At 35.8% G+C, this 144179-nt stretch overlaps 4 protein-coding genes across 5 annotated transcripts; 2 read left to right on the forward strand and 2 right to left on the reverse strand.

The window, feature by feature from the left end:
• Nucleotides 1-11370: 11370 nt before the first annotated feature.
• Nucleotides 11371-20810, reverse strand: LOC128245432 (splicing factor 3B subunit 4-like). Its single transcript, XM_052963569.1, has 10 exons — nucleotides 20731-20810; nucleotides 18771-18854; nucleotides 18006-18151; nucleotides 17414-17542; nucleotides 16895-17075; nucleotides 16338-16481; nucleotides 15861-16004; nucleotides 14972-15070; nucleotides 13789-13965; nucleotides 11371-12817 (listed from the first exon to the last, which is right to left on the reverse strand). The coding sequence occupies exons 1-10, from the start codon at nucleotides 20762-20764 to the stop codon at nucleotides 12633-12635; spliced, it is 1323 nt and encodes a 440-aa protein (XP_052819529.1). The 5' UTR covers nucleotides 20765-20810; the 3' UTR covers nucleotides 11371-12632.
• Nucleotides 20811-21827: 1017 nt separating this feature from the next.
• Nucleotides 21828-26141, reverse strand: LOC128246401 (uncharacterized). The gene is made up of 4 exons (XM_052964587.1): nucleotides 25848-26141; nucleotides 23409-23614; nucleotides 22338-22977; nucleotides 21828-22151 (listed from the first exon to the last, which is right to left on the reverse strand). The coding sequence occupies exons 1-4, from the start codon at nucleotides 26139-26141 to the stop codon at nucleotides 21828-21830; spliced, it is 1464 nt and encodes a 487-aa protein (XP_052820547.1).
• Nucleotides 26142-32275: 6134 nt separating this feature from the next.
• LOC128246716 (polyamine-transporting ATPase 13A3-like) lies at nucleotides 32276-92948 on the forward strand. Of its 2 annotated transcripts, XM_052965089.1 has the most exons (31): nucleotides 32276-32369; nucleotides 40838-40938; nucleotides 42693-42860; nucleotides 44614-44672; nucleotides 45595-45682; nucleotides 47509-47594; nucleotides 48327-48401; nucleotides 53846-53915; nucleotides 55305-55439; nucleotides 56123-56189; nucleotides 61499-61630; nucleotides 62145-62312; nucleotides 63009-63154; nucleotides 66088-66288; nucleotides 66683-66744; nucleotides 66946-67090; nucleotides 67583-67690; nucleotides 67904-68063; nucleotides 68365-68485; nucleotides 73260-73384; nucleotides 74075-74244; nucleotides 74841-74960; nucleotides 75707-75786; nucleotides 77176-77328; nucleotides 83844-83940; nucleotides 84311-84383; nucleotides 85352-85502; nucleotides 85786-85931; nucleotides 86352-86440; nucleotides 86750-86833; nucleotides 87719-92948. In XM_052965089.1, exons 1-31 carry the CDS (start codon nucleotides 32354-32356, stop codon nucleotides 88238-88240), a joined length of 3918 nt encoding a protein of 1305 aa, XP_052821049.1. In that variant the 5' UTR covers nucleotides 32276-32353; the 3' UTR covers nucleotides 88241-92948. The 2 variants fall into 2 exon arrangements, with proteins under 2 accessions (XP_052821049.1, XP_052821050.1); XM_052965090.1 differs by lacking the exon at nucleotides 77176-77328.
• Nucleotides 92949-122734: 29786 nt separating this feature from the next.
• LOC128245388 (uncharacterized) lies at nucleotides 122735-125880 on the forward strand. Its single transcript, XM_052963529.1, has 3 exons — nucleotides 122735-122906; nucleotides 124612-124740; nucleotides 125304-125880. The coding sequence occupies exons 1-3, from the start codon at nucleotides 122852-122854 to the stop codon at nucleotides 125489-125491; spliced, it is 372 nt and encodes a 123-aa protein (XP_052819489.1). The 5' UTR covers nucleotides 122735-122851; the 3' UTR covers nucleotides 125492-125880.
• Nucleotides 125881-144179: the final 18299 nt, after the last annotated feature.

Consider the following 144179-nt stretch of genomic DNA (forward strand, 5'->3'; position numbering starts at 1 on the left):
GAAGTAATACAACTATGATTTTATAATATAATTCATGCACTGTATTTATCATTATTTTAACTAACAGATTTTACGAATAATTTTAGCTTGTTCGAATTCGGTTAACACATTTAAATTTTATACTTATGATAAACATTTGTTTTGATTACAACTGCATATATCACTTATTATCATGTTGTTTTCAGTTTATGATCACGAGGACGTGATCTTATCCGGACGGTGGATTACTTTTACTACTACTACTTTTAAAACTCGTGACACGACCAGTTTTTCATCTTGTCATCATTATCATCAGGCTCTAACTGACAAAGGGGCGTACAAGTATTTTAGAGCAAAGTGGTGGGACTTACAAATTGTTACGCTTTTTCATTTCATAAACATTGCGTCATTTCAAAGTGAATATCAAAAATGTGTTTTTAATAAATTATACTTGTAAAAATAAAAATGTCGGATCCAGGGGGTGGGGCACCTGGCGCGCGCACCCTAAAATCGTCCAAGTTTTCTTTTAATTTCAATAATGGAGAAAAAGTAATAAAATACGCCCAATATGTACTTTCGGACTAGAAATGTTAAAAAATAACGTCAGATACTGAAGCCGCCCTGCTATAGGCTTTCAAATTCCTCTTCAACACCAGGGGTGGTGGTGTACTGAGTGTAAGTACCAAGAAATGTATGGTGGAGTGTTACATTACTAGTAACACTACAATGGGGATGCGGTTGGGTCAAACTATATTGCAGCCAATGGGTGCAGGCAGACCGTATTCTAAAACCACCATATTAGCAGTTTTAAAACAACCAGCTGAAATTCATTTCAACTAGCACCAACAAATAACACTCGTATTAAAACAAAAGAGGTCAGTAAATCATGAACACATTTATTACAAAATAAAACATTTTCCATACATATATACAGAAAAAAATGGATGCCTTTTAAATGCTATGAAATGTACATGATTCATTGCGATTTTTCTACAGATCTCTTTTCACTGGATCAATAAAGATACGTCACTTAATGGTTACGTCAATGGGGACCAGTTACACTGGCATTTCGTGAAACAAACATAGAAAATAAACAGAACAAATCTTAAATGTATCTTTATACAACGCACTATTGTAAGTGGTCAGAACTAGCACAAGTCAGTTATCCCTACACTGGTAAAATGTATTCAAGGCTTATCAAATTCTGGATTCTATACAGAATGGGGTGTTGAAAGATGCTGATGCCAACACCTCAGTTAGGATGTGTGGTGGTACATCAGAAAGTCTAACTTTGATGATTTGTTATGAACATGTGAACTTCTACTACTGGATTGTGTTTTGTAACATGATTGTTGGATTCATATCTTTTCATCCGAGTTGTCGTCACAATGAAGGTGTTGTGAAATTAACCTTATTATAAAGATGATGTTCTTAGAGTTCAATCTTATATCTATGAATTAATTTTAGCAGAGTTAAAGTGTCGTTCGGGCCCTTGTCGAGTGCCTCTGAACAGGGTTGATATTTAATTGTAAACTACTGGGCTTGACCCTGTAGTTTACATTGTATAATTGAGATCCCACTGTTTAGTTGCAAGGCTAGTTCCTGTTGTATCATTTTATTTAGGTACTTTATAGTTGCTCTCAGATTTATCTCAAATCACTTGCTATCAATATACTCCAAGGAATGTTCAGTAGCAATACTACCCCTAGCACTATTAGAAAGTAGAAAAATAAATTATTTGTGACCACAGGAATTGAAAATGAAAGTAGAAAAAAGAAAGGACTTGTGACCACAGAAATTGAAAATGAAAGTAGAAAAAAGTAATGTCTTGCGACCACAGGAATTGAAGACGTAAACATGATTAAACAGGATTAATTATAAAGCAAATTAAACGTTTTCAGAAGTACACTTCAAACATTAAAATTAGAAACAAACCTGGTGTTTTGTCGTAGTTCACCTTTACTGATTTCGTGGAGCTGGACAATAAAAAGCATATATATAGAGAAAGATAAGAGAGAATGTGAAGGTCATATAATATCGACTGCCAGAAGTGAGTACCACATACTTAACAACTATTATCAATTTGATAAAATTCAAGTTCATTATACCAATAGAGGTCTCTCTCTCTCTCTCTCTCTCTCTCTCTCTCTCTCTCTCTCTCTCTCTCTCTCCCATAAATGGTACAAAACATATTTATTCAATTGTTTTTTGACAAAAGATGCGTAAAAATGTAAAAACGAGTTATTTGTAACATGTTAAGTATTTATTACTATTATTACTCGTCTAAAAGAGATTCTACAATAAACTTAAAAGTCGTAATTATGAATCTTTTGTCTCTAAATTACACTAAAGACGTTAGTGAACAGGGCCCCGGGATATTCAATAAGTATAGAGGTATTCAACGCCTACGGAAGTATTATGACAGGGTGTATTTTCTTTTCCCAACAGCACAAGTACCAGTTGATTGATGATCAACGTACAAAAGGGGTAGCATGTAAACACATAAAGTGACAGGGCACGCACTTGTCACTGGCAGTAGCATATAAACACATGAAGTGATAGGGCACGCACTTGTCACTGGCAGTAGCATGTAAACACATGAAGTGACAGGGCACGCACTTGTCACTGGCAGTAGCATGTAAACAGATGAAGTGACAGGGCACGCACTTGTCACTGGCAGTAGCATGTAAACACATGAAGTGACAGGGCACGCACTTGTCACTGGCAGTAATGAATTATTAATTATTAATACATATGTTTTCCCTCTTTTTTTCAGGTTCACGATATTGTTTTAAGCGTTTACCTGCACTCCGTGTGTTTTCTTATAAACATCATGCTCTAGTCAACTTACTCTCGGGGATGTCATGAGACACTCTGGCCAATTATGAAGCAACGGCCCGGCTTTGCAATGTATTAACCTCTAAAAACTGCTAAAACAGCATCATTAACAGCGAAATTGGTGGAGACAAGTGATCTCTTTGAACAGAACATGTATACAAAGAAGAAAATCACAAGATTTAAGTGTTTTGCACCTAGTCTATTATCATCAGGCTCTAACTGACCAAGGGGCGTACAAATATTTAGGGCAAAGTGGTGGGACTTACAAAATGTTACGCTTTATGATTTCATAAACATTGCGTCATTTCAAAGTGAATATCAAAAATGTGTTTACTTGTAAAAATAAAAATGGCGAAGGTAGATATATACAGAAAAAAATGGATGCCTTTTAAATGCTATGAAATGTACATGATTCATTGTGGTTTTTCTACAGATCTCTTTTCACTGGATCAATAAAGATACGTCACTTAACGTGTGAGGAGTCATTGGGGACCAGTTACACTGGCATTTCGTGAAACAAACAGAAAATAAACAGAACAAATCTTAAATGTATCTTTATACAACGCACTATTGTAAGTGGTCAGAACTAGCACATGTCAGTTATCCCTACACTGGTAAAATGTATTCAAGGCTTATCAAATTCTGGATTCTATACAGCATGGGGTGTTGAAAGATGCTGATGCCAGCACCTCAGTTAGGATGTGTGCTGGTACATCAGAAAGTCTAACTTTGATGATTTGTTATGAACATGTGAACTTCTACTATTGGATTGTGTTTTGTAACATGATTGTTGGATTCATATCTTTTCATCCGAGTTGTCGTCACAATGAAGGTGTTGTGAAATTAACCTTATTATAAACATGATGTTCTTAGAGTTCAATCTTTTATCTATGAATTAATTTTAGCAGAGTTAAAACTCAAACATTCTCTTGAATCTGCTTCATGAGAGATTCATCACCAGCAAATAAAGTGTACATACGTTGAAAAAACAACACAATTGGCTTCAAGTCTTCTATCTTCCAAGTCTGTATAACCAATTTCCCGAATGCCACAGTTCTTGGTAAAAACCCCCACAGATTTATTGCAATAACAGAGCCTGAATAAAATAAGAGCAATACCAAGTGAACGCAAAAGCTTGTCTTTTTTCAGTTGAAAAAGGGGCATAATTAAGAGATTTTAAAGGCAGCGTTATGGACCTTGTGTACTGTCTCTGGCAACACGTGTACCAAGTTTCAGTAGAATAACTTGAGAAAGGTTAAAGTTTTGGAATACTTCGCCTTCTTTTCTTAGAAAAAACAGAAAAGTTGAAAAAATGGCTATTGCCATGTTTATATAATCGGGCATGTGGTTATAATAGTATAATAATGTCAGAATAAACTATTTATTTTGTTTTCAATGAGTGCAGTTAACAAATATTGGCCAGCGTCCCCCTACTCCTTTATCCCTAAAACTGTCCGCATTCCCAGTTAAATAACCCTTAACAGACAAATTGCAGTGAAATCAACTTTGACCACATTATCTTTAAATCCTTCAAACTGCCTTTGTATCACAATCATAGTCTCTTTTCAAAGTCTTCAAAGTCTTAGCCCTTCGTTGTACCCTTCATACCCCCCTCCCCCTTGTGGTGGGGGCGGGGGCGGGGGTGGGGGACCTCGCATTCCAGGGGGTGGAGGTCTCATACCCCGTGGGGGTGGTGGGCCCCGCATAGGACCTCTGGGGCCCATTCCTGGGGGTGGTGGTCTCATCCCTGGGGGTGTGGGACGCATACCTGAAAAAGGGAGAATAACACAATGTAATAAACAACAAAGGAGCATACTTGGTTTAGTTTATACACAATTATTTGAGCTTTATTGTAAAGATAGCTGAAAGTTTATATGAATCTCTTGAGTCTGTTTCCTGGATTGAAGCCAATACTGATGTTCCTTTGTAAGAGGCCATGAGAAAGTACCCCTAGTGGGGTTTAACCACCAACCTCTTGGGTGAAAGGCTGACAACAAATAGAGATAATCTAAACCAATAAACCACTCTCAGCCATAGTTTCATGATACACACTGTAAGACAGGGTTTGAGTCATGTGTCTTTATGTTCAATGAAACTGTAAAGCAAGGGATATCAGTAAGTTGATCTAGGTGACATTAGATGAAGAGACACTGCCCCAGATAAACGTTACTAGTTTTTTCTATCTCCAGGATTTGAATTAGCAGCATTTCAAAAAAGAGCCAGACACTTAAATCTTGTTAAACAAAGTGTAAAGTCACAAGCACTGTAGGTGCACAATTTCTATTGCTGGCCTGAACATTCCTCTGAAGTTTCATAGGTGTATTTGCAATATTTTTGGATCCAATGCGTCAAGGGCCATGACATTTGTCAGACTAAATGAAATGCTACAAAACTTTCAGGTGCACAATTTCCAATGTTGAACAACATACCCATTACGATTGATAATTGTTTATGAAAGGCCCATGCTGATCAATAGTCCTATGAAGTTTCATGTGTGTAGATACAATACCTTTGGAGCTACATCACGAAATTCCGACATTTTTTTAGAACGTAAAGCGCCATGACTCTTTCTAGTTGAAGTGAAATTTCACCGAAATTGCATATGCACAAATACCCATTATGACAAACATTCATATGAAGTTTCAATTGGGTAGTCGCAATATTTTTGAAGTTAATTGCACCAAGTCAAGGGAAATAACACTTGGTAACCGAAGTGAAATGTCACACAAATTGCAAGTGCACAATTTCTAATGCTGCCCAACATTCCTCTGAAATGTCATGTGTGTAGGTGCAAACTTCTGATGCTACATTTATCGCAAGATTTTGTGACGTGACGCGACGTGATGTGTATAAAGCCCAAGCTACCTGGGGGTATAATTATTTAACCTGTCGAGATCATTTGGTAGAGGTGTTCCACCGGATAATTTAATTATGTGCTATTACGTATTTACAATAATACTATTTTTGGAGCATAAAGCTGTGGAATATTGTTTTCCACCGTTTAGGCAGAAATTTCTATGTTGGAATTTCTTTTGATGGCAGTTACATATCCGGTAGACAAAAATGAGTAGTTATCATAAGCCAATTCGAAGATAAGAAATGCCGAAGGTCAAGTTAAACTGGCCACAATGTTCTCATAATGCTGTATTATGCTCAGAATAAGAATCATTCACAAAACAGAAGTGGGCTGCATAACCCAAAAACAATTTGTAGATAATTGGAAACTTCCTGTACTTTGAGGTAGTATCTTTATGGAAGTGAGACATGTGACAGATATTGATATTCAGTATTGTTGCAAAAGAGTGTACCCAAAGTTTCATGAATGTATGAGAAATGGAGCAGACACGGAATGCAAGGTTCAAATCCTCGACAAAGTAAAGCGACCTTGACCTTGAACCGGCGCAGTTTCAATATGCAGACTATACATCGTCTTAAACGGTAAAACATGACTTAGTTTCATAAAGATAATTCCATACGTGTAATAGACAAGGAGCGGACAAAAATTGCAATATTTCACCTTATATCGTAAACATTTGTACGAACATTTAATTTCCAATCTTTCCATGTACTTGGAGAATTGTGACCTTAAACATGATGGCATGTGGCTGGGACATGTTTTGTGCACTTTAGCTCAAAATCAATCCGTCGGTTGAGGAGTTATGGAGTAGACATGATAAAGTCTTCTGGTACGGGAATAATGTAATATAAGAAACATTAGGTCTTATTTTATTAAGTTAAAAGCGTAGACATAAAAAACATTTACTTCTATATTCAAGCTGAAATTCCACAAACTGTGAGTGAAGTGAATTTCTTCAACGTATTGTGACTCTTATTTGAAATTGAAAATCCTTACACAACGCATGCAAATATTTCTGATCTATCAGCAATATTATATTATGATGTCTATGTCTATATTATTATAAAACAGTACATTCATTAAAACAGTACATACATCATTCAATAGCACAGGAAAAACAACTCTGAAAACAACACATATATGAATATATATATAAATACCGGTATATGTACACTGAAAATTGACCATATTTTCAAGATTCAAATTCCACCAAAATTGCAGAAAAATGCTTGACAGTACATGTGACTGAATAAATATGATATATAAACAATAATTACTGAATATGAATGCTAAACAGCATGCTAAAACAGTAATAGTAATATTTTACAACAAAGTAATCTTTCAGTTTTCAGTAAGTCAGTAAAAAAAAACCTATTGTCAGGTTATTTTGGCATCTTATAGACGAATACAGTATTGTTCAAATCAGCATTGCCAAACATATAGCAGATGACATAAAGTTTCTTCAAATGCAGACAGTAGCAGACACTGCATAGCTGTAATATTTCCTTCTCGTCTATAAGCAGCTGTTTCATCTGGCCTGTGGACATGTCCAAACTCATGATGTTGTTACTCGTATAGCCACAGATAAGCAGCTGGTTTCCTATTGCACTCATGCCAGTTGGTTGTCTCAGCGCATGCTCTTTAAATGTCTGGATGATTCTCAGATCTGTGTCAAACTTGGTTATCGTATGCATTTTGCTGTCTGACACATAAATAACTGCGTTATGACCTTCGCCAATAATTTCCACGAAACAAGGATCCTCAAATGCCGGTCTTCCACTGCAAGTACTATCTATCATCTTGATTGTCTTTCCATTCAGGTCTATCATTTCTACTCTGCCACCATTGTAGGAAACAACAATCCGGCCATTAAGGTAGCCAATACCATAACATTCATCTCTGACCTTGATGCTGTTTCCCAGAGAGAGAGGTGTCCCTCTGTTTCCATGTACTGAATGCTTTTAATATTGGGCATTGTAACTGCAACCATGGCCCTTGGAAGGAGACAGAGGTCCCATGGTGTGCCCGGCATACTGATCTGGGACACCAGACTGCTTGTCTGTAGGGCCATCATCATTACGGTGTCATTATTGCAGTCTACTAAGAGTAGCCTCTCCCCTGGCAGGAGCAGCATGCTAGTCAGGTAACAATCCTCAGTGTCAGATGGTGGCTTGACTTTGATGGCTGCGTCTAGCATGCTGGTCAGGTGGATGTCCTCAGTGTCAGCTGATGGCTTGAATGTTAAGGCTGCACCTAGCATACTGGTCCGGTAGGAGTCCTCCGTGTTAGATGGTGGCTTGAATTTGATTGATGCAACTGGGTCGACATGCGGTTCAGTCTGGCGATTTTTAGCTGACACCGACCTTCCTACAATTTTCAAAAACATGTCTTATGCAAATGCTACAACATGGACGTGTCTTTGTTGTGTATAATTTATGACCATCAGCCAAACAAACAAGAATAAGACATGGCAGTAATTCTTGACTAGGGTCAATATTGTTTTACGGCAAGAAACGCACTTTAGGTTGTAACAACGCTATCGCTAGAATTTAGTTATTGAACAGCCAAACATGCAAGCATTTCCACATGAGACCAACATGAACGTGTTGACATATTTATAAGCTTACTTTCTTTTTGTCTAGATTTTATCACCGTCTCCGTGGCCTTGTGGTTAAGCGTCCGCCTACGGAGCGGGAGGTCGTGGGTTCGATCCCGGGCCGCGTCATACCGAAAGACGTTAAAAGCTGGTACAAGTAGCTCCCTTGCCTGGCGCTTGGCATTTAAAGGGTAGTGCTTGGGAAAGTGGTGTACTCAGTACTGGTTCTACCCAGGAAAGTTGTATCCCGTGTATCGGTGCTTTACACCGAGCACGTTAAAGAACCAAGAGGTCTCTTCGCAAAAGAGCTAGGGTATCGCACCCGGATTTCTTGTATCTCACTCTGTTTCTTCAAGTCTTCCAATGTCTGGATTTGACTGCGAATTGCTGTCACTTCTATCTCATGTCACTTATGGCATTTAAACACAATTTAAGTCGTGATGGCGTCACGGCGGGGTCAAGCCATAATGCAGCCAATGGGCGCGGGCAGACCTTGATAAACTCAAATAAACAAACAATTGTCTAGATTTATTCTGGTCGCACCGTGCAGGGACACCTGTGTCTGCTTTTGTTGCAGTTGTTCTCGTGTTACTCGTTGATGTATAGTAGGGCGTACTTTCTACAATGATGAAAAGTTAAAAAAAACCCCAACTTATTCTAATGCATGACATTTTGATTTTATGAAGTGATGTAGTAGTGTGATATTGTACAGATATGATAATAATTTAGGTTTAACCAATATATCACGATAGCGAAACAAATAATCACAAGGTATTAATCAATCTCATAGAGCGCACATTTTATGCGGGTGTGATTTTATACTGTGAAAGAAACCAGAGCACCTGTAGGTTAACCAACTTGCCCCACTTGGTGAACACCAACTAAACTCACATGCGCTTGGACAGGGAATCAAACACTCGGCGCCTTGGTGAGAAGTAAGCGTGGTATCCACTGCACTACCCGAACAAGTATATTGATGTATCATCTTACCTGCGGTTTTTAATTCACTAGTCTTTTCTACAATGCCAAGTCCGGTGGTAGATGCAAGCAGCTTTTCTGTTAATGGATCTTTTATAAACAGGTACTGTTGGACACAAGTCTCCTTTTTAATGTCGACCAAAGCAGACTGCAGACTTTTTAGATGTGGCAGGGCTCTCCTTCCTTTGATAAAGAACTGTGAATTATTCCCTTCTAGTTCTTTCAGTTGGGACAAAATAGTTTCTACCTTGGACTTTAGGTTGTTGCACTTGGTGTGAGGGAGTCCAACATTGTTTCGTCATTTGCTTTCAGCTGTCTTACTTTCTTCAAAAGAGATTTTTCTCTTTCCTCAAAGTATTGATTAACTTCATCTCGATACATTCTCAGTTTATTAATCTCATTTGTGCCCAGCTTTTTTACCAGCTCAATCCTGTTTTCAACATTAGAAACACAGGCATCAATGTCCTTTATTAACCTGTCAATGACTCTGTAAACATATCCATGCTCCAATCCATCTTTGAAATCTTTAGAAATTTCTCTCTCCTCTCCTCTCCTCTCCTCTCCTCTCCTCTCCTCTCCTCTCTCTCTCTCTCTCTCTCTCTCTCTCTCTCTGTTTTTTGACAAAAGATGCGTAAAAATGTAAAAACGAGTTATTTGTAACATGTTAAGTATTTATTACTATTATTACTCGTCTAAAAGAGATTCTACAATAAACTTAAAAGTCGTAATTATGAATCTTTTGTCTCTAAATTACACTAAAGACGTTAGTGAACAGGGGCCCGGGAAATTCAATAAGTATAGAGGTATTCAACGCCTACAGAAGTATTATGACAGGGTGTATTTTCTTTTCCCAACAGCAGAAGTACCAGTTGATTGATGATCAACGTACAAAAGGGGTAGCATGTAAACACATAAAGTGACAGGGCACGCACTTGTCACTGGCAGTAGCATATAAACACATGAAGTGATAGGGCACGCACTTGTTACTGGCAGTAGCATGTAAACACATGAAGTGACAGGGCACGCACTTGTCACTGGCAATAGCATGTAAACACATGAAGTGACAGGGCACGCACTTGTCACTGGCAGTAGCATGTAAACACATGAAGTGACAGGGCACGCACTTGTCACTGGCAGTAGCATGTAAACACATGAAGTGACAGGGCACGCACTTGTCACTGGCAGTAATGAATTATTAATTATTAATACATATGTTTTCCCTCTTTTTTTCAGGTTCACGATATTGTTTTAAACGTTTACCTGCACTCCGTGTGTTTTCTTATAAACATCATGCTTCAGTCAACTTACTCTCGGGGCTGTCATGAGACACTCTGGCCAATTATCAAGCAACGGCCCGGCTTTGCCATGTATTAACCTCTAAAAACTGCTAAAACAGCATCATTAACAGCGAAATTGGTGGAGACAAGTGATCTCTTTGAACAGAACATGTATACAAAGAAGAAAATCACAAGATTTAAGTGTGTTGCACCTAGTCTATTATCATCAGGCTCTAACTGACCAAGGGGCGTACAAATATTTTAGGGCAAAGTGGTGGGACTTACAAAATGTTACGCTTTATGATTTCATAAACATTGCGTCATTTCAAAGTGAATATCAAAAATGTGTTTACTCGTAAAAATAAAAATGGCGAAGGTAGATTTACCCCGTTCCACAAGCGGATCCAGGGGGTGGGGCACCTGGCGCGCGCACCCCTAAAATCGTCCAAGTTTTCTTTTAATTTCAATATGGTCCTAGGGGCTAATGTCTGGGGGGGGGGGCAATCATCCGGGGGGGGGATATCATCCTACACTCGTACTTTCGGACTAGAAATGTTAAAAAATAACGTCAGATCCTGAAGCCGCCCTGCTATAGGCTTTCAAATTCCTCTTCAACACCAGGGGTGGTGGTGTGCTGAGTGTAAGTACCAAGAAATGTATGGTGGAGTGTTACATTACTAGTAATACTACAATGGGGATGCGGTTGGGTCAAACTATATTGCAGCCAATGGGTGCAGGCAGACCGTATTCTAAAACCACCATATTAGCAGTTTTAAAACAACCAGCTGAAATTCATTTCAACTAGCACCAACAAATAACACTCATATTAAAACAAAATAGGTCAGTAAATCATGAACACATTTATTACAAAATAAAACATTTTTCATACATATATACAGAAAAAAATGGATGCCTTTTAAATGCTATGAAATGTACATGATTCATTGTGGTTTTTCTACAGATCTCTTTTCACTGGATCAATAAAGATACGTCACTTAACAGTGTGAGGAGTCATTGGGGACCAGTTACACTGGCATTTCGTGAAACAAACAGAAAATAAACAGAACAAATCTTAAATGTATCTTTATACAACGCACTATTGTAAGTGGTCAGAACTAGCACATGTCAGTTATCCCTACACTGGTAAAATGTATTCAAGGCTTATCAAATTCTGGATTCTATACAGCATGGGGTGTTGAAAGATGCTGATGCCAGCACCTCAGTTAGGATGTGTGGTGGTACATCAGAAAGTCTAACTTTGATGATTTGTTATGAACATGTGAACTTCTACTACTGGATTGTGTTTTGTAACATGATTGTTGGATTCATATCTTTTCATCCGAGTTGTCGTCACAATGAAGGTGTTGTGAAATTAACCTTATTATAAACATGATGTTCTTAGAGTTCAATCTTTTATCTATGAATTAATTTTAGCAGAGTTAAAACTCAAACATTCTCTTGAATCTGCTTCATGAGAGATTCATCACCAGCAAATAAAGTGTACATACGTTGAAAAAACAACACAATTGGCTTCAAGTCTTCTATCTTCCAAGTCTGTATAACCAATTTCCCGAATGCCACAGTTCTTGGTAAAAACCCCCACAGATTTATTGCAATAACAGAGCCTGAATAAAATAAGAGCAATACCAAGTGAACGCAAAAGCTTGTCTTTTTTCAGTTGAAAAAGGGGCATAATAAAGAGTTTTTAAAGGCAGCGTTATGGGCCTTGTGTACTGTCTCTGGCAGCACGTGTACCAAGTTTAAGTAGAATAACTTGAGAAAGGTTAAAGTTTTGGAATACTTCGCCTTCTTTTCTTAGAAAAAACAGAAAAGTTGAAAAAATGGCTATTGCCATGTTTATATAATCGGGCATGTGGTTATAATAGTATAATAATGTCAGAATAAACTATTTATTTTGTTTTCAATGACTGCAGTTAACAAATATTGGCCAGCGTTTCCCTACTCCTTTATCCCTAAAACTGTCCGCATTCCCAGTTAAATAACCCTTAACAGACAAATTGCAGTGAAATCACCTTTGACCACATTATCTTTAAATCCTTCAAACTGCCTTTGTATCACAATCAAAATCTCTTTTTAAAGTCTTAGCTCAGTAACCCCCTTCGTTGTACCCGTCATACCCCCCTCCCCCTTGTGGTGGGGGCGGGGGTGGGGGACCTCGCATTCCAGGGGGTGGAGGTCTCATACCCCGTGGGGGTGGTGGGCCCCTCATAGGACCTCTGGGGCCCATTCCTGGGGGTGGTGGTCTCATCCCTGGGGGTGGGGGACGCATACCTGAAAAAGGGAGAATAAAACATTGTAATAAACAACAAAGGAGCATACTTGGCTTAGTTTATACACAATTATTTGAGCTTTATTGTAAAGATAGCTGAAAGCTTATATGAATCTCTTGAGTCTGTTTCCTGGATTGAAGCCAATACTGATGTTCCTTAGTAAGAGGCCATGAGAAAGTACCCCTAGTGGGGTTTAACCACCAACCTCTTGGGTGAAAAGCTGACAACAAATAGAGATAATCTAAACCAATAAACCACTCTCAGCCATAGTTTCATGATACACACTGTAAGACAGGGTTTGAGTCAGCGCAATCATCGGATATTACAATGTTAATCACTAATTGTGCAATCCCTTGTTCTGCGGTACACATTTCAAGTCAGAGTCATGTGTCTTTATGTTCAATGAAACTGTAAAGGAAGGGATGTCAGTAAGTTGATCTAGGTGACATTAGATGAAGAGACACTGCTCCAGAACCTTTTTCACCCCTTGAAACAAAGTTGAAACATTTTCATAAGACAAGAAATGTCTAGTGCACAGAGAATGAACCAATGTTCACCAGGGCTGAAGAAGTTATTACTTTGATCATTTTCGAAAAAAAAATCTCCTTCAGGTTGTCCACTTTGTGATAAAAATGGACCAAAATCGGACAAGAAATACCAAAAATAGCGGCATTTTTAATCTAGATTATTTTGTCAATAGAATCTAATAATATTTACATGATGCCCTTTCTGATATGACACAGAAATGAATTTATACATAGATTTTATTACAGAATAAGTTTTTTTTTTGTGTTAAATTACGTTTATTCGAAATTCCCTTTAGGCACATTTCCCCTTTCGAATGGCTCCAGGCCCCTTTCCCAAAGTGCCGAGAGAAAGCCCTGTTTTAAATGATTGTTAATTCAAATCACATTAAGGTCAACAATCCATGTTGCAACATGCTATTTATTTACCATATTCAAACATTCTTACCAAATGGTGGATGTGGAGGTCCCCGGGGTGGTGGCCCCCTCCAGTTTGGGGGTGGGGGTCGCATGCCTGGGGGTGGAGGCATATTGGGCATGACAGACTGGTTGTATGTAGGGTTGGGTGCCATCTGTTGGTTGGGCCCAGCCGATGACATGGGTGGGGCAGGAGGTGGAGGCATCCCTGAAATAAACAGAAATAGAAATAAGCATGAATAAGTTAAGTCTAAGGAAAAAAATAATTTTGATTTAGTCTGTTTTATAATTATAAAATTGAATCCAACGTCATTGGGAGAGATGTCTGACCACAATCACCAAGTTTTTTATAATATTGTTTTAGCTATATTTAAAAAACAAAGGCTACACAAACAGATCTTTGATAATGCTTACAAATTTTCTCTTAGCTGATAAAGGGGCAGAACTCTTACTCAACAAATATCAAAGGCAGAGTTCTGAGCCTTGAGTTCTGAGCCTTGCTACACATAATTATAATTATTGTCACTGATTTGAACAATTTTTCAGTCATGGTCAAGATTAAAGATTTTGCACCAAGAAGTTGTAAACACAAAGGGTGTCAAAGACTATGATAATACTGAACCTTTTTTTGTTGAAAACAGATCAGACAGCTCAAAACTGCTCACAAAATGTGATTTACACATTAGCTGCAGTTGTTGAATTCATGATAATACTGCTGCCTTTGAACATAAAGCTGCACTTTCATAGAATGACCGTTTTGACATTATTTTTAATTTTTGTTTTGGAACCAGCCAATTTTTTAGTAAATGTCTGGAAATCAGTGATACAAGACTGCAGACAAAAGATAAGATCACAGTTTTTCATATTTACATTACTAACGCTTAAAGAAAAATGAAATTTTCATTATGTTTCTAAATAACTGAGATCTGTTCTATTGTGAGGTATCTTAAATGACTGAATTGAAGGCATTGATACCAAAATAAGCTAAATTTTAGACAAAAACTGAAAGTGTTTAAACAGTCAATCTGTTAGAGTGCATCTTTAAGACAAAGACATCAGTCATCAAAACAAACAAGGCCAAATCCAAATACTATTCTCCAGTTGAAAATTGAAACCAGCCAGCTATGTAAACATCTTATATTGAACAAGCCCGACAGCCATGTTACTACTGTACAGTTTGTGGGCTTGATCTAGTTTCCACCACTGTGACATACCGTGTCTGGGTGGCTGCATACCCATGTTGCCCATGGAGTTTGGTGGGGGTCCTGGCGGGGGACGCATGTTTGGGGGAAACGGGGGTGCTGGCATCTGACCTGGAATAAAAATGACAGTAGTTAGAGCTATGTAGGGGTATGCCTTTTGTGACTCATTTATTTCAGTTTGTTTTCAAAGTTTAATCATCAAAATAAGATTTGTTTAACAAGCCAAAATACTATATGTATATGTTTGTATAAATATAAGATTACTGGGGTATAGCAAAAAAGCCTGAATATATAAATAAAACAAAACCCAGATTATTTTACAACCCTTGATTTAGGTTTGTGAACATGTGATAATTTCAATCCAAAAAAACACCTTAATCAGCGATCAGGTTCACACACCAACACTACAGTCATTTTAAGGGAATCTATTCCCGGTCAGGAGTACAGTCCCTTTTATCTGTACATAGTGTTGATCAGTGAACCGGATCATGTGTTCAGATTTTTGGTGAAAACATTCAGAAACTTGAACAAATTTGTTCAACTAAATGAATCCAGATAAAACCCACTTGTCCGACTTGGTGACCACAAACCATTGGTGGGTAATGTGCATATAGGCTGCATGTTTTTGTTGCAAATTTTTGTTTGGGTACCTTTTCTCGACTTGTTTTTCGTACTCAAAACGTTTCAAACAAATTCAAGTTGTTTTACTTTCCGATATAAAGTTCAAGATTTTCTGACATTGTTAAACTGCAGTAATTCACAGTTATTACATGCTAGATATATTGTAAAAGTGCCCCCCTAAAGAAAAAATAGATATTTGAGGCTAAATGTCACCAAGTTGTTTAAAGGTCATATGGCACCAAAGCAGGAGTTCATTCCAATAAAACTATTGGGGACTAACCTTGATGGAGCCCTTGATGATAGTGGGGCATTCCTGAGGGTGGCACAGGCGGGGGCATCATTGGGGGAGCTCCACCCATCCCTGGGGCTCCCATGGGTGGAGGGACAGGAGGGGGCAGGCTTGAAGGCTGGGAGGATGGCATCCCTGCAAACACAATCAAACAATTTTTTTAGGCAAAAACACATATTTTGAGGTATGAAGGTGTGTCAATGCCCACAAAATGTAGAAATACCTGAGTAAAATGTCCTTTGATTATTGATAGGCATTTAGAAACAACTTGTTGCAATTAGGAAAACCACATATTTTTTTAAATAATTAAATTTAATAAATGTATACCTGTATATTAAATTTGTTTACATCAATATTATTTACCTGAGACTGACCATAAGCATGCTTATTAAAGGACACAATAAATAAAGTTTGTACAATTAATTAGAAATCATGAAAAAGACCATTTTCTATTCATCTGAAACTTACCTGGCATTGGCATCTGTTGTGAGGGAGGGGGTGGTGGGGGTGCGACACCCCCTGGAGCAGGGGCTGAGGGAGGAGGGGCATCTGCAAACAGCTGATGTGGCCTGTCTGTCAGGGATAGAGGATTCTTTGCTGCCATCATTCGCTCTGCAATAATGAAAAAACATCTGGTACTATCAACCTTGTCTAGGTACATGTAATAGGTAATCTTGTAAAACTTACTTATTATCTGTGACATTTTTTAGATCATATAAAAGGACCAGTGTTTTATCATGTACTTCCCAGATATAAGTTTCAGCAATAAAGTCATCTTATTTAGAGTTCAGACCTTAAAACAACAAAAGTGCTGCACAGTGAGCACTAATGCTCTTGTTTAGTGGAAAAAGGAAATAACTCCATAATTAATAAAGCCAGAGTTGGGTCATTTTGAGTCATGACCAAGGTTAAGATTTTTCAAGCCAACACCATCAATAACACAAAGACTATCACAATACCTCAACTTTTTACTACAGAGGAGACATTAAATGAATTAACTTAACACATCAGAAACATATCCCTACCAGCAGCACTTCCGTGCCTCTCTCCTTTCGAGTCCTTCCTGAATGCGTAGGAGATAGTGATAGCTCTATTGCACAGGTATTGACCGTTCATCGCCTCTATGGCAGAATCTGCAGCCTCAAAACTCGCAAAGTTGATGAATGCATAGCCTTTTGAGTTGCCCGAGTCCGGGTCTCTCATGATCTGGAATTTGTGTGACGAGTAGAATTTAAAATAAACAATTTTTATAGGCATACTTGCTATTTTGATGGTACAAAAACATTAAGATAAAAATAAAATACAACCCCCCCCCTTTTTGCCAAAACAATGTTATTCCCCCCTACCCCCCCAAAAAAATTGAAAACACTGCCATTCAACATACTTCACACTATTGTTTATACAAATGTCAGTGCAAAGCAAAAAATACAATCTCCACAACTGAACATTTACATTATGCAATATAAAAGCTCTAAATATTTTTTATTTCAGGATTAACAGGAGCTTTAGAAGCCCTAAAAAAGCATAGCTTTGAGCATTCCAACCTTTGGGGTCTGTAAAATCACGCCAAAAGCACTGAATGTATCATAGAGCAGCTTTTCGTCGACCTCAGGATCCAAATTCCCAATAAATATGTTCGCTCCTACGTCCAGGTTACGTTGGTTTGCAGACGCCTAAAAAAATAAATGTTAATAGATGTTTTTATTCATAATTGTACAATATGTTTTGCTGTTTGAGTTAAAGATGCAGATTTCCATTTTATATGTTAATTTCAGAAGTTTTGTTTCTTTACAATGTCGTCTTCTATTTCTATTCATAGAAAAGAATACAATGATAGTTTGCCTCTATGTTAACAAGAAATGCTCCTGTTTCAGTATTTCAGACAGCTTATTCATGATTGAAAGGCATAAATTTGTATCAAACAATTTTGTTTCTAAAGTAATATTTACCAATTAAATATCACAAAAATGTTGTTGTTGCTGATTTTCAAAACACAATAACATGTAAAATGTACAAAGCAATCATTTTTATAGGCCTGCGATATCTTATAACCAATATCATGATTGTAATGATTTGAGTAATAATCCTATCTATAATCAAGGCAAATGTTTACATACACAGCAAGCCACACCATACCTTATTCACTCTGATGGGTTTGCCGTACATTTTGATCATATTCATTATTTTAATGGCGTAATCTGCATCTTCCTCTCCCATAAACTCCACAAAGCCATACCCCTGGTGTGTCTGTGTCACACGATCTTTGGGCATGTGAACGTTCACTGAAATCAGAAGGTTATATTAGTACTGGACTGGTAAGACAAATTAAAGTGATTTAAAAAATAATGCCATTTAAAAAAAAAGTATTCAATCTGTTCTGTTTAATACTTAAGAGTCTAACTCAAAGATCTTATGCTTGAAACATTAATTATTTTTTTGGGCTTTGCTCAAACTGAGTTTGCTTAAAAGAACAAACAACAACTGGCAGATACTTATCAAGCACACTTTTGTGAATCCAAGCCATTAAAGCCATTCAATATTCTGTAGAGTTACTAATGCTTTGCGGGAAAATGAGCACTTTCTGTCACTTTTTTTTAAATAGCTGTTTAAAATAGAGCTTTCATTGTTGCAAGTATATTGTTCAAATTTCACACAAGATTAATTTTTCAATTTCTGGACGAATAAGGCATAAGCAAGCCCCTTTCAGCCAGTGAATACCAAAACAAGATTATTTCAAGAATGTCAAACACATGAGTGTAAATATGTACGAATATTCAATTTAATTGGTAAATTACTTTGTATTCATAAATAGACTGATTCTTTTATTACAGTGAAAAACTGTAATTGAGTAAAAGTGACTGATTTTTGTTATTTATTTAAAACTTGCTCTTAGAGTCATACCAACAGGTCCAGCCTGCAGGAACAGCTCCCAGAGGACGGCTTCTGTAACTTTCTCATCCAGGCCTCCAACATACACAGTAGCATCTGAAATATAAAACAATTAATTCAGATAATTTATCTAGGAATTTTTCCTGTTTTGCAGGTAAAATGTAAAAGACAATAAGTTGAATTTTGATGTATTTTATAATTGCCTGATTACGCAATGTTCCCAAGCCTGTACAATGGTACAGTGATCCAGCAACAAGAGGTTAACTTTTCCTGACAACTCAGGTAAAGATGACCAATGGAAATAATATAAAAAGGTGATTCTAGAAGAAATAAGTCACTTCGTTTTGAAGACGAACCACTCTATTGTCTCAGTAATTTAAGGAGCATCACAAATGCGCATAAATTTATGAATTTATACCTTAAAAATGTTAAATTATATACTATGATATATACCTGCTACCAAGCCTTACCAGAGGCTTGGCAGCCAATCAAGGCTAACATTAGGAAGAATAGGTATTAAACATGTCAGGCTTAACATTGATGAGGCCTAAAAAAAAAAAATTGTTTGGTTAGGGTTACATTCTTAAAAAAATAGGTAGGGTAGGTAGGCTTTTTTTTTTTTTTTTATTTTTTTTTTATTAGGTTTTATATAAGAATATAATTTTTTTTAATAATATAATTTTCATCATTGGAGAATGGTGTTAAAGCTATCTTCTGTATAAGCATTTAAGGTTTAAACTTAATATTAAAAAGCAATTTAAAAAAAAAAACGAGATTTTTTTTTATTTTTTTTTAATTTTTCATTTTTTTTTTTCAAATTGACTATAAAAACGGTAGGGTCGGCGCCTATTCCGTAGGTAGGGTCGGGTAACCCGAACCAAATGTATTTTTTTTTTAGGCCTGAGAGAAAGAGCACAAATGAAGGGCCATGTCCCGGGATTTAACACAGGATATCTAGGTCTGCAGGCAGTCATTGAAGAGCTGGCCCAACATCATCATAAAAATCATTCACAAGATTAGACTGTACTTAAGTACATCAAGTCCAAAGACAGTATCGTCAAAAATAATTGATACCGACTAAGCTAACAGGCCACTTACACACTTTCTGTACACTTGTAAATTTCACCAGCATGCTCAGAGCTTCTGTGAAATAATATCCAATGCGAGGAGTTTATCTGCTAAGGAGCATTACTTGATGTCAGTACATTAAATCAAGCTACGATGACAAAAGTTCAAATAGTTCAGACAGCATACAGACAACTGCTGTGACACATGTAAAATACCAGAAACAGCAGATCACTACATTTCCCATTGCTTATAGTACTCAGACGCCAGAAAAAAACTACAACAGTGCACGGAATAAATTTTCCGTAGGCACGATGTTTCGTGCTCAGTCGTCACAATAGGAATACTGGCAGGAGAAGTGCATGACATTTCTACTGGAGCCAAGCAAGAAATGGTGACTTCATTGAGTGACTTCCTGAGCGATACAAACAGACTGTAATTTAAGCCTTCAAGAACAAAATAAGAATAACAACAATTAAACTTATTGGCAACTTTCCGTTTTTCTACAAAAAGTAAAAAGAGTTTAAGTACACAGAGAATTATAGCACTGAGACGATAACGACAAATGAAGTCGACAGCAGCCATAATTCGATATACTGTACCATCAAATTTGTTATTGAGCAACAATATAACAGTTCCTCCGATTCTTGGAAACTGCTTCACTACAAGTTTCTCTTAAAAGCATGTGTGGTAAACAAAAAATGCTCAATTTTTCTTTAATTTTTAAAAAATAGCAGTCACATTTTTGGCAAACTATACCAACATTCGGATGAAATAATATCCGAACAATGTTGACATAAATTCGCCAAACTATGGCAATCAGTCAATCTGAAATAAAATATTCGGATATAAAAAGTTAAATTATTTAAATTTTTATTGATTGCAGTACTCAAATCTAAGTAATTACCTTGATTTCTTTCTGCTACTGGTCCGGCTACCATTTTGACGCCGTGAAACGAAATTTCACGACTCTGCTTGTCGTTACAAACTTGCTGAACAGTCAAGTCGGCTTTTATTAAAACCGGTCAAAAAAATAAATAATGATAATACTCCTAATAATGCTTATAATAATGCTGCTGCTGCTGCTGCTGCTGCTACTGCTACTGCTACTGCTACTGCTACTGCTACTGCTACTGCTACTGCTACTGCTACTGCTACTGCTACTGCTACTGCTACTGCTACTGCTACTACTACTACTACTACTACTACTACTAAATAATAATAATAATAATAATAATAATAATAATAATAATAATAATAATAATAATAATAATAACACGGACCTATAAACCCATAGGTTATAGGTCCATGTCATTGTGTTGCAAAACGTGATGTTTGGCCTGAAGTAAGCCGCCTTGACTTGGAACTAATTGAAGTTCATGTACATGGATAATTATAAGCATCTCCAAAAAAAAGGAGTCGGAGATCGCGCAATCTTTATTTATATTGCACAATCATAATGTATCACGTATCCATATATAGGTGGCATCATCGGTCATATCCGTTAACACTCTGTCCACCGTGGCGTTCGAGTAAAAAACAAAAAATACATGTACCTGCAATTGCATTGAAGAGCTTGTACAAACAGACACTTTCACGAAAACAACTTTTAATTTGAATGTTTTTCTGAAATTAATTACTATGCACTTCAATTCTTTTAATGTCCTTGTTTTAGACTATTGTGTGTCGAACGCGTCGTCATGATATTTAAGTAGTATCACTCTCGCAAAAGGATCATAGGCAGTCATTTGTACCAAATATTAACTTCGTTTATGTTCAATTAATATAAATTTCAGGGATCTGATCATTAATGACCATAATTCATTTCATACAGTACACCATTTATTTCATTGACTTTTCCTGCTTAACAAACACATTTGCAAATGGGCAAAATAATCTTCTTTTCAACAATACACCTAGAGCTATAACATTAATGAAATACCCTGACAAAAAATATATAATACATCAATAACAATGCAATCGTCAGCGTCATCAGCGACCGCGTCAAAAGTTTGCGTTACTGAATGTAAATTTTTCGACGATGTTTCCGGGAACGTTCGTCATCTCTGTCCAGTCTGGCCACGACGCGAATGTCGCAAACGTGCCATAAAACGTCGACGTGTTTTTGGCTAGCTCTTCCCAGGGGAATATTGCGTTGAGCATATTCACGGTCCAGTTTCCAGCACCGTCCAGCGCTCCGTCGTCTGTGCCCTGCGCTCCGATCAGACCAACGACCTCCGAGGAAAATATGTCCATGGAGTAGAACGAGTCTTTAGGGAAAATCAGGTCGACGCCCACTTCCTGTATTATGTACTGGTTGTAGACTACCTAAAATCAGATAATGTTATTTGAGTCGGAAAACGTCATTGGCGCATTCCCTGGAATTCGAATACGCTTTACCAAAGACCAGTGTACTGTGTGCTTTACACAATTTTATAAGAATGCCGACGATATCATCTGTGACAATAGGTTTACCATAACACACTATTACGATTTGTAATAGTTATGACTTACCCGGCCGGTAATGGGGTTGAAGAACAGTATCAGCGGCTCGCCAGTTGTGTGGTTCAATAGGTAGATGAGGCCGTCCAGCTGGAGTCGCCAGCCGCCGCCTTCCGGTATGCGCTCCAGGTCCACATCCATGTTCCCCCGCATATCATAGAGTGGGACCGTCTGTTTCCCGGGGATCTCCGACCACGCTGTGCCGTTAAATTTGACGTTCAACGGCCACTTGTTCAAGACACTCAGCACACGCTTATCGACATCGTACACCATGTCTCGAACGCCTGTGGACGCGTTCACTTGCGGAATAATTATGTCCGGTAAACCGGCTTCGCGTCTTTGGCCAATAACTTTCTTAAATACTGTCCACGAGGTTTCGTTTGGCTCTTCTTCCGTGATCGGCGCCCGTAGGTACTTCGTGTAATTCTCTTTAATTATGTTCATAATATCTTCCGCCACACACGCAAGACCGTCCATGCACTTCCAGGCGAGGGTGGTATAGTACAGCTCCCCCGGGCTGGTTCCCAGTTCCATCCACGGCAGGTACTCGGACTTCCGCATCCACGTCCCTGTCATCGGAACGCTATCGGTCGTGGACGCCATTAGCAGCGAGTAGTTGGCAAAGAAGGCGAATAGTTCCACAGAATCATACCTAGAATTGGCAATGGCACTATACAAACAAAATGTCAAGGTACAATACGATATATTTAATCATGGTTGGATACAGTATGCGATATAGAACAATTACGGTCGTAAAATTGATTCTATGTTTAGCTTCTGGTACCTACATTTTGTATTTCAAAACCTACATAGCACAGTGGGACTAGATTGACTCTGGTTAGGCTTGAATGGAAACATATTGGGGTAGACATGTGTATTTGTTATCGAATAGACTTTATAGTGTTGACATAATGCGATCGTTTTGGCACCATACTATAGCATCGTAATAATTAGACACTATGTTTTTTTAACGGTCACAACGATGATGTGAACAATGTTGTTAACTTTAACAAAGTTCTGACCCAACGGTCCACTCATGATTCAATAGGAAATGAAACGAAATGCACCCAACCATAGGCGTACCATGGGTCGGCCGAGTAGCGGGGGTAGGCGTCCGGCTGTAGAGGGTTGCGGTACTCGAGGACGATGTCGGAGTTGTATATCCGGTACGCCGGGCGGTCGGCGGGGACGATGAAGCTGGGGGAGGGGCTGGACAGAAGGGCGTTCACCGGGTCGTTCATGACGGTAAACACCTCGTTAGGCTGACCGGATATAGGGTTGATCCACACCTGGGGGAAGTGAGGATCAGACCATTTTCAACTCGTCTATTATAAAACATAAAAAAACGTCATGTATTGCGTTCATGTTTGGACCAAATTGTTTTGGGGTTTTCACGGTTATGCATCTGAAAATACTCATATTATAATTATGTTACTCTTTTATACCGACATTGAAGAACAAATATAGACTTTAAGTATAAATAAATGGTTGTAGTGGGGAGCGAACCCACGCAGTTATAGTCAAGGAATAATTGGAAAAGTGACACCAAATTTGCTCGACAAAAAGGACCAATAATGAAGCAGAGGAATAATTCAACCTTTCTGCTTTTTGTTGAATCGTGTTACTAACTTATTCAAAATCGTTGACTTATGTGAGCATATTTCCAACATTTGTTTTAGGGTTCGATTCGTCAGTATCTTGAACGAAGTTTGAAGGGGATATATTGGAGTCATCCGGAGTCATCCTGTTGTTGGTCGGTCGGTCAGTCCGTTGCAGTTTTCTTTGTTCGGGGGATAACTTGAAAACTACGAGGTGGAATATAATTAGACTTCATACGATGATGGAACATAATGAGAGGTATAGTATTGCAGTGTACAAGTACCAAAACTATATTTTGGCTAAGTACAGAGTTTACGCCCTTTGTTTGTTTTTTGGTCCAGAGAATAAACTTAAAACAACCTGATGGAATCTAATAGAACTTCATACCGGTAAAGTACAATGAGAGAAAGTGTACTGTACAAGAACCATAACTATATTATAGCAAAGTACAGAGTTATCGCCCTTTGTTGTATTTTCTTTTGTGTCAAACGTGTGCGGACAATAACTTGCAAACTACTGGATGGATTGTACTGAAGCTACATACAGTGGTAAAGCACAATAAGAGGAGGTCCAGTGTACAATAACCGAAACTTTATCAAGCTTATTAAAGAGTTATTGCACTTTGTATTGTTTTCTTATCCCCAGCATAACCTCAAAAACTACTGAATGGAATTTAAAAAATACAACAACACACCATACAATGAGAGAGAGGGCACCGTGCAAGAATAATAACTATGTTCTAGCATAATACAGAGAAATTGTCTTTCATAACTTTTTCTTGTCCGGAGCATTTCTTGAAAACTACTGGATTGAAATTATTTAAACTTCATACAATGGTAAAATACAATAAGAGAAAGTGTAGTGTACAAACACGATAGCTCTATTCAAGCTTATAACAAAGTTGTTGCCCTTTGTTGCATTTTCATGTCCGAAGCATTACTTGAAAACTTTTAATGGAATTTAATTAAACTTCATGCTATGGTAAATAATTAAACTTCATGCTATGGTAAATCACGTTCAGAGAAAGTGCAGTAAACAAAAATCATAACACGTAAGCAAATTACAGAGTTATTGCCGTCCGTTGTGTTTTTGTTTCTGTTTCAAACTTTTGCCGGTACAATAACTTGCAAACTACTTGATGGAATTTATTAAATCTTTATACATATGTAAAGCACAATAGAAGAAGTGCAGTGCACAGAATCACAACGCTATATTATCAATTTACAGAATTATGTATTGCCCTTGCATGGTTACTTTTTTCTTGTCCAGCGCATAACTTATAAATAAAAAATAATGGATGGAATTTAACTAAACTTCATACAATGTTTAAGCACAATGACAGAAAGTGTAATTTATGAGAACCATAACTATATCTTCATTAATTACAGCGTTATTGCCTTTTGTTACTTTTTCCAGTCTGCAGGGTAACTTCTAAATTGCTCAGTCGATTTTAATTGAACAACACACGTTGGTTAAGCATTGCAAGTGGAAAATGCAGTGCACAATAACCTTGGAGTTATGTTTGCCATTCGGGGGTATTCGTCACTCCTGTGACAGCTGTTGTTTTTGTTTTGTATTTAAATTAAAATATATTAGGTAATAGTTTATGTAACTGGTTATATACACGTGTAGTGAGCTTGCGTGTGTTTAATGGGTCTATATGTGTGTTTGTATGACGATGACTTTGTAATGCACAATTTATATGAGCATTAATGGCTTAATAAGTTTTGAAAGATTCAAAGAAATATGTTTCAATAAAACTATTCGGCGTCAATGATAGCATAGCAATGCTGTATTGTTCGAATATTGTGTGTCTCTGTGGTGTTAAAAAGCTATAGCGGTTATGCAATATATTTCCAAAAATATTTCGTAAATAAAAAGGAAATTGAATGCACAAACAATGATTGATGGTTGATGCTTAACCTGTATTATCTGTGAAGTGTTAGGATGACGGTAGACGACAAACTCCCGGGAGAGCGATAGGAAGCTCCCGTCAGACTGTCGCTGCTTCCGGTTAATGTTGTAGCCCTCGTAGTTGAACGCCTTTACGAGAGGCGAGCCAGGCTGCCGGAAGTAAACGGAACCGTTCAAGTAGTTCACGGAGGAAGTGTTGGGGTCCAGGGATCCTAAGACGCGCATAAAGTTTTCCAGGTCAGTGAATCCCCCACGCGCCACGACCATAGTGGTGCAGAAGGCCAGACCTAGTTGGGCCACCATAGTCCTGCCCTGGTAATGAAAAATATATTAAGGTTCAAGAATACCATACGAAGATTTTCCAGATTGACCTAGGACTAGGGGGAGCTTGACAGCTGTGATATTAATGTGAAATATAATTAACTACAGTATAGTTTAAAACTATATTTGTAATGGTTTTCATATCATGGGGGTAAGGGCAGCTCAATATTTTAAGGTCCGTGAATTCCCCGTGCCCCACGGCGATTGTGTCAAAAAATGCTAGCCGAGTTAGTTGGGATCCAAGGACTTGCATAAACTTTCAAGTATGATGTGTCATGTCGAAAAATTAGCGTTGCATTTGAAAAATAACCCCTGACGCAGATCACGTCTAAACGCAGAATTGCTGTAACAATATGCATATGCGTCATAAAAATACTGATGTTTGTTTTGTTTTGTACGAGGACATCATACGTTCCGGACACAAATTAATGTCTTCTTCCGTCTATGTTCATTCATTCATTCATGCCACATAAGTGAAAAAATGAGTTATTCCGATGAACATTTTACCAACATTTTGTACAACAGTTTATAAATATATAAACAGGCGTTAACACATCACTTACCATAACTTAGCCAAGTCAGAGTGCAAATTGTTCAACAGAAACTGAACAAACAGATAAGAATTTATCTCTTACATGTAGTAGGGGATGATTCAGTGGCATCCTTAAACTTTTGTTAAGCATTATGTTTGAATGGAATATAAAACGTCTTTTTCGTAAATGAATGCTTGAGTGATTGAGTGATTGAGTGAGTGATTGAGTGAGTGAGTGAGTGAGTGAGTGAGTGAGTGAGTGAGTGAGTGAGTGAGTGAGTGAGAGTGAGTGAGTGAGTGAGTGAGTGAGTGAGTGAGTGAGTGAGTGAGTGAGTGAGTGAACAAACACATATTCCGATCAAGTTCTTAAATATTTAGTATGAAATATATGTTGTCATTTGTATAGCTCAAATATATCGTACAATTCATCACCAAATTTTTCTTAACTGTGCCAGCGTCGGTTCGATCCCGTTTTAAACCAGATTTTCTCTTTATACTTCAATGATATATTTTTGTAAAATTTCGGTATTAACAAGTTAAATAATTGTAAAGTAAGTGTTTTCATATGCCTTACCGAGTAAAATTATGTTTGGTCCATGAGCCATTCCCTTTCTACAGATGAAAATGATCTTTATAAGCTTTTAGCTTCCGATCATCTTAAACATTCAGTTTGAAATATATGTTTTCAAGAAATAAATATGTTTGAACTCCGAAGTGTGTTCACCAGAGTGACGTTTAGAACCCATATGACATATTCTGCCATCTACTCTTTTTAAATTGGTAATTTATGATTACAAAATATATACTGACAAAAGGATAAACCGAACTTCGAAGAATTCAGTTTAAAATATCCATAATGAATACACTAACTGATAGAATGTGATTTTAATGCAATAATTGAATGTGGCTGTTTCTAATTAACAGTTTTTTTGAAAAAGAGAAAAACGTATGGAGAGGTGACAGACTTAAATCCTGACATTTTTTTCAGATTTACTAACAAAGTTGATAATTTACAAGTATGGACTTTTCACCAAATAATTCTGGCTTTTTAATTTTACTGTTTGGTAAAGCAAGAAAAAAATGAAAGAGTTCACACTTAACTTAGCCACAAAATTTGCTAGGCAACAGTGGCCATTTTAATGCAGAAGAGAAAATAATTATTCCGAACATTTATTTAAACAAGCATGTACAATTTCTTATCTGCAAGATTTTTTTTCCATTACAACAAGTTATATATGTACAAATGTAGAAATTCGAACCACCCTACATTAATTAGGGAGCCGTTTTGCGCAATCGGAACACCTCGGCCAGTATTCAACAGAATTGACTATCACGAACCTTGACGGAGATGGCCGAGTTGTTACGTTTGCCGTATTCCCTCTCGGCTTGAGAAATACTGATATTAAAGTTTAACATGACGAAATATTAACTCCTTAAAATGAACTTGCTGCAATCAATGTGGAGTGAATTCTTTCAAATCTTGACGTTGTTAAGTAACAGATCGATGATATAATTGTCCAGTGTCAATATGATTTTTCCCCATTTGCTTCGAATTAACTTTAGTTCAACTGAACCACTTTATCTATTATATGAAAATAACAGTGTAAACATTCTGAAACAATGATCGTTTTGTTTATTCATTTTTTTTAATGTTTTCGTTAATAAAAAAATAAATGGTATCTACAGCAGTATATAAATTGTTTCGGCAATATCTCGATTACTCCCGGATTGAAACATCAACTTGGAAGATTCAAAATGGCTTTCTTTAATGCAAAATCAATCGGAACACCTTGGCCATCTCCGCATTACGACCAAGGCAACTCCGGTTGATGCAAAATATATAAGGACCGAGAAAATTGATAATTCTGATAGGTTTTAATTTTAAAAAATGGTACCCTTTATTGAATGTTGCTGTAAAATTACTTAGATTTTCGATTTGTTGAGGCATTCCGGAATTATGCAACTGTCCAGTGATGGACCTGTAACAATTAAACAAAATATGTCAAGGGCGAATAATAAATGTTATTAATGCCATAAATGCATACATTTCACCTATAGTTCAGAATTATACTTTCCGATAAAATAATATCAAAACAAAGATTTTGCTATCAATATTATAGAGGTATCAAAATGCCGCATGATCAGGGGAGGTCATCGCGTATGAATTATTGAGATGAAAGTAGTAGCATGCCGTTATGGCTAAATACTGGTACAGGGTGATACAGGAATCCAGTGCATTTCACGTGACATCAAATCAAAACGTGAAATCCACTCAGAACTAAGTTATTTTAATTAATAATTATTATTTTTTGTATACATATTGGAAAGTGCCTCATAAAGAGTTATCATTTCAATTTTATTGAAATTGGTCAAAAAAATAAAGAAGTTAGAGCAATTTTTCATTTTTTTTCAAAAATAGATCGGAAATCGAGGTGAAATCCAGATTTCGATAAGTGAAATCCACTCATAACTCATTAATTTTAATAAATAATTTTGTGTTTTTGAATACTTATTAGAAAGTGCCTCATAAAGGGTTGATATTTCAAATTTTATTGAAATTGGTCAAAAAATGAAAAAGTTAGAGCAATTATTCGAAAATAGATCGGAAATCGAGGTGAAATCCAGTTTTCGAGAAGTGAAATCCACTCCTAACTCATTTATTTTTTACAAATTATTTGTTTTGTTAAACAAATAATTGAAAAGGCTTCATAATGGGTTTATATTTCAAATTTTATTCAAATTGATCCAAAAATAAGAAAGTTGTAGACCTATTTTGAAAAAAGATCGGATATCGAAGTGAAATCCACATTTTGACAAGTGAAATCCACTTTTTCAGACGTGAAATCCAATCATAACTCATTTATTTTTAACAAATTATTTTTTTGTTGAACAAATAATTGAAAAGGCATTATCATAGGTTTATTTTTTAAATATAAATGGAATTGGTCCAAAAAATGAAGAAGTTAGATTAATATATTGAAGATAGATCTGAAAGCGAAGTGAAATTCCCTTTTTGAGAAGTGAAATCCAATATTTGGGAAAGAAATCTACTAAGTGTAAAGAAATAATTTCAATCAAGTATCTTTATATTAATACAGTAGTAGTTTGTGTCCGATGATTATATTTTAATGTTTTATTTACTTACATAATTAGTATCATTTAATCCGTTTTAGTCGTGATTTCTTATATAACATTAGATCTAATATCTGAATCAGTTGATGCAATATTTTGGTGTGTTTTTTACTTTAAGTAATCACTATCCAATATATTAGTTCTATAATTTCGTTTAATAATTACTCTTGTCTTTGATCTATATCTATCAAAGACGAGGATTACGACTCTCACGTGCCGATACCGTCGCGCCTATCGCACTTAGCGGTTAAGGTGATACATCAAATATCCGAGAAAGTTGACATAACATACTCGGCTGTAAAATTAAAGAAGTTTAGTACAATGGCAATAATTATTTTATGCCGAAAAAGAATTTGAGATGATATGGAAAGTATAAAATGTATCAGAAATGGCAATTGTCATTGCTATGTTTTTATTTTTTATGCTATGAACATTTAGTGTTGGATATACGTATAATTTGATATTATTTTTATAAGCACATTTGCGAACTATTATTACTACAACAATAAATATTACTTACATGTATTTTTTTATATAAATGTTATAATGTTAACAGCTAATCGTTTGAAATAACATATTTGAAATATGGATTGAAATTAGTCCTGTAGCTTTTCGCATAAATATTGATAATATTACAGTTTTTGTAGAACAATTAACGTATCACTGTTGAAATATTTATTGAAATTTAATGTCATTTATTTGAATACATGGTCTAACTTTTTTATAAGCATATTTAAAATCAATTTAAAGCAAAATATTAATGAAAATATAAATCGACATGAAATTTATAATAACTAACATCACAATAATTGCTTTTAGCTCGTATTAATCTATGAAATTACGTAATATGTTTCCTGATGGCGTGAAAGTATTTAATGTGTCCTTTGTTGTTGTAATGCACCATGTCACTGTGATAGTCCTTTTTAAATCTAATGTCCTTCATTTCAATGCATTGTACACTTTTTCGAACAAGATTATTGATGCGTTTTCTATGGGCATTGAAGCTTCCCCTTTCTGTTATGTATGTGAAATATACCTTTCCACATCCATTGTGTTTCAGTTGTTTAGAGATACTTATGATATGATAAGCGATCTTTTGTGCATATATTTCTCTTTGGGTGTCCGGTGATGGGTGTGCTCACGCCGAGAATCACTATTGAAGCCCAGCACGGGTGGCAGTGAACACCCTCACGAATTATTCCATTTTAAATTTTTCACATGGGGCTATGTTCAAAGTTTATCTGTGTATATTTTTTCATATTTTGCCATTGTTTATTTTGTGTAATTATTTTCCTTCACTGTTGTGAACATACCTTTTCATTATCTCTCATTATTGTAAACCAAGTTAAACATATGATTTCACTTGGTGTAACTTTGTTCTGTTGTATTTGTTTGTTTCTTCTTCTTTTTTAAACTTTATGATTACGTATATCAACCAATGTGCATGTAAAAATAACCATAAATAAATGGCTGGCATAAACAAATAAAACAAAACAATTTTCGGATTATTTATTAATTTTTTAATATTTTCAAAATTCGAAAGTAAAAAAGGGCCAAAATTGAGGGCGCCTCCACGTGGTATGGCCTGGATGTGTATGGATATTGTGTTTATCATGAAAAAAAACAAAACAATTATGCATACACAACAAAACGCCCTCAAAATATAGCTTCAACTTTCTTATTTTTGGATCAATTTGAATAAAATTTGAAATATAAACCCATTATGAAGCCTTTTCAATTATTTGTTTAACAACAAAAAAAAATGTTAAAAATAAATGAGTTATGAGTGGATTTCACGTCTCAAGAAGTGGATTTCACTTGTCAAAATGTGGATTTCGCTTCGATTTCCGAAAAATTGCTCTAACTTCTTCATTTATTTGATATATTTCAATAAAATTTGAAATGTAAACCCTTTATTAGGCACTTTGCAAAATGTATACAAAAAATTAAAAATTACAAATTAATATAACTGAGTTAGGAGTGGATTTGACTTCTCGAAAACTGGATTTCACGTCGATTTCCGATCTATTTTCGAAAAATTGCTCTAACTTCTTCATTTTTTGACCAATTTCAATAAAATTTGAAATATCAACCCTTTATGAGGCACTTTCTAATAAGTATACAAAAACACAAAATTATTTATTAAAATTAATGAGTTTTAGTGGATTTCACTTATCGAAATCCAGATTTCACCTCGATTTCCGATCTATTTTTGAAAAAAAATGAAAAATTGCTCAAACTTCTTTATTTTTTGACCAATTTCAATAAAATTTGAAATGTAAACCCTTTATGACGCACTTTCCAATATGTTTACAGAAAAATAATAATTATTAATTAAAATAACTGAGTTCTGAGTGGAATTCACGTTTTGATTTGATGTCACGTGAAATGCACTGGATTCCTGTATCACCCCGCACCGGCTAAATACCGAACAATTCGGTAAAAAACAATAATATGATTGACCCATATTAGGGCAACACGTGCATATTTTGTTTTGATCAAGTTAAAGAACTAGTAATCTTTAAATAAAATGGCTGCAGACACAGGTACATTTTATTAACATTCATTTCTGTATTTGTATCAATGTAGATTTTTTTGTTACGAATATTTTGTACAGGCGAGTAGTTACTGGACAGCAGTAGTTCTCGGACAGTCGCGATTTTCACCTCATTTTTGAAGTTACATATGAAACGCTTCCAACTATAAATCGGGTGCTAAAAATGTCTTAGCAGATAACTGGGAGTAGGATTTGTTATTGGTCCCATCAGATAACAACAATTTTTATCAGGTAAGGATTATACTCAGAAGTCTAATAACAAAAACAACAATAAAAATTGGACTTCTTGTGCAAGCAATTTTACATTTGTATCAAGAAAATCTAATTTCATAAATGATTTCAAAAACACGCCTTTGTAACCGTCGTGCGTTTATAGAATAACATTCCGTTATAGACAGAAGTACGTTAGAAGTACGTATGTTTACTTGGTTGGTAATATGCAAGTTAGCAAAGCCTGAGCTCCGTGTGGATTGAGATAAACTGTATATAAAGACCAGTGGACACCTTCAGGGTTGAGCATGCTTTTTTTCTGAAGGGATCTGTTGGCCTTGTTTGGCCTCACACGGTACACCTTTAACAAGGAGGTGGTGGTGTGTGTGTGTGTGTGTGTGGGGGGGGGTCGAAATCCCATGTAAATGATCCATCAACCGGTCTCCAGGCAGGGGACAAATATCAGCTAGACTCTCAACAGTAAAAACAACAAAAATCCACCAAAAGATTCTTCATTTCCCCTAAAGGTATAAATATAACCAGGCTTAAAAATAATGATAGGGGAACTTTTTTAAGTACTAAATCACCAGAAGTTTTAATTTGATTATTAATAATAAGGTCGCTGAAATGGAGTTTTCTTTAAGCATTTTTGGGAAGAAGTAAAATATAATAACATAAACTTGCGAAAGGGCTCTCAAGCCTTTAGGAAGAGTTTGCACCGTTCGTTTTTAACACATTTTTATGGGAAGAGCAGAGGTTATTGTACGTTTTTATAAGTTTAAAACAAATGAAACAAAATTGAATTTGGTTTTCATTTAAAATGTTAGCATTGCCCATAGTTCGTGTTTAAATATGATTTGTTATGTTTGTTTCTATTAAAAGATATTCCGAAAATCACAATTGAAAGTAACAGGTGTCAAACACATGTTCAAAGTTTAAAGCACATGGTTGAAAATCTCATGTTCGTGTGGAAAATTCCCATAAACGTCCCTAGCTATTTTTAAACACCTATAATAAATATCATATAAATTAATTAAACGCTACGTTGAATACAATATATTATTTATTCACATTTACACACGTATAGAGGGCGTTCGAAATTTTGATTAGACTATGTGCGAATAAGGTGACAATAGCATCTGACAACTTACACAATTGCAAAACATAATTTTCAGTGATCAAACTACGTTTTGAGTACGAACCGTGTGATTTGTAAGTTACAGAACGAGTTTCTACAAGTTTAATAAAATTGACTAGAATCTTTATAGGAAGGGACAAAGAAATAGCCGTTTGAAAATTGACAACTACTTAAATTACCTTAATTACAGTGAAGTAACATTTTTCAATGCTGCTTTTAGCGTTGACTCAACGGGGAGAAACGTGGGAAAAATTATAGAAATGAATGCCGTGGGCGATATGCTTATATTGCAGGGTATAGTGGAAACAAGATTAACAAGATAACGTTCGCGGGAAGGAAAAATCACGGCAATAAGTAAATTCTGAAAAAACCCTGTGGTTTGTACTGTGCCTTATTCCCTTCAATTTCAAATGGATGTTCATACATTAAATAAGTAATGTATGACGCCATGGAAAAAGTTCACTCATTCATGGCATGGCTCTACATATGCTGAAGAATTTATGCATAAAATCCAAAACATTATGAAAGAGATATATCGCATATGAGGAAATTAAAAACACAAACTGTTTTGTATATACAAAGTCAAGTAGCAGTACTAATGCCAAGAGCTCATTTTTTTTTCATTTCCTTTCTTTTGTAGTTATTAAATAAACTTCAAATGAGGTTTCAACTACTGACTTATTGACAAAAATTGGATGCATATTCCCTAAGACCATATTCAAAATTCAACTTCTGGCTGAAAGAAAACGGACAGACAGATAATTGGATGGACGGACTGACAGACATCTTGCATTCTCTGCTCATTTCTTACTAAAATAAATTATAACTAAGAAAATTAGCTCTGACCAAATGCAGATGATCTATTTCTGAAGGAAAAACAAAAAAAATAATTTCTGTAATAGATTACATTGATGTATAATTGATGGACTTGTAAACAATGGATACTTATCCTTCTTTAAGGACTTGTGAATAATCTTTTGCTACTTTCACAATCTTTTAATGGTCTTTATCTTCCTTTGGACTTCTTAAGTTTATGATAATCAATTGAAATTTTTATCAGTAAACAAAGTTAGTAGTTTAAAATTTAACCTAGTAACTGTAAGAAGTCAAAAGTCTGTGAAGTGGTAATGATATTTGTATAAATATATTTGTTGTCTTGCAGCATTATGTTAGTCTTCTTCAATGTTTGAAGACTTGTAGAGTTGCATGTCTTTTCCAATGTATTGTGTGTTGTCTTGTAGCGTTGTCAGTCATTTTTAATGTTTGTTGTCTTGTTTAATGTTTGTTGTCTTGCCGTGTTGTAAGTCTTGTTTAATGTTTGTTGTCTTGCCGTGTTGTAAGGCTTGTTTAATGTTTGTTGTCTTGCCGTGTTGTAAGTCTTGTTTAATGTTTGTTGTCTTGCAGTGTTTTAAGTTTTGTTTAATGTTTGTTGTGTTGCCGTGTTGTAAGTCTTGTTTAATGTTTGTTGTGTTGCCGTGTTGTAAGTCTTGTTTAATGTTTGTTGTGTTGCCGTGTTGTAAGTCTTGTTTAATGTTTGTTGTCTTGCAGTGTTGTAAGTCTTGTTTAATGTTTGTTGTGTTGCCGTGTTGTAAGTCTTGTTTAATGTTTGTTGTCTTGCCGTGTTGTAAGTCTTGTTTAATGTTTGTTGTGTTGCCGTGTTGTAAGTCTTGTTTAATGTTTGTTGTGTTGCCGTGTTGTAAGTCTTGTTTAATGTTTGTTGTCTTGCAGTGTTTAAAGTTTTGTTTAATGTTTGTTGTCTTGCCATGTTGTAAGCCTTGTTTAATGTTGTTGTCTTGCCGTGTTGTAAGTCTTGTTTAATGTTTGTTGTGTTGCAGTGTTTTAAGTCTTGTTTAATGTTTGTTGTGTTGCCGTGTTGTAAGTCTTGTTAAATGTTTGTTGTGTTGCAGTGTTGTAAGTTTTGTTTAATGTTTGTTGTGTTACCGTGTTGTAAGACTTGTTAAATGTTTGTTGTGTTGCAGTGTTATAAGACTTGTTAAATGTTTGTTGTGTTGCTGTGTTGTAAGTCTTGTTTAATGTTTGTTGTCTTGCCGTGTTGTAAGTTTTGTTTAATGTTTGTTGTGTTGCAGTGTTATAAGTTTTGTTTAATGTTTGTTGTGTTACCGTGTTGTAAGACTTGTTAAATGTTTGTTGTCTTGCTGTGTTGTAAGTTTTGTTTAATGTTTGTTGTGTTGCAGTGTTGTAAGTTTTGTTTAATGTTTGTTGTCTTGCCGTGTTGTAAGTTTTGTTTAATGTTTGTTGTGTTGCAGTGTTATAAGTTTTGTTTAATGTTTGTTGTGTTGCTGTGTTGTAAGTCTTGTTTAATGTTTGTTGTCTTGCCGTGTTGTAAGTTTTGTTTAATGTTTGTTGTGTTACCGTGTTGTAAGACTTGTTAAATGTTTGTTGTGTTGCAGTGTTGTAAGTCTTGTTAAATGTTTGTTGTGTTACCGTGTTGTAAGTTTTGTTTAATGTTTGTTGTCTTGCAGTGTTATAAGTTTTGTTTAATGTTTGTTGTCTTGCTGTGTTGTAAGTTTTGTTTAATGTTTGTTGTGTTACCGTGTTGTAAGACTTGTTAAATGTTTGTTGTGTTGCCGTGTTGTAAGACTTGTTAAATGTTTGTTGTGTTACCGTGTTGTAAGACTTGTTAAATGTTTGTTGTGTTACCGTGTTGTAAGACTTGTTAAATGTTTGTTGTGTTACCGTGTTGTAAGTTTTGTTTAATGTTTGTTGTCTTGCAGTGTTGTAAGTTTTGTTTAATGTTTGTTGTGTTGCAGTGTTGTAAGTTTTGTTTAATGTTTGTTGTCTTGCCGTGTTGTAAGTTTTGTTTAATGTTTGTTGTGTTGCAGTGTTGTAAGTTTTGTTTAATGTTTGTTGTCTTGCAGTGTTGTAAGTTTTGTTTAATGTTTGTTGTCTTGCAGTGTTGTAAGTTTTGTTTAATGTTTGTTGTCTTGCAGTGTTATAAGTTTTGTTTAATGTTTGTTGTCTTGCCGTGTTGTAAGTTTTGTTTAATGTTTGTTGTGTTACCGTGTTGTAAGACTTGTTAAATGTTTGTTGTGTTGCCGTGTTGTAAGACTTGTTAAATGTTTGTTGTGTTACCGTGTTGTAAGACTTGTTAAATGTTTGTTGTGTTACCGTGTTGTAAGACTTGTTAAATGTTTGTTGTGTTACCGTGTTGTAAGACTTGTTAAATGTTTGTTGTGTTACCGTGTTGTAAGTTTTGTTTAATGTTTGTTGTCTTGCAGTGTTGTAAGTTTTGTTTAATGTTTGTTGTGTTGCAGTGTTGTAAGTTTTGTTTAATGTTTGTTGTGTTGCAGTGTTATAAGTTTTGTTTAATGTTTGTTGTCTTGCTGTGTTGTAAGACTTGTTTAAAGTTTGTTGTCTTGCCGTGTTGTAAGTTTTGTTTAATGTTTGTTGTGTTGCAGTGTTATAAGTTTTGTTTAATGTTTGTTGTCTTGCTGTGTTGTAAGTTTTGTTTAATGTTTGTTGTGTTGCAGTGTTATAAGTTTTGTTTAATGTTTGTTGTGTTACCGTGTTGTAAGACTTGTTAAATGTTTGTTGTGTTGCCATGTTGTAAGTCTTGTTTAATGTTTGTTGTGTTACCGTGTTGTAAGACTTGTTAAATGTTTGTTGTGTTACCGTGTTGTAAGACTTGTTAAATGTTTGTCGTGTTGCTGTGTTGTAAGTCTTGTTTAATGTTTGTTGTCTTGCCGTGTTGTAAGTTTTGTTTAATGTTTGTTGTCTTGCTGTGTTGTAAGTTTTGTTTAATGTTTGTTGTGTTGCAGTGTTATAAGTTTTGTTTAATGTTTGTTGTGTTGCTGTGTTGTAAGTCTTGTTTAATGTTTGTTTTCTTGCCGTGTTGTAAGTTTTGTTTAATGTTTGTTGTGTTACCGTGTTGTAAGACTTGTTAAATGTTTGTTGTGTTGCAGTGTTGTAAGTCTTGTTAAATGTTTGTTGTGTTACCGTGTTGTAAGTTTTGTTTAATGTTTGTTGTCTTGCAGTGTTATAAGTTTTGTTTAATGTTTGTTGTCTTGCTGTGTTGTAAGTTTTGTTTAATGTTTGTTGTGTTACCGTGTTGTAAGACTTGTTAAATGTTTGTTGTGTTACCGTGTTGTAAGACTTGTTAAATGTTTGTTGTGTTACCGTGTTGTAAGTTTTGTTTAATGTTTGTTGTCTTGCAGTGTTATAAGTTTTGTTTAATGTTTGTTGTCTTGCTGTGTTGTAAGTCTTGTTTAATGTTTGTTGTGTTGCAGTGTTGTAAGTTTTGTTTAATGTTTGTTGTGTTGCAGTGTTATAAGTTTTGTTTAAAGTTTGTTGTCTTGCTGTGTTGTAAGACTTGTTTAAAGTTTGTTGTCTTGCCGTGTTGTAAGTTTTGTTTAATGTTTGTTGTGTTGCAGTGTTATAAGTTTTGTTTAATGTTTGTTGTCTTGCTGTGTTGTAAGTCTTGTTTAATGTTTGTTGTCTTGCCGTGTTGTAAGTTTTGTTTAATGTTTGTTGTGTTGCAGTGTTATAAGTTTTGTTTAATGTTTGTTGTCTTGCCGTGTTGTAAGTTTTGTTTAATGTTTGTTGTGTTGCAGTGTTATAAGTTTTGTTTAATGTTTGTTGTCTTGCTGTGTTGTAAGTTTTGTTTAATGTTTGTTGTGTTGCTGTGTTGTAAGTTTTGTTTAATGTTTGTTGTCTTGCCGTGTTGTAAGTTTTGTTTAATGTTTATTGTCTTGCAGTGTTATAAGTTTTGTTTAATGTTTGTTGTCTTGCTGTGTTGTAAGTCTTGTTTAATGTTTGTTGTCTTGCCGTGTTGTAAGTTTTGTTTAATGTTTGTTGTGTTGCAGTGTTATAAGTTTTGTTTAATGTTTGTTGTCTTGCTGTGTTGTTAGTTTTGTTTAATGTTTGTTGTGTTGCAGTGTTATAAGTTTTGTTTAATGTTTGTTGTCTTGCTGTGTTGTAAGTCTTGTTTAATGTTTGTTGTCTTGCAGTGTTGTAAGTTTTGTTTAATGTTTGTTGTGTTGCAGTGTTATAAGTTTTGTTTAATGTTTGTTGTCTTGCTGTGTTGTAAGTCTTGTTTAATGTTTGTTGTCTTGCAGTGTTGTAAGTCTTGTTTAATGTTTGTTGTCTTGAAGCATTGTGATTCTTGTTTTTTTTTAGCATTGTGTGTGTTGTCTGGTGTTGGTTGTCTTATTTGGTATTCTGATTGGTCATGGTCCATGCACCTTCAAAGAGGATTTTGGTTATGTTTTAGGCTAAGTAAAAGGCTTGTGCCTGAGTTTTTTATAGTTTACCCCAGAGGAAAATATGTGCATGTTAATGCAAATACCGACAGTGGTAAATCAACCCATAAGGTAGGCAGAGTTTGGTAGTACATAGTTGACAAATGAACAAAAAGTAAAGAAAAGAAATTGTTATAAATATAACTTCATTTATTCTATTAACCTTTGTTTTTTTTAAAATGCACAGCTGACTGTTTCTACAAAATACTAAAATGTTTGAAATACCATGTTTATGTCTGATAAATTATATTGTTTTGAGGTTAGGCTATTGTGTCTTTCTTTGAGACCTTTTTCTATCAATTTGAAATGTTAAACCTTTAAATACGTTACATTTAAAGCTATCACACTCCTATTTCAGCTGCTAATTTTGAAGTTATCAACCTTAAACTCATTCATGATTATTTATTTTTGGAATGAAACAGACACGTACAGTTTAAATGTGTTCTGTCAGTATGACAAAATATAGACATTTCATCCTATTAATTTCCGAAAACTACTACAACATGATATTGCCCTGTGAATAAGTGTGGTATTAATTGCAGATATATAATATATATCTGACGTACATTTAAAGTAATATCAGCTTCATCATGATGTTTATTCATAATGTACTTTCAACTATTGACATTTTATCAAAAATATATGTAATTCTCAATTGCCATAAAAAGACAACAGAAAATACTTTAGGGGCAAATTTGCCCAAATGAGTGTATTTGCCCCTGGGGTAAAATTTGCTCCATAAGCATATATATATTCAGCATATGAATGCTACAATAGGTTTAATATAATGTTTTGACTAAAGATAAATGATGATGTCTGCTATACATGTATTTGTGGAACATTTGATTACATTCAGCCGTCATCAAAAGTGAACCCATGAGTTGCCAAAATTGGAGCAGTAAAATGTAGTATGTTTTCATAAACATGTTGTCATAAAACTATTCATTTTACTTCATGTTATAATGTAAGCCGTGACAGACAGAAAAAGGTCATTGTAGTATATTGCTTCAAGTCAATTCATTTTATTAAAGTAAACAAAGGCCAGTTTTGTTATGCCAGTTTTGGACGAAACAGTCAATTAACTGTTGTCTAAAAGTATATATAAATAGATCTAAATTTCCTACATCTTGAGCAATCCAAATGTATCCAAAACCGTATGTGAAGAACAAAGATTTAATATTGAATGCCCAACAATTCCACCCGACGTCATCTAGTGATTTTAACATTTTGTAGCAGTGTTTAGGTTATCTATGATTAGACATGGTTAATAGCTTACACCAGTGTTTAATGCAGTTGACTATATTGCTACTATATTTAAACACCTTTAATCGGAAGTCATGGGGAGCCTGATCAAAACTTCAGATTAACGATATTTCGGATAAACAATTATTAGAAAATTATAAAAAAAATGACAGCATTTGTAAATTATTGGTGAAGTAAATTATTTAGTTGTGAAAATTGCAATGTCAGCTACTCGTTGCCAACATGTTCAGTACGCCTGCACTAAAAATAAACTCAGTTTACGCAGTATCATTTGGGTTATTTTTTAAAGAATGATGTGATGTCTCCCTGCACTTTGTTTTCATACTTCTCCCGGTAAGGTTTTGAATGGTGGCACCATTTAACACCCTTCCCTTTCACTTCTGATCTAGTTATCATCCTGGGTTTGTTAGCGGCCCTTCTGCAGATTGTTTGGCAGCGGTTTTAGATAGACACTTCAAATGATGTTCAGATTGTGTAAATCAGCCATTATATACAAACTACACCACCCAAAATAAATCGCTTACTATCTGACATGTGTGTTGTTTTAGCTGTTTTGACGAAGCCTTTAATGCTTGTGTGTGTTTTCAGATCTGAAGCGTCAGAGACCCCGTAATGTGAAGTTTGCGGCTGGACCTCCCCCTGTGGACCCCATGAAGAGTTACATCAACACCGGAGATGAGGATCAGATGGTATATTATTGTTCATTGACCTTGTTTTATAAATGTGTTTTTAGCTCTACTGGCCAAAGGCCAGAAGAGCTTATGCGATGGTAATGTGTACGTAGTATGTTTGTCCGTGCGTCTGTAAACAATTGCTTGTGAACACGATACCAGCCAGATCCGCCCATGCATGCCTAGATTATGGCCCTTGAAAGTATAAAAAAAGCTATTGTGTAAACAATTGGTTGTGAACACGATACAGTCTTCAGTTTTGATTGTATCTCGATGAAACTTATACAGTATTTAGATATCCATTAGAGCTCGATTCCTTTTGAAAACCAGCCAGATTTGCCCATGCATGCCTAGATTATGGCCCTTGATAGTATATAAAAATGCTATTGTGTAAACACTAGCTTGTGAACACGATACAGTCTTCAGTTTTGATTGTATCTCGATGAAACTTGTACAGTATGTAGATATCCATTAGAGCTCGGTTCCATTCGAAAACCAGCCAGATCCGACCATGCATGCCTAGATTATGGCCCTTGATAGTATAAAAAAAATGGTATTGTGTAAACACTAGCTTGTGAACGCGATACAGTCTTCAGTTTTGATTGTATCTCGATGAAACTTGTACAGTATTTAGATATCCATTAGAACTCGGTTCCTTTTGAAAACCAGCCAGATTTGCCCATGCATGCCTGGATTATGGGTGTCACAATTTTCTTAGAGACTTATTTAAGAAATATTTTCAAAATCTTCTTGTTTCAAACCACAAGGCCACATACCTTTGATATTTGTTGTGGAGCATCATATGTTGCAATTGAAAACATTTGAAAAAATGCCCCTTGGGCAAAAGCTGGCCCCACCCCTTTTGACTTACTTATTAATTTTTAAAGCTACAGTAATGAAATTTTGACCATGTGAACGGTTTTGCAAACAAGCATTAATGTTGTTCTCGGATGTCCTTGACTTTGACCTTTGACCGACTTTTTATTTTCAAGGCTACAGAAATGAAATTTTGATGATGAGTACAGTTTTAAAAGCAAATATTTCTTACCCTCAGAATATCTTTACTTGGCAAATATTAAAATAGTTCATGCAACTAATCTGCTTACAACACTTCCTGTCCTCAGATGTTGAACGTGCAGCGTTTTCAGCTAACCCAAACACTAAAAGTGAACTATATATTTGTTGCCTATTACTCAAACGTACATGCTCTGGATTGAAAATGACCACAAGAGCCATGCCAGTGGAGCATAGGCCCTTTTGGGCCTCTTGTTTTACAGTAGACTGGTTTAAAATAGACTGGTTTAAAAAAAAAAAAATCTACAGCAGACTGGTTTATGATTTATCTGAAATATAAATAATAATTATAAAAGTAATATAATCTTTGTTTTAAGAGGGTTACACATGAAGTTATACATTTATACAAACATAAGAACTTCAAACAATAATAAAGAATGCACATAATGAAATCTGAAAACAAAACAAACTACATGCATACTATTAATGACTCCCTATTACTAAAGCATCTTACTGCAACAATACAGAGACTTTATACTATATATATATATATATGCACACTTTAGGCAGCTTTTCACAGGTATAACATATGTGCTTATATGTGCATACGTTCTTGTTGATACTAACAGGAACTGTGAGACCTGCTGTTAGAATAATAAATTTCCAAAAGTCATCAAATTAATATATAATATACAATGTTACAAAATTGATGCTATTTTTTGCACTGGATGGTCTGAATGTTTGTTTGTTCATTGCAGGAAGTGGAGTGCTTCACTGTGTCCCGGTTGAGACAATATCTCGTGTATTGCGCAATATTTGGGACTGTAGGGCTGCTCCGGCTGCTGTTTCATTGGCTGCCTCACTGGTACATCCGGGCAACACACAGGAAGTGCAGCATTGCAGAGGCAACTCATCTCCTGTTGAAGGTACTGAACAAATAATACACTCTCTTAACACGTCGTCTATTTTTAGCTCCACTGGCCGAAGGCCATGGAGCTTATGTCGTCACAGATTGTCCGTCGTGAGTGCGTGCGTGCGTGCGTGCGTGCGTGCGTGCGTGCGTGCGTGCGTGCGTGCGTGCGTGCGTAAACTTTTACTTTAAACGACATCTCCTCTGAAACTGATAAGCGGATTTTGACAAAACTTCACAGGAATGTTCCTTTGGTGGTCCTTTACCAAAATTGCTCAAATGGTTCCGGTTCATTGCACAATATGGCCGCCAGAGCTAAAAATAGCAAAATCTTTAAACGACATCTCCTCTGAAACGGTTCGGCAGATTTTGATGAAACTTGACAGTAATGTTCCTTGGGTGGTCCTTTATTAAAATTGCTCAATTGGTTCTGGTCCATTGCACAATATGGCCGCCACAGCTAAAAATAGCAAAATCTTTAAACGACATCTCCTCTGAAACGGATAGGCAGATTTTGATGAAACTTGACAGAATTGTTCCTTGGGTGGTCCTTAACCAAAATTGCTCAAATGGTTCCGGTCCGCTGCACAACATGGCTGCCAGGGCAAAAAAATAGAAAAACCTTTAAAGAACATCTTCTCAGAAACCGATGATCAGATTTTGATGAAACTTAATAGAAATGTTCCTTGGATGGTCCTTTATCAAATTTGCTTCAATGGTTTCGGTCCACTGCACAAGATGGCCCCCAGAGGTAAAAATAGAAAAACCTTTAAACGACTTCTCCTCAGAAACCGATGATCGTATTGCAATGAAACTTGACAGAAATGTTACTTGGGTAGTCCTTAACCAAAATAGCCCAAACAGTTCTGGTCTGCTGCACAACATGGCAGCCAGAGCTAAAAATAGGAAAAACCTTTACACCACTTCTCCTCAGAAACCGATGATCAGATTTTGATGAAACTTGACAGAAATGTTCCTTGGGTGGTCATTAACCAAAATTTGTTAAATGGTTCCAGTCCACTGCACACCATGGCTGCCAGAGCTAAAAAATAAAAAAAACTTTATACGACTTGTCGTCGAAACCGATGACCTTTTTTCGATAAAACTTGACAGAAATGTTTGTTTGGTGCTCCTTTACTCAAATTGCCCAAATCATTTCGGTCCACTGCACAACATGGCAGCCAGAGCTATTAAAGTAAAAAATTTTTTTAAATAACTTCTCCTCAAAAATTGATGATTGTATTTCTATGAAACTTGACGAAAATGTTCGTTAGGTGGTCTTTGCTTGAACCTTTTGGCCAGTGGAGCACAGGCACTGATGTGCCTCTTGTTTAAAGAAAACAACAACAATTATTGTGATAACCTTGGTTTAATTGTCAGCAATGTGCTTATGTTTAGCATGCCAATAGCTCTGGCTTCAATAGTTGTTGAGGTATGCTCCTTGATGGACAGATCGAGAGGTGAATGCGGAAAAGTTATAAGTGACATTTAATAAAGAAGAAGATAGGACCTTTTCGCTTTCACCCCTCGACTGATGATCGTTGGCATCTGATTGTGGTGCTTTGTTTAGCTCACTTGAGGACTATGTTGTTATGATCTGGTTTTTTATTCTTCAGCTCTTTGCTTGTTAACTTAAGTTAAACATGAATTCAGGCATATTTTGAAGTACAATTGTCACTTGACTTTCTTTTTAAAAATCTCAAAACAAAAACTAAATAATTAATGATTGGGTTATTGTAGATCTTAGTGATATATATTATTTATTTCAGGATCAATATGAACAGTGGTTTGTTGCTAAGGTACAGACTATCACCAAGGATGGAACCAGGTAGAGTCTCTGTTTCCTGTTATACATGCTGATCATAAAACTATGGAAACTATGGGGACAAGCTGAGGCTCCAGTTTCTTGAAATCTTAACATTAAAGTAGCTTATTTTACTTTTGTGTCTTTGTGATTATCATAAACAAGTGCCTATTTTAAGTATAAAATCACTAAAAAAGTAAAAAAAATACACAAATTACAATAATATTGAGATTAGCTTAAGCCTGTTTCCTGTTATAAGGGACTGAATAAGTTTCAATAAATTGGGGCTCTAGTCAAAATTTAACCAAGATTTTTTAAATGCACAAAGATCAGAGCCAGAAAAACAATGTACCCAACAGCACAAATCCACAAACGATTTACACCTATAACACTGTTAGTAGCTGTTTGGGTAACTGCCTTGGCACGGTCAGTGTAAACTCACTGGAGAAATCATGGATAGTTTGTTGCCCACCACCCTTTTTCTTAAATCTATGAGCACATAATGTTTGGTAGAAAGTTGCCCTTTCTACACCTGCTTTGGCCCCTCTAAATCAGTGATAGAAAAAGGAACGCTTGAAAGCCTGATTCAAACATGGGCTTTAAAAAATTGTTCAGATTTTGTTTGGATTTTGTGATATGTTAATATATTCGGGCTGGTTCAAGAAATTTTATTTTTGCTTAATTATGGAAGTCTTGCATTCTTTAACTATGCTACGACTTTGAATTATTTTTTATTTATTTTTTAAAATGCACAGTTAACACAATACATACATGTATCAGTGGCCCTATTGATTTATTAAATTAAATCTCTCCTGCCCATCCTAACTCTATTAGATTCTACTGTGTAATTCTTGCATGATATGAATGAGCTATCGACTTAAACAATGAAAATAGATCTAAAATAATTTAATAAAAAAAAATCATGCTAAGATGTTCTATTTTCCAGAGTGACAGTGTTGAAGCCATCAGCATCGTTCACACTGTCAGGAGCGTCAAAACGTAAACGAGCCCAGTTGCTTCTCAATACAGGACAGGTAGGAGCAGACAGAATAATGAATAACATACTGATACAGTATGCTTAAAATAAGTAGATGATGAGAGATGATACAATGTCAATGAAACAGTTAAATGAGCTGCTGGTTATCATGCAAACGACAAGCTGAATAATTGTTTTAGCTGTATAAGTATGCAAATAGATTCTCTGTTATTCATGATTATTATTAGCATAATAATCCACTGTGTTGGATCTGCAAGTTATAGATAAAGAATGATACCTTAATAAAGTTTAATAAGATCTAATATTATGGGATTGTGTATTCACAAAAAAACTTCATTACACAGTCCAGACTCGCTAAACTACTGTGCGTTTCAAAATAACAAACTGTCATAATTGGAGGGTATTTAATAATTTTGACAAATTAAAGTTGTTTGGTTTTGTTTTTGATTAAAGAGGCATTTATTGTACAAGAAACATTTATTGAAACGCATGAGGACGCCGGTGATATCATGGGAAAATCGACAAAAGGGAAAGTTACGTGATGAAGTGATGAAGAAATTTCTCTACACTGCATATGGAAAGCAAACTTTTTTAAACCAATTAATTGAATTGAATTAAATAAATTTGACACAAATAAATCTCTTTTTTACTTTATTTTTGAATAATACGTTTGCTGTTATCACCAAGATAATAAGTAACAAGACCATTCAATTGCAGAAGTCCGACATCGGACATAGATCAAACTCAGATGTGTTGGGTTTGGTGATATCTTTTTCTTGTAATTCGGATGTGTCGAATGTTCGTTATGTCGACTTTTTTCCCTAGGTCCCAACAAAGTCGACATAACGAGTTTTGACTGAACGTGTATATGTATTGTGAACAGTGTTAGTTATTATGATTCAGCAGCAGACAATAGTATAAAACTGGATAACTCTTTGGTTTGGTCCAAGTTAGCCAAAATGTTCATTGATTGGTCAATATTTGTCCGATAATTACTACCGACCAATCAAATAATTTATATGTGCAAACCAGCCAAAAGATAACCTGTGGACAACTTATCTAAGTTTTATTCAACTAGCTGCAGAAATTTGTCTTCTATTTAAAAACAGGTTGATAAAAAAGATAACATTTATCTACAAGCATCAGTATGTATTACATTCTTGTCTCATTACCAGCTAGCCAAATGTTTCCCTTTGTGCACCTGTATACATTACAAAATGCAACAGAATCCACAATTCAAATGTATCCTCCCATATTATGAAAATTATCATACACATGTAGTTATATTTGATTCCTTAAGCATTCCTGTTTCTGTAAACTTGTTAAATAGTTCGATATATAGGTATATATACCTGACCTTACAAGCACAGTAATTCATTTTGATGGACCGTTTTTATCATCAGTATACATATCAAAAACTATATAAACCAGCTAGGCTACACCAAGTGAATTCTGTGTTGAGCATCTGGTTTCAATTTCAAAAGACGATTTTTTTTAGATTTTTTTTGAGACAACAATAGAAAAAAACAAATATTTTCTTTGTAACAAGTGCCATTGAATGATTTGTACAATGAAAATCATACAGGAAGTTTAATTATTCCCTTATGCACCAGTCAATTGTAACAACGCGCCCCCTCATACCCCTGATGATAAGAGTGCCCCATATTTCAACAATATCAGTGTATCAGATGATTTAATTTGCCTCAATCTTATACTTTATTTTGAAACATGAAAATTTATTGATACTGTTCCGGAAAAAGATACCTTCACACTGAAAGTAGATGTGTAGAAAAAAAAATTATTTGATTGCCAGTTGTTTCAAAAATGTCTGTTTGTTTAATTTTGATGCTAATGTGCTTGCAGAAAGATGAGAACTTGATTCGCTACTTTGAGATCAAACGTGTGAAATATATCTGGAATTCTGATGAGGATCGGTACCAGAAACTTAGGTGGGTGTTCACATGAGGTTGCTGCTAGTTGAATTATTTTGTATAATTGTATGCTTTTTGGTTATTTCTTAAAATTAATCAGTGAAATAAAATGATATTTCACTGTATGTAAATGACGTTACATTCATGTTGATACAATATGGCATGTTTTTCAGAAAAACTACTATTAGCTGTCTTTATATATCCTTTCTAGAAAGAAAAAAATGGTTGCTTTAGTGTAAGATTGCAATATATTTCACCTTGTGAACACTTTTGGTGCTTGTTCGGTGAAATTTCTGAAGATCTTACATTCAAGCAAACAGTTATCCTCTATATATTCTTTATAATTTTTCTCGGTTCCTTAGAAACAAGGTTTGAGGTACTGTAATAGCTGTATTCTTACTTGTTCAGTCAACTAACTGTGACAATGTCATGCCAAAGTTCAGTGTTCCGTGGTAAAATGAAAACATTAGATTTTAAAAATGCTAAATATAAAAAATGCCCATAGAAGTGTAGCATTTAGAGACACAAAACATTGAAATAACTTTGCTCACTATGGCTCCTCTAACTAATGTATTTTTGTACCCACTACCAATAAATGGTTTGGTTTGGCAGCATCATTTCTACAACGAAAAGATTTGGATTATGGAACTTATTTGTCAGTCAGGTTTTTCATGTTGTAGCCATGGCAACAAAACTTTAAGAATACAACAAGAAAATCATTCATAAACAGTTATGTATGTTTTGTTCCAGAGGTCTGGAGGCCAACAGTACATGTTCATACTTACACGAGGCGCGAGGTCTGACCTTCGAACACCAAAGGAAAAGGTATGTAAAAGAGACTTGCTCATGTTTTTTTTTTAAATGCACTTTTTTGTATGACAATGAAGTGTTGCAATTGGAATTGTTAAAAACTAAGATACTTCTGCTGGAACCCTTCAACAATTGTTGAAACATGTATATGCCCAAATATTGTCTTTGAAGTCGAAAGTAACGATTTTCAACAAATGGCTAAAGGTTAAGTTATCTTAATCTTTGTGTGTGAGTCTTTGTGGGCATGGGGATTTGTTTTTAGTTTTCTATTTTTTTCTTAACCGGCATCGGTTTCCTCCCCACTAAAACTTTTTTATACTTACAGTGTATTTTTTCCTGCATTTTTGTGTCGCCTGAAAAGATGACATATAGGGGTTACTTTTGTCGGCGGCGGCGGCGTCCGCGTCCCATTTTCGCTTGTCCGGGGTATATCTCCTAAACTATTAGTGGTATCAACTTGAAACTTCATTTAAGGAATGAATTGCGGGGTTGATGTCATTATCGGGGTATGAACGCAATTGGGTTGGTCAATGTGTGTGGAGTCCGAAGGACTCCACGCGTACTTTGACCAACCCAATTGCGTTCATATCCCCGATAATGACATCAACCCCGCAATTCATTCCTTATATTTACACCACTAGTTCATTATTTCATTCGAGAATTGTTAAAAAAATACTTTATCTCATTTAAGAAAACCTTTCAGTAATCTGTTCTTACCCATTCTGTAAATAGAACGACTCGACTATAACCGGAAACTTTTTTCAAATGACGTCACAATAACGCGGGAAAAGATCAACCACTTGAAATCACTTTAAAACATAAAATTGAAACACTTCTGGTACCAATATATTTAAAATATAATAAACTAACACTTTTAAAAATGTTGATCTATATTTTACGGGACCTGCAGACACAATACAACCAATAACAAGATCAATAGCTTTCATATATATTGTTATGCAATGAATTACGATCCGAACATATCCGAAGATATTGCGTTCATCGATTGATGAACGCAATTGCCGAAAAGCAGTTCATTTAAGGAATGGAAGTTGAGGTGTAAATATATGTAGATAGATCTAATTGAGGGCAAGTGCAGTGCACAAGAACTGTTGCTCTTGCTTCCATATTTTTTAGAGTTATTGCCCTTTGGTATTTTTCATGCTTAAAGTTTTGTCCGGGGCATATCTTGTACAATATAAGAGTTATCAACTTGAAACTTCATATGTAGATAGATCTCATGGAGGGCAAGTGCAGTGCACAATAACAGTAACTCTTGCTTTCTTAGTTTTAAAGTTATTACCCTTTGTTAATTTTCATGCTTAAAGTTTTGTCCGGGGCATATCTTGAAGAATATAAGAGGTATCAACTTGAAACTTCATAGCTAGATAGATCTCATTGAGGGCAAGTGCAGTGCACAATAACAGTAACTCTTGCTTTCTTAGTTTTAAAGTTATTGCCCTTTGTTAATTTTCATGCTTAAAGTTTTGTCCGGGGCATATCTTGAAGAATATAAGAGGTTTTGTCCGTGGCATATCTCGTAAACTATAGGAGGTTTCAACCTGAAACTTATTCCGTAGGTATATCTGATTGAGGGTTCAAATGCCACCTACACTTGAAAGTTAAATGGCAACATCATTGTCTATAAATGAATAAAATGCCAATCTAACAGCTATAATGTCGACAGTAAATAATTCGTCAGGCGACACATCCGACTCGCGGAGTTCTAGTTGGTATTAAAGAGTAAAAAAGTGATTTTATAAGTATTTCTTATGCATTACCGGGAAAGATGTAGAAACGAGTGCCTTTTAAAGTCAATCTTAACAAAAAATAAAAATAATTAACATTTGTTTATTTTTATCATTTAAATTGAAAAAAGATTACAAAATTATGTTGGAATTGATTTAAAACATTCTTATGTATATATTAAGCAAACACTTTGATCTTTAACGATCATCTGGCCATTTTACCAATGATTGTACAGCAAGATATTTTTAGATAAAAAAGATTCAATTGAATATTATGGTTAGCAAGTGTCAGAAATATAATTATTATGTTTTACTTATAAATCTTTATTAAATCTCTCCATTTTGTTTGTATTTTTGTTTAAAAATATACGGCTTTAAAAACATATAATAAACAATTGGAATAATTTATCGTAAGAGGTGGGCGATGGTCAATGGCCCCCACATGTGTAATTTTATCTTTTTTATGTAGACTACCGGTATATCTCTTCCTTTTGTTATAGGTTTGATAAGTATGTACAATTGTTCACTGATTTTTAGCCAGATTTTACATAAAAATATTCACGTTCCTAGATTGGCAAAAACTTTTGGGATGGGAATGGGAGGCGGGAGGTCATCGTTAACAATTTTGTAGTGAATATTTTTTGTCTATTTCATAAATACATCAGTTTGTATCTGATCTTGTAAATCAAGTGGGAAAATGGGTCTAAGTAAAATATTAAAACAACATTTTGGGTTGTTTTTTTTTATCTTCCTTTCATAAATTCAACAATGTTTATCTAATCTTCAAGATGCTCAGCAAGATATTTAGGACTGGTCAGTGTTGAAATGGTTGGACTGGTCAGTGTTGAAATGGGTCATTTGGGACAAAATCTAGGTCAGCAACATTTACATTTTCATCTATTAACATACACGGTGCTGTAAAGTTGCATTTGTTAAAATAAATTAATCTGGCTTTAATGCAGTTTCTGCATTTACCCTTGTGTTTCGTATTATATTTTGAACTGTTTATTTGTCTGTTTTATGTTTGATTTTTTTCTAGTTTTCTACTATTTACATATCGTTTATGATAAATGATAAAAAAGAAAACAAACTGAATATAAATAATTAATGACATTAAATTATAAGTTACTAGTATTCTGCTTATTTGCAATTGTTCAAGTGGCTCATAACACAATTAATTTGAGATAAAAACTTAATGAGCACATGTTTATTATTTGTTAATATTTTTAGACTTATTTTTATGAATGTTTTCCAAGATACTTTTTGTTATAGCAGGAATAGCAAGTGGTGTAGGTGTGCACATTTAACCTAAGGTTGTGTACTCAAACCCCCATCAGGGGTACTTTCTCAGAGCTTAACAAAATGGACGTCAATATTGGTTTCTCACCGAGAAACAGACTCTGTTCGATCTTCACAATCCATCTATCTAAAAGAAATTGGTATAAACGGTAATCACGACTTACTGAAGACTAATACTGCTTTTTCATTGCCTTAACGCAAACTTTTAATCTAAATATACAGGTACAGCAAAATGTAATACATAATTAGTTGGTTCCATGAATAATGGCATTGAATATTTCAGGCGAGTCCTGTATGGCAGTAACGCTATTGATGTCCATGTATCCCCCGTCATATCTCTTCTGTATATTTCAGGCGAGTCCTGTATAGCAGTAACACTATTGATGTCCATGTATCCCCCTTCATTTCTCTTCTGTATATTTCAGGCGAGTCCTGTATAGCAGCAACGCTATTGATGTCCATGTATCCCCCGTCATATCTCTTCTGTATATTTCAGGCGAGTCCTGTATAGCAGTAACACTATTGATGTCCATGTATCCCCCTTCATTTCTCTTCTGTATATTTCAGGCGAGTCCTGTATGGCAGTAACACTATTGATGTCCATGTGTCCCGCGTCATATCTCTTCTGTATATTTCAGGCAAGTCCTGTATAGCAGTAACACTATTGATGTCCATGTATCCCCCGTCATATCTCTTCTGTATATTTCAGGCGAGTCCTGTATAGAAGTAACACTATTGATGTCCATGTATCCCCCGTCATATCTCTTCTGTATATTTAAGGCGAGTCCTGTATAGCAGTAACGCTATTGATGTCCATGTATCCCCCTTCATTTCTCTTCTGTATATTTCAGGCGAGTCCTGTATAGCAGTAACGCTATTGATGTCCATGTATCCCCCGTCATATCTCTTCTGTATATTTCAGGCGAGTCCTGTATAGCAGTAACGCTATTGATGTCCATGTATCCCCCGTCATATCTCTTCTGTATATTTCAGGCGAGTCCTGTATAGCAGTAACACTATTGATGTCCATGTATCCCCCGTCATATCTCTTCTGTATATTTCAGGCGAGTCCTGTATAGCAGTAACACTATTGATGTCCATGTGTCCCCCGTCATATCTCTTCTGTATATTTCAGGCGAGTCCTGTATAGCAGTAACGCTATTGATGTCCATGTCTCCCCCATCATATCTCTTCTGTATATTTCAGGCGAGTCCTGTATAGCAGTAACACTATTGATGTCCATGTATCCCCCGTCATATCTCTTCTGTATATTTCAGGCGAATCCTGTATGGCAGTAACACTATTGATGTCCATGTATCCCCCGTCATATCTCTTCTGTATATTTCAGGCGAATCCTGTATGGCAGTAACGCTATTGATGTCCATGTATCCCCCGTCATATCTCTTCTGTATATTTCAGGCGAGTCCTGTATAGCAGTAACGCTTTTGATGTCCATGTATCCCCCGTCATATCTCTTCTGTATATTTCAGGCGAGTCCTGTATGGCAGTAATGCTATTGATGTCCATGTGTCCCCAATCATATCTTTTCTGTATATTTCAGGCGAGTCCTGTATGGCAGTAACGCTATTGATGTCCATGTATCCCCCATCATATCTCTTCTGTATATTTCAGGCGAGTCCTGTATGGCAGTAACACTATTGATGTCCATGTGTCCCCCATCATATCTCTTCTGTATATTTCAGGCGAGTCCTGTATAGCAGTAACGTTATTGATGTCCATGTATCCCCGTCATATCTCTTCTGTATATTTCAGGCGAGTCCTGTATAGCAGTAACACTATTGATGTCCATGTATCCCCCATCATATCTCTTCTGTATATTTCAGGCGAGTCCTGTATAGCCGTAACGCTATTGATGTCCATGTATCCCCTGTCATATCTCTTCTGTATATTTCAGGCGAGTCCTGTATGGCAGTAACGCTTTTGATGTCCATGTGTACCCCGTCATATCTCTTCTGTATATTTCAGGCGAATCCTGTATGGCAGTAACGCTATTGATGTCCATGTGTCCCCCGTCATATCTCTTCTGTTTATTTCAGGCGAGTCCTGTATAGCAGTAACGCTATTGATGTCCATGTGTCCCCCGTCATATCTCTTCTGTATATTTCAGGCGAGTCCTGTATAGCAGTAACGCTATTGATGTCCATGTATCCCCCGTCATATCTCTTCTGTATATTTCAGGCGAGTCCTGTATAGCAGTAACGCTATTGATGTCCATGTATCCCCCGTCATATCTCTTCTGTATATTTCAGGCGAGTCCTGTATAGCAGTAACGCTATTGATGTCCATGTATCCCCCGTCATATCTCTTCTGTATATTTCAGGCGAGTCCTGTATAGCAGTAACGCTATTGATGTCCATGTATCCCCCATCATATCTCTTCTGTATATTTCAGGCGAGTCCTGTATAGCAGTAACGCTATTGATGTCCATGTATCCCCCGTCATATCTCTTCTGTTTAAAGAGGTAAGTTTTGTATTCTTACACAATAAATTGTAAAAATAGCCTTCGGATATGGAATTTTTCATTTTCACATATGTTATATATATTTTACTGATTTTTGGTTACGTTGAATAGAAAATCACAGAAAATAGCTTAGATAAAACTGATAATTTTATTCAAATTATGTGAAGAATAAAAATATCCCTTTTACCTAGAAAAGGTTTGTTCCGACAACCCGATTTTGCAGTGATCACTGACAACATGTCATAGACTTCAAGCAGCATTTCTATGACTTTTGGAAACTACATGTTGTCTTGAGTTAGTCATTGGCTATGTTTGACCGGAGCTTTACATTTAAAATACAATCATGTAGTATGCGGATGGCTATGACATAATATTATTTTGTAAGTATGTGCATTGGAAATAGGAAGTTGTATATTTTGCTATATTCTATTAACATCAATCTTATACCACAGTTATCTAGAGGGTGAGTGTGATTAGCATGACTATAGATACTTGTATATATAATATACATTTAGTAGCGAATCTACCTATTTTAGATATGTATTTTATAAACTGCTGTGTTTTCACCTAAACTTTTCTAATGAGAACAGAGGAGATGCTTAGAAAAAATTCTGATTTCTGATTATACATCTCAATCCTGTGAAATCTATATCACTGATATGCATTGCATTTTATCTGAGTTTTATACTTGTTTTTATCTTATTTGACTCATTCAATTATCAGCAATAAATACTCGTTAAACCAAGAGGTTGTGGTTACTTTCTCATAGCCCATCAAATGGACACCAGAACTGTTGTTATGATAATTTTCAGAATTAATCCAGAAATCAGGTTCCAGTGCTTTTAATTTAAAAAAAAAAATTGCTGGACATTTTTTGGCTGGACATTTAGATAAAAAATATTATTAAAAGTATTTAAAAAAAACCTATGACCGCCTTTGAAATTAATTTCAACTAGGGTCTAACACCCTTAAAACTGCTGCTGATCAGCCCTGAATCCATCATACTCACACTATATTTTAAGGAGTGGGATTTTTTTTGCTCTGATATCATCCCAGGTACAGTTTTTCGACACAGGAATTGGAACCAAACAAGATTTCATAAGTAATCATCTTTTACCACAATCAAACAATAAGAAATTCATATAAACTAGTTGCCATAAGGAATGTTTAAAATGTAAGTTTATTTTCCATCATTCTCACACTATATTTTAAGGAGTGGGATTTTTTTTGCTCTGATATCATCCCAGGTACAGTTTTTCGACACAGGAATTGGAACCAAACAAGATTTCATAAGTAATCATCTTTTACCACAATCAAACAATAAGAAATTCATATAAACTAGTTGCCATAAAGAATGTTTAAAATGTAAGTTTATTTTCCATATTTCAGGCCCTGACCCCGTTCTACGTGTTTCAAGTATTCAGTGTGTGTGTATGGTACTTTGATGAGTATTACTACTACGCCACCTGTATCATCTTCATTTCCATCATCTCACTTACTACGAGCATCTACCAGACGAGAAAGGTGGGATGTTACCTAAGTACACGGGCTTTGTTACAGAAGGATTTGAAGAAAAATTTGAAATATTTTAACTGAAGTGTATTTTTTTTAACTGTTACATTTCTTGAAGAAAAAAACAGCAACTGCTTTAAGATAGTGTTTTCATTTTTAAAAACCATATTTTAATTGAAGAACATGTATAAAACAGAACCCGTGAATAAAAACCGAAATTGTTGAATTGAAGGGAAGTGTACAATTTTAATTTTAGATGATTCTGTAATACAACTCCAGCTTGCAGACTATTGGAACAATGACCTGCAGATTGTTTTGTCCAGCATTGGTGTCTGCGGCGCCACACTTTCCTTTCAGATCAATAAGATTTAAATGACACATTAAAGAGACTTTAAACTAAGTATGCATATCGGTCATAGTCAGTAAATGTACCCTATTGATTTTTGTGTCAGTAGGTCAAAGATCAAGGTCATGGTGATCTTTAAATGCTCCCAACAGGGACCACATCCAAAAAACAACAACAGTACTGCATTGTTTTCTACCCAGGACTCAAGAGTGATTCTAAAAGCTATCATCTGCATCACTGTTGAGCTTTAAGAAATAGGTATAAACAAAACATCACATATTTACTTTGTGAAGCAAAATGAGTGGCTAGGAGTAATATGGAAACTTGAAATCATTTATTCAATGTTTAGATTGAGCGAGCATTGAGAAACACTATCCAGACATCAACAGTGGTGACAGTATGCAGGGGAGACGATGGTATGTAACAGACTTTTAAATATGTTCTTCCTCTTCCTTATTTTCCGTAAAGAAAATAGTCAAGGTGTTGTCGTAGTCATGGAGGTTTGCTGCCTTAACCAACAAAAAAATGATCATAACTCAAAAAAGCATTTAAAATATTCTAACAAACTTCATACTCCTGTTGTTAGAGACAATAGGCACATCTACAGCAATGCCCATAACTCTGGCTTTAATAACTGCTGAGTTTTCCACCTTTTTAGCTCACCTGTCACATAGTGACAAGGTGAGCTTTTGTGATCACAATTTGTCCGGGTCCGTCCGTCGTCCGTCCGTCCGTCCGTAAACTTTTACTTTAAACGACATCTCTTCATAAACCGCTTAGCCAATTTCATCCAAACTTCACAGGAATGTTCCTTGGGTGGTCCCCTTTGAAAATTGTTCAAAGAATTGAATTCCATGCAGAACTCTGATTGCCATATGGCAATGGAAAGGAAAAACTTTAAAAATCTTCTTCTCCCAAACCACAAGGCTTAGGCCATTGATATATGGTAGATAGGATCACCATATGGTCCTCTACCAAGATTGTTCAAATTATGGCCCTTGGGTCAAAATTGGCCCCGCCCCGGGGGGTCATGGGTTTTCTCTATATGTTTATAGTGAAAACTTAAAAAATCTTCTCCTCTGAACTTACTTGGCCTAGAGCTTAGATATTTGTCATGATTCATCGTCTAGTGGACTTCTACAAAGTTTGTTCAAATTATGGCCCTGGGGTCAAAATTGGCCCCGCCCCGGGGGGTCATGGGTATGCTCTATATGTTTATAGTTAAAACTTCAAAAATCTTCTCCTCTGAACTTACTTGGACTAGAGCTTAGATATTTGGCATGATTCATCGTCTAGTGGCCCTTTACAAAGATTGTTCAAATTATGGCCTTGGGGTCAAAATTGGCCCCGCCCCGGGGGTCAGGGTTTTCTCTATATGTTTGTAGTGAAAACTTCAAAAATCTTCTCCTTTGAACTTACTTGGACTAGAGCTTAGATATTTGGCATGATTCATCGTCTAGTGGACCTCTACAAAGATTGTTCAAATTATAGCCTTGGGGTCAAAATTGGCCCCGCCCCGGGGGGTCATGGGTATACTTGATATGTTTATAGTTAAAACTTCAAAAATCTTCTCCTCTGAACTTACTTGGACTAGAGCTTAGATATTTGGCATGATTCATCGTCTAGTGGACCTCTACAAAGATTGTTAAAATTATGGCCTTGGGGTCAAAATTGGCCCCGCCCCGGGGGGTTAGGGTATTCTCTATATGTTTATAGTGAAAACTTCAAAAATCGTCTCCTCTGAACTTACTTGGACTAGAGCTTAGATATTTGGCATGATTCATCGTCTAGTGGACCTCTACAAAGTTTGTTCAAATTATGGCCCTGGGGTCAAAATTGGCCACACCCCGGGGCTGATGGGTTTTCTCTATATGTGTTATAGTGAAAACTTAAAAAATCTTCTCCGAACTCACAAAGACAAGTAACGTCTTAATTTAAACTTGATAACATATTTAGTACACATACCAATTTTCAATATGGGCCACATACAACAATTAATATACATATATTGATACACACGTAAAATCAAGTAGTGACAAGAGCTTAGATATTTGGCATGATATATCATCTAGTTGACTTGTACCAATATTGTTCAATCTTTGGCCCTGGGGTCAAAAAATGGCCCCACCCGGGCGGTTATGGGTTTCCTTATATATGTATATGATGAAAACTTATAAAATCTTCTTCTCCGAAACCAAAAGGCGAAGGCCTTAGATATTTGGTATGAAGCATTGTTTATCGACCACTATTAAGATTGTTCATACTTTAGCCCTGGGGTCAAAATTGGCCACGCCCCATGTTCATAGGCTTAGGTTTTCAATATTTTTATATAGTCTTATATAATAAAACTTTAAAAATCCTCTTCTCCAAAATATAAGACCTAGAGCTTTTCATATTTGGTATAGTGTTACCTAGTGGACCTAGACCAAAGGTATTCAAATTATTGTCCCGGGGTCAAATTGGCCTTGCTCAGGGGTCATTTGTTTTTAAATTGTCTTGTCACTTAAACATCTTTTCCTCTGAAAGTAAAGGTCAGAATGACTCCATACTTGATATGTAGCATCCTTACATGGTCCTCTCTCACCTTTGTTCAAATGGTTTTGTTTGGCCCCTTTTAGGGGTCACCAGAGCAAAAAATAGAAAAACCTTTAAACAACTTGATCTTATTAACTGCTTGATGGATCTTCAAGTCTGAAGCATCCTAGCATGGGCCTCTGTCAGGTCTTTTCAAATAATTTTGTTTGGCCCCTTTTAAGGGCCACCAGAGCTAAAATTAGTAAAAAAAATTAACATTTTCTTCGCATGAACCCCTTGATAGATCTTCAGCAAATTTGGTTTGAAGTGTCCTTGCATGGACCTCTCTTAAATTTGTTCACATAATTTTGTTTGGCCCGGTTGCCATGGCAACCTAAAGGAAAATGTCAACAATTGGTTATAATCATCTTCTTCTCCTAAACCGCTTTGACAATTTTGATGAAACTTCATAGGAATGATCCTTGGTTGGTGCTTTTTCAAAATTGTTCAAAGAAATTATTTCCATGTAGAACTCTAGATGACATGGCAACCTAAAGGAAAAGTGTCAACAATTGGTTACAATCATCTTCTTCTCCTAAACCGCTTGGACAATTTTGATGAAACTTAATAGGAATGATCCTTGGTTGGTGCTTTTTCAAAATTGTTCAAAAAAATTAATTCCATGCAGAACTCTGGTTGCCATGGCAACCTGAAGGAAAATATAGGCTGTCGTGTCCGCGCTGTGACTTACTCTTATATGGACAGATTTTAAAATGACTTGCCATATGTTTTCGACATACCAAGACAACGTGTCGTGTGCAAGACCCATGTCCCTACCTCTAAGGTGAAAGATACACTAAGTGTTTATTCACAATGGAATGCTGAATATGAGGACATAAAGAGTGTTGGCTGTCATTTAGTATGATTGTTTTTTTTTCTTTGCTCAGAGGCAATTTAATATAACTTGCAATATGTATTTGACACATAAAGGCAAGATCAACTTTTTATGTACTTGTTCATAGATCAATGTCACATTGGGGGGCATTTGTCACATACTTTGACAGCTCTTGTTCAATATTCTTTGAGAAACAAGCTATATTAATAACAAAGGTTAAACTCTTTTACTCAGGTGAGCGATTTAGGGCCATCATGGCCCTCTTGTTTTAACTAAAAAGACAAGAACAGACAAGCTATTGCATTTGCTTTGTAGCACACTCGGACGAAGAACACTGGCCATTATGAATTCATAGTTTGAATTGTTACTTGAAAGGATGAAACGAGTTACGATTTGTATTCATTTTAATTTTAATATTTAAAGTGCACAAATTTCTATTTTCGAGATTGAATATTTACATTGCATAGAGTGTGATTTTCTTTTTAATTTAAATCAGTGTTTGACTCTTAAAGAACATGTCAAGTGTATACAATTATTAGAAAAAGGTCATAGTGTTGCCAAGGGATTTAACATGTTTCTGGACTGTTAATTGATACCAAAGCCGAAAGGTATGCTGAGAACTTAGGTCTTACGGATTGTAGGGACACTAGTTAAAACATTTTCTCTAAAACGCCCACAAAGTGACATGCTGGACATGATAATGTCGGCACAGGATTTGTTCATGCACTTTAGATTAGAGAATGGTATAAAGCAAATGAAAATGACAGATTGCTAAAAAAGTGAACTTGTAGATGTAGTTGTGTATGTATTCATGGACTTATTTTGGTGATTGTTTTGTTATTCATTGCATGCATGTATGTAAAAAAAATATCAACTGTATTCTATTTATAATTTTGGAATAAAGTACCGTATTATATCATGCATAGGACGCACTTTTTTACCCCCAATTCTCGTCTTAAAAATTGACTGCCTCCTTTCTATGCTATTAGAATTTCATCTGTTTTTTTCCAAGTCCATTTCAGGTCGAAAATATCGGACCGGGGAAGAACGCGGTAATAGTAAGTATCTGTACTGCGTCACCGAAAAGAACAACTGATATAGGTAAAATCACGCAAGTTAACACACGCAGAAATATATTGAATGTTTACTTTAAAATGATTTATTGAGAAATAAATTGAAAAAAAACACGAGTGTTTACTTTTTTATAAAAGGGACGCTACTCACAAAAACTCGATGTGAGTCAGCACTTTAACTGGATTGAGTTATAACGGTAACGGAAATCGGGAAAGGAGGTAAATATCAATTAATCGTTGTTTATGATTTTAATGTTTCGATATTTTACAAAACATTTTGTATGTAACTGTTTTAAAAAATTGATAAAGGACTGTGCATAACGCAAAGTAGCATTATTGTCACTATCAAATCTTTTCAAATGTGCGAAGGTGTGAAAAACACCCGCTGTCTGTCATTAGAAAAACATCAATAGAACAAACTATTGTGATGGTAATACCTTATGGTTGTTTGTTCGCACTTTACCGGATGTTGCCTTCCGCTGGCAAGGCTAATTACCGACACTTAATTATGCCGACATGCTTTAATCCGCACAGCGACAAGCCTTATCAAAACAATCATCAGTTTTGACAATACACAGTTTTGTTGCGATTGCAGCGGTTGCAACGGTTGACTGTCATGCAGAAAGCATGTCGAGACTATTGCAACGGTTGCAACGGTTGACTGTCAGTCGGGACTATTACGGCATTTGTATAAGTCTTATAATATGCGTAAATGTTCTCAAAATGTCAAGACATATATCATTGTTGTGTACGCTAAATTACCAAAATACGACGATAATTATCGAAATACACAAGACAGTTATCAAAATATGCCTTATATACAATTTTTTGTTTGTTTTTTACTTCAATATATATGTTATAAATACTTGACCAACCTCAATTTTTCGGCTCCGATTTTGACATTTTTCCGCTGCGTCCTATCTTATATATTAAGGGGTTTTACCCGTTTTCTCAACTATTTTTTTGCCTGCGTCCTATCTATGCTAGCGTCCTATACATGATATAATACGGTAATTTTATCTACATTTGTATTTAAACTTCTATAATGATGATGATAATGATGGTGGTGTGGTGGGTTGTTAAGATATATGATAGTTTCTGTTTAAACAAAGCTTAAGTGGCAGAAGATTTCCACCGGGATTAAGTGGCCACCTGTCTTAAGCAGCCACTTTGACCTTTTCCCAAAGGTGGCCACTTAATACAGGTTTGACTGTATTACTGTATTCTCTGTTCTCCTATACAGTGTACCAGGATATTCCATCAGAAGACTTAGTGCCAGGTGACGTAATAGAAATCCCACATCATGGCACGGTGATGCAGTGTGATGCTGCGCTTATCAGCGGAAACTGTATCGTTAACGAGAGCATGCTCACAGGTGAGGTGTAAGATCAGATAAGATTATACAAAATTGCAGGTCACAAGGGATGTAAAAGATATAATAAATAATCCCTTCATTACAGCATTGTAAGTGTATGCTTATTAGTGGGAGTATGCTGACAAATGAAATCCATGAATAAGGTAAGATAAAATTGGAAAATATGTTAAAGAGGTTCCCTTTCACTGAAAAGTTATTTGGCCATCTGGCTTTGAATCTGGGCTTATCAGTAAAAACTGTTAAGTCAATAAGGGAATGCTTGCTGGTGATATTTAAGATAATGTTGGATGAAATTGGGATAGATTAATTTAAGCTGAGAGACATAATTGCTCAAGACAACACAGTAAGGCGTTGTTTGTCATGCTGTGAATATTAACAAGGTACTGAAGGGAACAACACATTAACTAAAATTGCTTGTCTGTATCCCTAGTGCTTACTAGCAATCGAAGAAAACCCATCTGGTTTTAATTTCGAATTAAAGCTATGCATATTTCTACAGTAGTTTCATTTTCAGGTGAAAGTGTTCCAGTGACAAAAACTCCACTACCAGACTCAAAGCGGGAACATGATGTGAAGTACTGTCTGAAGGAACATGCCCGACACACGCTGTTCTGTGGAACACAGGTCATACAGACCCGTTACTATGGCAACCAAAAAGTCAGGGCTGTTATCCTAAGGACAGGTGGGTGCCCACTCTTATTAAGATGCTAAAGATGTGAAAAGATTAACCTTAGCTGTATGGGTGGCTAGAAGAATAGGTATACAAGTCTAACTAAAGAGGTCTTGGGTTTGTACCCTGACTGAGGCACTTTCTATTTGCGTCTCTATATTAACACTAATACTGGTTTTCTCAAAGGAAATATGCTCAAGTATGATTCATTATTAGTATAGGCTTATAACTGTCTTCACAATTATGCTTGTATAAAGTTATCATATAGAGAGTTTAAAGAGCATGTTCTCTCACTTAATAGAGGGATAAGTAATTGAACGTATTATAATAAATGTCAATACATGTTGTTTTATTATTTCGATAGACTCTTAGAGAAACTTACTAATTTTTATTTTATACATAAATTTGTTGAAATAAAATATGTTCTATTGCAGAATGTATACTGCCTTCAAAAATTGTTACATGAATTAAAACTCTTGACTTTGTTAAGGAGTTATCAGTCATTGAAATTAGACTTTTTGGTAAATAAGCCCGAATTCTTTTACTATTGCTTGGCATCAAATTTTTGAATAAGCCCTGCTATATAAAATTCAGAATATGAGCAAGCCCGGAAGACATTTTACTAGTGCATGGCTTGCGGGCTTTTGTTAATTTCGACCACTGGGTTATCCTTGTATAACAATGATGCTAAACATGAGTTTCCTTTAGGTTTCCTGACCTCCAAGGGTGAACTGGTGCGGTCGATTCTCTACCCAAAGCCGGTGGACTTCAAATTCAACAAGGACACATACCTGTTTGTGGCTGTGCTATTCCTTATAGCTGCTATTGGGCTGATTTATACAGTGGTGCTAAAGGTGATTTATATATAGATGGTTGCCTTAAGATAACTTATTAGCTCGACTATTCGAAGAATAAGGAGAGCTATACTACTCACCCTGGCGTCGGCGTCGGCGTTGGTGTCACACCTTGGTTAAGGTTTGCATGTAAGCACCTTTAAGTCATTATCTCAGTAAATACATCAGTTTTTGCATTGAAACTTTGGATATGTATTCCCAACTATCTTGCATACTAAATTAATGAAGTTAGATAACTCTAGTTTGCATTTAATGCAAATAATTGCCCTTTATTATTCGACTTAGAAATTCTGGTTAAGGTTTTGTGTGTAAGCACACATAGGTTAATATCTCAGCAACTACTTGAAGTATTGCATTGATACTTGATACAATGGTACTCAACCATCCAACCTACCAAATTAACCAAGTTAGATATTTCTAGTTTGCATTTAATGCAAATAATTGCCCTTTATTATTCAACTTAGAAATTCTGGTTAAGGTTTTGCGTGTAAGCACATATAGGTTAATATCTCGGCAATTACTTGTGGTATTGCATTGAGACTTTATACAATGGTAGTCAACCATCCAACCTACTTAATTAACCAAGTTAGATAACTCTAGTTTGCATTTAATGCAAAATAATTGCCCTTTATTATTCGACTTAAAAATTCTGGTTTAGGTTTTGCATGTAACCACATTTAAGTCAATATCTCAGCAAATATATCATGTATTGCATTGAAACATTAGATATGTATTCCCAGATAACACTTTTTTGAATAAAATGCAAATTATGGGCCTTTATTATTTGACTTAGAAATTCTGGTTAAGGTTTTGCATGTAAGCACACATAGATTAATATCTCAGCAATTACTTGATGGATTACATTGAGACTTTATACAATGGTACTCAACCATCTACTTAAATAACCAAGTAAGATAACTCCAGTTTGCATTAAATTAAAATAATGGCCCCTTTTTTATTCGACATAGGAATTCTGGTTAAGGTTTTGCATGTAACCACTTTTAAGTCAATACCTCAATGAATACATCATGTATTGCATTGAAACTTTATACGCTCCCATCTATTTAACCTTCTTATTTAATCAAGTAAGATAACTCTATCTTTTATGATATATAATTTTTGCCCCTTTATTATGCGACTTAGAAATTCTGGTTAAGGTCTTGCATGTTAGCACACATAGGATAATATCTCAGCAACTATTTGATGTATTGCATTGAGACTTTATACAATGGTATTCAACCACCCAACTTTATTGAATAACCAAGTTAGATAACTGTATTTTGCAAATAATGGCCCTTTATTATTAGACTTAGAAATTCTGGTTAATATTTTGCATAAAACCACATTTATGTTCACATCTCAGCACACCATACATTGCATTGAAATCTAATCAAACAGTGATCCAAAACTTCACCAAAACTTTTCAATCCTTACATTGAAAAGCGGCGGAATAGTCGAGCGCGCTGTCTCTGTGACAGCTATTGTTTTTTTATACGCCCATCTTACGATGGCCGTATTGTGGGAACACCCATGGCGGGCGGGCGGCGGGCGGGCGTTCTTCTCCACAATGTTGTCCACTCTCTAACTTGAACATTTCTCATCCAATTTCCACCAAACTCATGAAAGTGTTTGTTGGTGAAATATCTAGGCCAAGTTCGATAACCAGCCAAATCGCTCTAGGCACTCCAGAGTTATGGCCCCCTGAATTTGTCAAAATTGGGCGGGCGGGCGGGCGGCTCCACAATGTTGTCCGCTCTCTAACTTGAACATTTCTCATCCAATTTCCACCAAACTCATGAAAGTGTTTGTTGGTGAAATATCTAGGTCAAGTTCGATAACCAGCCAAATCGCTTTAGGCACTCCAGAGTTATGGCCCCCTGAATTTGTCAAAATTGGCCATTTTAGCTTTGTCCGCTTTCTAACTTGAACATTTCTCATCCAATTTCCACCAAACTTCATGAAAGTGTTTGTTGGTGAAATATCTAGGTCAAGTTCGATAACCAGCCTAATCGCTTTAGGCACTCCAGAGTTATGGCCCCCTGAATTTATCAAAATTGGCCATTTTAGCTTTGTCTACTCTCAAACTTGAACAGTTTTTATCCGAATTTCACCAAACTTGCTACTATAAATGTTTGTTGGTATTTATTCTTGGCAAAGTTCTATAACCAGCCAGGCTCTTCAGGATTATGGCCCTTGAATTGGTCAAAATTTGCCATTTTTGCTTATGAAAATTATAGACATTTTAGCACCTTTTGACTCGAAACCCTCGAATTAAAATTTTTAATTTTCTACTGTTAATGCCATATTGTGCCAAATCATTTGCTTCTTGAAAAGCTTGCTTCTCAACGGGCCAATGTGACAGTAAGTTGTCTTAGAATCCAAGAAATTATTGATGGGCGTATTTTGTGAGTGTCACTCTTGTTATAGTTTTTATTCATAGCAATTTTACTTATGATATAAGACATAATTTTGTATCAGGTTTGATTAAAAAATAATCCTAAAACTTCCATTACTTAAATGCTGTAATAATAATGGAACATTTGCCTTTCACAGGATTTTTTTAAAATAAATCTGCTTAAAATTTGAGCCTTTTGTATCCCTTGTACAAAAAAACATCTTTAGCTTGTCTCTTTTCCAATAGAAAAAAAGGGAAGGGATATGGTGATAGGAGTAGGAGTTGTTGGGGTCTTAGTTGAGCAAAAACGTCAATCTTGTCTAAAACCCAAAAACCATTCAGTGATATTTGAATAAAACTTTGTACACATGTTGCCAGAGACAATACATACATGTACAGCAAGGCTTTTTTTATTTAAGATATGCCCTTTATTTGACTCAATAACGATAAGAACGAAACAAATTCATCAAAATCAGGTTCAGGAATTAGTTTAGTTTGACCTGAAGGTTAATTCTTATCTATAATTTCCCCTTTTCAGATTAAGCTAGGTCATCCAGTAGAGCAGATAATCAAGCGATCATTGGATGTTATAACGATCGCCGTACCACCCGCCCTACCTGCAGCCTTGACTGTTGGAATTGTGTTTGCTCAGTCAAGGATGAAGAAACAGAAAATATTCTGTATCTCTCCACGCAGTATCAACATCTGTGGCAGTATCAACGCTGTTTGCTTTGACAAGGTATAATGGACAGGGTTTATTGTTGTTTAGTTTTCTGTGTGCTGTAAGTGTCTCTATGGATGTGCATGCTGTAATAGATGTCATGATGTTTTTTATGTTGGAAATTATTTTGAATGTGGTTCCTGAACAATCTTATTCGTGATATAGATTTTTCAAAAATGTACTTCCAGTGAGTCACACTAGACCAATATTGCAAGGAAGTCCAACACATTGATCTCCCCTGTCACTAAGATTGAAGTTCACTTGACCACATTTTGTTTGTGCAACTTTTGTTTAAATGAATAAGATATACATAGGATATACAAAAATATGAATTAGTGTAAGCAATTAGTGCCATTAATTTTGTTGTTAATGTATGTCTTATGACTGATAGTATAAAGCTGATCTGTTTCAGACTGGGACGCTGACTGGAGATGGTCTAAACATGCAGGGAGTGGTGCCCTCTGCTGGTGGCAGGTGACTACATTGATTTACTACATTCATTTTATTGTGTATATGAATTTTTTTTACAGGTGTTATACGCTAGTGTTTTCTAGATTATCCTTTTACACTTGAATTTTGTGTCAACAGATATGTTATAGACATGTATAATAATATAGTTGTATGAATTCAATAATTAATTGTTCTATTATTATCTCCACTGAATACTCTTCCCAGGTTCAATGAGGAGGTAACAGACATGAGCCAGCTGGAAAAGTCGCGCATTGTTGATGCCATGGCAACCTGTCACTCTTTGACCTTGATTGAAGGTCATCTCAATGGTGATCCTCTAGACCTTATCATGTTCCACTCCATTAACTGGGTAAGTTACATCACATAAGTAAACATAACAGTTACAGTATTCAGATAAATTATAATTTTATGATCTTTTGCAGGTACTCTTATAAAGTGACCTTGATTTGAAGTCATCTTAGAGTTGACATCGTTAATTTATTATGTTGGTTATAACATAATGTATCATAGCAGCAAATAAATAGTGTTAAGATAACCGCTGACCTTCTTTTGCTTTGTAACTAACCCATGACCTTATGTTGCTATGCAACTGACCTCTGACATCTTGTTGCTATGTCATTAACCCCTAACCTTTTTTTGCTGAGTTACTGATCTCTCTGACTGATATTGGTATGTAACTGTCCACTAACTTCTTGTTGCTATGTAGCTGACATCTGACCTCTAGATATCAAACTGTCCTCTGAACTGTTTCTATTGATCTGAGGTTTGACATATTTTTGCCATGTTTCTGACCTCCAACCTCTCGTTGCTATGTAAATAACCTCTGATCTCTTGTTGTTAGGTGTTGGAGGAAGCAGGAGAGGAGAACAGCAGGTTTGACATGCTCGTACCGACCATTGTATATCCCAGGTCTGCCATGGACAATCTGTCGTCTTCGGATGATTCAGTTGTGAGTGTGTTGCTTATATATTATATGTGCATGCTTGTGGATGATTTGGAAGTATATATGGCTGAAATAGACAGAAAGTGTCATACGTTCATACTTAAATTTTAACTGATTGTTATGCCGAAGCTCCTGGGTCTGATATTCAATGATGTTTAACAACATAATCTTAGACCTATTATTGAAATCATATCTTATAGAAGGATTTCTGCCTTTCAGGATCCACCATCACACGAGATTGGCATTGTTCGCCAGTTGACCTTTACGTCCAATCTTCAGCGTATGTCTGTCATTGTTCGACGTTCGCAGGGCACACAGTTTGAGGTGTACAGTAAGGGATCACCGGAGGTCATCTCCTCCCTATGTAAATCTGAAACAGGTGGGCAAAAAATGTAGATTGTTATAACTTTGCGAAATATTAGGCTTGACCAATATTGAGTTTAGAATTGGGTAAATATACAGTATTTTATTGAGAAAAATGAATCAACATTTCAAAGTTAAGAATTATTGAGGGTACATTCTCTTGGCCTCTCTTAAAGGATGCTAGTACTGGTTTCAACCCTGGAAACGGAATTGAGAGTGATTAATATTAGCTATCAGCTGTTTTCATAGTCAAGCTAAAATTAATGAGTATAAACTAAACTCAACTTATAGTGTACATATAGTTTTATCTCCCACAGTTCCGGAGGATTTCCACAAAATGCTCAGGTCCTATACACAGCATGGTTATCGTGTACTAGCACTCGCCTGGAAACATCTGCCCAACAAATACAACTATGTCAAGGTCCAGCGAGTGCAGAGGTAGTGTGGCTTATCAGCTTATTATACCCCCACAAACGAAGTTGAAGGGGGTATATTGGAGTCACCCTGTGGTCGGTGGGTCCGTTGGTTTGTCGGTCAGTCCGTTGCAATTTACCTTGTCCGGAGCATAACTTAAAAAATACTGGATGGAATTGAATTAAACTTCATACAATGATAGAGCATAATGAGAGGAAGTGCAGTGTACAATAACCATAACTCTCAGTGATTTTTTTTCGTGAAATTTACCACCGAATAACGGCTGTTTCCCCTCGCCGAAAATCGTCCAATTTTCCCAAAAAATAGTCATATTTTCCCAAAAAAAGGTTATCAATTCCCCTCAGAAATGAATGAAAAATACAATTATGAATTGTCAGGGTTTTTTTCGGCAATATTTATAGCCGGTATTCATGTCATAAAGTATCCTTTTTCCCCCATTTCTGAATAAAAATTCCAAATCTGGAGTTCTCAGACTAAAAGAAAATAAGAATAAAAGACGATGGAAATGTAAACAAAACAGTTATTTCCCCTACATGCAAGCGTCTATTCACAGAGACATCCAATGATGTAACATCTGCGTCATGGTGAAAGGTGGATTTTCATTGGTTGAAATATATTTGTTTATCTAATCAGAGAGCATGTAACAAATTAAGAGTTAAAAACATTGTGTTAAAAACATGTGTCATTGTCAACAAAAGGATTAATAATTCAAAAGTGACAGTAAATTATTCCGTGCAGGAGGGGATTAAAATAACTAATTAAATAGACAATGCTCTTCTTTGTCATGCCTCACCTACATGTTTACATACATGACATTGACCTTCAGGCCACTACTTTTATATAAATTGGTTTACAAAACTGGCGGGTCTAATTTTACGAAAAGTACAAAAAAAATAAAAAATGAATTTCATTTTTTTTCAAAATAATTTTCCCGATGGGATTCATTTTTGTGCGAAACGAACGAAAAACGAACAGATAAGAGTACGAATGCAGTAGATCTCGACTGGTTTGTTGTTCCGTAGCCGTATTCGCCAATTTATAGTGATACTATCATAGCATGTGAGCCAGTCAAATGTTATTGCAACGCCGTTGGCAATGGCGGAATTGACGATAGCAGTCATTCATTGTATGAAATAATTAATTAAAATATGCAGGAGTTGTTCAAATAACAATAGCAATAAACATTGGCAAATTTAACAGCCGACACAAACAATAACTGTCACGTGATTGTTATTTTTCCCCGCCAATTTAGGTCATGAAAATATTGTTGTTTATAGATAAAAAAATTAAGTGTCAGCGGCTGCCATCGAATTAGTAGACACACATATCTGTAAATTATGTGTGAGAAAAACATTTTATAACATTTTATGGTTAAATATAAAAAAACAGTGCACTAAGTGTGAGTGGTGAAATCGAAAGTAAATTTTCTAAGTTGACACCGGTGACCTAGTCTCGCAAGTTCGGTCGATGGTGTTTATGGATTTTAAATCACAGAATGGTTTGGAATTAATTGTCATTGAGTCAATGTAAAGCTTGTGTTTATTCTAGATTGCATGTTTATTCATGTTTGGGTTAATAGTAGAGTAAAAGCAATGAAAGAGTTGAACACATGTGTCAATGACATTTACTAATGCCGGGAGTTGTGTACAAAACATTTAGATAAAACAACACGGAAAACTATTTTGAATATGTCCATTTCAATTTGTAATCAACTTGATATTTCACTATAAATGAGATCTGTTGTTGTAACCAAGGAATACTCTTTAAAACGAAAAATAAACAAGCATGAAGTATAGATGCAATTGTAGACACAAAATGGCGGAGTTGGGAGAAGATGAAAATATCCGATACATAATTATGGATTTCTCTGTCAGTTTACTATCATTGGTACATAAAGTTAAGTCACATGCTAGATTTATTATTTTGCTACGTGATTTTTATGTACTGATGTGGTAATTTGCTGCAAGATTTGAATTTGAAATGGATTTGGTAAACATCCCATGGTAAATATCCCGGTCCGAAAATATCCGGACTTAGCATGGATAGGGTTACACACAACTAAGACCCCGCATGGTAAGGTTATTAAAACTCAAATCTAGGTCTAGTTTGGTTTTTAGTTTTTCAGGAATTGTTTTCACAATATTAAAGCTCAAAGCTCTTCATAAAATGTTACTTTCTTATTTACAAAATTGGTAATTATTTCACTTTATTGACATTTTCCAATATTAAAATAACTGAAACAATGTTTAGAAAATGTAATGTATTGTTTTAATACAGTGCAATTTTTGTGTATTTTAATGCGTAAAATTTGCCTTGTCTTTTTTTTTCAATTTAATATTGGTCAGTTTTTAAGTGTTATGCATTCACTTTTGCTTTAGCATACCCTTAAAGCTAAACAAATGTCTTGCTGAGTGATATTCAATGTAACTTTGATAAAAAAGTGTAGTTAATACATGTAAACATGTTTTATAGTCAATTTCATTGATGTTTTATATGCACAGTATGTAAGATTTAAACTGTGTCTTTAATTAGTACTTTGAAACTTTGAGTGTATTAAAACATGCATTAATAGCAGTTTAAAATTTAAAATGTGACTTTTTTCCCTTTTTTTTTTTCGACCACCCGGTGTACAATTTTTCCAAAAATTCTTGTAAACCAAAAAATAAAAAAGGAGTGGCCTCATTGCCAATATCGGAAAATGACAGAACTGAGAAATGAAACTGAAAGTAGACAACTGGGTGAAATGACAAAGTATTCATTTATTATAATGATGGTGTATTTACTTTTTGATGAATGCCGAAGGAAACATGTTGATGAAATTTTACAAAATTCATTCATTTGTTTTTTGATCAATTGCAAACAAGACTATTTGGAAATTGGAAAAAAATAAAAATATTGATATATTAATTCCATTCTCTCTATGATTGTGAAAGTCATCATTTTTATTAGACAGCAGATTTTGTATCCAATTTAAGAGGAATTAAGAAATTGTTTATTTCAAAGAGTTAAAACAAGGGATTAAACAATGTAAGGTGTTAACAGAGTCAGTGCATATTATGATGAAAATACCAATGTAATTAAGTATTATATAAATTATATCCTTTGTTATTATTTATGAAGAATTTCCCAACATTGATAGGGATCATTTAGCACAAAAATCATGTTTTACATGTGTTGATGATAGTAACTGTCATTAAAGAGAGTTGAAACTGTTTTAATAGGTTTCTTTGTTACTGGTTATTTTAAATGACCATTTTAATGTTCATTGTATTTTCCCAATTTTGGGAATTAACGCACTTATTTTCCCAATTGTAAAGCCACAGGTGGTTTTGAAAATTTAAATAAAAATCACTGACTCTATTCTTGCTTATTACTGAGTTATTGCCTTTTGTTACTTTTTTTTGTTCGGAGTATAACTTGAAAAGTACTAGATGGAATTCATTGGAACTTCATACAATGGTAAAGCACAATGAGAGGAAGTGCAATGTTCAAGAACCATAACTCTACTATAGCTAATTACTGAGTTATTGCCCTTTATTTGTTTTTTTTGCTGTCAAATATTTTTCCAGACATTAACTTGTAAACTACCAGATGGAATTTATTAAAACTTAATACAATTGTAAAGCACATTGAGAGGAAGTGCATTGCACAAGAACCATAACTCTATTTCAGCTAATTACAGAGTTACTGCCCTTTGTTACTTTTTTCTTGTCCGGAGCATAACTTGAAAAATAATGGATGGAATTTAATTTCTTGTCCGGAGCATAACTTGAAAACTATTGGATGGAATTTAATAAAATTTCATACAGTGATAGATCATAATCAGAGGGATTGTAGTGTACATGAACTGCAATCCTATTTCAGCTAATTACAGAGTTACTTCCCTTTGTTACTTTTTTCTTGTCCGGAGCATAACTTGAAAACTATTGGATGGAATTTAATAAAACTTCATACAGTGATAGATCGTAATGAGAGGAAGTGCAGTGTACAGGAAACGCAATTCTATTTCAGCCAATTACATAGTTATTGCCCTTTGTTACTTTTTTCTTGTCTGGAGCATAACTTGAAAACTATTGGATGGAATTTAATAAAACTTCATACAGTGATAGATCATAATGAGAGGAAGTGCAGTGTACAGGAACCGCAATTCTATTTCAGCTAATTACATAGTTATTGCCCTTTGTTACTTTTTTCTTTTCCGGAGCATAACTTGAAAACTATTGGATGGAATTTAATAAAACTTAATACAGTGATAGATCATAATGAGAGGAAGTGTAGTGTACAGGAACCGCAATTCTATTTCAGCCAATTACAGAGTTATTGCCCTTTGTTACTATTTTCTTTTCCGGAGCATAACTTGAAAACTACCGGATAGAATGTAATAAGACTTTATACAATGGTACAGCACAATGAGAAGGAGTTCAGTGTACATGAATCATTACACTATCTTGGCAAATCACAGAGTTATTGCCTTTTTCTGTGTTGTTGTCAAACTTTTGTCCTGACAGTAACTTGAAAACTACTAGATGGAATTTCATAAAACTTCATACCATGATAAATCAAGATGAGAGGCGGTGTTCGGGGGTATTAATCACCTTCAGTGATAGCTCTAGTTATTTTACCTCACAAAAAAATCTACTGGGACTGTATAAAGCATTTTAGGTTGATTTTAATCTGAGTAGTAAATTCTGAGTATTTTGATTGTCTATGAAAGTCATTTACCAATATACTGATAGGAATCACAGAGCCCTGTCTTAGGTTTGCTGTTATTTTCCAGGGACAAAGTTGAGTGTGACTTGACATTTCTTGGTCTCCTAGTGATGGAAAACAAGTTGAAACCAGAGACAACGCCAGTCATACAGCAACTGCAGGATGCCAATATCAAAACTGTCATGGTCACAGGTGGGTGTACATTGTATGAATAGGAGCCGGCTGCATTATTGACTCGTCACACATCATGTGATCCTACATGGTATAATAGTTACACTCTCATTGGATGAATGCATATTCTTTCAATTGCATTTACCAATACAATGTTTGTGATTTGTCAAATGATGTTTTATTGCAGTAAAATTTATGTAACATCGATGAAACAAGTTACCTCAAAAGGGGGGCATGGGTTAGAGCAATAATCACAGTAATACTCTGTTATGGTAGTCATGAGTTGCACTGTCCATAAATTTTATGTAGTCGCCCCTTGTACACAACTGAACCACGGATTTTAGATTTTTGAAAATTTGAACAGTTAAAGTCTACCATACAACTGCACTGCGCTTAAAGGAATGCTTCACCTATAAGCTAGCAGGGCCAGTATGCATTAAACATCTTGACGTCATTTCTTATCTTAACTCCAATTCCTAAAATGTTCATAGTTAAAATTAAAGAAAAGTACTAGCATTCTTTACAAAGAAGTTTGGATATTGCATAAAATTAATGAAAATAAAGAATTTGATTATTATTAGTAAGTATTTAACTTAGGAAAATGACTTAAGTTAGAAAATTACTTAAGATGTTTTATGAATACCCGCTTTCAGAATAAACTTAAATAAAATTTGTTTGAAATTGTAGACACCATTTGTTTTCTTCTACCAGGAGACAACATGCTGACAGCACTGAGTGTTGCCCATGACTGTAAGATGGTGCTATCATCAGAGAAAGTGGTGCTAGTGGAGGCAGAGCTAGTTGATACTGCCGAGGGCCTGGAACCACAGTGCAGGTTTCTTGGGGAGAAGGTGCCGGGATTGGAACAGCCGCTAGAGAAGGTGGGAAATGATTTTAGTTTGTCTGTTTTTAGAAAGAAAATCTGTGAAAGTATTGTGATAGCCTTCTTCACAGTGGTGTTGGAATTGTCTATGTTGTCAGCATGCAATGACTTTAACCTTGGCCATTACTCAAATTCAAATAAAACTTTGTACACATATTGTGATGGACCATACCTGCATGTCTATCTTGGTCCATAGCTTAGATTTTAATATTCATTGAGCTTTGCTCCATGTATGACCCAAAACAAAACAGATGAGCATTGGCATTTGCTTCTGTAACTCTTTTGTGTGTTGAAATACATGAAGCCGTTCACCAATGGATAGGATGTTTAGATACAGCTATAAAAGGTGCCAGCATCAGATGATTGCTTAAACTTATGTTTTCCTGGTAATTGGTGTCCCATTTAAATGCTAAAATTTGATTTTATTACTGATTTTTTTTTATTTGATGAAGGGTGTAAGCTCAAACATCGCTGAAATTTGAAATGGTAAAGAATGGGTCAATTGTTCAAAACAACTGTTTCACATTTGTTAAATTGAACACATTTCCATGTTTGCCATTAATTATAAAACAGAATTACTTGTTATGCTTGTAGGGAAGAACCATATCTGATATCCAGATATGTGTGGACGAGGACAGTTCCACCGTCCGGTTTGCCACGACGGGTCGATCCTGGCAGGTGCTTCGACAGTTCTTCCCTGATATACTCTCCAAGGTTTGGGCTCAATTTAAATCAGAATATTTCGATAAAATGGTTATTTTGATATACTTTTAAGATGCTAAATGTAAAGAAGCTTGGAGGTTACCAATATGACTATCCGGTATAACCTTTATCCTTCTCAAGAATTATAAAGATCAGGATTGTGACCTTGTAATTTCTGACTATTGTACATTTGTGAAGGTGTTTTTTTCTGGGTATTGGCATAATTAAAGGCAGCGAAAAGTAACTTTGAATGGATCTAAAAGGCTTTGGAAATAGTTCACAAGGGGTCTAAGTTGTTGCATGCTTTGGGAAAAAATTCTCTATAATCACATCATCAAATAATTCATGTTAAAAAGTTAACAACAATGACGCTAATATTGTTGTTAACTTCTGAACAATCGGCCAATGATGTTGGTCAGGCCAAACAAAAATATATTTAATGTGGCCTCAATATATAGAGGATAATTGCTAATGAGCGCCAAATGCTATAATTCACAATTGGCTTAGCCACAAGTGAAATACATACTTCTGGGGTTAACGAAGTGATAAATATTGTGTTCTTACATTGAAGCAAATGTTTTTTTTCTTTTTATTCTTTTCATTATATGCTTAAAAAAGGATTTTAAATGACAGTTTATTGTAGTTTGATGCACCCCAAATTCTGTCCAAGCCCCATGTTTCTATAAACTACCAGAAAGCATAAGTATTTTTATCTTTTTATATACAATACATGTAATAATAATCCCCAATGATTACAGGTGCTAGTACGAGGTGTGGTGTTTGCACGGATGTCTCCCGAACAGAAGGCCCAGCTGGTTGAAGGACTGCAGGAGCTCGGGTAAGGCTCAAGTGAACATTCCTTTCAGTTATCAGTTTCTTATTTATCTAGCAGTGATGTGCAAAAACTTATACATTGCTCAAAAACCGTTGGAGATATTTTTATGAACTTTAGTGAACATGTTGGCTGAATCCATTCACACATGTATAGCATGGCATCTAACTCTTGCTTTAATACCTGCTGTGCTGCTCTTCCTTGTATTCATCAAATATTTCCAAGTATACATATCTGCACTTCAACTTGCATTCCTTAAATGAACAGCCTTTCGACAATTGCGAATATTTTCCATCTTCGGATATGTTCGGATCTGAAATAATTGGGTATCACAATAAATTGAAAATTGTTATTGCTTGTCTTGTGTCAGCAGGCCACAAAAAACTTTAATCAAAATGTTGAAAAGTGTGAATTTATGATTTGTTAACTGCATTTTAGTCATTAGCATTTCAATATTATGTTAAAAAGTGATTTACCATATCAACTATGAAGTGATTAGATTTTTCCTGCGTTATAAAGACGTCATTTGATAAACTGTTTCCGGTTATGAAATTTAATGAAGTATAATTCCACACACTTTATCCAGCCCAACTGAGTTCATACCCAAATAATGACATCAATCACTCAATTCATTTTTTTTTTAAACAATAGTGTAATTTCATTTTAGCTCTGACCTTGTGTAGAGTGAGTATAGCGTTATCACTACGGAACTATCTAAGGTCAAGGGCTTTCTCACTGTTGCTCTATTGGTTGTTTATATGTCTTCAAGTGCACTTAAAGGGTTAACTGTATTCGAGCTATTATGTAGCTTTGTGTGAACAAAAAAACAGCTAAAATAAAAAAAATCATTATCTGTGTTAGAGGCCTCTTTCATTGTGTACTGGTAAGGGACCAATTATTCACTCAACCTGTTAAAACATTTTTTTTGGCATTTCCAGAATATTAATTTTTTTATACAAATGATACTTTGTGTTCAAACAAGCTTCAATAAAGGAAAACTAAAAAAAATGTCTAAAAAAATATGCTATTTATCAGCAGTATTGACATTGTGAAATATTTTTTACATCGGTGGATTATTGATTGTTTCCACCAAACAAAGTAGAAAATTATTCACCAAAAAATACTTGTCTTATCAGAGCGTCCTTTATAGAAAATATAAAAAATAACATATTTTGTTGTCAATTAGGAATAATCCTCGGAGGTATTTTTATATAATTACATTTTTCTTAAGTGTGCGAGTATTGGTACATTGCACGGTCATTTCTGTGGATTTAACTGAGAATGTGTGGGGTGGAGTTCATTCTAAAAATAGCCATACATTATACATATTTTCATACTAATCAGGGGCCCTTAACTATTACGTTCTGTATAACAAGGATGAACATTTCATTCTAGCTATTATGTAGCCATGTGTGGTGATGGTGCTAATGACTGTGGTGCTCTCAAAATGGCTCATACCGGTATTTCACTCTCAGAGGCTGAGGCTTCAGTGGCCTCCCCCTTCACATCAAAAGATCCCAACATCACATGTGTGCCCACTGTAATAAGGTAAAAAGTGGTTGGCTATCTTATCAATGATTGTAAGTCAAATTATCATTAAGTTGGTAAATTTTGCTGTTATGTTTGATTTATTTAGTAAATCAAATTTTACATGGAAAATGAATATATATATTTTTAAGTATTTAACTGATTGATATGTTTGACATAGGTAGTATGTTTTAAAAAAATGTATTTTTGAAACAGCAATCTTATGGCTAAAGTATGGTATAAGCTGAAGTCCCTATAGTTTAGCTCTTCTGTATAAGGCACCTGTTTTAAGCTCACCTGAGGATGAAGTGCTCAACGTGAGCTATTGTGATCGCCCTGTGTCCGTCGTAGTCGTCCGTCATCGTCGTCGTCCGTCGTCAACAATTTGACTGTTAACACTCTAGAGGTCACAATTATGGCACAATCTTAATGAAACTTGGTCAGAATGTAACCCTTAATAGAATCTTGGACGTTGTTCGATATTGGGTTATCTGGGGTTAAAAACTAGGTCACTAGGTCAAATTAAAGGAAAAGCTTGTTAACACTATAGAGGTCACATTTATGACTGTATCTTCAGGAAACTTGGTCAGAATGTTTATATTAATAATCTCTAAGTCAAGTTTGAATCTGGGTCATGTGTGGTCAAAAACTAGGTCATTAGGTCAAATCATAGGTAAAGCTTGTTAGCACTCTAGAGGTCACATTTATGACTGTATGTTCATGAAACTTAGTCAGAATGTTTATATTGATTAGCTCTAGGCCAAGTTCGAATCTGGGTCATGTGCGGTCAAAAACTAGGTCACCAGGTCAAAATGTTAACACTCTAGAGGCCACATTTATGACCATATGTTCATAGAACTTTATCAGAATGTTATTCTTGATGATCTTTAGGTAGAGTTTGAAACTGGGTAATCATAGGTCAAAAACCAGGCCACTTGATCAAATCATAGAAAAACTTTGTAAACAATGTAGAGGTTACATTCTCTCTTTGATCACCATGAAAATATGTCAGAATATTTGTGTTTATGAAGTCTATGTCAAGTTTGAAACTGGGTAACCTGAGTTCAAAAACTAGGTCTCGAAGTCAAATCATAGAAAACATTGTTAAAACACTGTTTAAGCCATATTTTCTACTTTATCTATATGAAACCTTGTCAGAATGTACTTATTACAGCAAGGTAAGGTTTGCAACTGGGTCATCCTTGATATTAAAAAAATCATCCGTGATATTAAAAAAACACTTGGTCACTAGGAAGGATCTAAGTTATATATTTTAAGGTATAAATGTGAATTATCCATACCTCATGATTATATTTGGATGTGAATGAAATGTGAAACCAAAATCTTTAGTCCTGTTTGGCACCATATAACCTGAATTGGTATGCGGTAAAGCCCATATCCTTTCGAATACCGCTACCGTACATCGACGCGCTACCGTAGCCGCCTCATGCAGATCAATTTTTCAAGGGTGCTGGTTACCACTACTGTTTTACTGTAGGAATACTGTAGACGACTGAAACGTACCGAAAAAGTAGGTACGTCCAGTTCCACAGCCGCAAAATGCACATTTTCCACAAATTTGTGGTACGTTTTTCATTAAAATAAGAAGGATTGTGAATTTTAAAAATTTGCTTTAATAAAACAGCATGGTTATGTTTTTCCTCTTGTATCGGGAGTACGCTGTGGTATCACTGTTAAATTTAAGAAATGAGCAAAACTGCACAGTGGTATTACTGTGATATTTGTTTTACGGACTGTGTGTTAACTTCGATAAGGTAGACATTTCATGTTTGAATTAAACTAACTCAGTCACTTAAGTGCACTTTGGTAGCGTTCTTGAATCTAGAAGTATGCAAAACTATGCAGCAGTATTTCCTATATAAACATAATACGTAATCAACATAACACAACCCATTTCAAAGGCGACGTTGCCTTTGAAGGTCATTTAACGCTAGTTACGCTTCCTTTTAAAACTGTTGAAATATATGCTATAACTTTCTTATAAATCCAACCTGACATCTATTACGTGATCGCTATAAAGGTATCATGGAAACCATAGTGACTGCAAATATATCAACAGAACATCCATTACAAAATAGCTGTCACAGTTGCCATGAAAACCACTGCAATAGACAATAAACCAACCGGACAAATATCACAAGGTCGCATCAAGGTTACATTGGAACCAAAGTGACCTCTGTTATGAAAGTTGTATGGGAAAGGAGCATGACTTAATACAACATGCATCAATACATATCTGTCGATGAAGCAATGATCAAATGTCACGGTCACCATTCAAGAATCGTTGGTGCTCCGTGTGTCATGGGGTATCTCAGGAATTACCAGGCGTACTTACGTCAAAAGATAGAAGTAGGGTTGACTCAAACAGTTGTAGAGAACTGAAGAGAAAACATCACACTCAGGATGATCATGTTGTATTTGTCGACAAGTTTAAAACATAAGTTCCTCTGGCGTTTGGAAAAAATCTATACATTCGTGTCACGCATTAAACACCGGAAGGACATATTGGTCAATCGCAAAATCAGTCCACGAAAAGAGATGGCAAAGTTAGGATGCTCAGCAGAGGGGGACACATGGCATGAAATATTTCGGACCGGAAGCTTATGTCCACTGCATGGGAATAATCAAAACATGTGTGCAACCCGATGACATGTTTCAATCCTATAATAAATAGCCGGCAGAACAAGGTTTTGGCGGAAGAAGTAAATACAAAAGGAAAATGGGAAAAACATGCATCAAAGTTATTTTTTAATTAAAAAAGAACATGGGTGTTGTAGGCAGTCAACATTTACAGTGTACCAACACAAAGCGCTTATTTGTGGACCTATTTTGTGTGGTTTGCCGTGGACATCTCGCTTGTGATTCATCATGTATAAAGCGTCAACCCTCCGGCTACCTATAAGCTGTTTGAGAGAATGGTAATACTTTTTTTACAGTATATTACAAACATGCTGTAGAATGTTAAATAGTAACCATAATCAGGTTAAGTAACATATTGATCGTTGCATGTACCACCAAAATGAAACATGAACAACACCTTTTAAAATCAATCAGCTGTTTAATGTTTTATGTTTCTGTTTTTAGGTTGCAGAACAACTTATCGGCGGGAATAGCACACGTATAAGGAAATCCAAACAAACAAGCGACATTTTTTAACTTGACCTCTTTGGCAATGTGCAGTGCAGAGTCAGCCTGCACAAGAATAATTCTAATGTTTAAAAAATTAAACTTAAATGAAATGTTATTTTATTTAAGGGAATGTTTTATTTCGTATCGTGGCATTACCTCTAGGAAAGGCCGAATGGAGGTCAAGTCCAACAAGACTATGGCTCTAGAAACACAGAGGAACGGAAAACAACAACTCATGATGTAAAAAAAAATCAATAATTTATGTTTTTTATATAATTGCATTTTGAAATGACCCTTACATCGAAATAATGAACGGCCTCTGAAGTTCACGAAAATGCATACATTAAATTATTTCTACTGTTTAATTTCATCTTGAATTTCAGAGTCTAGTACAAGAAAGCGCCGTTTAGATCAATCATGTATTAAAATTAAATTTCAATATAGTATTGATGGAATAATCATAACAAAATGTTGTTCAGGTGTCAACCGTTTGTTCATGAAGGGACGAATAATGTTTGTTTTTTTAAGGTTTTTATAGAATTAAACATTTCATGCTTAAAATGAGGACATATTTTTCGAAATTACACATATATACAATGCAATTGTCGCTAACAACGTGTCTTTATAACAAATATTCATCAATACGTGATTTCTTTTTACAGACCGATGATTGCATTGCACCAGAAACTCCACTAAACTCTGTTGCCGTTTCGCATGCTGTGATTATACTGGTGTTGTTTCCCGTGACAAATCTTGCGATATTTTTAGCAATATAATAGTTACAGTCAAAATACTTTAATTTATGTTTTGGTCTATGTTTTTCTATTATATAATTATTTACATGTGTTCTTTGTTGATAGGAGAAAAATTATTATCATTATTGATTTTCGTCATGTTTGATTTTATCGCTATGTATTCCTCAAGTTCCTATGATGTAAATAAATGATCTTTACATTTCATAACCTTGATGTATGAATTAATTGTAAATCCGTATTTGGATTTTAGTCCTATAAGTATACATTTATATAGGAAATGAATAAACATGTGTGTAAAATATCATGATAGAGAACAAATTGTTATTTTAATTCCTTTCTGATTTATTTGATAAAAAAAACATATTGTTTTATAATCGCTCTATGCATGTGTAAATACTAAAATAAACAAAAATATGTATAAAGAATGAAAACTACAGGGACAAGCCCATTAGTTGAAGAGTAAAAAATAGGCCCTGTTAAGGGGTACACGTCAAGGTCCCAAACAACAATGAACTAGACACAAAAACATTGTTACACCACTTCATAATTCATAAGTTTAAGTTTTTGTTTTATTACTGAACTTTACATAGAATGACACGTGCCCGGAAAACTGTGATAATGTGATGTCTGCATTAAAATTAAGCACGGCTAAAATAGCGTATTTGTTCATACATAGTTTAGTCGCACATGGCATTCCAGTGAGTGTTTATGTGGATTTTTTTTCAATTTACTCTGATTCAAGCACACACCTGCATAATATGATTGAAATAATAAAAACATTTCGCAACGTTGCCTTACAAACATCTTTTTAAGCATTGTACTTTTGAAATATTTTGGAAAACCTTTTTCTACTACTGTAGTACAAAATTGCTGTTTTAGAAATATCAAATACTAGCCGTAGCGTATTTATGAGGAAAACAACAGACATAAATATCGAGTTACTACAAAAGTTAAAACTGCCATAGCGTATATATGCATGCACACGTGGTATAATTCCAAGATTGATCATAACATTAAACGTCTTCGGCAATTTTGCTATACATATACCTGAAATGTTTGTACTAGAACTACCAGAGTGTATTAATGCATAATATTATCCTTTATGTGCTTAACAAATTGTTCAAAGAAGTAATTCCTATCTACAAAACTCGCCTATAGTAGTTTTATAAACATTAAAAAGTAGCCAATACCGAAGATGAAAATTACCACAACCTACATATCACAGGATTACCATTGCGCTGTTTTGCATGTGCGTTTACCTACTGATGATTGTCTTCAATCAACTTACTACAACACACGTCTACGGTTATTCCTACATTTGTTCATAATTCATCATATCCGTAGTGTATTAATGAGAGTTTTGTATTTTTCCGAAGTCAACCAGAGCGTGGTTATGCCGATATGTCATATTTATTAATAAGTGAATCTTTTAATTGCCGTTACATAATAAAACCAATAAAATGCATTTTATTGTATTAGGGTGTCTATTAAAGAGTTTAAGTAAAAGGAAAAATGTACATTTTCACTAGAACATTACCTAATTAGGTATAATGTATATGTCACTAATTCGTGAAATGCAAACTTGATTTATAAGGGAGTTATGTTATATTATTTTATGTACTATATAATGTTTGTAATTGATTTCTTTAATTGTGTTATAACTTTGTACTGTTTCGAAATTGATAAACAGTTTACCTAATTGCTAACGCATTTTAATCGGGAGATTTAAGTCTCTGCTTTTAGCAAAACATGTACATGATTATAAAAATAAGCGGTATTCCCACGCTGTACGATAGCGGTAATCAGAAGTTGAAAATTTGAGTACGGTTTACACTGCTGCGGTAGTTCGCCGGTGAATGATAGAGGTAATGGGGACACCCGAATTTAGGGTCTGCATTAGGCGGCTATGGTAGCGGAAAGGATATAACCAATTCACCATCTTACTTTAACTTATATGATCTAAAGTAGCTGAAATGAAGATGATCCTTTAAAATTGTGGTCTAAGGCTGATAGGGAAGAGTTTTGTCACAATTGCCCTCACCTTGAAAACACTTATTTCACACTTGAATTGGATCAGGTGAGCGATACAGGGCCTTCAGGGCCCTCTTGTTATCATTGTGTTTCTTTAAGCAGTATGGGACAATTTTTCATGTTGACAATTAGCGGAAAACATTTGTCAAAATCTCTCAAAATATTATCAATGGCTTAAAAAAATAATGATAACAAAAACAATAATTACAGATTCATTTATCAAATTTGATTACGCATTTTTTGTGTTTGAATCAGTTCTGACCGTTGCTTAACTGAGAACATGGGTACTACATGTAGGAGCAAGTTGCATAGGCAGAGCTCTATTCAGTAGGACCGCAAAAGTGGGTGAGATTTAAAGCCCAGCTCCAGAAAAACAATGCTTTTTTAACTCATTTTTGAAGCAGATTGTCTTTGCAACCTTATGTTGCGGAGGAGCCATCTCTGCAACACAGCAACTGTTTTTAGTGCAGTTGGTGTCTTGTATAAATCATCTTGACAGGAAAATGTTGCCGACCATAGTTTTCATTAATGATTAATAAATTTCTTAATTAGAAAACAAAACTGAATAAATTACAATTTATTTATATTAATCCTTTTTAGAGAAGGCCGTGCTGCACTAGTGACAAGTTTTGGCATCTTCAAGTATATGGCCTGTTACAGCCTAACACAGTTTGTGTCCGTCCTTATTCTTTACCATGTAAGTATTGAATACCTCTATATTATTACTTGGCTTACGAGTGGTATGAAGCCACTTAGGGTGTACATCCCTCACATCCTCACCTACTAGCAGTGATATAATGTCAAAAACTTGGAACAGTTTACTTTGTCGTCTTTTGAATAACAATTGTTTACAGCTATTTGTCAGAAGAAGACTTATTCATTATATAAGTTTATACTTAATTTATCTGTAACAGTAACCCCCAACACTTGTTTATTTTAGCTGGATTGTTAAGACAGCTTTAAGTCCATTTCCTGAGTAGAAAACAGTAAGTTAATGGTGTCGTAACCCTAACCGGATCCCATGCCTAGCTTGAGAAAGGTTAAAATCACCATTCTGCATATTTCAGGTTGACTCAAACCTCACAGATTTTGAGTTCCTGTACATCGACCTTGCACTGCTGACCACACTCAGTGTAACTTGTGAGTACCCATTGTTATGGTTAAATGTTCTGGGCTTGCTTGCATTTTATTTTTTAATGAAGAACTTTCAACAGCTTGATGGTTTACATGGTTTGTGAAGGTCATAGACATTCATATATTATAAAGCTTTGAAAAATATTTACATTATCACCATTATTTATCATGTTTAAATTTGTACAGGCATTATGTAATGTGCTATGCTTTTATTCTGTTGCAAAGATTTATTCAATAATATATCACCTTGATGCAAGAACTCAATATTTGCTACTATTTCTATATTACGCAGTTATTGCACTAGGTTGAAAAATATATTTATTTTAGAATTATATTATTCTTTTATCAACATGTATTTTTTTTTTAACTGCCTTAAGCAGTTTTCTTACACATCAAACTGGCATCTCCCGTGAATTAAGTCTTGCAGGAAAATTGAATGGAGTTACAAGCATCATAACGCTATCTCTCAATTCTGTAACTGTATAGTTTATGAAAATAACATGTACATTTCAATCAAACACAATTAAATATAAACTTGTACAATATTCAATAAACTAATAAGTAAATAAATAATCACCTAAACCGGCTATTTAGAGAAATACATGACATCATCATTTATCTAAAATTACTCATTATAACTTAAGTAAACAATGTTGCACACATGTTTTGGTGCAATGTACGAAAATGCATTTTCTATGCCATTTCTACTCAAATGTATAATTTAAAGTATACAAGGAATATTATCAATCATTTGTGTCCAGTCAAGATAAAAAGTATTTGAACCTCAGGCACCCAGCATTCCCTGTAACTTGGCAAGCCACGTTACCAGATAATGCAAATTGGCCCCAGGTCCGACTTTTATATACGGACCAAAAACACATGATAGATATTATCAATCAAAGTTTAAGCACACACTCCTGATTAGTTTATAAGTAAAATGTCATGTATTAAAAAGGATATTTTTTCTCTTGCAGACGGGCGGACGGAAGCGTACCCATCACTTGTTAAAGAGCCGCCACAACTCAGTCTGACCAGCTTCTCGCCGATATGTTCCATCATCCTCCAGATGGCTGTACAGATTTCTGCACAAGTGTTCAGCTTCCTCTACATTCAAAAACAACCTTGGTACAGTTTGATATATACTTGCTGAGTCAGCCGAATTATTTTTAATAGAAATTCAATCTAAAAACTTGGCACATGTTTAGTGTGAACGCAAATAAATCTTCTGTATAAATCTTGCAGTGATATGTTAAAAGAACGTAAAGTTATGTACAAAATCTTTGGGATAAATGTCCTTACAATACTTTTTTTGCAACACAGTTACGCCAAACACGGAGAAAGTTGTCTTACGATCTTTATTGAAACGCCGGGCCCTGATCTCAATTACTAATTGTATGACTACTTCCAGGTTTGAGCCCCATGTGTCTGAGGAAGAGTACGACTTCATGTGTTACGAGAATGCAGCCGTGTTCAGTGTCTCAATGTTCCAGTACATCATTCTTGCCGTCGCTTTCTCCAAGGGCGCCCCCTACAGGAAGGCTATCTACACTAACTGTGAGTTCAGCATGTCATGACGTCAATGAATTGAATCATAAAGCATGCAAATACATAGTAACTTCCCTTGCTGTATCAGTATTTGATAACTTATGTTGATATGTAAATAAATATTTGCCAAGATTGTTGATTGATAATCTTTAGAACCTTAATTGATATTAAACTTTGATGTGACATGCATTTACACTGTACATCAGAGCTTCTAAAAGCCGGTCTAGACAAATTTTAGACTGATTTCAGTAACAGAAAATGGTTTAAAAATCTGTCAGAAATTTGTTCAATTACCTGCCATTTATTTCTTTATTCATATTATAAACAAATATATTGGACAGACAGTTGGGCTTTAAATGTAAGGCTATTTTGTTGTATTATAATCTTATCTGACCGTATGATAATCACAACTCGCTTGTTTTATTTCAGACCTGTTCATGTTGAACCTGCTGGTGTGTTTTGCCTTCAGCTCCTGGCTGGCTGTCTACCCTCTGGATTGGATGCAAGACTTCTTTGAGGTAATAGCTGAACTTGTAAAACAAGTGACACTTTCTATAAGCATATTCAAGCTCTTTATTCGGAATAACCCTAAGTTATGATATAACTCTTGATAATAATGGGAAATTAAGAACCATTGAAAAGTATTTAAAACATGAAGTGATGATCTCTTTGAACTCAAAGCACATTTATCTAAGAGACTAAGACACAGGTAAACAAGAGTTATTAATCACAAGTCTTCACTTTTAATAGCAGAGATTGTTTTAGCTGTATTAACATTCATATGAATTAAATTTTAAAAGATGACATACTGGTTTTGTGTTTTTCAGCTACAAAGTCCACCCAGTGTAACGTTCAGACTGATATTCTTTGGATTGGCCACAGTCAACTGTCTTCTTTCTGTTATATTTGAGGTACATTTCAATCTTGTTCATATTTGATTATTATTCACAAATATGCCTTTATATTGCAGCAAGTAGTTATTGTCGATCGACAGGGATTTCCAACATCAGTTTATCAGCTAATATGCAATTACTCAACAATATTCTGATTTCAATCAGTATTACCGTATAAATTATTAAATTAAATTGTATTGTACTGAAACACCAATATGATTACTTGTTTTTTTTAATGTTTTTTACATACAATCCTCATTGCCATCAGCCACTTTTAAAGTTATCTTCCAGAAGCTGTATAACCAAAAAAAACATTTGAAAAAGATTGTGTGCCCTGTACAAACTCCATGCAGCAGTTACTTCCCTTTGTCTTCCCTGCTCATCAAGGGAGGTAACTGCAGATGAGATTGTGCAGGAGATGGTACTTCTTCTAATGTGCTTCATACAAGCTTTCCTTCTATTCACACATCAAAAAGTGATAGAAAAATAGAATACTGACTGAAGACGTTTATACAGATAGATGTTTTCGTAGAAATAATTTAAAGAAAAAACTTTGATTAATCGATTAGGCAATGACAATGTTGCTGATTGTCAGATAGTGTATGATTTGCTTATATTATCGATTATCAGGGAGGAAGCCTAGATCACTAGTAGCATGTGTCATTGTTTCATTTGATGTCACATGTATATAATGTTATTTATTTTGTCCTAGAAAGTGCAATTTTTTAAAGCAATTGAAATATTAAACGCATGTTTGAGATTTAAAATGTCATATTGATCTAAGAAAGACAAATGTAAAAAAATCAGTTGCTGAGAAGAATTTTGAGGTCAATGAAGTGAAAGTCAATCTTTGTCATTTGTTACTTCATTTTCAAAACCTTAATTTATCATTCTATCTTAAAGGCATTCCTGTTGGACCATGAAATATTCAGGAGAAAGTTCCGGCAGTTAAGAGAGAAATGTTTTCCGAGTCTCAAGTATGAATACAGCCACATTGAAGATGAGATCATCTCAACACCTAACTGGCCGCCGGTTGGCAAGGATCCCATCATTGCCAATTATAGAAATGATACCAACATGGCTGAGACCAGTGCAGAAGAGACTGAAGCGATGTTGCCAAAGATCGGGAGCAAAAATATGTGTAACAGCTCAACTATCTTGTCATCTGCTTCGGGATATACCCCAAGGACATCATTGTCAGATCAGCCATATGTCTCCATGAGCTCTGTTGCAACAGTTTCTTCTGACTTTCCTGTTAGTCCAAATAATGCAGATGGGGATGATGCTACTGATAATACATTTTCATCCTCCAATTCTTTCATTGATGAACAAATTAAGGAACAAACAGCTTCAGTAGACTGTGACACTATCGTCAGCCTTAAAGGTATTCCTGAAGAGATCAAAAATGAAAACCAGTCTGTTTGATATAGGCGTTTTATCTAGCTTATTTTTCAATTAAGAATTATGTTTATATTTCAATGCAAGTATTTTTAGCTTTAATAATTTATTGAATCACTATGTATTTTCCATTTAGCATCATCCATCTTCACCATGTGATAAAAATAATGTCACCTTGTATATTAGAGGTCTAAATTCTGTAATTGATCAAATTTATCAGTCTTTGGCTTTGCTTCTCCGATATGTTTTGAAGCTATTTTTTATCTTTGACTGATTGCTCAAGTTTCCTAGTTTACCATATACTAGGGGAGCGGTGCTTAAGCTGTTATCTATCGAGGGCTCGGCAACAAAACCCCAATCAACAGTAAATTAGCTTAGAATGCCACCAAGGTCCATGTGGCTGGAATTTAGCTGTGTCATGGAAAGCGCTATTTTGATTTAGGTTGTTGTATTGAAAATTCTGTATTCATATGAAATGTAAAAATCATGTGTAATTTCAGAGGGCAGGGCTTAATATTTCCAGCTCGTTCTATTGGTCAACTTATTCTATTTCAGGAATCTGATGAATTTATTTATTTTTATCTATATTGATACAGATTGTTGCTTAGTTACGCAGAGGGCTATTAAGTGGTATTCTCAAATAGCACTATGCCCATGTAAGTTGCTTCAAAATGCTTTTGAACAAGAATCATAACAGCTCAGCAAACAAGAGATTTATTTATAACCAACTGTGAAAACCCCATGTACTTGAATTTGAATAGATCTTTTGTTTGCATTGTCTATCTGAAATTTTGAGCTTGTCAACAATTAATTTTGCATATTAGCAAAAATATCTCCAATATTTACTTATTATATTATATTGTATTTTATATGCCTTTTTAAAAGAAAAATTTATATTTAAGATTTTAGTGTTATATTTTTACTGTTGTATTATTAAAATGCCTTATTCCAATCACATTTACTTGAGTTTATTATTTATTTATTAACATTGATCAATTAATGTATTAATTTTCAGGTTGATTAAGGATATTTTTAAAAATGTTATTATTTGTTTTTGTTGTATATGTTACATCTTATACATGGAGTCGTATGAAAAAAAATATGATATGTGAAAATAAATTCTGGCCTGGACTCACATTATTGAAATAGGTTGTTATTATTAGACACCGAACAGAGAGAAATCTGTTTGCGTAGGATGTAATTAGACTTTGTTTGTTTGTATTAATATGTATTGGCCTGTGTGTATTTCTTTGTGATTGAATTTTATTTATTTTTTATTTATCAAGGCAAATACTTGAAGGTATTGGATGTACAGTGGTGTGATTTTCGCATACCTGTTGTTCCAATGTTGTTTTGGTATTGTTTCAAAGGATTTTATGTTTAGTGGGTGTATATATTAATAAAATACAGTCAAAACTTGTTGGCTTGATATTGCTTGGCTCGATTTTCTCATTGGCTCGAACTTGATGTAAAGATCAGATTTATATTTACTCTGTGTTAGCATTCCCACATGGCTTGATATTCACGAGGCTCCAATTATTTTGGCCAATTCCTGTGATATAGAGCCAACCGGATTTGACTGTAATACTAAAACCAATATAACAAACAAGCTTTTTGAAAATTGCAAAAAGGCCATATTCCCATCCAATTTCAGTTGGAATAATAGAACTTTGATAACTTCATATATAATGTATGTTCAGTGACATTTATGGTACATTTTAAAAATCAATGGATACCCTTTAAAATGATATCCAAATTATATGGGGTCACCAGTGACTCAAAGATAGGACTAGCTTTTTTGTACATGTGATATCTTAAGTGGTAAATTTATATTATAAGCCATTCACTTGTTTTGTTAAGTGTAGCTACATTTCACTATTTATTTTGTTATTCCTTATTATATATTTCAGCATTTTATTAATATCTGCTTTCAGGTTATTTATAGAGATTTATCAGTGAAATGATATTTTCACTGTTTTGAAATTTTTGCCCGCTCTTAATTCCAAATCGAGCGCACAGGGCTGGGGCACAATTTTAACGACCTCACTTTGGAAATGGTTTTATGTGCGCGTACAAAATAGCCCGTTTTTCTAAAATTATGACTTTTAACTCCAATTTTAGACATACAATGAATTGAAAAATTATTCTTTTTAAGATAGCAATATATTTCACTGGGTGAAAACCATAAGTGAATATATCTTTTGGTTCTCACTCGGTGAAATATATCACAATCTTACATTGAAACAAACTGTTATCCTCAATATATTATAGCATTCACTTGTAACAAAGAGTTCACAGCTAAAGCTGCTAATTATCTCACATATATTTATATATATTCCTATATATATATATATATATATATATATATATATATATATCCAGCATTCATTTGTATCGGTAACATGTATTTCACAGCTAAAGCTGCCAAGCTTCTTACATGAATTGATTTCAGCATAATTTATGTTTATTCTCTTGTAGAACTGTCCATACCTTTATGTATATTATGTATAATGTAACATGTGCGGGGTACAATTGCATGTAATTTGTAATTTTCATTAGAACTATTCCATTGTCTTTCAACTGCATTTTAAAACAAGAACGCATAATAATTGTATAAAATGCACAAGAAAAGTACTTATAATATATACAGTTTTGCTTCATTCTTATATATATATATATTTATATATATGTATGTAGCTTTTATGTATTATGATTCTTTTTTTCAAAACAGCGATTGTGTAGGGGGTTTATAACATCTTCAGTGACAGCTGTAGGTATAATGCTGCAGATTGCTTGCCTGCTCAACTGATTTCATAATATGTGAGGTGCAACGACCCTACCTCAAAGTTCAAGGTCACTCTTAGAGTTTTATGATTATGAAACGCACACAGAGTATAGTTGGTCCCATTGAGGCTTATAACAATGTCATGTACGAAGGGATTTAAAAATAAATTGTAACATGTTTTTAGTACATAAAGGCAATGTGTAACGTGACCATTATACCTCAAACTTCAAGGTCAAAATTCAAAGTTAAATCCTTAACGGAATGCTGCACATATGCACATAGAGTGTAGTTGGTAGTGTCTCGGTGGTAACTTTGTTACACAAGGAGGGATCTTAAAACTTCTTGGCATGTGTGTTTGTTACATAATGACTACCTCTTACTTCAGCACTACCCTACACTTGAAGTCAACTATCATGGGGTCTTCCATATGCGTATAGTTTATGTGTTCTTGCTGACTATAGACATATTAGTAATTACATTATCCATTGAACTGGATGGCATTTAGCGCCTTGGTCCATATACACTTTCGGTGGCTGACTAGCCGGTCCTTATAAAGTCATATGACCCTCAGTGGTGTGTAATATTTCTTAAATAGACTGCATCATTAACTGTACCATCAAATACGCTTTATGTGTTTTAGCAAGGAAACTAAAACAATTTTTTTGCATGAATAGATACTAGAAATTGTCACATGTGATTTTTTAGGTAATATTATGTTAGTTGCTTGATCTGCAGGGTTGTATGACTTCAAGGTCATGAATACAGTCCATATGGCAGAAGACCTAAGTCGGAGTGCGATATAACAGAACACAAGCAACGATAAGTAATACAATCCCACAGACTTACAAAGTATATTTTTTATTTCATGCCTTGAAAATATTTTTGAAATAGAGAAGATAAAAGCTTTCTGTACAAAAGCATATAAATTCAATGTTTTATATATATAAATTCGAAAATATCCTATATTTTCTTCTAATATTGCTGTAGTAGTTTTAATATTCATACACACAAGGCTACTATGTGATTCGGAATCCAGAACAGTGTGTAATATAGTTTTTCTTTTATTTCATGCCTGTTAAAGTATTTTCGAAATGGAAATGGTAATAGTTTTCTGTACAAGAGCATTTAACTTCAACGAAAAGCTTGCTATTTCTTTCATGTAGTGTTGTTTAAGTAGATTTGCACAGGCCACTATGTGATATGGAATCTGAAAACACAGTGTGTAAAGTATTCATATTTAATGTTCAAAACTTCAAATCATGCAATTTTAGACCGAAATATAACAGGTATGAAATAAATATAATGCTTCATAATGAATTCATCTTTTATGATACAATAAATTGCCAAGGTTGTTTGAGGTATAATGATATGTATGTAAATGCTTTTTCTAAGTGGTTGAAATTACATGTGTTGTTTAAAAAAAATGTTGTTTTTATTGTTACTTTTTGCTTTTCACGTTTGAAGTGAGTGTATTAAGCATAAGTTTAATTCTATTTCATACCTTTAAATAAAAAATATGTTAAAAAAAGACTAGTTTTCTATACAAAGCATTTAAAATTGATAGAAACTTCCTATTTCTATTGCATATTCAGGTGTGTTTTTTAGCCCATTCCCCTTTTGAAAAAGTATATATATTTCCCCTATGAAGGTTAAAAAAATCCCCTTTAAAAAGAATAATAATAATGCTTCATAATGAATTCATCTTTTATGATACAATAAATTGCCAAGGTTGTATGAGGTATAATGATATGTATGTAAATGCTTTTTCGAAATGGTTGGAATACCTGTGTTGTTTAAACAAATTGATGTTTTAATGTTTCAGTTTTGCTATTTATGTTTGAAATGGTTGTATTATGTTTAACTCTAATTGTAGAGTGGGCTTTGTATATGCATTTATATAAATTTTTTGTTCTCCATATTCATCCACCGAGGAAGTGGGCATATTAAAATCACACCGTCCATCTGTCTGTCCACCCATCCAGCTTAATTTCTCTTGTTCCGACTGTAACTTTCTCTTGTATGGACATACCGTATTTTAAAATTACTTGCCACATGTGATTGCCATACCAAGATGACCTGTCATGTGCAGGACCCGTGTCCCTACCTCTAGTTCAAGGTCACCATTAGTGTTTGTTTACTACAGAATGCTGCATATAAGGACAAAGAGTATAGGTCGTGTCTGGCCTGCTATTTTCTCATGGATGGACAGATTTTTCCACATCTGTTCGACATGTCAAGACAACAGTGGCATGCAAGACCTGTGTCCCTACCTCTAAAAAGCATCTGTTCATGCGTATGGCTCAATTCTTTTTTCATCCAAACATTTCATTGCTTTTATTCCTTTCTAAATGACCTTTTAATCACACTTGAGAACCACTTTAGGGGTATTGGTCACTTACCCCCTGACATTCAAATTACAGCTGCAATTTTAGTAGCTGATTGTCATATGTAGGTATAATGCAGAAACTCTGGATCGGAATCTAGACAACCTATTTAACGTGTATTTTACTGCTGAAAAGGAGAAGGAAAAATATGCTGCTTGTATTTATCTCAGTATACAGTGTGAACAATTTTTAAGCACCCTTTGACTGTTGTTGTAATCCGTCCTATTCTTGTCAAGCTTTAAAAGTCTGAAATACATTTATAAAAGACCAATAACTTTATTTCTGCACACAAAAAATACACACACATCAACCCAACAAAGGTACCGGTATTGTTTTGATTTTATAAGATAAAATGCAGTTGAAGTTGAACTTTGTTTATTTCACATGCATACATGCCATATCCTCCGGTGGGGGGGAAAATCCCCTGGAATTCCGACCCATCCCCTGGTCCCCTGCCGGGGGGTCCAATAATTATAGTATTCACTGGAATTTATTTATTATGCCCCCTTTTGAAAAAAGTGGGGTATATTGTTTTGCACATGTCGGTCGGTCGGTCGGTCGGTCGGTCGGTCTGTCTGTCTGTCGGTCGGTCGGTCGGAATACCAAATGGTTTCCGATCAATAACTTGAGAACGCTTTGACCGAGGGACCTCATACTTGGTATGTGTATTGGTCATCACCAGCAGATGAACCCTATTGATTTTGAGGTCAGTGGGTCAAAGGTCAAGGTCAGTGTGACCTTTACATGAAAAACGGTTTCCGATCAATAACTTGAGAACGCTTTGACCCAGGAACCTCATACTTGGTAGGTGTATTGGTCATGACCAGCAGATGAACCCTATTGATTTTGAGGTCAGTGGGTCAAAGGTCAAGGTCAGTGTGACCTTAACATGAAAAACGGTTTCCGATCAATAACTTGAGAACGCTTTGACCCAGGGACCTCATACTAGGTAGGCTTATTGGTCATGACCAGCAGATGAACCCTATTGATTTTGAGGTCAGTGGGTCAAAGGTCAAGGTCAGTGTGACCTTTACATGAAAAACGGTTTCCGATCAATAACTTGAGAACGCTTTGACCCAGGAACCTCATACTTGGTAGGTGTATTGGTCATGACCAGCAGATGAACCCTATTGATTTTGAGGTCAAAGGTCAAGGTCAGTGTGACCTTAACATGAAAAACGGTTTCCGATCAATAACTTGAGAACGCTTTGACCCAGGGACCTCATACTAGGTAGGCTTATTGGTCATGACCAGCAGATGAACCCTATTGATTTTGAGGTCAGTGGGTCAAAGGTCAAGGTCAGTGTGACTGTAAGCTGAAAAAAGGTTTTCTGATTGTCCATATTTTATTTTCTTATATAGTAGACAGTAGAAATTTATATGTCACTAAATGCATGAGTTGAAGTATCAGTTTTCAGTGAACATCTAGTTTAATTATGCCCCCCTTCGAAGCAGAGGGGTTATATAATTGCTTTGCACATGTCGGTCGGTCTGTTGGAAGACCAAAGCTTGTCCGAGTGATAACTCAACAATTCCCGGACCTATGGTCATCAAACTTGACATGAAGATTAGGTATGACCAGTAGATGACCTGCCTCATATGCATCCAATGACAAATCAGCTGTCATTTCAGTCCATGCATATTTCATTCAATTGTCCAAATATTTCTGGCAACTTGGCGCTCAGGGGGCATAATGTTTGACAAACATCTCTTGTTATTATTATTATTTTTTTTTTTTTTAAATTTGCTTATTGTTGACAGATGAGAGCATCCATAATATTATGAATGTGAAATTCCATGAAGAACCATGATGACTAAGTCCAAAAATTATTGTAATCAGAGTGAATTTCTGTATTTATTCTTATATTATAAATGTTGATATTGCGCAAAATTTCTCCACTTAAAAATCCCCTGGTGTAATATCAAAATCCCCTGGAATTCAGACCATAATCCCCTGGGAAGCCTCTCAGAAATATGGCATGTATGCACATGTTACTGTTAAAGTCACGTGAGTGTATTACCAGTTATCTGTAAATAAAATGTTGGGGTCATGTGACTAAATGAATGACTTATAAACAAAATAATGAAAGTGACACTCGTATTTACAATCAATACATCTGCAATTCTGCATGTATAACACACATGAATTTTGAGTGATACACCTTACTAAATTATGCATTTATGTACAATATAAATTAAAGATAACAAGATTATAACTGTGTGTTTTTAGCTGCAAAGGCACAAACATTAAATGATTGGTGTAGGCTTAAAGACTTACTGTTATCTACTATTGTCTAATATGGTAGAAATACTTGTGTTTTCTTCACCTTTCTTTCCAAATAAACTCTGTTTCTTAATAAGAACCATTGATTTTGACATATATTAAAATTATTTATTCTTTTTGGTGTATTGAATAAATTGTATTAATTTGGTAAATCTTATTTGGGAGTAAGATTGCATCTTCTGGTATTCACTGTAGCCATCTATTGAGGGACAGGCAATAGAGGAAATCATTATTGTCTCAAGCTTGGGACTTTCTACTCCGAGCATACTCTGATACCTTGTAACAGTGTATGTTAGCACATATGAAACAATGATGAAAGTGTGTTTAAAATATATTCTGTTTTTATTAAAGCTGCACTCTCACAGAGTTACCGTTTTTCAAACTTTTTTTTTTGTCTTGGAATTAGAAAAAAATTGCCTTAATATCTGCTAACCAGTGATGAAAGACTGCTGACAAAAGATCAGATTGCAGATGTTCATATTTCCATTCCAAATTTAATGTTTTATGGCTTAAACCGTTACTAATGGTTTAAGAAAAATGCATAAAACATCAGTTTTGGGACAGAACAATGTAAAGCTGCGATCTGATCTTTAGTCAGCAGTCTATTATCACTAGTTTGCAGATATTTACGCAAAAATTTGCTTGTTTCAAGACAAAAAATATTAAAATTTTTATCAAAACGTTCAATCTGTGAGAGTGCAGCTTTCAAGACAATAATATATAAAGGATATTTTGGTCAAAACAGTTTCACTGTCAATTGTCAAGAAAAAATATGTTATATTATATGTAAGTATGTATATATGTTTGTGTTATATAATACATGTATGTATGTATGTATATATGTGTGTGTATTCTCTTTTATTGGTTTGTTCTTATTTGAAATTTGTGCTCATAGAATAAACCAATCCCATCTATTTCTGTGTATTTGTGTCAATTATTCTGTAAAATTGATTGATTACGATTATTGTAAGGTAGGGATGTGGCCAGGATCACAACCAAAACGAACATAAATAAGATGACACAAACTTCACGTACAGTAAAACTTCGATACCTCAAGATTTCCAGCACTAGGGTAATAAATCGAGGTGTCGAGCAGTCAGGTAATAACTCGAAATGTCGAGCACGCAAGCAATTACTTGAGATTTCCTGCACTCGGAACATAGCTCAAGGTGTCAAGCACTCGGGTAATAACTCAAAATGTCGAGCACTCGAGTAAAAACTTGAGATTTCCTGCACTTTGGTAATAAATCGAGGTGTCGAGCACTCGGATAATCACTCAAAATGTCGAGCACTCAAGTAATAACTTGAGATTTCATGCACTCAGGTAATAACTCGAGATTTACTACACTCGGGGTAATAACTAGAGATTTACTGCACTCGGGTAATAACTCGAGATTTCCTGCACTCGGGTAATAACTAGAGATTTACTGCACTCGGGTAATAACTCGAGATTTCCTGCACTCGGGTAATAACTCGAGATTTCCAGCACTCGGGTAATAACTCGAGATTTCCAGCACTCGGGTAATAACTCGAGATTTCCTGCACTCGGGTAATAACTCGAGATTTCCTGCACTCGGGTAATAACTCGAGAATTCCTGCACTCGGGTAATAACTCGAGATTTCCTGCACTCGGGTAGTAACTCGAGAATTCCTGCACTCGGGTAATAACTCGAGATTTACTGCACTCGGGTAATAACTCGAGATTTACTGCACTCGGGTAATAACTCGAGATTTACTGCACTCGGGTAATAACTCGAGATTTACTGCACTCGGGTAATAACTCGAGATTTACTGCACTCGGGTAATAACTCGAGATTTACTGCACTCGGGTAATAACTCGAGATTTACTGCACTCGGGTAATAACTCGAGATTTACTGCACTCGGGTAATAACTCGAGATTTACTGCACTCGGGTAATAACTCGAGATTTACTGCACTCGGGTAATAACTCGAGATTTCCTGCACTCGGGTAATAACTCGAGATTTCCTGCACTCGGGTAATAACTCGAGATTTCCTGCACTCGGGTAATAACTCGAGATTTCCTGCACTCGGGTAATAACTCGAGATTTACTGCACTCGGGTAATAACTCGAGATTTACTGCACTCGGGTAATAACTCGAAATTTACTGCACTCGGGTAATAACTCGAAATTTCCTGCACTCGGGTAATAACTCGATATTTACTGCACTCGGGTAATAACTCGAAATTTCCTGCACTCGGGTAATAACTCGAGATTTACTGCACTCGGGTAATAACTCGAAATTTCCTGCACTCAGGTAATAACTCGAGATTTACTGCACTCGGGTAATAACTCGAGATTTCCAGCACTCGGGTAATAACTCGAGATTTCCAGCACTCGGGTAATAACTCGAGATTTCCTGCACTCGGGTAATAACTCGAGATTTCCAGCACTCGGGTAATAACTCGAGATTTCCAGCACTCGGGTAATAACTCGAGATTTCCTGCACTCGGGTAATAACTCGAGATTTACTGCACTCGGGTAATAACTCGAGATTTACTGCACTCGGGTAATAACTCGAGATTTACTGCACTCGGGTAATAACTCGAGATTTACTGCACTCGGGTAATAACTCGAGATTTACTGCACTCGGGTAATAACTCGAGATTTACTGCACTCGGGTAATAACTCGAGATTTCCTGCACTCGGGTAATAACTCGAGATTTACTGCACTCGGGTAATAACTCGAGATTTCCTGCACTCGGGTAATAACTCGAGATTTACTGCACTCGGGTAATAACTCGAGATTTCCTGCACTCGGGCAATAACTCGAGATTTACTGCACTCGGGTAATAACTCGAGATTTACTGCACTCGGGCAATAACTCGAGATTTACGGCACTCGGGTAATAACTCGAGATTTCCTGCACTCGGGTAATAACTCGAGTAATAACTCGAGATTTTCTGCACTCGGGTAATAACTCGAGATTTCCTGCACTCGGGTAATAACTCGAGATTTACTGCACTCGGGTAATAACTCGAGATTTACTGCACTCGGGTAATAACTCGAGATTTCCTGCACTCGGGTAATAACTCGAGATTTCCAGCACTCAGGTAATAACTCGAGATTTCTGCACTCGGGTAATAACTCGAGATTTACTGCACTCGGGTAATAACTCGAGATTTCCTGCACTCGGGCAATAACTCGAGATTTACTGCACTCGGGTAATAACTCGAGATTTACTGCACTCGGGCAATAACTCGAGATTTACTGCACTCGGGTAATAACTCGAGATTTCCTGCACTCGGGTAATAACTCGAGTAATAACCCGAGATTTTCTGCACTCGGGTAATAACTCGAGATTTCCTGCACTCGGGTAATAACTCGAGATTTCCTGCACTCTGGTAATAACTCGAGATTTCCTGCACTCGGGTAATAACTCGAGAATTCCTGCACTCGGGTAATAACTCGAGAATTCCTGCACTCGGGTAATAACTCGAGATTTCCTGCACTCGGGTAATAACTCGAGATTTACTGCACTCGGGTAATAACTCGAGATTTACTGCACTCGGGTAATAACTCGAGATTTCCAGCACTCGGGTAATAACTCGAGATTTACTGCACTCAGGTAATAACTCGAGATTTCCTGCACTCGGGTAATAATTTGAAATTTCCTGCACTCGGGTAATCACTGGAGGTGTCGAGCACTGGGGTGATAACTCAAAATGTCGAGCACTCGGGTAATAATTTGAGATGTCAAGCACTTGGGTAATAATTTGAGATGTCAAGCACTTGGGTAATAATTTGAGATGTCAAGCACTTGGGTAATAATTTGAAATTTCCTGCACTGGAGATTTCGAGCACTGAGTTAATAACTCGAGACTTCGAGCACTCGCGTCATAAAAGTGCTGTTTCCTTTTATTTGAAGATGTTTGGCCACCTTGGGCCATATTACAAAAGCATCTTAAGTTATAATTGTACATTTTCCTTAAATTCGACAATTTCCTTAACTATTTTATTTCACTGGTAGAAAGTGTTATGCTTAGTGTATATTCTGCTATTAAAATACATGTTAATGCAAAAAAGAAACAAATTCTTATGCATTTAAATGTTTAGCTCATTAAACTTGAATAATCATAGCCAAAAAATGAATCGTGGGTTTAAATTGTATTCGTTGAAGGTATAGTGCATGCATGTGGCATGAACAGAAACAGCAGAAAACTAGGGTATTCCCCCCCGGGGGGGGGGGGGTTCCCCCAAGAAAATTTAACAATTTATAGTCCGAGATGGTTCGTTTTGGGCGTATTCTATTCAAAGAAAATATAGACCCATTTAAGATAATTGAAAGTGAAGAGTTATTAACGTCAAACCATCTTCCGCTTTTCAAGACATTTCATGTTAAATCTAAAACGCAGACATTAAACATAAGGCGGCCATGAATTGCTAGGCACAAGTGTACAAACGAGTAGTTCTACCCAAACTTTTTGAACTCTCTGATCACAGAAGCGCTTCACAGTGCCGCGCGTCTTTTGTGTGCGTCTTTTTCCCAAGAGGACAAAATCCTACTGGTGCAAGCAGGTGAAGGTCGCGCATACCATCGCTCGTATCGATGTATTTGGACGGTTTACATACTAAAAAGTGGTACGTTTATGTCCGCTGCAAATAGATCGTGTATTGAATGTATTTAGCAGTTAATCTTTACGACTTGAAAATCCTAAATTTAATTATGTTTGCAATAATACACTTCACTGGCAATTAATTTAAACTTAGATCAATAAATACAACTCTAAAACACTACATTTGATTAATGATATAATTAAAAAAAATACGAACTGTTTCTACTGATGTACCGGCATACATCCGAGGTCGTTTTCGATAAAAATGACCGAGGAGCTCCGAATGGATGGCGGCAGGGAGCCCAAGGGGGAATAAGCATGTGTCGTATCGACAGTACAAACAGGCCAAAGCAATTTTCCGCAATATACAAAGGGAAAAACAAGACGAGAGAGAAAATAATTACTTTGATGAGTTTAACAAAACCGTTTAACTTGACTAAAAGTTATTTTGGAAAACACAAAAGCGCAAAAGTGGGAAGCGTCCTGATATTTGCAGTGATTTAATTATTGATTACACTTTGTACTGTGACGATATTGTTGTAGAAGGCTTTCAGAATTACTTCAAAAATGTTTTTGGTCACGAATACCCGCTTTCACCAAATGATATTGAAACACTAAACCGCGTAAATAATTTTTCCCGCAAATGAGAATTTAAACGACCCAAACTTGTTAGCAACCATTGAATCTAAGAAAATAGACCACGTTATACAAACTCTAAAGAAACAAAAATCGCCAGCAATTGATAATGTTCTCCACGAACGCATTACACATGCGCTTATCAAGCTTTTTAACTCTGTGTTACAAAATGAGAAAGTCCCAGAAATATGGAAATATAGCATAATTATTCCAATTTACAAAGGAAAGGGTAAGATTAAAAGCGATTTTAACAGCTATAGACCCGTCTCGCTACGTCCGTGTACCTGTAAATATTTGAACGGATACTACTGACAAGAATTAACAACCATCTGACCACTGTTAATTTACCATTCCCGTCGCCACAGCCACAAGGAATCCAAAACGGACTTGCATTTCAACTGCATTCAACCTCCAGGAAACAGTCTAAACACAGATTGATAGTGAAAGTAATGATACACCGCTTGTCTCAACCAGAAAGATGCGTTCTGTTCGGTGTGGCACGGTGGCCTATTTTACAAACTTGGACAGTTGGGGATATGTGGAAAACTCTTGCACCTGATTATACAATCATACGGCAGTCTTATACGTAGTTCGCACAAACGGGTGAAAATCAAAGTCCATTAATGTTAAGCGATTAGTTCGGCGGGTAGGAGTTTTTTGTCATTTGTTTTCTATTCAATGTACATCAATCAATTACTCGTCACACTAGAGAACAGTAACTATAGTAGCACTGGCATGCCAGTCAAGGCAGGTTACCGATCCTTCGCGTATGATAAAGCGTTGTCTTGATTGAAATTCCCCCTTTGTCTGGTTCCCAGCGTACTCTGCACAACAAGGGTAATAATGAAATGGTAAGGGCAGGTAACCCAGGCTAATTCCCCCTCACCATCTCTTTACCTCCAGAAGTTAACAGACATTTTGTACGTTTATTGCAAAGACTGGAACCTGGATATCAGCATAGCCAAATCTAACGAATTCAGGAAAGACTGCAAAAAGGCTAAACATGATTTTTTTTCCATTGCTGCAAATGATGTCAACCGCTTCGGTGTAAACCCTTTAGTAAGCGCTGATCTTTACAAGAAAATAATCCAGCCTACAGCTATTTATAGTTGTGAATTATGGTGTTACCGGCTAACTGCGCATAACTTGTATACTATTGACAAATTTAAGCATTTTATTGTTAAAAATACAGAGTTTTCATTCGTCAACAAGATCTGATATATGTGAAGCAAACTTAATAATAATAATAATAATAATAATAATAATAATAATAATAATAATAATAATAATAATAATTATTATTATTATTATTATTATTATTATTATTATTATTATTATTATTATTATTATTATTATCATTATTATTATTATTATTATTATTATTATTATTATTATTATTTTTATTATAGTTTTCATCATATCCATACATCTTAAATCAAATCAAATTCGTTCTTTCATGTGAGGGGTCATTCATTGTTCAAAATGTTAGAACGTATTCAAAGAATGTACATGCTTTTCAAGTTATTTCACAGGTTAAAATAATTTAAATAACCACGGTGGAGAACCCACGTGACTTATTTGGTAAAGTGCACGGCAACAAATGTCAACAAGTCTCGATTCAGGTAAGGTTTTTAAAGATAACTTTCTTAATATTTGGAGTTTTTTTTTGTGAAATAAAGACCATAAACCCCGCATTTAAGAGCTCTATCCACGGTAATAAAGAACTCCGTCGGTCTAACTGTTAAAACGCGTTCATTCTTCCATTGCCACTCCATTGCAATGCGTCTTTTCAAACATGGAGCAATGTTCAATAATGAATTTGGAGAATAGAAATAATGAATAAATTTATAATAACTCGTTTTAGCACCAGTCAGCGAAATAATGAGTATATACACTGGAGGTTGTAAACGACCGTGTACTTTATCAAACCTAAAATGTCCGTGTACTTTATCAATTTGGTTTTAGTTCATTTTCGCCTTTGAAATAACTATAAAAAGTTCAACAATACACGCTGAAAGCTTTAAAATACATAAATTTTGCTTAAAATAAGATTTGTGTATGAATTATTTACGGCTAACACGAAGTAAAGCGATAGATTTGTCAAAAGCCGTGTACTTTGCCTTAGATTTCAACTCTGAGAAATCAGTTGGTCAAGATTTTCAGGAAAACTTTAGAATATTAGAGAAAGTTCTTTATTACCGTGGATAGAGCTCTTAAATGCGGGGTTTATGGTCTTTATTTCACAAATAATCTCCAAATATTAAGAAAGTTATCTTTAAAAACCTTACCTGAATCGAGACTTGATGACATTTGTTGCCGTGCACTTTACCATATAAGTCACGTGGGTTCTCCACCGTGATAACGTTAACGTTAACAGGCTCAAATTATAGACTACGTTCTAGGTCGTGTTTTTTTGTTATAACAGGGTAATTGACTTGGTGTGTGTTTAGCCATCATCATGAACATATTATTGACGAAAGAAAACTGAAGTCGAGTGGAATGAGAAAATAAAACAGAACAGAACATAAAATATTTTATTATGCACCAGTCAATTGTAACCACGGCCACCAAAGATCCGGGGGTACACCGGGGATAGCCGGGGAAATGGGCCGTGTTTTTTACCTTCCCGGTGGTCCCACAGTGCCGGATGAATACGGCAGCCACCCGGCACTGCGGGGCCACCTGAAAAGTAAAAACTCGGCCCATTTCCCCGGCTATCCCCGGTGCATAGCTGGTGCATAAACATGTTGGAGCAATCCATTTCAACATGTACTTTAGTAAAATGACAAATATAGTATTTCATATCTAAACATAAATAGTGCTTTAATATTCTAACTTATGTTAACAAACTACTTATTACGATGCATCCACTAATAATCTGGATTATCAATTCGTCTATAAAGTATAGCGAATCTCAAATTATCCCTATATGAAGTAGTGGTTTTGGACGGGGGGGGGGGGGGGTGCCCGGCGACCGCTCCCTCTAAATTTGTATAAAAATGCTTATTTAAGTTAATATCCGAGGACTTATATGAGAAGAATGCTCCTGAATGCAGATCTAAAAAAATATTCCCACTAGAACGATCTTAACAGGCTGTTATTGACTCATGAAACCATCCATTTACTGTTCGTTTTATCAGACCGGCGTTCTTTCCTAATTGCGCTCCCAAAGTACGCCCCCTTTAATCTACGATTTATTGTCAAGTAAGATTGGGGACATCGCTACATTGATGATTATTCTATATATAGGACTGCATCGATTCGGCGTTTTATAAAAACAAATTGCAAGCAAACGCACTCTGAAATAGAAAATGGAGACCACTAACATTGGACCACACAAAGTACAAAAATTCATATTTATATCACGTATATTTATGATTTAAAATTTGAAAATTTGACTTTGTATAAAGATATTTAAATCTTAATCATGCTTAAACATACCTGTGCCTTACAGATAATGTTGATTTATTCAAGTTTAATTTTGTATTCATAATTCTCATAGCTCGATTAGATTAAGACTTAGTTACCTAGTTTCCATACATTTGAATGAAGTAATGCAGCCAAACTAATTCATCAGCTTCTTTTGATATTTTTTATCCTTTGACACGTTTATGGTAATGCTATCAACATTTCAATGGATTGCCCTCTTAAAGAATCTAAACTACTAGTAATTATACTTGATCATCAAATATACCTCTGAATACATCCATGAAATGAATAGCATAGTAATATGATTTGAACTATATTTCTTTCAAATACCGAATACCCATTTCGCATGGATGAAGGAACTCACAGCGAGGGTTGTCTGTTTAACCTTCCAAATACTCCTTAAAGCTGCACTCTCACAGATTGAACGTTTTGACAACTTTTTTTTTGTCTTGGAAAGAGCCAATTTTTGTAAAAATCCGTGGAAACCAGTTATATAAGACTGTTGACAAAAAAATAAGATCTCAGATTTATATAATTAAGCTAAAAAATGATGGTTTATGCATTTTTCTTAAACCGTTGGTAACGGTTTAAGCCATAAAACATACATTATCGACCGGAAATATGAAAATCTACAATCTGATTTTTTGTCAGCAATCTTATATCATTAGTTTGCAGATATTTACGCAAAAAATGCTTTTTTTCAAGACAAAAAAAAATAGTTGTAAAAATTGTCAATCTGTGAGAGTGCAGCTTTAAAAATTGCTGTAGATTACCAGTAATAAAAGTTGAAAACCTTTTAACCAAATGGGATTTCAGTACTTTTCAAAACATTTCTATGTTGAATGTCCTATTGATCGAAGTTTTACTTGATTGCACCGCAGACATATTGGCCGTTTACATAAAACATGTAGTTGACACGAAATAGTTTGATTTTTGATAATGTTAGCGTCAAATTTCTTTAACAATGCTCTAACGCAGGACTTGTCTTTGTAAACCACGTGATAAATCACGTCATATATGCTACACCATTAGGCAGCATATAGCTTCGAATGAGGACTTCAAACAAATATTTATCTGTTATTTTTTTCAACATTTTCAATAAAGCAAAGGCCAGTCTATGAAGCTTTAAGCGCCCCGCCTTCGTTTTATTACCGTAGATTGACTAGGTGATTAGTTTCCTCAAACACTTTGACAAACCCTTTTCCAAAATAATGTTTTGACAGTGCTCAATCAGGCGGTGGTTTTGTGAAAAGGTTGGTTGAACGAAGTGTTTAAGAAACTAAACTCTCAAACTCCGGTTAAATACCCAAGCCTACGTTAAGGGCGTTATAATTTAATTCACTAAGCGTTAAAAATATGTTGTTTCAGGTTTCCCGGCTTGACCAATGTTTAACTCCGTTACTCATCCTTTTAATTCCATTTAGAAACATATTAATTATGTTTAATTGTTTTTCTTTTTTTAAGGTGGAAAATGTAGTGTTATAGGCTTTTGGGTTTGGCAATACCAGTGATGCTCAAACTGATTGTACATGTATAAATGACCATTACGGGCCTTAGCATAAAAATGAAAGTTTTTTTTTTCACAAAAAAGTCTCAAGAACCAATATGCCGAATACATAAAAATCCGACTTTCTTACCCTATTTCTTGGGACATGATACCTGAAACAACCTGATTAATAATTTTACGCCTAGCCTAAAGTTATTGTGGGCGATTATTGCTAAAGTGATGTAGGTATTGTGGGCTGGTTATGGCTATGGTGATGTAGATATTGTGGGCGATTATTAGTCGGCGCCCTTCTCCTAAAACATGTATTGTGCGCTTTTTAAGGCTATGGTGATGAAGATATTATGGGCGATTATTGCTAAAGTGATGTAGGTATTGTGGGCTGGTTATGGCTATGGTGATGTAGATATTGTGGGCGATTATTAGTCGGCGCCCTTCTGATATTACTTTAGAAACATTCAAACTAAGGGACTAGTTCATAAATTGCAGAACAATGCTTTCAATAGTTTCCACGTTGCATGATATAATATGAAGTTTACTATATTTTATAAAATTTTACACTTCAATTGATTATGAATACTTAAATTATAATAGCTCAGCTGATCATTTTGAAAATTTTGATTTTTAATACCAACTCAATCATAACAACTCGGCCATCTCCGAGATAGATACAGGCATTCGGAACTCCTCGGCCATTTTATCGAAAACAACCTCGGATGTATTTGGATGGTTTACACACTCAAAAAGTGGTACGTTTAAGTCCGCTGCAAGTAGATCGCGTAGTAATTTTATTTAGCAGTTAAACTTTGTGACTTAACTCTTGGGATTCTTCATTATGTTTGGTATAATACAATTCAATGACAATAAATTTAAACTTAGATCAATAAATACAACTCTAAAACACTACATTTAACTAATGATATAATTCAAAATTTTACGAACTACTTCAACAGATGTACCGGCATACATCCGAGGTTGTTTTCGATAAAATGGCCGAGGAGTTCCGAATGAGATACAGGCCGAGGTGTTCCGGATGATATCAACTTCCGCTAAAATAGATGAAGGTTACACGGTACTATTACAATATCCTTTATGTTTGTAAACATCCTACGCAGTAGTCTCCCCTGGCGACAGCAAAAATGACGAGTTTTGAAAAATTAACATTGAGCTTAATGGTTTGCTAAAAAACAAATCCATTCGAAAGAATGAGCTCCAGATAATTCCCTCTTGATGTATAGCTTTTTATCCCCATTCTATATACTCATATGAGTGAAATGTGTTACAAAAACTTATACAAAATATAAAGCAAGGAATTCACGTAACATGCCGGTACAAATAAAAGGTGAACTCCATGCTATTGAAATCTATGTATTAGACCATTGACTCTAATTATCTAAAGAAACGTATGTATATTTTTGGTATAATTTATCTTTAACCGGAGGATTAGCTTGAAAAAAAACAACAACAACTCCCAGACTATCTATAATTCCGGGCTTAAACTGTTGTAACAATATTATTAACCATAATGTCATTCGAGCATATGTAAACCCAACATAAAAAAGATATTATCATTGAAATAATTATTACAATTTTTGGTTATCTGCATGCACGTTTTTCTTTTAATTTCATTGCGCCAACTTGATGCTATGCATCAACCTTTTTCTTGTTGCTAAAGTGATGTAGGAATTGTGGGCTGGTTATGGCTATAGTAATGTAGTAAATGCGGGCTGGTTATGTCTATGGTGATTTAGGTATTTTTGGCTGGTTAATGCTTTAGTTATGTATGTAGTGTGGGCTGGTAATGGCTATGGTGATTTAGGTATTTTGGGCTGGTAAATGGTTTAGTTATGTAGGTAATGTGGGCTGGTAATGGCTATGGTGATTTAGGTATTTTGGGCTGGTAAATGGTTTAGTTATGTAGGTAATGTGGGCTGGTAATGGCTATGGTGATTTAGGTATTTTGGGCTGGTAAATGCTTTAGTTATGTAGGTAATATGGGCTGGTAATGGCTATAGTTATGTAGTTACTGTGGGCTGGTTAAGACTATAATTATGTAGATACTATTGGCAGGACTAGGATATATAGTTATGCAGTTTCGTGGATTGGGTAAGGCTTTTATTATGTAGAGTCTGTTGGCTGGACTAGGATATAGTTATGTAGGTATTGTGGTCTGGGTATGGCTACAGTGCTGAAGATAGTGCGGGCTCGAACAACCAGGGAAACGGACATCAGTATGAAATGGACACCAGCGTGTCAATGTTCATCAGTCTAGTAAAAGTAGTTTAGTGAACACTGAGGCCAGAATATTTTTTTCTCCCACCACAGATAAGTAGATCCAATCATTTAACCATGCTAGAAATTCTTATCTTGCCCAAGGGCGAAGATAAAATGCCCGTATGGAACTCCTTTTTAATGGTCGCCACATTGTAATTACCTCCCTTCTTGAAGACTGTCGTCTGTAGCATCATGGAAACCTTGTCTTGTGGTAATATTTAGAACGCTTATTAATTATTTCTCGCTTCAAATGTCACCATAAAACAGTTTTCACGCACCTTTCAAGAAATAATGCTTCACTCTCCTTAGAACTATTTTAAGACCGATTTGCCTATTAACATAATCTGAATCACTACGCGCATATATCCATGACAAGCACGAATTATCGCATATCCATACGCAATTATTTTCACTAAGCACAAAAGAGTTCCAGCCAAAAAAACTCCATTTTTACTTAATTTTGTTTAACTGAGGTGGGAGAAAAAGCATCTACCATAGCCGCTCGTGTAAGATAGGTTCATCCCGACCCTCCCGCAGCGTGTTTTGCGGAAACTCGGTAAACCTCGTCTCCGCAAAACACCCTACGCTCGGGTCGGAATGAATCTTACACTCTCGGCCATGGAAGATACCTATAATCTTTAGATTTAAGGGAGATTTAAATAAAAAATGGTAAGGAGGGGAAATAAAAATAATAAAATAATTGCATAAAAGGTCCTGAAGGAGAAATTAAAAAAAATAAAACGGATTTTTAAAAAAATATATTTACATCATAAAGGCAAAATTCGCCTGACCTGTGTCAGTCAATTCATATGCTGTTCTATGGGTGATAGATCACCGCTAAGATTAAAAAAAGAAAAAAAAAGAACATAAGATCCTTTTATAGACTAAAAATATTGACCTGAAGTTCTGAACACAGTTCAACTGCTTATTGAAATTAAATGGTTAAGGATATCTTTGTTTGAATGCATCTATATAGAATTTATGAAACATCAGTTAAATAAAGAAGTTCAAATGACCATTACTGACTTGTTACCCACAATATAAACATATCTAATTGAAAGTGAAGTAATCCAACACAGTTTCAGACACGTGAAGTATGTTAATTGTTTTTCCGTCTTTAATAAAAAGCACCGTGACCATTTAATGTGGTTTTCATATTGAAAATATTACAAAATAAAATCCTAGCCTTGATGGACATACCTCCTTACTTCAAAAGTTGGCCAGGGCATTCGGATGCATAGACGATCAAAATCTGTAAACTGTATGCATGTACTTCAAAGAAAATTCGGGAGCATTAAAACAAACTTGACAAGTGTAATATGTTTCAAAGTAAAAGGTCTTAATACTGATTTTAGAAACGATATCCTTGCAATTCTGGCTATAGGGATGCCCTTTGACACACGAGCAACCGATCAGTCTGACTTCTTGCACTGACTGCCAAATATCATCCGTAATGTTCTGATTTTTTTCTGTCATATCAGAAATAAACACTATGTTATGATTTAATCATTTTCAGAGTTTTATAACGATTTGGATTCTAATTCAGTATTAAAAAAATTACAAGCGGGAGGACGGTATTTGGTTGCATGCAAAATTTAAGTGAGAAAAATGTTTCATGGCAAAAAAAATGGCGGATTTCGAATGAAAAGTACCGATTCAGGTTCCAACGTTTGCCTGGTAGGTGGACTTTTTCTTTAAAATTTGGAAAATGTATGCGTCCAGTATGTGGCGAAAAACATATTCTTCGATCGACAACTTAGTTTGGTATCATAACTTTTGAGATAAAAAAGTTATTGAGCAGATTGTGGCTTAGGAGGCAATGTTTACAAATGATTTTATCCACAGTTTTTCGTATTTTCTCGGCAAATACGGCATATCCGTGCATGTTGTAACTGTGCTTGCATGAATATATTCCTATTTTCCAAACTTCATGGTTATTACTCGACTGTACATGTTTCCAGGCCGATTGTATGTACCTTAACCCCCCATTATGTTTATTGCAAGCACATTACCCACTTTTTGGAGAAATGCAAACAAACTTCGGTACATTTGTTTAGCCTTGAGAGGATACGTTTTAAGTTCTGAGAATCGCTAATGATCACGAGTCTTTTAGTTTGGTATGTGATGTGTATCATAATTTGAAGTCAACGACTTTTTCACTTCAGGAACGGACTTGAACTTCACCATGGCCCGATTTAGCAGGCGAACGAGAAAAAATACAGAAAATCACACAAGACCGCAGTGACAAAGAAATCCGTCAATACATGAACAGAAATTGCTAGCCTGTCGCCGATGAAAAAACGCGCTTGTGTGATAACAACTCCCTATGTAGTTACATTCTCAGTGTACAAAAGGAGATGTTTAACGTCCTTAACTCCTAACAGAACACCCAAAAGGACATGATTAGACCAGAAAAGTGTATCCCTCGAAAGACCACATGAACAGAAGCATGCAAAAATATTTCATGTGAAAGTAAGAAAAAACTACTTGAAAGTGTATTAGTTTTGGACACGCACATGAACTAACAAAATTATATTACAGTTTTATTTATATTACTGTACCTGTGTTAAGATACCGAATAATATAGCATATTGAATCTTTTAACTACGTATGTGTTAAGATACCATACTAAAGATTGAATGAAGACATGATTTTTTTACATTTTTATTAGCTGATCACCTGTTATTACACTATCATGTCACTATCTATGTAAAACCTTCACGCAGATTGTTATATTTGTTTGGCCTTGAATTTTGTTTAAAGCTTAATAATGTTATGTTATGATTAGTTTAACCAGTATTTATCTTGACACATAAAAGCATGTATAAGATTTGTCTCTAAACAATATAAGCTGTATAGAAATAGAGTTAAAGGAGCTGAGATTTTCAAATAAGATCTTTCTTTGGTAACACCGGGGACGTTTTACGATATTTTTAGAGAAGAGATGTTCACTAAGATAGCTGCAATGCGTTCGAAGGCGTACATGGTGGATGTTATTGACCCTTAATCCTAGTTAATGGTGATCATGTTCTAAACAAGCATTTTTATTTAACGCCAAGCGAAAATATATATAAACGCCTTGTGAACGACAGCAGTGCATCACACTAAGAGATTGTTGATGGTTAAACCGATTGCGAGGGGCGTTGCGATTTGCAATGGAGGTTCCGTAACTGTGAAGAGTTTCTGAGGCTAAATGACGTAGTTTCTGAAAATAATGAAGGCATTCAACTCGAAAGAGAGGATGGAGTCATCAATTTATGCATTTCGTAAAAGAGAGACAGTGTATATGTTTTTACGTCTAGAGTTGAGTTGCTCAAGGCATGATAAAGCATATTAATGTTCAAATGATGCAAGCCAAGTCGCTCCAGCTATTATACGAGCTGCTTCTTATTCAATACGTTTCAGGCCATCTAGATCTGCAAGTGTTATATTATCCCAGACAGAACCAGCGTACTCAAGTATTGGGCGAATGAAGGTTTTGCACATAATTTGAAGAGAAGGTCGGTAAAGAGTGAACTTAAAACTTTCCATGGTGCATTAATGTGTTTCCATGCCTACTCGTTTATAATGGAAATGTGTTCGTGCCAAGTACCAGCCGATGATAGAGTGACACCTAAATGTTTGTGGTTTTTAAATCCTTGTATGATTGTGAATTTGTGGATGACTGGTTTTGTTGTGTTTACGTGATATAAGCAGAGAGTCTGTCTTTGAAGGGTTAAAGGTAACTATCTACTGGAATGCCCATAGGTTAATTTGTTTCATGATCAGATTTCAATGTATTTGCAGCCTCAATAGTATTATCAACTACAATGAATAGTGTCGTATCGTCAGCAAAAAGTTTTATATTTGATTTTAATAATGGACCTAAAATGGAACCTTGGGGAACTCCCGCCGTGATGGAAACTGTACCTGAAAATGTTCCTGAAAGGACAATACATTGTGTTCGCTCTGATAAATATAGTTAACAAACCATGAGAGTATACACCTTGTTATAGCACTTCTTTGTAACTTAAATAAAATACCACGATGCCAGACTCTATCAACAGCTTTTGATATATCACAGAATACTGCCCTGATTTCTTTTCTTTCATCGAGGGCTTGACAGAAAGAATGTTACACGGACATTAGTTGGTTAGCAGTCGAATCATTCGGGACAAACCAAGATTGGAGAGTCGTTATAGTATGGTTTTGAGTGAAGAAGTTGAAAACATGTTTACGAATAATGCGTTCAAAGATCGTACTAAGATCTTTATTCTATATTGATATTATAAATATCAAATCATAACAAAAATTTCATTAACATGTTAAACAAAACATGCAAAAAAATATATCGGACACGTCCTTTTTTGGAGGCGTGGTTACCAGAAAAATGACAGGTCAAACTGAAAATTCCCGCAAAGCTTACGGTCAGTTATTCTATATTCTATATATATATTCAGTATCTATTGTGGTCACCTTGTTTGTGCATTGATCATTGCAAAACAACGCTGACGCATTGAAAGAATCACACGTCGAACGAAGTTCTGCGGAAGTCTCTGCCACTTCTCCTGAAAGGCGGCCTCAAGTTCGTTGACGTTGGCTTGTTTCACCGAGGCACGACTGTACACGTCGTCCAAACACATCCTATTCATGTTCAATGGGATTGAGATTCGGGCTTTATGACGGATAGTCCATGACGTTGAATGGCTGGCGACGTAAGAAATTTATACACGCTCTTGCAATATGAGGCCTTGCGTTTTCCTGATGGAGATGACATAGACCATGTGCTCTAATAAAGAGAACCACAACAGGTTGCAAGATAATGTCCTTGTAGTTTCTGCGTCCTCTCATGACGTGCAACTCTTGTCTTGTGGTCACGGCTTATGCTTGTCCACACAGTCACACTGCCACCTTCCCATCTGTCTGCCTAAAAAACACAACACTGCGCGTAACGCTCGCCTCTCCTGTACACACGTCGCCTGCCGTCTGCGACAATAACATTTAATTTACTTTCATCGGAGAAGAGAACGTCACTCCAGTTGTCGCGGGGCCAGCCCCTATGATTTAATGCCCATGTCAGTGATTTTGGCGGTGCCTATGTCAGGCTATGTGTCAGGATATCACCCTTGTACGCTTGGCTAAGTCCAATGTTTCCAAGGCGACGCCGTACAGTCAATTCGCTGACAGGTCTGTTATGAGTGCTGAGAGTTTGCCGTGCTGTTGCAGACGCCATCTGAAAGTGGTCGCGGGCATCTGACAAGCGAATGTACTGGTCCTGTCGCTGCGTCGTGACTTTCGGTCTTTCTGACCTGGGGTGGTCTCGAACATGGTCATACTGACAAAATTTATTCTACATATTGTAAATTGGGCGTTTCGTACAGTAAAACAGCCTTTCAATATGGTGTTTACACATTTCAAAACTGTATACTTACTTTTGCCTTTGAGTATATGTCTGTAGTTGCTGAAGGCTTGAGGGTTGTTTGCACTGACATCAGCGAGATTCAATTGGCTTGGAACCTTCCCTTTATGCAACGAGTTAAAAGATTTGCAAGCGGTGTCGACAGTTCTTCGAAAGTTTAGACTTTCTTTAAGACAACAACATTATGAGGACCAGACGCTTTACCCCTTTTTTATAATACGAAGGCATTCTTCAAGTAGAGTCACTTCAATAGAAGATAGGGTATGTGAGTTGGGAGTATGTTTAGAATATAAATATACAATCAAGTGATGCGGCTTTCCAAAAAAGCAAACTGTGCACAATGTAATTTATTTTTAGTTTACACCATTTATTTATCCGCTTTGTGATCATTTGAATAACGCATATGAAGGTTGTTCGGTTAGCGCAGTGGTTAGCACACTCACCAGGGTTCGATTCCGGGCCTAGGCGCATGTGAGTTTGGTTTGTGGACACCAAATCGGACAAGTGGGTTTCCTCCAGGTTCTCCGGTTTCCCCCACAACACAAGACCACACTCTCGCGTACAATCGGGCCAACGAGATTGATTAATTTAATGCAATAACTTGTTTCACAATCGTTGTAAAATAAATATGTCTAAACTAATACATTTGTAGACTTGAAGATCTAATTTGGCAACAATATTAATCACTGCAGTACAACTATAAGTTACATTTTTCACAAAAAATCAATAATTTGAATTATTTTTGGTGAATCTTTGTCCTGATTTTTCATCAGAAAAAATATCTTTATATATTAATCATATATTTTTACCTTTATAGGATAACGTATTTACCAGATACTGGGGATTAAATCTTGCTTATTTTTATTATCTCTGACACTCGAATCAATGATTTTACGCGCATTTTATTTTATAAACTTTGAATTGAATAAGCCATTGAATCATGATCAATGAAGATGATCAATGAGTTGAAGTTGCGTAGCTTCCTTTAGGCTTGCAAGCCGCGGCCTTTACTTTTCCCCTCGAACAATCGAAAAAATAGAAAAAGCCGAAATCAATGATTACGTTACATTGTTGTCAAGTGTATTCTTTAGTTTTTAATAACACTTATACTTTTAGACAAAATTTAAGAATATTGATTTACGGTGTTATTATTTAAATAAACGCCAAAACTAAACATGACAATCTAGCTAATAACACAAATTCCGTTTCATGCGTGCATGCTGGGACTGGAGTTTATGCCAAAATATACTTGAACACGATCTTCACACTGTTTTCAGCCTAGCTACGCATTTGAATTGCACTGGATTTTTAAAAATACTTCTTTTGAATGTTTTTCTTTTTATTACTATGTTAATGACCATCCCACTGAATGTTTGTATTTGAGTTCATCTTAAGTAATGTGAAGTAGAATAATGTTTTATGTTCAAAAGTAGCATGGCCCATGACTAATATAGAAACATGGGCACAAATGTCAATTTGAACGACTCTTCATCCCTTAACATTACTGTTCAATAGGAGCATGGGCTATGACTTACATAGATACGTGCACAAATGCCAATTTGATTGACTTTTAATCCCTTAACACCATGTAGTGGGTTATTTAAGATGCGAAAAAAAAAATTCTTTCGAAATAAAAAATATAAATTTATTTTTGTCATGAGAATATGTGAATTAAAGCTGTTACGTCATGACTGAGATTACAATTGAAAGTCTCTGTATGCTCTACCGTACTCGTGGAGTATTGTACATGCTCGTACATACATATTATATAAAAGTTCTTCAAATACCCTATATCTCTGGCAATGAACGTTAGACAAACAATACATAGTAGGTTTTGGGTTTATACTAGTTTCCAATGACATTCACACGGACAGGGTATCATCTGTATTATGATTAGTAAAACAATAGAAATATTAACAACATTTTATGTACAGGTGAACTGTATAATCAGTTATTCCCTTACATGAAAAACAGACATTAATATATATATATATATATTTTTTTTTTTTTTTTTTTTTTTTTTATGTGCCCATCAAATGAAACGTTACATTTTTTTTGTTTCCTAGTCAACACCATCTCCATTCTTTATTCTGATAATAAACCAAAAAGATTAGGCTTGTAAGATAAGAGACTTGTTTAGAATTACCTTTAAAGACATCCGAACATGTATTACTGTTAAAGGGACTACTCACCAGATGGTGACCCAAAATCGGCAAATACAGTATTTCCTCAAAGAAACCTAGAATTGTCAATACCAGCCAGTATGAGGCCCTGAATACACCAATTTACATGATTAAAAAAATATTTCGTCGCTATCTCAAGTGAGTTTAACCGTTTAAAAATAGCGCATATTGTTTTCCCCAGTTTATATTGTGTATATTAAGCATGTGAAAGTCACACGATAAGTACAGATACATATACCGACGCTATTTTCAAATTGAAAATGAAAAACATATACAAAAGTGCGAAAGATCCATGTGTCGTAAGCAATGTGATACATCAATGAGTAATATTCAATGCGTTAAAGTTAACAACAGGATTAACGAAAACCTTGTTAACTTTAAAATAGTTGATGATTTGCTCACATATTTTTATGTAAACAAGCTTAGCCTAAACATAAATCTTGTTATCAATAAAACAGAGCACACGTGTATCCATTAAACTTCCAGAGGAGCAGTAACGGTATGAAAGTTAACAATTAAAAAAATCTAAACAATTGGACAATTATCATTGTTTTTTTTATAGTTAAGCAGGCATGTATATATTTGGACTTGTCTAGCTTGACTTACAAACGAGCGTTTTCATCTTTATGCATAGCTTTTAATTATTTTTAACAAAAGCCTTTCTCTCCATTTACTGAAAGTAAATCAGGAATATTTTGGTCCAATTTAACATTTGTGCCTTAGTTTTGAGTTATATCGAAAGTCATATGAGATAGGATTTAACAAGAGTGGTCATTTTATACATAATTTGTTAAACTAGTTCTGGTTTGGGTTAAGATGTTGTTGTTTTTTTATAAATTGTACTGAATACTAAGCTTACCTGGACCACGAATGAGTTGAGTTGCAAAGAGCATTATACGGATTAAGGCGTAATAAACATGTTTGTTTCCGGTCTCATAACCTTCCCTACTACCTTGCACCCGACCCTAGACATTAAAAGATATTGATCAACATGTTTACCTTCGGAACAGCTTGCCCATTTTCCATAAAAAACATCGGACAAATGCCGGTACATCAGTAAAGTAGTTCGTAACATTTTGAATAATATTATAAATGAAATATAGTATTTTAACGCGGTTTTATATTTCTAAGTTTAAATTAATTGCCAGTGGAGTGTATTATTACAAACATGATTAAGATTCCCAAGATTTAAGTCATTAAGTTTTACTGCTAAATTGAAATTTCTACGCGATCTACTTGCAGCGTAGTTATAGTGTAAACAGTTCTGACATTGTAAACCTTCCATATACATCTGAGGTTGATATCGATAAAAAAAGGCCGAGGAGTTCCGAATGGCTTGCTGATATGAGTCGTGTTATTTATCCTGTGAAGAAACACCGTGTCCAATCGTTACGATGTGTATTGGTAGTAAGTACATCTGGTTAGTGGTAGTATCACGCCAGCTTGTGGTTGAACACATTAAAAGACGTTTTTTTTTCACCTGTTATTACTGATTTCAAAAAGCTGTTTGTTTTTCTACACAATGTCACCGTTTCCAAAAGCGTCCGGGTAAAACACGACATGTTATATAGAAAGTATGCTCCGCGTTCAACTGGATTTGTTGGATGATTTGTTGAAGCTTGTCCTACTGTCTAGGGAGCCAACACCGACAAATAATCTGGCGTATAACAATTTTACATTTTAAAGAATAGAAGCAGTTTGTGTTTCTCGCGTCGTGTTTTTATAGTCTTTGAACCAGATTCGATTTAAAGCAAGCGCATAGAAACCATTTGAGTACAACGAATCAGTAACTATAAGTGCAAATTCATTTTGTATTTTATCCAGTACGTCTTTTTCATATTGTGTAAAATTATACCAGATATTATCTGCATACGCCAAGATTTGACTTATAAAGGATAGAAAGATCACCTCCAGATACCTATCAAGTTGATAACGAAGACGTTTCATTATATTAACTCTGGGCCAGGCTTGATCTATGATGCAGTTAATATGAGCATGGCAACTGCAATCATCAGAGAGAAAAATGCCTCTAGTAGAGGTTTGTGAGATTCAACAGAAGGTACAACTGTGTCGAAAATATACATGTAAACTGGTGGCTGAATGGGTTTATTTATTTTTCCGAGATATGACCATTGATTCCCATTTTATAGGATTTAACTTAATAATCCATCTGTCAGCCCAGAGAGAATATTTATCAAAGTCTGTCTGTAGTTTTAAGGTTGTAGTCTTGGAGACTCGAATCATCTGCAAAAAGGTTTATATTTGAATCAATCTGCTCAACAATATTGTTTATGTATACAAGGAACAAAAGAGGACCCAAAATTAATCCCTGTAGAACTCCCACTTTGATCTGAGATAATGATGTTGTAGCTCCTGGAACTACAAAGCAAAACATGACAGGAGAAACACATGCTTAACAATGCTGTATACGGACATGAGAGATATTAGTGAGAAACGAAGTGCACGTTTCTAAATAAAATAACTGCTCGCATGTAAGTTTATGTTTATTGACAGTGTTAAAACGTGTATAGAATTTCTTTCAAAAACTTGCATAGCTTTCTATATATTTCGACAATTGGTTGTTACATAAACACGTTAAAATTTTAAATCTTATAACATCTATTTGGACTAACACATGATTTCATATCAATATATCACTCTATTGAGCACTACATTCAAGTAAGATAGTGGTACTAGTCTCCAATACTACCATGAGCTTGGCAAAAAAAGACACTTGAAAATACATCAAGTCCAGTCCAGCTTCTTGTTTCGATCGGAAGACGATGATTTGTGGTTCGATCCATGATTATCAAAATGTGTTTCTATTATTATTACATTTGCTAGGTGTATTATTTCTGTTTCACATTATAGGTCAGTCATTTATGATTTGAAAATATATGTGATCCTATACATTATTAAGAACACTTTTTATAAGAATAGGTTTGACTAATGAATCCAAAGAAAAGTATTTCTAAGTCTTTTACCTCTGATAATAATTGTGTATTAAGATGCATCTTATTTTGGGTACAATGGTAAAACAAGTTTCGTCCAATAGGAAATTCGCGAATTCCACTTTAATAGTAACATAATAACTGGCTAACTAGATAAGATTCGTATTACCACTTATCCATAAATATATTTATACAACTGGTTATCTACTTATGATTTGCTAATTTCACTAATCTGGAATACAATTATAGGTAACTGGTAACACGAATCATATCGGATCCTATCCAGTTAACCAGTTAGTATGTTACTTACTAAGTGGATTTCGCAAACCATAACTAGATAACCTGTTAGCGCTGGAATATGGAATGCATTTATAGGTTACTCGTAGCACGAGTCCTATCTTGTTAACCAGTTAGTATGTTACTTACTAAGTGGTCGTCGCAAACCATAACTAGATAACCTGTTAGCGCCTGACTCTGGAATACATTTATATGTAACTGATAACACGGATCGTATCTTTTTAACCAGTTAGAAATTTAATTACTACGTGGAATTCGCAAATCATAACTAGATAACCAGTTACTGTTCAAAGCCAAAAATGCATTTATAGATAAGTGGTAAAACGAATCTTATCTAATTACGCAGTTATTATGTTACTTTTTAGGTGGAATTCGCGAACTAGTTCACCAGTTATTGTTCTACAGCTAAAAAAAAGCTAACAGGTGGCAGTTCTGGACACTTTCAAGCCAGTTTTTATGATAGTTATCTTTCCGAAAAATTTCGCCAATATTAACTGGATAGCTAGATAAATATCGCGAAAAATAAGTGTTTAACACGAAAAAAATCGCAGACGTTAACAGGTTATCTTACGGCAGCTACACGTAACCATACGTTCGCGAATCGTTTCGTGTTAACAACTTAATTTTTCGCGATGATTTCATAAAGACCTTTAAATAAATCATAACGTATACAAGGATTGACATATTTTTACTGACTAGGTCTGCTCCTGTCCAAAAATATGTACGCGTTAGAAACTGAAGCAATTATGATACACATGCTTCTGTTTTTTATTTCAATGTCATATTGTGTCTAATTTTGGACATATTGTATTCTTCTTTCTTGATTAAGCTAAACTAAGATGTCATTGAAATAACTGTTTTTTCAAGATTTCCGAAATGTCTTTATCTTAAATTTGAAATATTTAATAAGACTGTGAAGAAAGATATTTTAAATTATGCTTAGTCACTCTCCTTGGCGCAATGTTGCTCAAGAGTTTGGCCTTGTTCTATGTGCGTGTGTCATTCATCATTGACTTCATTCACTGTATTGGTCAGTTATTGATAAAAATAAATCTTAGTAGCTGCGTCGTTGGTAGATCCAATTAAGACCAATATTGAAAACCAGCCCTGGTACTGTTTACTTAGTGTCCCTGGGCTAAAAAACACGTTTGGTTTCGATTTTCCAACCTACCCTATATTTTATACCAAAGCCATTGGAAACTATTGACCTAAATTTGGAGAGTTGAAGGTAATATGTGGCTTTCAAGAAAAGCTTTTATCACCTATCGAAAAACTGTTTCAATAAGCCATACTTCATAAAAAGAGATCTTCATAGGCAAATAACGCCTGTGAATTATTTAAATATTTTGTTTAAACCTGTCGCAATGAAAGGTTACGTTTTGTGTGAACTGTTTTGAAAAGACCTTTGAAATTCGTTACGCCACACTTCCACTGTATTCATGTGCTAATATTTCACAAAACAACTTAAAGGCAATCAAATGCAAATGCTTGTATATACCTAATAAACAGAAAATAGTGATATACTTCTGATTATTTGATACCATTATCAATAATACATTAACATAAAGCAAAACAAATACAACGGAATGCCAAGTTCTATTTTAGAATGAAAATGCTACATAAAATACAGTGTATGCACTAATATCACTCATCTTAAATAATTATGTCATTTTGTTATTTAGCAAGAAATTGAAAACCCCTTTTACTTTTCTTCATGTGTTGGTGGGATTTGGCCTATTTCGAACTTACCAGGTGTAAATATCCTCCCATAACACCGAAATCTCTTCGAACACCGCCGTTTTATTCCGTAAAGGGAAAACGGTTAAACACTTATATATTATATTGTAGGAAGGTGTATAATGCCTACTTAATGAATAATGCTTTTTAAGGCCAATCTATGACTAAGTCCCTTTAAAGGCGCACATTACAAGCTGATGCTTATCTGCTTGTATTTTTAATGCATCACTCTATTGAACTAATTCGACTGTAATGATAAAAGAGAAACAACAACACGTGATTTGTGTACAGAAAAGTTACCAGCCTTTATAAAAATATCAGTTAACAGCTATTTTTTTTTTTATATAATCACCAGTATAGAATGGTAAAGTATCGCTTGTATTTTTACCTGTACACAAATCATACGGTATGGTTTTTTCGTTCATGAACATTAAATAACTTAAAATAATAATAATTTTGCATCAACCGGTATTGTGCGGCTTCAAAGATATTGTTAATGTATTAAAACTATTTGTGAGAAAATATTATATACTTTCCAAAAAAACTCTTTTTATGAATGGGATACATATTTTACAAATATTTTTATAATTCCGTAAATTGAATATGTCGCCTGCTGAGCAAGGATTTCTTTTGTCATAACCCTATACTGAATAATGCGATCTGGCCGTTGATCGAACTCTGTCGAGGTATTATTCCAAAACACATTGTAACCAAGTTTAGTTAATATTGAATGCTAACATTAGAAAACGAACATGAATGTGTGGCGACGCGTATGCCGACGATGGTGCACATGAATCCTGTATCCTTGCCATAGCGCGCAGACGACCAATCGCACAATCAAGTCAAGTCAATATGTGTTTATTATCGAATTTCAAGTAACACAACATAGTTTCATGCGTTTTTTATGCATTTTCATTTTTAATTATCATTTGACTTTAATGATCTCAACCCAAAAAACATATGATTCTTGTACAGATAAAAAAATTAGCCTTTATAAATGTGTTTTTAATCAACTCCACAATTATTAAAGAGCCAAAATATTGCCAGTATTTTTCTCTGTACACAAATCATATACTTGTTTCTGTGTTGATTATTAAAATCAAATGGGTCAAACATGATTATACATATACAATTATTTTGTTTGCATCAATGTTATGCGCTTTTGAAGCAGGTAATAATTAGAGGCATGCCACATCAGTAGAGAGCATTCAATGGTTTTCTATTAACAAAGCATTCAGTGTAAAAAAAAACTTGATTAATAATGAAACAATGTACTCCACTCTTGAGTATGTTACTACTAGTTAGGTTGCTATGGGGTTAATGTCTTCTTTTCGATGAACGACTTTGTATTTTCTTTTGAATAAGAACTTTCATGGTAGCATTGACTTCTTAAAATATAAGTTAAGGTTCACGCTGCTGTGTTATTTCGATAGACCATGTACAATTGGTTGAAAAGATCGTACTTTTGTATAGCAGGGTAATGTTTTGCATTGAAATTATCTTCACAACATGTAAAGCCTATTTGCTCAGCGTTCGATGAATGCTTAAAAAAGCTTTGAAAGTCAACCTTTCATACAAGTAGTTGATTTTGAAATACGAAAGGTACAGTACGACAAATGGGTTTTAAAAAAAGGTAGTTTTGTTTAAAATATCAATTCAAAGGAAACATGTATTTATTCAGTTTAATTCATACATACCTGTTTTAATGTTGTTGTTTCTATCTGTTTTTCTTTTTGTTTCCGAAATTTGCTTTGAACATAAGGTTTTAATAGATGGTTTGTTTTTTTAGAGTATATCTGTAGTTTATATAGTGTTATTTATTTATTGACTTGGTAATTTGTCAAATTAATTGTAATGAATGTACCTCTTCGAAAATGAAATATTTGCTAATGGCGGTTAGAAGAGCAGTTTATGAATTTACAGCTTTCATTTGAAAAAAAATTGAAAAAAGTAAGGGTTTGGGCCTTTAGGGTTTGAGAGGACCAGGTTAGCAACTTAAGCTTCAGTTCAAAGACACACCAAATAGCAACTCACTGTTTATTTGTGCTCCTTGTGGTATAGCAACTAACTCACGTGACATTTGCTTTAAATTCGGCTTCCAAATTACAAACAGGACTATAAACACGGGGGCATCGGACGAGTGTATTTATTTTTAATATATATTTTTACTTATTTAAGTAAATAAAACAACGTCAGTGCAATGGCCAAGCTCTTTGTTGCGTTTGCTGTGTTGGGAATGATGCTGGTGATAAACAGTATGTATTTTTACTTTTTTAAATTAATTAAACCTCGCAGTTGTCAGTAGTCATTAGCAAACTCTCAGGAAATAAGTGATGTTAAAAGAAATCATAAGCTAGATATATATTTGTCGGGACATAGTCGTTAAATTGTTCTTAAGAAGTAAATATATCATTAAAATCAGTAAAATGCTTACAAATGGAATTTATCAGAGATTAAAAGCTGCACTCTCGCAGATTAAACGTTTTGACAACTTTTTTATTTTTTGTTTTAGAACGAGCCAATTTTTGCGAAAATCCATGGAAACCAGTTATATAAGACTGCTGACAAAAAATTAGATCGCAATTTTTTATAATTAAGTTAAGAAAAATGGTTTAAGCCATAAAACATTAATTTCCGAACGGAAATATGAAAACTTACGATCTGATTTTTTGTCAGCAATCTTATATCATTGGTTTGCAGATATTTATGCAAAAATTTGCTCTTTCCAAGACAAAAAAAATAAAAAAAAGTTGTAATTTTTTTATATATATCTGTGAGAGTGCAGCTTTAATAGTTTAATATATATCTTGCTCAGTCAATCCGGAATACGGTTTCCCCAACTTCACTGGGCTTATATAGTTCGTGAACGTAGTCAGGACGTGGCTTATTTAACAAAATGTTTCTTTTGGATTGAATAGAATTTCAACAAATTCAAATTCAAACGCGATGTGGGGGGTAGCTAGTCACTTGTCCACTCATGGGCTATTATGGGCGGCACCAGGCCGCCAATGTAGTTAATATATCTATTAAAGATACACCAATTTATTTGTGTTGGTCGGATTATGTCCGAGAAAAATCCAACGAGCAGGCGAAATAAAGAAAATAATCATAAAAAATGTATATATATATATATATATATTCCAAATAATTTTAGAAGCGGGCTAAAGCAATACCATTTTTGCAATTAATATTGAATATTTTTGTTCTTGATTTTAGCCATGAAGTTATCACTCAATATCTATATGTATTCCGGAAGTTCTCAGAGACATATTTTAGAAATATTACATACCAATGAGGGTCATATGACGTAAGGACCGGTCAGTCAGCCCCCGAAGGTGTATTACGCCGAGGTCCAGTTACCTTCGGGTGCTGACTGCCCGGTCCTTATAATTCCATCTGACCCGTAGTGGTGTGTTATATTTCTTATATTATACCGGACACTTTTTTACCAATTGATAATTTTAAAGCACCTTTAATGTGTTATATTGAACAAATCTAATAATAATTACTTGGGCAAAATATCGTTGTGAAAATTGCACGCAACACTCACTAGTTTTATGATGTCAGCGGTCCATATTGTATGACGTCAGCGGTCCATATTATAATTTTGACGAGGGCCGGACCGGCCAAAAACATGATATTGACCGCTTACGTCATAAAAGCTTGATTTTTATTAAAATACATTGATATTCGGACCGATCAACGTTATATACACAAAGAGGGAACACAATTATTCACATAATATAATAAAATATGGCCCAATGATGTGATTCGGGTACATTCTATTCGTATTGTTTTCAACAGGTTGACATAAAATGTATCTGGAGAAATTGTAGGAGGAGTAACTTTTAACTTTTATTTAACATGAACAAACAAAATCCAGTCATCCGTTGACACTATATACACACATTTAAATCACTGTATTTTTGTTTACTAGTTATTGTTGTTGTTTTATTTTAGCCCAAAGCGTTGCCGCTATAGAATGCTACGTATGTACTCTCACTGGATGTGGGGATGAATTCGATGCATCAGCGTCAGGCGTGACAAAAACTACCGGGTGTGCATCTTGCACCAAAGGAAAAGTCCAAGGTGAAAACATTAAGCAACGATTTAAGTAGTTTGTGATATGTGGACAATCGTTTTCTCCGTCTCGATAAAACGGTTGTATTTGTAAACAATGTTAATACCTATCGCGTTTGCATTTGCAAAACACATACTATAGGCTGGCCTAAAATACTCCTATTTCTGCCGGATGCTGAGGTCCGTATACAGAAAGGCTGTAAGAGGGTCATAAAACAAACGACGGAATAGCAACCTAAGTCGTAGACATTTCAGGTCTTAAACTTTAACAGTTGACAACCTTCTGACAAAGGTTGTCACTGTCGTACTGAAATAGAACAATTATCAAACGTAACTAGAAACTCTTGTTTCTTGTTCTGTCCATGATTTTCATTATGCTATATTGTACACACTTTTTTATTCTTACTCATTCGTATCTTGTGGAAGAACATTTTCAGTTGATGATTATGTAAGGGATCGCAAACTACTTTAAATGTAATGACCACCTTTTTGTAAAAAAATAAAGAATATGTTTAAGCTGCTTTACTAAACCTATTTGCTACACTGATTAAACAGTACATTATTTATTTCAGATGTCGTAACTAGGGGCTGCTCGCAATTATCAGCATCTGATAATTGTGAAAAAGCCGATGTGGCTGGTCAAGAAGTTGTGTCCTGCACCTGCACTGGAGAACTATGCAACTCCGCCACAACGATGAGAATTGCCCTTCCCTTCACTGTTGCAGTTCTTCTTTTTCATCTGATAACAAAATACTTCTAAGTGCTGTCAATTTTTCGTTGTTGTTTTTAAAGACACACATGATTCCAATAAACTTTAGATATTTCTAACTTGTTTCACAGACGATATTGTTTCCCGCAAGAGGGAACGTTTTTTTCTCCATTACAGTGGTTTTACTTAATTGTTGATGGTTGTTGTTTTTATTTTTTCTGTCAATTTTATGGCAGTGGATCAAATTCTCACGACACTATTCTAACTTTAGTTCAGATTTTTAGAGCGAATACACAACTGAGCTTTGTTTAATTTTATGTAAAAACAACTTGCATATGAAGTATATCTAAATATAAACATGTACCAATATCTATTTTTATTAGAAAGTGAAATCTGATACTATTGCTCACATTTCTTTGAATAAATTGCGTCTAATCTTTTCCTAATATTTTATTTGTGTCCTGCAGATAGTTCATTGCTTCTTTCCTAGGTTAAGACAACAGTATGTGTATACCACGTGATAACTAATATTTTGACAGTGAATCGTCAGAGGTTCGTCAAATTGTTTTAAGAAACTTAACTCTCAATCAAACCCTGGTTAAAGACCGAAGGCGGGTCACCGTAAGCGGTGTAGACTGCGCTATGTTTCATTTAAAATGGAAAAGAAAAAAGTGAAGTTATCTTTGTTTCAAGTCTTCATTCGAAGCAAAATATTACCCTCCGACCTAGCGTTTATGACGCAATTTATCACGCGTTATACACACGCTTGACTATGAGAGAGTCAGACAAAGGAGATTTATTTTGTTTCATTTTGTAGTTGGTATTACTCTCTCAACTGTGACGATAATGTTTACATCACAAAACAATTATTCAAAATGATATTTCTTTCATGAAATGAATGTGCATCAATTGAATCGATTTGAATATTTATAATGTAGGTTCCATGTAGGCCGCCATGCGGAGAGTTCCAAATACTTCTTGTCCCTCTGTAGTTTCACCAAATATTCACACAATACGTATATTCAGTGGATGAAGTAATAAATACAATATAATACAATGGACGGCAAAAAACTCGCCAGTCAAGTAACAGAAAGTCAACAGTCAAGAAACAATTACATTCAATAACAAAATCGCCATTCCAGAAGGTTAATCATATATCTGTCCACACTTCAGTTAAATCCCTGCTTCGAAAAGGGTCAACTATCTTTATCCAGAAGATATCCGGAAATAATAAGAAGCACTGACAAAGATCTTGTCGGCAATAAAAATGACCTCCTCTCGTTAGATGATTATTAGTATCTTGCATGGTCTCTTGTGTACCCAAGCGTAGGGTAACGAGGTTTACCAAGTTTCCGCAGAACAGCTTGCGCAAGGGTTGGTTTGAGAATATGTTACCAAGATGCCATGGTAGATGCTTATTCTCTTACCTCAGTTAAACAAAATAAAGTTAAAATGTATTTTTTTCGCGGGCACTTTCGCGTAAAGATGAGTGATATTCATGGAAGTCATATATATGCGCGCAGGGATTTATAATATATAAATAGTCAAATCGTAATTTGAATAGGTCTGAGGAGAGTGCAGCTTTATTCCTTAAGTACAGCGTTAAAACACTTCTTGCAAGTGCCATTTGAAGCGTGAAATTATTTATTTGGATTTTTAAAAATGCCATAAGACAAGGTTTCAACTACAGACGACGGTCTTCAACAAGGGAGTCAATTGCGAGATGACAATAACTAGAGCTGTCACAGGAGTGACGAATACCCCCAAATGCCGCCTGGACACAGGAATGGCAAACCATTCCTTTGAAAAGAGGCCATAACTCCAAGGTTACTGCACACTGCATCTACTTTTATCATGCATGTATTGTTTGTCCGGAAACCGTTTTTCTATTTTCGTAACAGTGCACAAAAACCTTTACTCCACTGGCCCCATTTTCAATCACAAGCATTGTCTTCACAGAGGCTGCCTATACAGCAAGTTTCATCGCAATATCTCATGCCTAATTAAAGTTATGAAGCAGAAACCATTTTTCTATTTTTAGTAACAGTGACCTTGACCTTGGCCCCACCAGCCCGAATATCGAACTTGACCTGAATCTTCTGATGTTACACCTGTGTACCAAAAAATGTTCAAATCTGTCAAGCCTTTCATGAGTTATCGTCCGGAAACCGTTTTTCTTTTTTTAAGTATTTTTACCCCCCCCCCCATTAGTCCGGCAGATAAAAGCCAAATTTCAACTTAACCGTGCAATCGCGTATATACAACACTTTTTTACATTTTTGTGTCGGTTATTTCTTTAATGAGGTATATGTTAATAAAACAAAAGATTACATCACAACATTAACACTCTCCTGTGTACATGTACTGATTTAAGATGGTATTTGCTTGTGAAAAAACCCCATCAAACTGTCACTGTCTGAAAAAAATACCTTACTAACGCCAAACTACGATTGTATTATTAGAATGGAGTCATATGAAGTATCGTGTTATTTTGGTTTGTGATTGGTAAGTTAACTACGTGCTAGCAAAACTTTAATTATCAAAAGTTTGCAAGTTTAAGCAGATGACCATGTCATAAACGTAATGTACGTTACAATGTCTACTCAGCCCATTTACATTTTCTTATTTTGGGATTCATAATCATCGTGTTTAAAATATAAAACTGTATCCGAGCGACAAAATTTTACTGCATAATTTCATAATTTCAAATTTGCAACCCATGTAATGCACGGTTACAATAAAATGTAACATACGTTACCACGACCACTAAATTTCAGTTCCTTTTGACGATTGATAAGCATCGTTATGAAAACATAAAGCCATAACGTGGCTCAAAACTGAACAGGATAATGCTATGATTATATATTTGCAAATTTTAACAGAGATCATTGTAATACATGAGTATGCAATGAAACTTACGTTACCACGTCTAGTTAATTAATTCTTTTTACAGTAAATGAGCATTGTGGTAAGAATATTAAAAATATCCAAAAGATAGAAAAACGGAAATTATGCTGTACTTAATATTCTCAATACTGATAATACAACAAAAAAGTTATCTATATAGAACAATTGTTTTATTTGACACGTTTTGGTTTCAGTGTTTTATCGGTCAAGTTTACAAACATATAAGAAAGCGTATTCATTAATTGCCTATTTGTTCTCTTCGTTACAGCACATATCTTCTCCACAACAAACACAGAACACAGTGCATGACAGTCGAGAGCTACAACAAAGACATCACATACTAAAGAACAGCATTTGGTTTTCACATGAACACCTTATCAGTTTAAAGATTTCCTGTGGTGCTCTTTGTACATCAATATGAACTATAACGGCTGACAACGATTTGTGATCTTCATTCGCATCCAACCATGATCCGAACGATCAAGTTCTAGTGGATCTGGGTTGACGGCGTGTTTCCATATACAAGCATGGGGAGTGACTGAACTTTTGGTGCTGATGCTGGAGATTTTTCAACCTTTTTGGCCCCTGCAATAATTTTCGTGTCTAACGTTGCATTTATTTAGTCGAGCCCGAAACAAGCAGCATCAAAGGACGTCGATTCCCTGACGATGGCGTCCAAAATCAGAATGTTTTATTTCAAACAGACTCGACTGTGTATTTATGAGATTTTTGAACCTTAATAGCTATATCCTTCCCCATTCCATGACAACATGCCAATGTGTCACAACCGGATAGTGCATGAGATGCTGGTATATCCAGTATTATATCATTGTTAGCCTCAACAGTCGCGTTGATGTCTTTAACTGCATGGCATTGTATTGGTAATTCCATTAATACTTTTAAAGACACTTGGTGTACTAGAAAATGATAAAGGGCCAGCATAAACACATCGATGTCTTCAGATATTTTGCACATACCACTTTCGGCCTCATTGGCAAACACAACCATTTGTTGAACAAGGATATTATTCGCCTCTTCATGTTATGTGCGCATGTCTTATCGTTACACTCTCTGTAACATCTAGTTGAAAATCGTCTTTCCCAGTTATAACGAGTTTGTGTCTTGAGCCCGTTTCTGAGAATGTTACATTTGTCGACAAATAGTCACCAATAAGAGAAATCAACTGTTTTAGTTTTCTGGTACAGTAAGAATGACCTACTGTGTGGGCAATTGCATAACTTTAAAAAGTTGGTGTATTCGACAATACGTCATTCCTTGTGATTCTCGCGTTTCACCTTTTGTGCTGTCAAATACAAAGTACACATTGAAGTTGGCCAGTTTCCTTTCAATATATCTTCTTAATTGGAAAATGAAATCAGCCACCGTTCCATTTATGGGCCAGCGAATTATACATACAATTGCAGAACCGCCAATTATAACACATTTTATCTGCTTTGGTGATTGATTTGCAGACGTTTCTACATGTAAATTCTTCTTCATTTGTGACTTTGATTTGGCTATTCTGAGATCACCTGATGCAGGAAACAAAGAGGTGGAAACAGGCGACAATTCATACGATAACACACTTTTCAAGTCATTTTCCCGTGAACTCGCTTGCAGACCAATAACTCTGGTATAAATCAACTCTGTGTCAAATAATCTCAACTCATCGTAAGTGACTTCTTTGATGCGGATTGAGTTTTAATTGATCGCAGAATGGCTTCGAAGAATGAGACTGTCTATCCGTTTTCAAAGTCTTTTATTTGCTTCTTACCAATTGCGATGACATCGTGTACATGAATTACAACATTTACCAGCTCTTGTGGATGATTGATGGGCCGCAGTTGATGAATGCATTCATTGATCTTGGTCTGGATAAAAGTGCGGTACTTTCTGTCGGTTTATATCCTGCTTTTCCTATCTTCGTTAAATGTTTGCCTGTGTCTTGTTGTCGTTCTCCATCACAAATGGATTCGATGCCATGTTCCATTTGACTACATATGTACAGACTGAGTTCCTATAACGTTTAAGTTTCAGGCTTGAGTGTGATTCCAAATGTATAAATTGTCCGTTGGCGGCCATCTTGGACGCAATCTTGAATTCCAAGGGTTGCCCATCGATGCCAGAGTGGCATTTTTCAGATTCTGTTATGGTAAGTCACGCTATTAAGAAAATGCATTGTTTATAGCCAATGCACTGTTCACATCGGGTACAAATTGTCCGTTGGTGGCAATCTTGGACGCCATTTTGAATTCCAAGAATTGCATACCGATGCCAGAGTGGCTACATTTAGATCCTGTTATAGTACAATCATGCCTTTAAGAAAATGCAAAAACATTTTGTATATATGCCAATGCACTGATCACTCCGGGTACAAATTTTTTGTTGTCGGCCATCTTGGACGCCATCTTGAATTCCAAGATATGCCCACCAATGCCAGAGTGGCATCATTTAGTTTCTGTTTTGGTGCAGTCATACCATTAAGAAAAAGCAAAAATATTTTGTATATACGCCAATGCACGGTTCACTTCGGGTTCTGCTGGACTGCATCATTTTGTCATTTGTGTATATAACATCATGATTATAATAATGTACAATGTATAATGTACTAAGTATATGAAAGAAAAAGTTATTGGATCCACTAAATTAAGCATGTCATGATCAATTTGTAAATATTAAATATGGTTTGCTTTATTTAGGTGAGAAGAGTTCACGTTAATAACAACATTTATAAAATGCTCGTTTACAACAGCATTTCTTGAAAATTCAATATTCCGTAGGGTTGAAATTTGACCAAGGATTGAAAAAGCAAGCAAATCTTAAATATCTCACACTTGTAGAAGCAGAAAATACAGGCTTTCACGTGGCTAATAACAAAAAAGTAAGGATAACAGTAGGAGGATTTTGTTGAAAAGGTAGGGTAAAATAGGGATATTAAGAGCAAAAATTAGGGATAGTAGGGCTCTTTACTAACCTCTTTGGATGCAAATAAATTTCAACTAAACCTATTCATCAATTATAATGTACACGTAGTTATCTTTGCTTGAAATAAGTGCTTCAGCTGGGATGCAGCCACAGGATGAGGAGATGAACCTGGAGTTTGTATCTCTGACTAGTCAATATACGCCACTCATTGTCATCAAAGAACCCCTCTTGCAACACTGGAGACCTACTGCATCAAACTTATCCTTCAAAAATACTATAATTGGCTTAATTCAATCATTTCATTTAGTTAAAACATTTCTCGATCTATTTTTATATAAAATGTAGAAATAGTAGGGCTTTTTCAAGAAAAAGTAGGAAAAAGTAGGAGCCTTACAAAAAAGTAAGAACACGTAGGAAACGAAGGACCCTCTTAAAAGCCTGAAAATAACATAATATACCATAAGTAATAAATATTATCTTATCTTTTCTCTCAAAAAGCTATTTAGGAATTAACGTCACTTTTTTCATCGATTTTGAACCGTGGTGACCCATGTGAGAACCCTATTGCAGTCACGTGATTCCTCACCCTCAGTACTAACTCGAGGCAATTCGAAAAAAGTCGGAAGTAAGTACTAGCCCAAGGGAGTTCGAAGCAAGTCGGAGGAACAAAACTAACTCGATGGAGTTCGAAGCAAGTCGGAGAAACAACTACTTACTAACTTGATGGAGTTCGAAGCTAGTCTGAGCAACAGTAATACTTCGACCGAGGTATAATGCCATACTACGCAGACAACAATCTAACATACCGATACCGAGGACGTAATTTCGTTTCATGCAAACATTAAGTGAGAAAAATGTTTCATGGAAAACAAAATGGCGGATTAGAATAAAAAGTACCGATTCAGGTACCAACTTTTGCCTGGTAAGTGGACTTTTACTTTAAATTTTGAAAAAAATGTATGCGTCCAGTATGTGGCGAAAAACATATTCTTCCATCGACATCTTAGTTTGGTATCCTATCTTTAAAGATAAAAACAGTTATTGAACAGATTGTGGCTGAGGAGGCAATGTTTACATATAAACGTGTTGATTTTATCCACAGTGTTCGTATTTTTCGGCAAATTTGGCATATCTGTGCATGTTGCAACTGTCCTTTCATGTATATATTCCTATTTTCCAAACTTCATGTTTATTTCTCGACTGTGCAAGTTTCCTGGCCGATTTTTTGTTCCTTAACCCCCCGTTTTGTTAATTGCAAGCACATTGCCCACCTTTTGGAGACATGACAAACAAACTTCTGCACAATTGTAATGCCTTGAGAGGATACGTTTTTTTTTAATTCTGGGAATCGCTAATGATCACGAGTCTTTCAGTTTGATATGTGATGTGTATCATTTAAAAAGTCAACGACTTTTTCTCTTCAGGAACGGACTTGAACTTCTCAATGGCCCGATTTAGAAGGCGAACGAGCCTCATGTTAAACAGAAAATCACACAAGACTACAGTGACAAGGAAATCTGTCAATACAAGAACAGAAAATGCCAGCCTGTCGCCGATGAAAAATGCTCTTTTTTTATTACAATTTCCAAAATAGGTAGATTCTCAGTATCCATCGAAACAGTATTAATTTCAAGTTAAAATATGAAACAACTATTTTTCGACAGTGAAATCTCAAGTAAAGACAATACATGTGCAGTAAGTCATGGAGAACGAAATAATAAAAATTCAGTCAACACAGCGGTTCATGAGTATGTGGCAATTAAAATAAATCCTGAAAGCAACGAATTAGATGAAGACATAGTTGAACTAAGGACTACAAGCTGCTGGGCCAGAAAATACCAAAGGAACTGACATATTGGAAAACTTCAGTGTCACAATAGAGCGTTTGAAGGCCTAGTTTAAGCTTTCTATAAGTGATACCCTTCCCACACTCCATGTATAGTAAACAACTTCTGTGTATTGATCTTAATCTTTATTGCTGTTTGATGTCTATCAGAACTTCGATCCGAGTATCCAGCTGTGCAGTTATGGAGATATCATTAAAAAGATAAACAAATGATCTTGTCTTAGTTGTTTGTTTGTTTTTTACTTTTTTCAAATTATAATAAAATTATTATTACCATGTTTTAGAATAAGAATAAGCTTGATCAATGTTATATGATATACATGTATATAATAGCCCATTGATAGGATTTAACCATGATGCTTCACAAATTTTATATATCAATGGTGACCATGTATTTAAAGTGGATTGAAATATATCAGTTAATATATCAGTTAACCGTTCCAAGGCGGTACTTAACAATTCTTGATAAACATACCAATTATATATATATATAGTATTTATGCACTGTGCTGTTTGTAGAGTTGTGTGCTGTTCTATGTTTCTTGTTTGTGAATTTGTGTTCTATGTCTTTGGCGTTGCCCATTGCCACTAAACCGGGTTTATGTTTAAACATTTTGCTACTGAGCATGTTTCTGTAGATTTTTGCATATTTATACAACTATTAAAACACTTATTACTCTAATTTGTTTATTTTTTATTTCCCATCGGTCAAATTTATAAAAACATTGGCTATGCAAATTGTATATACAAGAATTGGTGAGAGAGTGAGTTATCTACTCTTAAAATGTCAACTCTAAATGGCCCTGTGCCAGTAAACAAATACAAGAAAATTGTCCCCTGCTGTGCGCCCAGTGCAATAAACAAGGGATGCACAGCAGCGAATGAGCATGTCAAACATTCATTTAACTATGCCGTAAACGCACCCGGTAAAAAATGGAAGGTTTTCAACGAATTTTCCTACAAAGTTATCTGAATGCATTAAAATCGGAGAAACTGACCACCAAGTAATTTCTGTCAAGTCCAATAGAAATATTTCGTCTTCTCAAGATAACGCATGGCGGAGGTGTGTCCGTATGGAAGGGTATTGACGCAAAAAATGCATTATGCTTGATGGCATATGTAGTTTGCCTTATGACCACTCCATTCCGCCTGTTTACATTGTACGTTCCATTCTGCTTTTTGTTTGCTGACTGATGGTATGTTATTAAGCTTCCTTACTTTTATTCCCTTGTTGAACAATGCATGCCTGTGTTTACAATTTGGGTGCTATTTATCGCGCAAAGATGGTTGCATCGTGTATACTGCGGTTTGTCAATTGTACATCTCATGATCTGAGATGTTATGACGAAACAGACAGGCAGATGGCGCTTCCTCGTTGTTTTTACGAAAGAATAAGGAAAATGTCGAAAATCTACGATTGTACTAGTACAGGCCCTTAGAGTTATTTCAACGGTACAACATTGAGACCTATCCCCAACTGACCCCGCAACGTCAACAATGAGACAGACTGGTATGTATGTATTTTTTAGACCTTGCGGTCAAGGATAACCCGTGAAAGTGCAAGCACTTATTTCCATCAATCCAATGATAATCCGCAATTGTTTTGCTAACACGTTCGAACTTTTAAACACTCTGTAAATGGCGGCGTAGTAATTTGGTCATGTATTTATGTCCTGATAAATTTAGAATACAATCATATTATTGATAATGTTTTAGACCGGTATTTGGTTAATCTTTGGTGGTTGGACAAGGCAAACTCGGTTTTATTTTTAATACTTGGAAATACAAATTTCTATAAAGGCCACTACATGTATATTGAATGGGGAAAAATATATGCCTATGCCGTTTCATTCTAATAGGATGTGAATTGTTTGGGAACAATTGATAATGTACCGCTATTTGAATGTCCTTGAGTACATTGGTTGTCGAAAATGCCGCCATTTACAAGTTGTACCGGTGTACAACCTAAACCTAAACAACTACCACCACTACTGCAACTGCTACTACTACTACAACTACCACCACCACCACAACCACCGCTGTAGTCGTTCTGTTGAGACAAGCTGCCGCTTTTGTCGTTCTGTATGCATTACTGGCCGCTTTAGTCATTCCTCAGGGACAACTGGCCTCTTTAGTAGTTCCGCACAGACAGCTTGTCGCTCAAGTCTTTCTTCAGGGACAGATGGCCAATTAAGTATTACCTCAGGGACAACATGCCGCTTTAGAGCCTTACCTCAGGGACAACAGGCCGCTTAGGTCTTAGTTCAGGGACAACAGGCCGCTTAAGTCTTAGTTCATGGACAACTGGCCGCTTAAGTCTTACCTAAGGGACAACTGGCCGATTTAGTCGTTCCTCAGGGACAACTGGCCTCTTTAGTAGTTCCGCACGGACAGCTGGTCGCTTAAGTCTTACTTCAGGGACAGATGGCCAATTAAGTATTACCTCAGGGACAACATGCCACTTTAGAGTCTTACCTCAGGGACAACAGGCCGTTTAAGTCTTCGTTCAGGGACAATTGGCCGCTTAAGTCTTAGTTCAGGGACATTTGGCCGCTTAAGTCTTACCTCAGGGACAACTGGCCGCTTTAGTCTTACCTCAGGGACAACTGGCCGCTTAAGTCTTAGTCCAGGAACAACTGGCCGCTAAAGTCTTAGTTCAGGGACAACTGGCCGCTTAAGTTTTAGTCCAGGGACAACTGGCCGCTTTAGTCTTACCTCAGGGACCACTGGCCGCTTACGTCTTGACTCAGGGACAACTGGCCGCTTTCGTCTTACCTCAGGGACAACTGTCCGCTTAAGTCTTGCCTCAGGGACAACCGGCCGCTTAAGTCTTAGTTCAGGGACAACTGGCCGCTTAAGTCTTAGTTCAGGGACAACTGGCCGCTTAAGTCTTACCTCAGGGACAACTGGCCGCTTTACTCTTACCTCAGGGACAACAGGCCGCTTTAGTCTTACCTCAGGGACAACTGGCCGCTTAAGTCTTACCTCAGGGACAACTGGCCGCTTTAGTCTTACCTCAGGGACAACTGGCCGCTTAAGTCTTACCTCAGGGACAACTGGCCGCTTTAGTCTTACCTCAGGGACAACTGACCGCTTAAGTCTTGCCTCAGGGACAACTGGCTGCTTTAGTCCTACCTCAGGGACAACTGGCCGCTTAAGTGTTACATAACGGACAACTGGCCCCTTTCGTCTTACCTCACGGAAAACTGGCCGCTGAAGTCTTACCTCAGGGACACATTGCCGCTTAAGTCTTACCTCAGGGACAACTGGCCGCTTTAGTCTTACCTCAGGGACAACTAGCAGCTTTAGTCTTACTTCAGCGAGAACTGGCCGCTTTAGTCTTACCTCAGGGACAACTGGCCGCTTAAGTCTTACCTCAGGGACAACTAGCCGCTTTAGTCTTACCTCATGGACAACAGGCTGCTTTAGTCTTACTCAACGGACAACTGGCCGCTTTAGTGTTACCTAATGGACAACTGGCCGCTTTCGTCTTATCTCACGGACAACTGGCCGCTGAAGTCTTACCTCAGGGACACATTGCCGCTTAAGTCTTACATCAGCGGACACGTGGCCGCTTAAGTCTTACCTCAGGGACAACTGGCCGATTTAGTCGTTCCTCAGGGACAACTGGCCGCTTGAGTCTTACCTCAGGGACAACTGGCCGCTTTAGTCTTACCTCAGGGACAACTGGCCGCTTTAGTCTTACATCAGGGACAACTGGCCGCCTAAGTCTTACCTCAGGGACACATGACCGCTTTAGTCTTACCTCCGGGACAACTGGCCGCTTTAGCTTTACCTCAGGGACAACAGGCCGCTTAAGTCTTACCTCAGGGACAAGTGGCCGCTTTAGTCTTACCTCAGGGACAACAGGCCGCTTAAATCTTAGTTCAGGGACAACTGGCCGCTTTAGTCTTACATTAGGGACAACTGACCGCTTAAATCTTGCCTCAGGGACAACTGGCTGCTTTAGTCTTACATCAGGGACAACTGGCCGCTTAAGTGTTACATAACGGACAACTGGCCCCTTTCGTCTTACCTCACGGACAACTGGCCGCTGAAGTCTTACCTCAGGGACACATTGCCGCTTAAGTCTTACATCAGGTGACAACTGGCCGCTTTAGTCTTACCTCAGGGACAACTGGCCGCTTAAGTCTTACCTCAGGGACAACTGGCCGCTAAGTCTTACCTCAGGGACAACTGGCCGCTTTAGTCTTACCTCAGGGACAACTGGCCGCTTAAGTCTTACCTCAGGGACAACTGGCCGCTAAGTCTTACCTCAGGGACAACTGGTCGCTTTAGTCTTACCTCAGGGACAACTGGCCGCTTAAGTCTTACCTCAGGGACGACTGGCCGCTTTAGTCTTACCTCAGGGACAACTGGCCGCTTTAGTCTTACCTCAGGGACAACTGACCGCTTAAGTCTTACATCAGGGACAACTGGCCGCTTTAATCTTATCTCAGGGACAACTGGCCGCTTAAGTCTTACCTCAGGGACAACTAGCCGCTTTAGTCTAACCTCAGGGACAACAGGCTGCTTTAGTGTTACCTAATGGACAACTGGCCGCTTTAGTGTTACCTCAGGGACAACTGGCCGCTTTCGTCTTACCTCAGGGACACATTGCCGTTTAAGTCTTACATCAGGGGACACGTGGCCGCTTTAGTCTTACCTCAGGGACAACTGGCCGCTTTAGTCTTACCTCAGGGACAACAGGCCGCTTTAATCTTACCTCAGGGACAACTGGCCGCTTAAGTCTTACCTCAGGGACAACCGGCCACTTAAGTCTTACCTCTAGCCGCTTTTATCGTACCTTAAGGACAAATGCCCGCTTTAGTACTGCTCACGAAGGCCTTAACCTGTTGTGTGTCTCTCGGTCAGTGCGTGTTAGGCCTTAACCTATTGTGTGTCTCTCGGTCAGTGCGTGTTAGGCCTTAACCTATTGTGTGTCACTCGGTCAGTGCGTGTTAGCCCTTAGCCTTATGTGTGTCTCTCGGTCAGTGCGTGTAAGGCCTTAACCTATTGTGTGTCTCTCGGTCAGTGCCTGTTAGGCCTTAATCTTGTGTGTCTCTTGGTCAGTGCCTGTTAGGCCTTTACTTATTGTGTGTCTCTCAGTCAGTGCGTGTTAGGCCTTAACCTATTTTGTGTCTCTCGGTGAGAGCCTGTTAGGCCTTAACCTTTTGTGTGACTCTTGGTCAGTGCGTGTTAGGCCTTAACCTCGTGTGTGTCTCTCGGTCAGTGCCTGTTAGGTCTTAACCTGTTGTGTGTCCCTCGGTCTGTGCTATTTAGGCCTTAACCGATTGTGTTTATCTCGGTCAGTGTTTATTAGACCTGAATCTTTTATGCGTCTCTCGGTCAGTGTTTTTGGGCCTTAAACGATTGTGCGTCTCTCGGTCAGTACCTGTTAGGTCTTGATCTGTGGTGTGTCTCTCGGTCAGTGCGTGTTAGGCCTTAACCTATTTTATGTCTCTCGGTCAGTGCCTTAACCTTGTGTGTCGGTCAGTGCCTCATAGGCCTTAACCTTTCGTGGGTCTCTCGGCTGTGTCTGCTTGGCATTGATTTTGTGTGAGTTTCTAGGTCAGTGTATATTAGGCCTTTACCTTTTGTGTGTCCCTCGATCCCTGTTTGTTAGGCATTAACCTTGTGTAGGTCTGTCGGCCATTGTCTGCTCGGCCTTAACCTTGCATGGGTTTCTCGATCAGTGTATATTAAACCTCAAGCTTTTGTGTGTCTCACGGTCACTGATTGTTAGGCATAAATCTGTTGTGGGTCTCTCGGTCAACGTTTGCTAGGCATTGGCCTTGTTTTGGTCTATCGGTCAGTGTATGCTAAGCCTGAGACTTTGGTGACTCTCGGTCAGTGTTTTTTGGATCTTAACCTTTTGTGTATCTCTCGATCAATGAATGGTAGGTCCTAACCTTTTGTGTATCTCTCGGTCAGTGTATGGTTGGTCTTAACCTTTTGTGTATCTCTCGGTCAGTGTTTGTTGGGCCTTAACTTTTTGTATATCTCTGGGCTAATGTATGGTAGGCCTTAACCTTTTGTGTATCTCTTGGTCAATGTATGGTAAGTCTTAACCAACCTTTTGTGTATCCCTCGGCTAATGTATGGTAGGCCTTAACCTTTTGTCTGTCTCTAGGTCAGTGCGTGTTAGGCCTTAACCTATTGTGTGTCTCTCGGTCAGTGCGTGTTAGGCCATAACCTATTGTGTGTCTCTCGGACAGTGCGTGTTAGGCCTTAGCCTTGTGTGTCTCTCTCAGTCAGTGCCTGTAAGGCCTTAACCTATTGTGTGTCTCTCGGTCAGTGCATGTTAGGCCTTAATCTTGTGTGCCTCTTGGTCAGTGCGTGTAACGCCTTAACCTATTTTGTGTCTCTCGGTGAGGGCCGGTTAGGCCTTAACCTTTTGTGCGACTTTCGGTCAGTGCGTGTTAGGCCTTAACCTCGTGTGTGTCTCTCGGTCAGTGCCGGTTAGGTCTTAACCTGTTGTGTGTCCCTCGGTTTGTGCTATTTAGGCCTTAACCGATTGTGTTTATCTCGGTCAGTGTTTATTAGACCTGAATCTTTTATGCGTCTCTCGGTCAGTGTTTTTGGGCCTTAAACGATTGTGCGTCTCTCGGTCAGTACCTGTTAGGTCTTGATCTGTGGTGTGTCTCTCGGTCAGTGCGTGTTAGGCCTTAACCTATTTTATGTATCTCGGTCAGTGCCTTAACCTTGTGTGTCGGTCAGTGCCTCATAGGCCTTAACCTTTCGTGGGTCTCTCGGCTGTGTCTGCTTGGCATTGATTTTGTGTGAGTTTCTAGGTCAGTGTATATTAGGCCTTTACCTTTTGTGTGTCCCTCGATCCCTGTTTGTTAGGCATTAACCTTGTGTAGGTCTGTCGGCCATTGTCTGCTCGGCCTTAACCTTGCATGGGTTTCTCGATCAGTGTATATTAAACCTCAAGCTTTTGTGTGTCTCACGGTCACTGATTGTTAGGCATAAATCTGTTGTGGGTCTCTCGGTCAACGTTTGCTAGGCATTGGCCTTGTTTTGGTCTATCGGTCAGTGTATGCTAAGCCTGAGACTTTGGTGACTCTCGGTCAGTGTTTTTTGGATCTTAACCTTTTGTGTATCTCTCGGTCAATGAATGGTAGGTCCTAACCTTTTGTGTATCTCTCGGTCAGTGTATGGTTGGTCTTAACCTTTTGTGTATCTCTCGGTCAGTGTTTGTTGGGCCTTAACTTTTTGTATATCTCTGGGCTAATGTATGGTAGGCCTTAACCTTTTGTGTATCTCTTGGTCAGTGTATGGTAAGTCTTAACCAACCTTTTGTGTATCCCTCGGCTAATGTATGGTAGGCCTTAACCTTTTGTCTGTCTCTAGGTCAGTGCGTGTTAGGCCTTAACCTATTGTGTGTCTCTCGGTCAGTGCGTGTTAGGCCATAACCTATTGTGTGTCTCTCGGTCAGTGCGTGTTAGGCCTTAGCCTTGTGTGTCTCTCTCAGTCAGTGCCTGTAAGGCCTTAACCTATTGTGTGTCTCTCGGTCAGTGCATGTTAGGCCTTAATCTTGTGTGCCTCTTGGTCAGTGCGTGTAACGCCTTAACCTATTTTGTGTCTCTCGGTGAGGGCCGGTTAGGCCTTAACCTTTTGTGCGACTTTCGGTCAGTGCGTGTTAGGCCTTAACCTCGTGTGTGTCTCTCGGTCAGTGCCGGTTAGGTCTTAACCTGTTGTGTGTCCCTCGGTCTGTGCTATTTAGGCCTTTACCGACTGTGTTTCTCTCGGTCAGTGTTTATTAGGCCTGAATCTTTTATGCGTCTCTCGGTCAGTGTTTTTGGGCCTTAAACGATTGTGCGTCTCTCGGTCAGTACCTGTTAGGTCTTGATCCGTTGTGTGTCTCTCGGTCAGTGCGTGTTAGGTCTTAACCTATTGTATGTCTCTCGGTCAGTGCCTGTTATGCCTTAACCTTGTGTGTCGGTCAGTGCCTCATAGGCCTTAACCTTTCGTGGGTCTCTCGGCTATGTCTGCTTGGCATTGATTTTGTGTGAGTTTCTAGGTCAATGTATATTAGGCCTTTACCTTTTGTGTGTCCCTCGATCCCTGTTTGCTAGGCATTAACCTTGTGTGGGTCTGTCGGTCATTGTATGCTCGGCCTTAACCTTGCATGGGTTTTTTCGATCAGTGTATATTAAACCTCAAGCTTTTGTGTGTCTCTCGGTCACTGATTGTTAGGCATTAATCTGTTGTGGGTCTCTCGGTCAACGTTTGCTAGGCATTGGCCTTGTTTTGGTCTATCGGTCAGTGTATGCTAAGCCTGAGACTTTGGTGACTCTCGGTCAGTGTTTTTAGGATCTTAACCTTTTGTGTATCTCTCGGTCAATGTATGGTAGGTCCTAACCTTTTGTGTATCTCTCGGTCAATGTATGGTAGGTCCTAACCTTTTGTGTATCTCTCGGTCAGTGTATGGTTGGTCTTAACATTTTGTGTATCTCTCGGTCTGTGTTTGTTGGGCCTTAACTTTTTGTATATCTCTGGGCTAATGTATGGTAAGCCGTAACCTTTTTGTATCTCTTGGTCAATGTATGGTAAGTCTTAACCAACCTTTTGTGTATCCCTCGGCTAATGTATGGTAGGCCTTAACGTTTTGTGTATCTCTCGGTCAATGTTTGGTAGGTCTTAACTTTTTTGTGTCTCTCGGTCAGTGTATGGTTAGTCTTAACCTTTTGCATATCTCTCGGTCAATGTATGGTAGGCTTTAACCTTTTGTGCGTATACACTCTCGGTCAGTGTTAATTGAGCCTTAACTTTTTGTGTATCTAGGTCAATTAATGATAGGCCTTAACGTTTTGTGTATCTCTCGGTCAGTGTTTGTTTGTTAGCCTTGTGTGTGCCATAATTATTCGTTTATACATATACATAAATTTGTAATACCAATGACACGATGCAGGTTTTACGTTTTCCTTCATCTCTTACAGAGACTATTATGACTGACTTGCCGGGGCAAAGTGTAGTTCTAGGGCGACGTATGAACAAGTATCAACATATAGAAATGTTCTTACAAAAAGAACATCAGAAGGAGAGATGGAGAAGAGTCAATTGCAATCATTCAATGGAGCTGCAAACTGAAATAACAGGACGCGATTGCAACACCTAATAATAGGTCAAGAACTTCGAGAGTCGTTTGATTTTGCTTTCTCAGGTTTTTGAACTTGATGTTAAGCTTGATCGTATTTTTGACCATCATTGTAAGCTTAAGTGCTGAGTTAATAATTCACAAGAACCCTAAGGGCTTTTATCTTTACAACATTAAGAACTTTAGTTTAAAAGGGACCAAACTGCTTTGTTTAAAAAGTGTCATTTTTGGCAAGAAATGTATTGCATTTCACTATTTCTGGCAATTTTTCACAATTAAATGCATTTATCTTGTCCGGTTGATCAAAATATGCTATTTCCTGGTTTTCACAACTTTTGCCTATTTTTTAATTTTTTTTTGAGTCGTCTGCAATCTAACGAGCACTGAAAATGTCCAAATTTGGTGAAAATTTGACTGCGAGAACTTGAAATGTGTAAAAAGATGTGTTGAACTGCCCCATTTGATGCTGAGAATGCCATATGAGTCCAGGTTCAGTTGAAAAACCTCAAAGAATGGCATTTTGGGCCAAAACGCCTTAGAAAATACAGACGCACAGGCACTTGGGTGACAGGCAGTGAAACTGGAAAACCTGACACAGGCTATCAGATTGAGCTAGCTTTGGGTGTATTTATGCATGAAGGACTAAACGAAAGTGTGTTTCATAAAAAATGCAGGGACGGGTTTAGTTTTAGCGTAAAGTAATTCGAAGCTGACACATCTAGGTAACTGTAAAATTACATAATAGTATGTAACTGTGTAGACTGGTTGTAGACTTGGTTACCTTAAAACTTTACTATTTTCTTATACATAAAACATCACGAACAAGTCGAGCCATACACTTTATTTTGTTGACTATTGTTTGTAACATATTCGTATGACCACTTTTGTTTAATTATCATTTAATATTCAATATTCCAAATCAAATTTGGAGGAAATGTGTGTTTAAAAACTATCAGTTTGCATATTAAGATTTTTTTCAAAACAAATATATACAACATGATAAACACCCGTCAATTAACTAATTAACGACATATTGAACATTTAAAAATAACTATTGGTCATTCCCAAAACATTTACCTTTTTATTTTACATATACATAAAGAAACGTAAAGTACCATTCCTAATGCGCTAGCATATTACATTCTGTATGATTAAAATGAAAATATAGTGTTAGTTTGTAGTCTTTTTTGGATTATGCTTTGATCTTTTCAGATTCAGATTTTGTAGAATTTTAAAAATATAAGAATGCCTTTTATGATCAAATGCCCAATTGGTTGGAAACCTTGTTATTGCAGTTCAGGTGATTATAGTAAAACAGTAGATTAAACATTATATTTAAGCAGAGTACTTTTCTCCGATTCCGAATTTTCGTTACAGATAAACGTTTTTTACTTTGCATTTACCAGTTATATAACATATAAAATCAGCAAATTAATTAACACCATTAGTTTGTGGTAGGTAACATAATAACGTCATAATATTAAACTTATTTTTTTCTATATTTAAACAGAAAACATTGTTTTACAATTAAATCATTCAAACATCTCTACCTTCAGCATTTTCATTACATTATGTTTGTGATCAAACACAATAGTAAGAAAATACATACTGCTGCATGTTATGTTACATGTACATTAATATTCTAGATTCTGACTTGAAAATGGCTTGCTCAACTTATAAAAAGCATTTATAAATTTGACCAATAGCGATGGAACTATCTTTCATTAGCCTAAATCCTGGGCATATACTTCATGCTTTGAAACTACGCTACCATAATAGAACATATTTAAATGGAAAAAAAATAGTGTATTTCTCTTAATAGTCATTAGACTTTTGTATTTAAGTATCAAATAAAATACATTTTACTGATAGCAGTTTTTATTATTCTAAAAGAAATCCATCATGATTTCACTAAGCAAATTAACATAATGAGATAAAAAGGTTAATTAAAACAAAAC

This window comes from Mya arenaria, chromosome 9, assembly GCF_026914265.1.
Source record: "Mya arenaria isolate MELC-2E11 chromosome 9, ASM2691426v1".
NCBI classification, from domain to species: domain Eukaryota; kingdom Metazoa; phylum Mollusca; class Bivalvia; order Myida; family Myidae; genus Mya; species Mya arenaria.

Bases quoted from the DNA above. Each gene is read 5' to 3' on its own strand.
- LOC128246716 (XM_052965089.1), top strand. The intron at 61,631-62,144 runs GTGAGGTGTAAG...TTTCATTTTCAG, and splicing joins TAACGAGAGCATGCTCACAG to GTGAAAGTGTTCCAGTGACA. The intron at 67,091-67,582 runs GTAAGTTACATC...TCTTGTTGTTAG, and splicing joins TGTTCCACTCCATTAACTGG to GTGTTGGAGGAAGCAGGAGA.
- LOC128245432 (XM_052963569.1), bottom strand. From the start codon at position 20,764: ATGGTAGCCGGACCAGTAGCAGAAAGAAATCAAG. The intron at 18,152-18,770 runs GTATGACTCTAA...TTCTGATTTCAG, and splicing joins CCTGCAGGCTGGACCTGTTG to TGAACGTTCACATGCCCAAA. The intron at 15,071-15,860 runs GTTAGTCCCCAA...TTTTTATTCCAG, and splicing joins TCATCAAGGGCTCCATCAAG to GTCAGATGCCAGCACCCCCG.
- LOC128245388 (XM_052963529.1), top strand. From the start codon at position 122,852: ATGGCCAAGCTCTTTGTTGCGTTTGCTGTGTTGGGAATGATGCTGGTG. The intron at 122,907-124,611 runs GTATGTATTTTT...GTTTTATTTTAG, and splicing joins AATGATGCTGGTGATAAACA to CCCAAAGCGTTGCCGCTATA. The intron at 124,741-125,303 runs GTGAAAACATTA...TATTTATTTCAG, and splicing joins CACCAAAGGAAAAGTCCAAG to ATGTCGTAACTAGGGGCTGC.
- LOC128246401 (XM_052964587.1), bottom strand. From the start codon at position 26,141: ATGGTGGCCCAACTAGGTCTGGCCTTCTGCACCACTATGGTCGTGGCG. The intron at 22,978-23,408 runs GTACGCCTATGG...TGCCAATTCTAG, and splicing joins CGCTACTCGGCCGACCCATG to GTATGATTCTGTGGAACTAT. The intron at 22,152-22,337 runs GTAAGTCATAAC...ATCTGATTTTAG, and splicing joins TCAACCCCATTACCGGCCGG to GTAGTCTACAACCAGTACAT.